This window comes from Chelon labrosus (assembly GCF_963514085.1).
Source record: "Chelon labrosus genome assembly, chromosome: 19".
NCBI classification, from domain to species: Eukaryota; Metazoa; Chordata; class Actinopteri; order Mugiliformes; family Mugilidae; genus Chelon; species Chelon labrosus.
Genome location: NC_140352.1, coordinates 16,581,659 through 16,725,837, shown reverse-complemented (window position 1 = coordinate 16,725,837; position 144,179 = coordinate 16,581,659). Strand labels below are relative to the sequence as shown.

At 41.8% G+C, this 144,179-nt stretch overlaps 4 protein-coding genes, 1 long non-coding RNA gene and 1 pseudogene across 9 annotated transcripts; 3 read left to right on the top strand and 3 right to left on the bottom strand.

Moving 5' to 3' along the window:
• Positions 1–26,417: 26,417 nt before the first annotated feature.
• On the bottom strand, positions 26,418–39,408 carry frmpd2 (FERM and PDZ domain containing 2; the record flags this gene model as incomplete). The annotated part of the gene is made up of 27 exons (XM_084567665.1): positions 38,998–39,408; positions 38,673–38,836; positions 38,290–38,355; positions 38,012–38,191; positions 37,810–37,885; positions 36,984–37,071; positions 36,483–36,639; positions 36,304–36,375; positions 36,038–36,212; positions 35,720–35,855; positions 35,498–35,636; positions 35,004–35,156; positions 34,739–34,924; positions 34,505–34,661; positions 34,157–34,355; positions 33,242–33,342; positions 32,905–32,985; positions 32,419–32,526; positions 32,025–32,141; positions 31,523–31,704; positions 31,329–31,427; positions 30,771–30,864; positions 30,471–30,556; positions 29,496–29,691; positions 26,834–27,048; positions 26,542–26,608; positions 26,418–26,455 (listed from the first exon to the last, which is right to left on the bottom strand). The coding sequence occupies exons 1-27, from the start codon at positions 39,116–39,118 to the stop codon at positions 26,418–26,420; spliced, it is 3,453 nt and encodes a 1,150-aa protein (XP_084423791.1). The 5' UTR covers positions 39,119–39,408.
• A 3,700-nt stretch (positions 39,409–43,108) lies between these two features.
• Positions 43,109–76,376, top strand: mapk8b (mitogen-activated protein kinase 8b). Of its 4 annotated transcripts, none has more exons than XM_084567085.1 (12): positions 43,109–43,521; positions 51,618–51,798; positions 53,840–53,969; positions 55,776–55,834; positions 56,906–57,044; positions 59,269–59,434; positions 61,846–61,917; positions 64,222–64,404; positions 65,906–66,030; positions 68,343–68,406; positions 69,913–69,990; positions 70,972–71,141. In XM_084567085.1, exons 2-12 carry the CDS (start codon positions 51,677–51,679, stop codon positions 70,986–70,988), a joined length of 1,155 nt encoding a protein of 384 aa, XP_084423211.1. In that variant the 5' UTR covers positions 43,109–43,521; positions 51,618–51,676; the 3' UTR covers positions 70,989–71,141. The 4 variants fall into 4 exon arrangements, with proteins under 4 accessions (XP_084423211.1, XP_084423214.1, XP_084423213.1 ...); XM_084567088.1 differs by lacking the exon at positions 43,109–43,521 and adding an exon at positions 43,546–44,594 and having other exon boundaries at positions 70,977–76,376; XM_084567087.1 differs by lacking the exon at positions 43,109–43,521 and adding an exon at positions 43,546–44,548.
• Positions 76,377–79,982: 3,606 nt separating this feature from the next.
• arhgap22b (Rho GTPase activating protein 22b) lies at positions 79,983–112,679 on the bottom strand. The gene is made up of 10 exons (XM_084567878.1): positions 111,419–112,679; positions 108,745–108,944; positions 103,861–103,948; positions 86,883–87,011; positions 83,102–83,309; positions 82,874–83,006; positions 82,722–82,795; positions 82,480–82,601; positions 81,258–82,290; positions 79,983–80,677 (listed from the first exon to the last, which is right to left on the bottom strand). Exons 1-10 carry the CDS (start codon positions 111,480–111,482, stop codon positions 80,455–80,457), a joined length of 2,274 nt encoding a protein of 757 aa, XP_084424004.1. The 5' UTR covers positions 111,483–112,679; the 3' UTR covers positions 79,983–80,454.
• LOC311504659 lies at positions 84,944–94,708 on the top strand. The gene is made up of 4 exons (XR_014699634.1): positions 84,944–85,243; positions 86,866–87,048; positions 93,826–93,918; positions 94,120–94,708. It is a non-coding gene; the product is annotated as an uncharacterized lncRNA (long non-coding RNA).
• Positions 112,680–122,978: 10,299 nt separating the features above from the next.
• LOC311504066 lies at positions 122,979–124,599 on the top strand (annotated as a pseudogene). The gene is made up of 2 exons: positions 122,979–123,230; positions 124,080–124,599. The product of its transcript is annotated as an uncharacterized misc_RNA (transcript).
• A 10,346-nt stretch (positions 124,600–134,945) lies between these two features.
• lrrc18b (leucine rich repeat containing 18b) lies at positions 134,946–136,961 on the bottom strand. Its single transcript, XM_084567037.1, has 2 exons — positions 136,575–136,961; positions 134,946–135,479 (listed from the first exon to the last, which is right to left on the bottom strand). Exons 1-2 carry the CDS (start codon positions 136,824–136,826, stop codon positions 135,102–135,104), a joined length of 630 nt encoding a protein of 209 aa, XP_084423163.1. The 5' UTR covers positions 136,827–136,961; the 3' UTR covers positions 134,946–135,101.
• Between the last annotated feature and the right edge of the window lie 7,218 nt (positions 136,962–144,179).

The window sequence follows — 144,179 nt, the reverse complement described above, 5'->3', positions numbered from 1 at the left end:
CAAACTAAGTGAGGGTGCAAAGATTTTCTTGAAAAAAAATTGTAAAAAGAAGAGGGCGTTGTCGTCCTTTTGGCAAAAGCTAAATATGATTAAAAACAACATAAAAATACAGGAAGTAAACACAATATTATTACAATATTTGGTGTAATTTTAATTTTAAAAGTGGAAACGTTAAATTCTGCTTTTACCTATTTTTGTCCCTACCATAGACTGTAAAAAGAGTGGATGGCATGACAACATGAAGCCAAACTATGTGGAGCTCCACCTGGTGGCTGCCTGCAGTATAGGTTATAGGCTCCACCTCCTCCATGTTGATGGATGGGACTTGAGCCATACTAAAAAACAAAAGTACACGCCAATTCACTTTTTCCAAATATGGTTTCTGTCATTTTATGTAGTTAAAATAATGTTGATGTAGGCTCATGTTTCCAATTTTCTGAGAAATTTTGTTTTAGTTACTTTAGTTAGTTTTAGTTAGAGGTACAGCAGAGCGTAGTATTAATCAAACACAAACGCACAAGAATCCCGTGAAAGTGTGGGCAGGTCATCGACAACGCATGATGCTCACATGATGGCGCCGCCCGAAGGAAATAGAGATGGGTCTTTCATTTTTTTCTGAAGTCTATGGTCTCCACTGACTGCTTTAGGGAAATATCTGGTTCTTTAGCTGCTAAATCGCTCACTATGATCACAAGCCAATCAAACTCTGGTCCTTCCGTTTACATGACAGCCTGCGTAACTTCTTGGTCACCGTGCCGCCCATGTTCCCAGCGTGATCTCATCTCGGGTGTTCTTCAAGAAGCACACACACACAGACAGACCCACCACACGTCCAGGGCAACGGTGGTCCTCCGTGTGATGATCTGCAGCACCCTGTGGGAACGTGAATCCTATGGTGTGTGGAAGAGATTCAGGACAAATCCACGTTCTCACCTATTAAAATGAAACAGATCACCGCCTCAAAGAGAGGGCAAAATCCCCACTAATAGCAGTAAAGGCCTGTCACAGACCCACACACTCACTCAAACACACACACACACAGAAAAGACAGTGATGAATTGTACTGGGAAAATCCCTGCTGTACGGATCCTTCAAGGGCAAAAACCTGCAAAGCTCTTCAAGGCAGATCCTCACAACACTCGGAGAGAGAGAGCTTTCCTCCAATAAAGAGAATTAGGCTGGATGAACGCACTGGAAAGTCATTCAGACACTTTATTAAGATCTCAAGTCGTAAAGCCACTGGAAAGCCATCGGATCCACGGCCGCTTGGGCGCCTTCTCCTATGGACAGCACTCAAAAAGCTTGATGCATAGCATACTGTACATCTGGGATAGTGCTTTAGTGCTGAGTCTCCTATACTACTGGGGTTGCAGTTGAGAAAACACTCGCAGAGGTGAGCTGCAACCAGTGTTTTCTGTGTCTGTGAGCCAACGCTGTTCAGCACAACCAAAAACCATAGCAGCTGAAACCTGCAAATCTTTCCATAGCACTCCACTGAACACAGGGAAACACTGGACACATTAGGATTGAAGTTAGAGTCGCCAAAGAACTACTGGCTGCTCCGAAAGTCACCAGATGCAGTCGTAAAGCAACATCAGCACAACCAACTTGCAAAGACTGCACAGGTGAATTCAAAGAGTTGCAAGTTAAAGTAGTGACAAATTATTTGAATTAATGCTCTAAAGCTTAATACTGCTTTAGAAAATGGTCAGCAGTACCTTTTTTTTTTTTTTTTAAAAAAAGACAAGTTTATGGGTTAGGGTTAGCTATCATATATCCAAAGTGTGTAGGGATTTAAACGCCACAAACCATAGAAATACTTATTTATAATTGCAGCAATTAACATACCTTAATTTAGTGACTTTCCCTCCTTCAGGATGACAAACATTTTTATGGTTTTAAGTTATGTCTGCTATACAAATAGGCATCCTGTAGATTTGTGGTATTTTATGATTGTGTACTCGTGCAGGCACGTAGAAACCCACACTGGCTTTGACGCAAGTACACTCACACCCACCTGGACAGACGCACGCTGTGTTTACAACTATTTAACCCTACAGTTGCAAAACTGCAGTTATATTTTAACAAGCTGCACGTGCAGGAGGAAACAGTCACAGCTATCACAGTCATCGACCTGACATCAATTTAATTCTGCGCTTTATATGCAGAGGAAAGACAGGAAGGACCGTCGATGTCAACGCGCTTCAGTAGCATCCTTTAACACCTCCCTCTGCTCTCTTGGGCTGCACAGCTGTCCCATAAAGCGATCCTCTTCCTCTCTCTTTGCACTGTGCTGCCTGGTCTGTGTATCTGGGCCTTGTAAAGATGCACTTTTACCAGATGCTCTTCGCCTCGTTAACCTCAGCCCATTGGTCCCATTGTGGCTCAGCTCAGCTTAATAAGACTTGCATGGCTGAACATGAAGTCGGCAATTCAAAAAGCTACCCGTAGTTACGTGTGGTAAATTCAGCTCCCTGGAGGCTTCTACCCACCGCCACTCCTGTAACTATGTCTTCTTATGTCCTTGTTAAACTTTTATCTTTCATAGCTTTTCTTGGTGGCTGCGTTTCAGCTAAGAAAACAGTTATCTTTTATTAAAGAAACTTCTGGGTTTTGACTTGAGTAAATTGTATAAATTGTAATACTGAGGTTACAGGACTACTCGTTGCTGTTTTGATTGGACGAATCATTGTCTGTCACCACAAGTGAACTAATGAGGCCAAAAAAAGCAGCCATTGCTAGTTAAGTCCAAGTCCTAATGTGCGAAGGACATGGAGAGCTGCTGATATAACATGAACAAAATGCGAGAATCAAACCTTTTGTAAAATTCCATGACTTTCTATGTTGTAAAACACCTCAATGGTCCTTAGAGAACAGCTTCATCAGTGTTCGTGAAAGACCTTATGTTGTTGCACTGTCACCAAAATCTGTTCTTGGCACTCGTTCTTGTTTAATTGCATTGAAAAATAAATATTTTAAAGAAGAACTTGAGATGCAAACATGGTGTATCAACACTATATCAAGGACTCTGGCCAGTAAAATATATGTGGTGAAACTGTAAGAGCAGTTCCTAAATTACTAGAGCCAAAGCTGTAACCCTCCAACCCACTCAAAGACTGGGGTAAACAGGGATTTTCTGAAAATATAATAATAAAATTAAAAAAAGGAACCTTGTTGCTCTCAAGTTTCTGGCCAAGTGCATTACGTTCAACATTTATTCACTGAGCTATGTTTCTAATAACGCTTGATGAAAGCATGGGCAAGAGTTGCCGCTCAATAACCATGTTGACAACACTCAAGACCAGGCCCCTAGCTACGGTAAATCCGTGGGGAGGTTGCCATAACTGCAATTTCATTGGTCAACAGGCCGTAAAAAGTGTGTGTTCTAGTCAAATCTAAAACCATTTAAAATAGTTTGTAACTTTGCCAAATAAGGTTTAAAGGTTTATACCTCTCCTAGGCGTGCACACACTTTCATGACACCCACTTCACTTTGTGCATTGTGGCCAACCTTTCTGGCTCATCCCACCGGAGCTTTTGAACAAACGCCGTGCTATTTCATGTTATGGACAGCCAAAAGGAACACGTCAGCGAGATTTATGCCTCTGCGGTGTAGCTCCATACCCTGCGTCTTAGCCTGACAAGTGCCTGCCCAGATATGTGACACGGACCACAACAACTGTAACTGGTCCAAGATGCATTTCCTTCCCCGTGTCTCGCAGTGACCACAAAAGAAAAACTGTCCATGCCTGACCCACCAGCACACAAGTCTAAATTCTCACAACAATGCAGGCCACTATCGTAGGCGACGATGCACGAACAGCATGGATATATGGCAGAGGTATAAACCAAGCTTTACACGTACTGTCCCATGGCCATCTGCACCTGCATCTCAACTGTGAGCTTGCATCTGTGCACCAACACAACTAGCTTGATGATTTTTGACCGATTTGTCTGTTTTAAAGTAGACAATTGTCTTTACGGGATTTTCACATAGATTTCTGTTCAGGATTTGTTGAGTGGTTTGTCTTGTGACATCCAAAAAACTTTTCTTGTCTGCCCTTCTCATATCTTCCACACCATCTTATACAAAGGGACAAAAAGTCACAGACCTCCTCTGACGTTATCCTGACGTTCACCAGGCTGTTTTCTCAGCCACGGTTGAGACAGAGCCGCTACATAACTGTAAAGGCATCCTGTCTGCATCCTCTGATAGATAAAATGTGTCACTTGAGGATATGAGAGGTTTCCAGGCAGAAAATGGAGCCTAAAGACGCCAGACTCCGTAAGCACAAGATGCCTGTAACCGTATCTCCAGTTATTAGTACACCGTCTGTTACTTTGTACATTTCTTGTGACTCTTTGCGCCAGAGAGGCACAGATGAATTGGGAAAGAATGAAGAAGTAAAATATGACATTGAAGGTCTGAACATATGCGAAGGATCACATCGCAATTCCATTTATTGCAATCTTAGCTTAGATCTGAAATGACTTTTCCCTTCATGTATCAGCTCTTCAAGGGCCTTTGAAGATGAGTCATGATTGAAAAGTCAGTCGTTTTATTGCTGTAGATATTGGCTTACAGTAACCAAGCCTGCACTTCAATAGTGTATAGCTTATGTGTATAATGAAGTAAATGATTTAAACTTCAGTAGTTGAGAATTAGTGGTCCTATTAATGCTCCATTATAAACTTGGCATCAGTTCGCTCTGTTTTTTTGGTTTTTTTTTTACATTTTACATCATGTTAGCATGATTAGCATATGCTACATCATTGACGTTAAGGCTAATGCTAAGCTCTCTGCAGAGGATATGCAGTAAGCCATCAGCTTGTCAAACTATAATGTTTTGTGCAGGCGTTGACTTGACAACCGGGCAAAAGTGAACTATCAGTTATGCTTTGTCATTACAGTTTTAGTTAGAGATGGGTTCACAGATTACGCAAAAACTGGAGAACATTGTGGGAATAAAATGCACCAAAATGTTCAACATCTTTGTTTCCACTAGTTCTGTTATGGAAATGACATAGAGATTTATTACAACATCAACATCCCTTTGAATGATTCCTCTCAGGAAGCCTGGTTAATTTTTTGGCGTGGCCAACTTGAAGTAACCTCAGATATTTTGGCGGCTAATTTCACTATCCCTTCCCATTTGCACAATTGTAGCAATTTAGCATGCAAACGCAAATCATCATTCCAGCTTAACAATTTCCAGACGCATGAATATGGATTTAACAATAAAAAATGTTTGTCACACCAACACGGCCACTAGTGTGACTTTCTTTTGGATCTTTGAACCCCTTAGCATTCCTCCTTTCTTGTTGTGGCTTCCACTTCGGCTGTTGTCTCTGTCTTTCCTGACTCCCGGGGCCCGGCTGGCTGGCATGAAGGGAGGGAGGGTGCTGTCGCTCTCGTTAGCATTGGGACCATTTAAAGCTGATTATATGGAGCTGGCTGTACCATAAAGCTTCCCTTCATGAGAGATCACCCAGACTAACCGCACGTCCGACTGTCAATATGACGGCTGTTGCTGGGCCGGCCAAGCACAGTTTGCTGGAATGCGGGGTGTTTAATCAGGAGACAAATGCCATATTTTGAGCGGTTTGTTTTTACGGCCCGGTGGGGGGGTGTGAGTCTGTGTGAAGTGAGAGAGATTGTGTACGTCCCCTTGAATCTTGAGGTTACATAAACATGCATTAGGCACATTTTTCTCTTGTTTTTGTGCATACCTGTGTGTGTTCTCACACAGTACGAGCTGTGTGTGGGAGACGGTTTGTGGTTTCTTTAGTGGAACCGAATGTTGATTGTGCTCGTGTATATATCCGTCCGCAGCGAGTATGTGCCAGCGCATTCACTATCTGTGAAATGTGTGTGTTACAGCAAGATTAAACTGTATGTTTAGCACGTTAGTGTTTACATACATGTGCTTGTTTGTGCGTGCGTGCTGTGCCAAGGGCCCAGTGTGGCCACCCATGATGACTGTGAGGCCTCGGAGTAACACAGCTTGAATCAGCAGTGAGACAAAACACATTTGGACCCCGCTGAGTTTCTCTGTACGTAGCCAGTTAATGGCCCTGTCCCGAAAATACAAACAGCACAGTAGCGGCCATTGTGTAAGTCTGCCTTCATGCTTCCACCGTGTTTTGACACTTCTGTCTTCAATTCAGCAGAATGTTATAAACAATGAGAAGGCACAAAGAAGGTCCTTTGAATGAATGTTCTCTGTGGGAAAACTGACCGTGATTTGACTAGCTTCTGATCTGGAGTCAGATGAGCTTGTGGTGCACCTCTAACACAAATGGAGCTTTAACTTTTATATACTGTCATTCATCCTGTTTACTGAGGGAAGGAGGAAATTTAGTTTTAGCATTTTTATCTTGTTTTCTTTTTTTTGCCTGTACCGCAGCAAGTGGTAACAATCTGGGCTGAAAACTAAAGCCGCCACAAAGCACCAAAAACTGCAGTGTTACAGTAAAAGGAACTCTATCTCCATGGACCTCTATGCTAAAATATTTGAATTCACAGCAAAAATAAACAAGTTTACAACCTGGTTTTGGTCTCTATAGCAAATTTATCCATTCAGAAAAACTTTTAGATACAGTGGGGTGTCCTGACGGTCTGCTAATGGCTAACTGTGTTAGGGCTGTCAGTAACTCAACTACTCTGTGACATCGTTGACGGGTATCCAGGTCAGAGGAACAACAAAAAAATTGAAACCAGCTATACTGTAGTAACACGTAGCGGCCAGTGTCGGACTCCCGCTTTAAAATTAAAAACATTAAAAATGTGTAGTAGCTTGTCGCTCTCTCACTGCTAACGTGAACGGACCATAAGGCATCACCTCAGCTGCGCCCACGCTCCACCTCTTTGACCGTTTTTTGAATTAGCCGGGAGTCAGGTGGAGTCATGACCTGCCAAGATGGCGACATCCGTAGCCACCACACTCAGCTTCATAGGTGCCCTTCAGCAAACACATGGGTGACCACCTGGAGACTTCATCCATCTTTATATACAGTCATTATGCTGCAGTCAGCTGTGTATAGTATATGCTAACATTACTGATGTAGTATGAATTTATGTGTGATGTCTCAGCTAACTTATGACTGCTGCTTGCTGTGTGTTTGTTCTGGAAATTGTTTAAGCTAGCTAACCAGAGTACTCGGCCAAGTGGAGCCCAGAAACTTACCTTTAAACTGTTGTTTTCAGAAATGCCTCGACACCATCAGAACCTTGTTGATTTAGGTTTCCTACCAACTACAACATTCCTATCAGGACTGGGTGTCGCAACTGATTTCCTGAATTGATTGCTATTCACAAGGTGCTATTTGGTTAGATTCAACATCCATTCTTTTAGAGCTAGTTTTGTTATTGGTTCCAGAGAGTTTTATTTTACCCTTAGTTAACACATGTTGCCTATGTCTTTGCTTTTGTCTAATTCTTATCGTCTAGTTCTTGCTTCTGTCATGTTTTGGATCTTCCTCACATGTGGACTAATCTGAAATTTTCTGCCAAAACCAGATACTGCAGTGAGATTTCTAACAAGATAAAGGATGGAGAAATAGATTGTATTTAAAAAATTTATCCAAGTATTGTATGAATGAATATCGGATCTTTCAAATTAACATAGATAACATAGATTAGGAAAATCTATATATTAAACCCAACCTGTTCTTATCCTGCATCATTTTCTGTAACCGCTTGTCCTCTGGAGGGCCGCAGTGGGGCTGGAGTCTATCCGAGCTGTCATTGGGCGAGAGGCAGAGTACACCCTGACAGATCTAGTCACAGGGCTAACACAGAGAGACAGACAACCATTCACACTAACATGCACATCTACGGCCAATTTAGAATCACCAATGATCCTAACGAGCATGTCTTTGGACAGTGGGAGGAAGCCGGAGCACCCGGAGAGAACCCACGCAGACACAGGGAGAACATGCAAACTCCAGTCAGCTGAGGGATTTGAACCCAGAACCTACTTGCATCAGTGCTAACCACCACGCCACTGTGCCGTCCCCTCATGAAAGTTGATATTACTTTTAGTATATTTGTTTTTGCACAGGATTATTAAATCAACTGTTATAACTCACACAAAATACTAAAAACGTGCCTCTGCATCTACTTTTAAATCCATCAAAGAAAAAAAATGAAACTCTGTGTTGAAAAAAAGTAATGTTTTTGATTTGTGTAGGATTACATTTAACAAGCGACATCTGTCTTTGACCAAAAAAACATCGGAGGGCAATTTGAGCTCAAATTTTTTTCTAAACAAATAATAAATAAGGCAGATTTGCAGTGGATTTAAGTCATACACGATGTCTGCAAACACTAAATATGAGCAGGGCTTCTGGCAGAGTGAGCGTTATGGGAAAATGTATATTTTGTTCCAGGGCTTATGAAAGATGCAGGATAAATAAATGCATGACGGTTTTCAGGGCACATTTTCCTTAAACACATTAAAGAGCAGAGGGGTGCCGGTGCCAGGTAACCTGGGCTGGCTTCTGTAGATTAGGAGTGCTTGTTATGTCTTCCGTGCTGTCTTTCTTCATACTGTACAGCTGCTTTTTGTTCTGTAATTGATTGTTGATTAGTTTGATTTGAGGCGGCTTGTGATGACGGCCGTAGAAATAAATAAACCTGAGCTAGAATTTCAGCAGCTACCTCTATTGGAGCCAGGGACTTTGAGAAAATACGCATTTTAGATCAATGCCACAGAGAACATATAAACAGTATTTAGCATGATTAGATACGCAAACCCAGGAATGGGTGTGGATAACATTAGTCTTTATCCGCAGAGGTTGTTGCATGTTGTCCAGAATTTCGACTTAACAGCTGATGTTTTCCTACACCCTGATAAGACGCGTTTTATCAGACTTCTGCTCGAAACGTCTTCGTTGGAAGTGATCCGGGTCAGTCAGTCTCCGCCTGGGAAGCCGGCCCAGCACTCTTGCTAACCACCGCTCTGTTTCTGAAGGGGGGGAGAAATAAATAACGGAAATTTGTGTCTTCCCAGTCAATAAGTTCAAACCATTTACAGGAATGCTCTATTCCACTTCCCGTTAGACCTGAGTAACCTCTGTGACTGCGCACAGCCTGATATGAATGCGCATGAATCACAAACCACAGGAGTTCAGCCAGATGCACAACAATGCTGATCATAAATATTGAGATGAAGACACAACCCCAAAACCATTGGAATGTTTTGTATTTGTGAATGTAGTCTGGCTTTCGAACAAGAAGAAAGACGAGATACAAGTAGGTGTAATCCTAATGTTATTCCAGTGTCTTTTTCCTGTATATATTAAGTTGGCTGATACAACACCTGTCATGTTTTTTGTCACAGGTGTTATATCAGCATTGATAGATTAAATAATCCTCATTTTGAGGAAACCATTTGCTCATTTTGTCCATTATGAAAGATGGCTGACAAATATTTTGGGTGGGACAACTGCTGCTTGCTGTGATGTTTAAGGTGAGGGAGGTCAGTGGGTCAAAGTTTCTTGAAGACCTTTCAGCCAAGTAGCTTCTTCAGTTCTGACAGTCATGTGGGGAGTCGGGGTTAGACAGGAACAACAATCAGAGGAAGCTTCTACATCTTAATAAAAGCCCCTGATTCTGATGCTATCCCAACTATCAAAAACTATTTATAAAGTATATGGCACACCAAATAAGAGCATGCACTTTGTATCAGTTCGTCTTTAAACTACCGTAATAGAGTGGCTATTGGATTTAGCGACAAATAGCAGCAGTCTGTGTAGTTCACAAAAGTTCATCAGTTCATATACATGAATACTGAACATACTCACACACTGTTGAGATGCGGCGTTCTATGGACAAATGTATGTGAGATTAAATAGCAGCGAATAAAATGTATTTTAAGAAAACTGATGAATTTCAATCTAACTTTGTTAGCTAGCTCTTATAAAGTTTAGCTAGTTCACGGTACATCTGGAGTCGTTTCCTTCGGTTTTGACCAACTCTCTTTAAATAATTTAAATCGCCATTGCCTAAAAATTCAAGAGCACAAACATCAGGTTTTAAAAAGTCGTGACAATGCAAAATTTTATTAGTGAACAACACAAATAGCTTCACATACTACGTGAGTTCTTTTTCTCTGTCAGTTTAAATTACAGTGTGGAGGGTCTTTGGGGAGTGGAGGGAGGGAGAGATGCTTTCAGGACCAATAGGAAAAACAATGCAAGCACAACATTGTTTGAAACGTGCAAAAATATTTCCGATTCATTATGAGACCATGGCGGAGTAAATTAGACCCTGGCCATATTAACATTGAATGGGAAACCCTGAGCCATTATCCCAGAATGCATTTTTGGTTGTCATCAAATACGCTGCTGTTCCAAATGACTGAATAACCGTCCTCTGTCCAGAGTCTGCACTTCAGAGTCAAACTTGTCAAGTCTCAACTACAACTACAAGCACGCAAGTCCAAAGTTAATGAGTTTGGGTGTTCATCTTATAGGCATTCCACGGTGATCATCAACAGGGAGGTTATCATTTCTCAGTTCACCTTTGAACGTAAAGGCAACTACTTTAGTATCAATTGAAAGAACTGACTTATTTACTTTTGGTGCAGCAAATCCCGAATTTGGACCAGTGGCTCGGTCAACTGGAAAATGGTAAACTTGCAACTACACTTAAATTGACCAAAAAGATCCAAGCCAGAAGACCAGCACCATGAAATAAAGGGTTGTACCATAGTTTGGAATTTGGAGTGTTTTCTATGACTCAGTTCGTCCTGCACCACTCGTGCTTCTCCATCTTGGTTTTATTACCTATTATTGAGTACATTTTGCATTTTTTGCTAGTTGCACTTCTGGTTAGATGCCAAACCACATTTCAGTGTGTATGTGCCTGTATTATATGCCGTGACAATAAAGTTGAATCTAATCTAATCTAACAGCTTGACAGCAACACTTTATTATATCCAATTTTGTCTGCCTTTGGTGGTGTTTCACCCCAAAGAAACGAACTTGCCCATGCACAGAACCATCTGGGAAGTCATCCTTAGGAAGTGTTTGGAAAAAGTTGCAGGACTTTTCAAAAACGTACTTGGCAGGTGATTGGATGAACCCTCTTCCTATCACCGTCTCCAACTGGCTTACTTCCACCAATCAGATCAAGCAAGCAGTCTTATCTACTGCAGCTACCAGGCTAGCAAGTCGGTTGACGACTTCAACAATCTTTGTAAGGAATTGCGCATAGCATGATGCCTGGCAAGATGGAGGTTCCCGTATGATCTCGAGGGAATCCAGCTCCCTGGCGAGATGATCCATCACAATAACCAGAAAGAAAAGTCACTTCGCCTTGCTGAGTCGTGTTTTCATATCGCCAGTGCGTGACATTACGTTCTGTTTCCTGACAGGTACTTGGTGCCCACAGAAGCTCTCCAGGAAATGATCCCTCAAATTATGTGCGACTTTACGGCACATCAAGGATCCCAAAGTGTTGTTGCTCTATTTTGAAATAAGCCTGCAAATGTTATCAAGTCATTTAACGGGTTGGACAAAGGCACAAAGGCAGGGGCTGCGAGGGGTTAATGGCAGTCTAAATGTCTACAGAGCAGCTTTGGATTTCCCCCACTAACAGAACCACAGCATTAAGCCCCGTCATGCTTTGATTACATTCCCCATGGTAACAGTATTTGAATTCTTTCATTTATTTTGGGTTGTACACGTGATAAAACTAGTGTTACACTGCCTGGCGCCTTTACTACATAGCATAAAAATAAGTGAATGAACTAAATCCTGGATGTGCATTGCTATTTAAGAGAAACCAACTCAGAAAAACAGAAGGTCAGTAAATGGGCTGTAACCCTCCCTGACATTGATATCCTTCAGCAAGTTAAAATAAATGGTTCTGGTAATGTCTATTCAACATTTCACTTCTTCCTTTCACAGCCGCATTTTTTATTTTTTTTTTTAACCCAGCCAGGAAAACCGCATGCACAGTCTATACGATCTCGCCCATATCTAAAAACAATACACGGCAGCCTTCCGACTGGAGCGCCACTGGGGCTTCTGAATGGCGGTCAAAGGAGATCATGTTTTGTGTCCTATTTAGGGAGAGGCAAATACGCTGGCGGAAATCAAAGAAGCGCCTTTGTGGAAACAAATGCATTCTATCCCCCGCCTTTTCTCTTTTGACAGGCGAAAGAATGTGTGAGGGCTGTGATTAATGAAATTATGGGGAGGGTACAGTAAGTCAGGAAACGCGCTCACACGCAGTCAAACAGAGCCCGGGCACCTGGAGGAGGCACGGATATAATATCCATCACAGTGAGAAAGGATGACACATTTTATGCTATGAAACGTTAGCCCCCACCAGCCGGCTCAGCTGTGTTTCCTGAGGCATTTGTCTTTGGCAGGGAAACTCGCGTGCACACACACACACACACACACACACACACACACACACACTGTGGAGCGAGTGGAACTTCAACTGTCATCAAAAAGTTGAGTTGGAATCTTAGTGAGAATAATGGTGCTCTTATTACAGTGAGGTAATGGCATAGATAGAGCAGCCAACGTCGCACACACACATGAATAAACACACACTCTGAACCACTATACACCTGTCTACAGATATGCACACGGCCTGTAATGGAAATAAATTTTTACTGCCGCTTACGGTTTTTGTGGAACTTCACAAGAGCCACCCAGAGAACAGAGTGGCAGCACCAAACTGCTCACGACCACAAACTGTGAAGTTTGGAAGAGTCCCCTGCAGGAAGCAGGACCGAGCGTAAATGTGACAGACGCTGAGTGGCTCTAACCACCGTTAACATCAATCTAGGCTTGATTTGTGTTGTTACTGAACGAACTGGAAGTTTAAAACTGCTTTTGAATTGCAGATAATCCCTCCGTTTGAGCTTAACCTCAGCGGGCAGAGCCACACAACCACAGGCTGCTCTCTAGTTTCCAACCTTTTCTTATCAGACATACCCCTCATGGGCTTGTCAGATGAGCTCCAGTATCTCTTCTAAACTAAATGCTTACATAAATGCTTATAGTTTGGATTCATAAGACAATGACTGGAAGCAGGATTTAGACATTTCCACTATGAACACATTACATTTAACAATTTTAATTAGAATTTGAATCTGGTAACATTACATTGGAATTTTATTATGGGCCGTTTTTCAGCCGATAAAGAAAGAAATACCTCTGTACGCTATTGGATAGTTCCACAACCAATCAGAGCAACGAAAGTACATGGCATTCAGATTCAGACATTCTCAAGAAATTATTTAATTGCTGTTAACTGTTCGTCCTTCAAGTTATTTCGTTATCAGTGTCTTTTACAACAGACACGATGGTGGACTTGCTTTGTCATTTTGTTGTAAATGATTTCCACTCAAAGGTGCTCAGAGTAATGTTCTGCCCATCACTGCATAGAACCCGTCCAAAGTGATTTGATTTGCCAGAGCATAATCAGATACCAGACTGTTTACCAAAAAAACAAAAAAAACAACAACAACAAAAAAAAAACATGTGGGAAGTAGATCTGGTTTCTAGGTTATATATTTAAATAATTTAGCTTCCTTTTGTTTCAATTTTTTCAATCCATTGCTTCTTTTCTGCATTACATTTAGAATTACATTTTACCTGTTCCATTAGATCCGTTACTGATTTAAGGTATTGCTTTTAGTTATTCGTAGCTTAGCTATTAGCTTTGGGTTAGCACTCGCTACAGTTGTATCAGTGTCTTTTAGCACACACTTTACTTCTTTTGGCTATCAGTTTATTTATTACTCTTAAATTGTTAAGAACTAGCAGTTTATTTATTACGTTTAGATTGTTAAGAGTAATAAATAAACTGCTAGCCAAAAGAAATAAAGAGTGTGCTAAAAGGCACTGATACAACTGTAGCGAGTGCTAGCCCATAGCTAATAGCTAAGCTACCGATAACTAAAAGTGCAGGTGTTACTTTTTCAACCGCTTTTAGCAACTATTTAAACCATTACTTTGAGATAACTGTTTCCTTTTGCTAACCATAAATACAATATCTAGCTATTACCACCATCTGTAAGTTATATTTAGTTAATATTTAAACTATTAAGTCATTAATTTTAGCTAGCACTTACTGTGATAAATTTATCAGTGCCTTTTAGCTAACTATTTATTTTGTCTGACCATATGTCTATTTCAAACACATATATATTATATTTAGCAATTCACCTAGTATCATCCATTTACCACAAACAACCATTTATACTTTTTATGTTTATATCTTACTTTTTGCTAAATATTTAGACTTTTTCAATTCAATCTAACACAATTACAGGAAATGTATATACTGTTTTAGGCCTCTTGTTATCTTATACACATACTTTCTAGTGAAATTATGACACACAGTATTTGCTTACAGCCAGTGAACCAGAATAACTCTGGGTCAGTTTGTGGATACACAATTAGAGGAGTGCCCAGATTTGTAATAATGGCACATACAGACATGCATATGCAATTACACGTGCACATCCATACATTCACATGCAGACCGAACAGACATGAATGCAGACTAATAACGCAGACATTTCAGCGATCTGATGGTCCGCCTGTTTTGGTAATAGCCAAGCAAACACAGACAGAGCTAGACTGATAGTTTCAGTATTTCTCTTTAATGATGGATGAACGAACACATGCAACGGATTATAAATTGAAGAAACCTGTTGCTTATCAGGCAACAAGAGATTTCCTTGTCCTCGGTAGATTCACATGGAGGTTAATTCATTACTTGGAAATACCTAGTTGTACTTCTTCCCAGTTAGAGAAAATCAGTCAAGATTTTGTCTGGAAACAATTGAGAAACTTTTTATATATACATTTTTCATTGTGCAGTTAGCACAAAAGCTACTATTATATTACCCATGGCTCCTGGCGACGGTGTATTCCATGACTTCCTCCATGGTTCTGACCAGCACTCTAAGAACGACTGCTGAGGGGACATTTAGCAAAATGACAGACTGTAATTGTGACACCAGCTGAAGCTCTGCACTGCCATCTTCTGGATTTGCACTGTGATAAGGACCGAATCATAGCAGTAAATAAAGACAACGGAGACTGACTATTGAACATTCGAGTTCAAACACGTTCTGTTCGGTAAGAGGAGCATGGGGAGGCCAGTGACTGACTTTCAATGTCAGTCTGTTTCAAACATGTTATGCAAAATCTCTCGTGTAGCACATGTTTTCAATGTCAGGGCAACCCATGAGCACAAACATCATATAACAATGTGGAAAAAAAAAACTAAGTGAGAAGCAGTTGAGAGATCATGCAATCAACCAGCCCACATAGTAAACTTTAGAATTTCTCTTTCAATAACTCTCTTTCAAATACTTATAATATTTATCTCAGTATGCTGAGAGCTCATGACAACACTATGTAATGTAAAAATACAATAAAAGTATTTTTTTTTTTTCATCTTTTCCATCCAGTGTCTGCTATTGCAATACAATACCAACTAAAACAGGTTTAATGTTTTAGCCACAACAATACAATTGAATCATGAGCAAAACTATTTTTTCATTTGGCTCATGATTCAACCCATATTCATTTGATTTTTATTATATATATATATTACAGGTGCATGAACTATAATCCCTATACCTAACCTTTGTTGCCTGAACCTGATCAAATGCACCTCTCAGGATATGAACCTCTTGGTTCAGACTCTGGTGCCAAACTTTCTATGACTTGCACACCAGTAAAGAATTTTCTTTGGCAATTTTAACAACAAAACACTGACTTAGGCACCATGCACCACATTTTCCTTGAAAATATATAGAAACTTATTTTAGGGGACACAGTTTAGCTCATAGGTCCGTTGACACTTCACCTGACTCTTGGTTATAACTAAACTACTTGTGATCACCTTGTCTTTGTTGTGTACTCTAAGCTAGCTTCACTGGTCTTTTGGCAGGAGTTTATACAACACGTTTTGTACTCTTTCATCCAGTTCCCCTCGCATGGTTGAATTCATAAGGTCCAAGGTCGAGCTCTATAAATGCTTCACAACATACTGAAAAGATTCTTGGTAGTCTTACATTTGCCAAAAGGAAAGGCAACAGGAATGTCTGTGGAAACAAAATAACAGGTGGAGACAATTTGACCCAGTAGGTCAAGATGCATTATGCGCACCCTTTCTTTTTTTCTACGCTTGCATTCGTGCATCCATCCCTCGAATCGAGCTGCAGTCCACCTTGTAACAATCTGCAAACGCTGTGCATCAAATCATCCATTCCAGGGAATGATTGAAACAAGACGGACGTGGCGCTGGGAGGATGATTTGTAAAATACAAGGCAACAAATTATTCACAGAAATCCTTGCCACCCAAAAAAACATTTACAGGGAGAGGAGGCTGAGTTTTTACTGGGACGAATAAGACTTTTATGAGATGTGATGGACAGATACAGGTCTGGGATTTATGGCTCTGGCATGTGTTGCTCATCCGCAGGGATACATTAAGGAAGAGATGGAAGGGAGAGATAGATGAGGAGGAAGAGTGAATGGTGAAGGTTAGAAGGAGAGGAAAGAATGTGCAAAATGGAAATAAACTGGAAGAGACACAGCGCTATGGGGATTGTTGAATTGTGTTCATTTATTGCCATTATCTAATGTCAAATAAAAGAATGGTGAGGGCAGTGAGGTGTTTTCACAGTACATTCCAGTAGTTTTTCACCTCAGGTTTGGGACTCAAACCTGAGGTGAAGAACTACAAACATCTTTAGTTTGCCATTGAAAACATCATACTGACTCTGCTAGAACATTGCATTGAAACCCAGACCATAAATATGACATTGCCGCAGTCGACAGTTGTAGACCGTTAATCTATATAACAGTTTTGAATCACTCCATGATCCCAATGAATATGGACATCCATCTGTTTTAAGAGGAAGTGGGAAGCAAATTGGACTTCAAGTTTTAGGTGTGTGCGCTCTGAAAACATGAATGATCATTTTGGCTTGGTTAAATGTCAATGGGGGAACAATTGATGGCTGAAAACGCACAACCGCAATAATTAAGCTGAAAGAAGTTGTACTATTCAATGAAAGACTAATACCAGATGGATTAAATTTCAGCAAAATTCCCGTCATCAACTGTTAAATTGCTTAATAAATAAAGCAAAGCAGCTTATTTCAGGATGGTGTTAGTTAAAAAGTTATTACAATACTGAAAAATATACTTTTTACAGAAGTCTAAAAGGATAGTATTCAACTGTATTGCATAAAAAGATTGTATACCACATATGTAACCGCATGTTTACCAACACTATCATTTCATTTAAAGTCGTGTTAGCCTCCTATATGTCTGTTTTGGTCTTCTACTCTGTTGACTGAAGAGCCTGCATGTTGCTCGTGGCCAATGCAAACAAAAATGTGTCGATGAGTTGGAAGTTGTTTAAATGCTCTGTAGAGCTGAGGAAATATGCAGAGCTAGGGGTAACTTGAAGATGGGTTTACCACAAAGAGTGAACTCTTTCACATTCATGTAGCTTTGATCCATTGGTACCATAAAAACATTGAGTGGTGCAGCTTATCTTCTCATTACCGTATGGGTGCATGTTATTGTACAGTCTATCTGGGAAGAGTGGCAACATTTCTGCTCAATAGGAAGCATACTTCTGCCAATGTCGTATGGCTGCACACTGCAGAAATGGGTCTCTGCTTCTTTTCCCTGTGTGATTGGTACATGTTGGGGTTGAATGGTAGCTCTACCAATATACTCCTTGATTATGAAGGCAGAAATTGACAGGATACAGGCTGTATTTGAATGTAATGCCAAATTATTTGCACTGACCTGAAAGAAAAAGTAATTTACTTTTTTCAAGATAGAAATAGACACCTCAAATGTATGGTGTTGTTATCACTAGATAAGAGTTCCTTCTCTGCAAGATTTCAAGCTTTCTAAAATCAAAACATTACCAATCCATAGCGACCGTCCATTGAGATGTCTACTCAGCCTTACAGAAATTTTTCTTCTAGTGAAACCTCAAGCTGTGAGTGCTAATGGGCCCTAAGGGAGTGGTCTAGGAGAGGACATGGGGCCTTTGAGGGGGGGAAAGGGTGGGCCAATTGAGGGCAGGACAGAGAGTGTAGGGCTTGTAAAACTTGTCTGGGGCTGATGCGGTCTCCCTGTGCTTCACGGAGGCTGATGTTAACTGCTGCAGCGAGGTGGAGGGTCCAAGATCGGTCTGTTTATCCTGGACGTGGAGGCAGCTGGGGGCTTGGAAGACAGAAAGAGATGACTCTGGATGATCCAGGCTCTGAGTGCAGATGGGTGGGCTTTATAGCACATGTGAGAGTTGTACTGCATGGGTCTGACCGCATGTGCTCATGTGAGGATGCTCATGCCACCCAGCTGACAACAGAATGAATCTTTACTCCACAGTATACTCCATGAGGGACTGTCTCATAGGATGTAACTCCACTATAAAATCCATCATTGAAAATTGCATTAGCATCGCGCAAAAACACATTTTCCTCATCAGTCTCAGCAGGATGCATACTTGAAGCTCTGCTCTTTCTGCAGTTTGCGCTGTGCTTTCTGTAATCTTTATATGAATTCTTCCAGAGTGCAGGATAAGTGCAGCACATATAGTGTACTTCCTCCTACTGTAAATCAACAGGCTTCACCTCGGTATATTTCCCTCACTCATTCTCTCATGCATATCTGTGTGGCGAAATACACTGGGACTCAAGCCATAAAGTTGCAATGGAGCGTGCTTCATTCAACAGGGCAGCACATTTGGTGCGCTAACACACCCGGTTCGGTCTCCCAGCAGGATCAGAATGTGCGGAGTGGTCAGATGTCCTGTGGAGAGTCTACTCTCTCATCTCACACTTGACTGAAATGTTTTTACTGAGGGCAGCGTTAGCTACCAGGGACTGGTATTGCTGTGACTCTAATTGTGTATTTTAATATGTATAATTTCACACAAAAACAATCTGCTCATTTCTAGTCGGCGTCTGTTGAGACGGCACGTTATGCTAGCAGATTTAATCAGTTCAGGCTAGTTAGCTACCCAAGTCTACCTGGTTTTAACATTAGCTTTGTGTGTTAGCGCAAAGTTTACTTGGTACTAACTTGTAAGTACTTTTACAGTCATGTTTTCTTGTTCATGTTGTAAACTAGTAGCTATGTTTAAGTGAGTCAATGGACGTGTTGTTGGTGTTATTTTCAGAATATGTTGTAATTTGACTAATTTTTAACTTTACATCTTTGTGTTTTTAATAAGCTACCCAATTGTTATCTTACTACTCGCCGCTCTGGCTTTGTGTTCATTTGACAGAAGCTTATGTGAAGCTTAGTTGATGTAAACCAGTGTTTCTACACATATAGAGGTACGTGTGCGGCTTTACTTACAGTTGCTTTTATTTTTCTGACACAGTGACATGGTGGTTAGCACTGATGCCTCACAGCAAGAAGGTTCCGGGTTTGAATCCAGGCCGACTGTGGCCTTTTCTGTGTGGAGTTTGTATGTTCTCCCTGTGTCTGAGTGGGTTCTCTTCGGGTACTCCGGCTTCCTCCCACCATCCAAAGACATGCTAGTTCGGTTAATTGGTGATTCTAAATTGGCCGTAGGTGTGAATGGTTGTCCGTCCTGTCCAGGGTGTGCCCCACCTCTTGCCCAATGACAGCTGGGATAGGTTCCAGCCCCCCCGCGACCCTTCACAGGACAAGCGGTTACAGAAGATGAATGAATGAATGGACTTTCACTGAGGAAGGCGCAGGGAGCTTTACGCGAGAGCAACCCTGAGAATATTATGTTGCTCTGTTTTTACAGTAACCGTTGCATTGGTGACAATAAATGACAACTGATGACGATAATCCCTTGAAGAAAGTCCTGGGTGTGGAGGGGTAAATGCTTTCTACTGGGGTTTAATCTGTTCTTTAGACTTTTCTGAGATTGAGATGCTTTGTATGCAGAGTGTTGCTTGAAGAATACAGTCATCATCAGTGCAGAGGAATCCAGTAGCTACTATTTTAAATCTGATTTACCAAGCAATCAGTTCCATTTATTCATTGGTCAAGTCAATTATATTTACTTAAACTATTAAAACCGTACCAAAGTAAGTTAACTTTACCTAAGCTGATATTGTCTTTCAGGAGTTTTATCAGTGCTACTGTGGTTTTAATTATAAATATGTCACAGCCGTTGACAAAAGACAGCAGAAAAAGTGTTTATTTGAATTTAAATTAAGCACGTTATTACTTTACCTTTAATTCTTGTGTTTATTTCATTGTCCTTTATCTAAAACAGGGGCCTGCCTGATTCTTGATTTTGGCAACACTCTTCCTTACGTAAGCCTCATTAAGGCTTCTGGAAAAATGAGTTAATTTGTCACACAATACCTCATCCTTCTGGTCTTATCATCACTGTAAAGGGATTCGGGCAAATTAAAGTCCCATCAGTCCTCCGTCCACGTCTGTTACACGTACCATTCCTCCCTCATCGTAAGTTCATAACCAGAATCTTTGGCCTTGAAGCTCGCAGGACGCCGAGCCCCGGACTAAGCTCGGCTGCAAAAGAGAGACTGAGCCTCTTTCCTTTTGACCGTTTGATCCTTTGCACAGATGGTTTTCTTCTGGGAAAAGGTGCTGAGTGAGAGCTGAAAAGCCTGGTTTATGGCATCAAAAGAAAAGAGAGAATACGGACCGTTCACGCTGCCCTTCCACAAACGGCTCACTCTAACAGAAGAAATGAGCAAACCAAAAAACCTCTTCTTTTTTTCAGACCTGAGTTAAAATTGCATTTGAAGTGATTTTTGTGCAATTCGAAAATTTGAAATTTTTAAATGCAACTTGTAGGAATAGCAATGATGGAGGAAAATTTGCACTTCAGCAGCCTAGCAAACGGTAGAGTGAGTTAGCAACGCAGCAGTTGGGCCTGGCAGTTCCTTGGTGTTTCCTGGTGTGACATTGCAAAGACTTAAAATATAACTATAAGAATATTCAGTGCTCATTCACACCTTTTGTTTGGCCTTTATTTCTACTGACACTTCAGCCAGTCTGCTTTGTCAGCTAGCTTGCAAGCTACGAACATTAGCAGCAGAAGGTCAAGAGAAATCCTTCCAGGTTTTAATATGTGAAGATATGTGAAGTGTCCCTGGCCAAACATTCCTAGATATTCTGCTTGTCAAATGTCTCGCAACCGTAACGTGGCCTCATTATCTTCATTAATTTCTAAATGGAGGGGGGAGCAGTAGAACACCGGCGATGTAGCGTGAGGCCCCCAGATGTAAATGGGTGTAGCCGAGTGTGAAATTGGTGTTGCTGAGAAAGAACATACAGTGAGAATGAGACACATTACAGTCACCTTTCTCAGCAGAGGTGGATCCTGTCGGTGTGTGTACAAGTTCCACTGGGTGGAACTGAGTATTTATTTCAAAGAGAACAGGAGACCTGTAAATCTCATTTAATGAAGTGAACTCTGAACACTTTGGCATCCACCAGAAACCTTATCAGCCTCCGGCACATACTCTGTATATTATGAGGATTCTGCGCTACAGTGAAGCAACAACTAACCATTAAATAATATCTGAATACTATATCACCTTCTGTGTAGTTTTGACACATGAAGTATCGGGTTCCTGATGTCAAAATTAGTAAATCTTTCACAGGCTTTACCACCTCATGGACTGCGACAACCGCAGCTCCAGCTCCAGCCCGGGGCTCCGTGGTCATCTTGTTAGGTTGTTTTGCTTTCCTAAAGCAGTGGAGATGTATGATGAGGATTTCCGTTGAAAGAGCTGTTGAATTTCTCCCTCGTGTGTCAAGCAGCTTTCCCCTCGGGCGACCTCCCACACTGAACTATGTTGACACGTTATGAGCTAGCTGATTAACTCTCCTATGTCCTTTGATTCTCTCATGTTCCCGTTAAGTGTGTGTGTGTGTGTGTGTGTTTGTGTGCATGTATGAGTACGCACCCACTTACTCCTTCGCCCTTCATTCATCTAGTCCACGTATTGAAATGTTATTCTCTCTTGACGGCTTCCTTTTCATTGACACCCCCTCAATTACCTTCGCAGCCTCCTCTGCCTTTAGGACTCCACCAGAAACATGAACTGCTTTGGCCAACTGTTCCATTAAAATGTTCGCCTCCCATTGTCTTCATTTTAAAATATTGACCCATTTTGGTCAGGATATAATTATAATTAGGATATCCTTTCCCACTCGCCAGCAATAAGTCAGATTTGACGATTCCCCCTCTTTGCTTTTCAAACAAAGCTGGGGGCCTTTTTCCAAGTCCAGAGTTTGCGCCGCTGGATGCTTGGCACCGCAGCCATGGTGATGGATTCGAAGCCCTTCTCAAAAACAACACAGCTTACCTTTAATCGCGGCAGACCACTTTACACATTAGCACAATCACTTAATTGGGGAAATAGCCGAGCGAGAGGTGACATCAAAGACGGGGGTGAGCAGTCCAGCGCATGCAATCACCCAGCATCCACCGCCGCTGCCTCCGGACGGGGGTCGTGCGTCACGGCCGTGCAGCAGTGGAAAATGTGAGTCGTGCACAATGCCTTGCTATGCCGACAGAAGGTTTTTGAGGACTGCCAAACTGCATCACTGTGCCCATTTATCTGTGTGGCAGTTTTTGATGTTACGTTTGGGGGTTGTGGAGCTCCAGGCCTGTGACTCCACACCAGAGATGTTTATCCGTATACATGTGCTGGAGACGAAGCGTAAAACAATCAGCAACTTTTATGGTCCTAGGAGTCAGGTTCTCATATGTCACATTCTCCTCTCTTACAGCGAGGAAAGACGAGGTCAGACCAGACCACTGCTTTGAGTTCCAGTGGCTGTATAATGCTGTTCTTTGTAAATACGTACAGTCAACACTACCATGTAATACTAGTCTATGAGTGGGAAATGGTCACACCCTGTACACTCATTGCCTACTTTGTGAGGTTTAAGAGCGGACTTTATTTTTTTTCAGAAAGTAGAGGTAATCTTGGGTTAGAAATATTTTATTATTAAGATTTTTTGCACTGATTTGTCACAATGTGGAAGATGTTGATTGCAGTTACAAAGAAAATTAGCATTCATTGATAGCTGTGTTTCTGGCTGCAAACACCAAATTTTATGTTCAGCATTCACTCTCCTTTTTGCTCTCTTTTTTTGTTCTCCACCATCTTCTGTGGAAAAAAAGTGCAGTTGCTTCTGTTTCCGTCTTTTGTCCAGCTAATATCTGACGTTGTAGGTCTGCCATTTGGTGTTAAGCACTTAAGGCTCATTTAAGGCACTATGGGACATAGACGCCGTAACCTACAAACGTAGCCTACGCCGGAGCCATTTATACTTGTGTGCTCGTCAGTCTGGCTTGCTCTGTAACAACACCACCCAAACACGAGTAGGCGCTGTGTCTTTTTTTGCCAGTCGGGTTAATTTTTGTTTCTTCTTCCTGCTTCACTTTCAACAACGGCGACTGAAACTTTCGCCGAAGACGAGTCATACAAATGTTTCAACCACCTCAGATAGCCTTTCCTTGATACTGATTTCCAAAACGGTAAATTTGAAATTGCGGAGATGGAGAAGTGGCTGGAAATACTGAAGCAGAGACATGCTGATACCAAGTGGAACAATCACAGCTCTTGCGGTCTGCGTAGTTACATTTCTGGGGAGGTGTACGTCAGGCAACAGCATTAGGATCTGCGTATGCGCTGTGCTATTGCCGTAGTTACGCCATCAAATTAACGCAGAAGCCTAAACCGCCTATTAGTGCACAGTGAGTTTAGCAGAGCTTTTATTGTAAAATATGTATATAGCTTGCTGCGGATCAGAACCAAAACAAGACAAAAAGCTAAAAGGTGCTAAAATGCTTTATAGAACAGAAAAAATGTGCAGTGTTTGGAGATAAATATCCTGAGGATCACAAAACATTTAACACATTGATAATATAAAGTACTTATTAATGCAACTTTAACAATATATAAGGTGCTTAAAAAGAAATAATAACGCAAAAGCTGTGATAAAATCTTAAAGGGGTCTCTCAGTTGGCTGGAACAACTGCTTTCGAGAAGCTGCAACTCTGGGAGCTAATAAAACTACAGAACCTCACCTAAATTATGGATGCTGGGTTTTCTTTAGTTTTTCAAATCATGCTTGGCACAGTTAGTAGTGGCTTTGTTCCAGTCTATTCATCTATGGTAAAGTGGCATAGAAAAAAAGTCGTCCATAACACTACTGTTAGCGCTTAATGAAACGTTCCCTGGTGTGTGCAGTCACGCACCTACAAGGCTCCGACAACGCAATGCAAGTGCAAACAATCACTTTTGCACAGTTGGTATGCTGAAAAGAGGGCGAACAGAGTCAAACGCTGAACGCTTGGTTTAAATTTAGAAGTTGCTTTGATCCAAAAGCGGGAAAGGACATTCAGTGTTTGATGGTTTTATATTTGTTATTCTTTGCGCCTCCTACAGCTTTGGTTAGAAATCATTTGAAAAGGCAGCAAAAATCCATCTCCGCCTATCTCTTACTCATCAGTCATCACTACAGGCAAGTGACCTGAGCAGAGGGTGCACAGGTCAAGGCCGCGCTGTCCATCTCTGTTACTGCATTCATGAATAAACAGAGACCAGCGCATAGGTGTGTGCTTCCGTCAGTGCAATTGCACGCGCACAGAAAACACACACACGCGCTCACGCAGCCTCGTGCCGACTCCACTGGCATAATTAGAAACATTTGGGATCATTTGCGAAGGGAACAGAGGCTCTGATGGGATCCAGATGCACTACTGGGTTTCACAGAAAATACAGGAACCCTTATTTACGAGGGGCCATTGCTGGCTCCTCACCCAGGGAGGTTTGTGTGTTTGTGTGTGTGTGTGTGTGTGTGTGTGTGTGTGTGTGTGTGTGTGTGTGTGTGTGCGCCAAGATCGTCCACATACTAAATGGATGTTTGGGAGCAGATCATCCATATTCAGGTCAGGCTCAGTTTAATGGCCTTTTCGGTTAGAAAATGTTTATGTTTGTCGTATTTCTGACCACGTAATGTAAACATACTGTGAATTTGAAGAAGATACACCTAAAAAAATAAAAAGTTAGATGAAGGTTGCATTCTTTTTAATTAAGCAACTTAACAAGATTGAACATGTTCTGTTTCTTTACAGTCGGGTTGAGTCGTCTTCTTCTCCTCTTGGTGTCAACAAAACGCCTTTAATAGGTTTCCTGTGAAGTAGAAATAACAATAACATCATTAGCTTCCCTTTGTTTCTGAAGCAGTGCTGGTAATCAAGGAGCGAGACGAAGTGTTGGTGATTAGGGTTTGCAACACAAAGAGGGAGTATTGAGAAATGTGTTAAAACACAATGCTGCCACCTAGTGGAAAATACAGGAAGATCTGATTCCTTCAAAGCAGCGGTTTTTGCAGGGATTAAAAGTTTTGTGCTGTGCAAAGTGCATTGAGATGGTTAATATATATATTTTTTTATTTGCTAAAGATGCGACAAAGATGGGGTTGAGTCAAAATTGTACGCGGTTCACATTCTGGCTCTCAGGTTGTGAGATTTATTGGCACGGACCAACACAACGCTGCTGATGCTGTGTGATTTTTCTCTTTGTAACTCAACACATCAGGAGGCAATTTCACTGATTGTCATACTTCCATCTGCAAAAGCAAGAGCTCCTTAGTGAAACCAGGCGCTGCTGGGTTTTCAAACATAAAAGGCTTGGTGTTAGGCCTCGTAATGACTAGACAGGCCTTTCTGTGAACAGCTTCAGTCTACACAACTGCATTGTTATGTGAGCTATATAATTTCTGCAGTCAAACACGAATCAAAGTATCCAGAACTCAGATATAACCGAGGATAACCCTAACCCACTTTTTTAACATTCACCTTTATGTCTTTCGTTTTATCCGCAAACATCCATCTTCAGTCTCCAACATCTCCGCTCTCCTGGTCCATGTCTGCTGATGTAATGACAAAAGAACAGAGACGACAAACCTGAATTTGTCACATCATGTTTTGCAGATATTAGTGCATCATGTCAAGTCCAGATAAAGGTCACATATCGTGATTGGTTATCTAATGCTTGTGTTTGGTGTGACTGAAAAGATCTGTTTATCACCATTAAACATGGCCTTTCTTTTTTTTGACAGCATTAAAAGGTGACAAAGCTATCAGTTATGAAACCCCCTCTAGCTGTTTATCTACGGGGTCACGGTGTGTTGTGTCGGGTCGCATCCGGTGAAGCTGCAGAACACTAACCTGTCTGCGGTGTTGGAGTCCATCGATGGGATCTGCTCTACTGTACGTTCCCGTCAGCTGATCAGGAACAGCTTCATCAGCCGGGCTCCTGTCAGTCTCCGTTTCCACTTCCTGGTTTATCGGCTAGCGCAACGCCGCTCTTGAACGTCCACTGATGCTTCCAAATTAAAAAAAGCTCTGGGAGATCCCTCATGTGCCGGGGAACTGATCGATAGAAGGAAGAATCCCTGTGGAAAATGGACGGACAAATGAGTGAAGTCTGTGCATGAACTAATGTCTGTGTGTGTGTTGGTCAGGATATCTGTGCGTGTACCTGGTGCAGGCCGACAGAGAGTCAGCTGGACGTCAGGAGGCGAATTCTTGAACAGCTTCAGCACTTTCTGCAAAGAGAAAATAGTATTAGGATATATCTTCATACACATGAACCGTGCACAGAATATAATGAACCAGTGCTGTCTATAGAGAACCAATCCAGTACCACTAAACCCTGCAGTGAAGTAGTGGTACAACTTCTTAAAGTCTATCATATAAGATGATTTCAATATAAGCAAATCAAATATTAATAACGACATAAAGAATAGACTTAATTTGCCATCTGCACATACTGGATAGGACAGCTCTTTGAGCGACTGGCCGTTGATAGCTAACAGGACGTCTCCCTCCTGGATTCTACCGCTCTGCTGAGCCGGCTGGTCGGGGAAGAGCTGCTTTATCCGGACCAGGGAGCCAAAGTCCCTGGTGGGTGGGTCAAGCTCACACATTAGGAAGCTAAAGCCCAGGCCGTTGGCACTCTTGGTCAGAGTCACCTCCTGGGTGTTGTCTTGGGGTTTGGAGGCGGAAGGACGGGGGGTGGGACAGTCAAGGGGGCAGCGACGAGGTCGAAACGTGGCGTAGATGGATGGAGGGAGGCCAGGAGTTAATGAGAGAAGAGGGAGGAGGGAAAGAGAACAGAGGAAGCTTATTATCTGCATTTGCTTATGTGCATTTTACTTTTTTTTTTTTTTTTTACATTTTTTCTCTCTGAGCTGGTTGCATAGATGTAAAATATGGATGAATTAAATGCAAAATCATTGCCATCATCACCCAATAAGAGAGAGAATCAACTTTTGGTGTCTAGTCTTTGACCTCGTCCCTCCCCACATGGATGCATTGAGATCAACACAACTGAGATTGGGGAGAGCTTACATCCTGTCACCATATTGTGTATTAGAGCGACTTATAGGCTTTTTCTTTTTTTTTTGTACATATTTGTGACTTTCATTCCTTTAAAGCAATAGTTCACCATTTAGGGTAATATGACTAGCTCTTCTGGTGAGAGTTAAATGAGACGGTCAATACCACTCTTTTAACTGTCTAGTAAAAACAAGGCTGCAACCATTGACTGTATATAGAGATGGACAACCCCTCTGTGACATCACACTATTAAAGAGCTATTTTGAAGCTCAATATGAGCGGCTCCAGTGTTGCCTTCTTGAGGATGTCCAGTAGAGCTGAGCTGACGTGTGAAGTTCAGGCTAACAACCTGAGACGGCACCACCCTGTCACTCAATGTGGCCCTCCTATACAGTTGTCATTAAAGGAGAAATTAGCTAGGAGATCTGCCGGGCCAATCAAATCGCTGGGTCTGGCTCTACGCGGTGATGGATATCCAATGGATTTCTCTTATTTGTGTGTGTAATCTTCTGATGCACCTGCTCTGATTTCAGAAACTGTTTTCTTAGTGCTAGCGCAGTGCCCATTTTGTACTCTGTCCCTGGATTAACTCAAAATATAATATGCAATATGATATAGACTTTTCTGTATTTTTATATCTTTATGACTTCCTGTAGAATGCAAGTTTTGTTGATTTGTCCGTCCCACAAAGGCGTAGACAAATTCCAGCTTTAATTCTCTTCATATAACTCTTGAAACTGGGTTCCCTTTGAAGTCCAACGCCACTTTTTTTCTGTACACGACATACTGTATAAAACTGGCATGGAAGCTAGCCCAAAGTTACACCGCCCACAAAATTTTAGTGGCAGAATTTAGGAACTGCATTTTTTTGCACATTGGCCGTTGGTTAATTTTTTTAATCCTCAGAGGTAACTACTAAGTTGCAACTTGCAGCAGCATAAAGACCAGAAACTGTGAGGTTTACATTTTGTAGAGGTGTGTACTAACTAGTCAAAGACATCTACCAAGTTAATTGTTAAGATATAGAGGTGCTAGTAAGCAGATATTGCTTTGTGGCGAAAGTTCCAGCGTTTTTGTTCAATGAACTGGTGTCATTCGACCGTGTTTTTCACGCTCTCTCTGTGGCGTTTCCATTTCTGTCGCTGTCAGCGCTGCCGCTGCTCATACAGTGTTTCCTGAACTACAGCTCCATTGTAGCACCCACCTGTAGGCTATGAGATGAGGTTCTTGGCAGGGAAGTTATTATCGTCACTCCCCAGTCCTGGTTAAGCTGACCTTCCTGCATCCTTATGGGGGGGTAATAACATCAAATACAGGACACCAAATAAAAACAAACTGTATTTTTATATTGTTGCAGTTGGCCTCATTTTGAGTTTCTTTAATTGGAGGGGATTCATACTCATAAGGGATTATTTAAAAAATAAAAAAGTTTGGTTGTGTGTTGATTCTAACAATATGAAGAAATACCTATGGGGTCAGATTAACAAAAATATTATTTCACATTGAAAAAAAAGGTCATTGCATGTATGTCCCATTCAGCCCTCAGTAGATAAAAGGAAGTTAACTTAGTAATGGGACATAAAATAATACGTTGCACAGAGATGTTTACGAATGGTGTGTGAGAAATATTATGTTTTAAACAAGGCCTTTTTTTTGCATGATGTATCAGGTGTTGAGAATTGGTCAAGGTATTAAGCTTTAAAAAAGATGAAGTTGTATCATGTCACAGCATGTGATCTCATTGTGGGATTTTCAGGAGAGTGTATGAACGTACGCCGTAGGGAAACAGCTACAGAAGGACAAGCTAAAGGATAAGAAAGAGGGATAAGAAGAGGAAGGTCAGGGTCAGTAAGGGAGATCAGGATGAAGTGTGACAAGGAAGTGTGTGAAAGTTCACTTTCAGGCAGTCCGACTTGACCTGCTGCCTGGTCGAGTATTGAAGCACACTACAATGTAGGGCTTCTCTCTGCTGGAAATACTTCTAATCAGTTCTCAAAAAGAAACCGAGGCCCTATGTTCTTGAGGTTTCTAAATGTGTTTTGTGCATTGAAGTTAAAATCCTGCTGGTCTAAACTGAGAGCTGGGGTGTCCTACCATCAGTGACAAAGCTGTAGTCTCTGGTCCGGTCAGATGTAGTGTTCGGAGCAGCACTCATGGACGAGGACTTGTTGAGCCTGTGCTGGCCGGTGGCTGGACTGAGGCACTGACTGGATACGCTCCTGCTAGTGTCAGCACTGAGGGAGACTCTGGGCAGATTAATCAACTCCCTCTCCACAACTAAGGATACCACCTAGAGAGAGAAGAGTAGAGGACAAGAAAGTGAGTCTGTAGAGGAAGTGAGGAAGTACGAGTAGAAACGTATGGTTGGTACACTGATCTGGTTAATATAGAACAGGGAAGGGGACAAGACTACGACTGGAAATATACTTGCTTGATAACCACTTGTTTGCGTAGAGAGCTGGCTGTATCGCTGTTCACATATTTGCCTGTGTACTAAATGTGTTACTGGAAAATTACACAAGAGGGAACTCCAGAGAACCCCTGGACCGTTGTATATACAAAAAACTAAGCTGAAACAGAGGCAGCTAGACTTGTTGGAGATGTTTCACCGCTCATTCAAGTGGCCACACATCTAGTTGCCCTTGTTTAGCCAAGTGTAGCAGCTTGTGTACACGTAGTCTTAATTGCCGGGGAAGTACACAAGAAACGCTCAAAGACCTGAGGCGTCACATGAATATGTAGTAAAAAGTGTTTCATAGTCATGTTTATAGTTTGGGCCACAAGGTACTTTTGCAAAGTAGTTTTGCAGGTATTTAGCCATAAACCAAAGTTCAGGACAAAATTAATTTGAATGTGGGAAGTCATGGGATCAAAGCTCATCCTGCGGGGAACACCAGTCAACCTTGTGGTAGAGCAGGAAGAAAAGTCAATGTTCATCCTCTGCGCATTATGAATGTCTGCACCACATTTTTTAGCAATCCATCAAGTAATTGTAGAAATCCACACAACTTTAGCATGCCTAAAAAATTGCTCATCGTCATCTGCAAATAGCATCATAACGTCCTTTACCTGCCCAGTTTTACTCAGACACTCCACGGCCTGCTGGTACGTGAAGCCGTGGAAGTTAACCCCGTCCACTTCCAGCAGTCTGTCACCTGTAAATGAAAAGATTGGGACAAATAAGCAAACAGATTTGTTTTTAAGAGAAATATGATCCGCGTCCTACATTGGGTTTCTTCTCTTCTCCTTAGAGTTCCATCCAAATGTAATGCAATTTTGACTTGAGTTTGCTCTGAAGAATAACTGAGCATTCACATTTCAAATTTCTTCACACGTAACCTCAGCATTATTTGATTAGAACTGGATTACCTGTATGTAAACGTCCATCTCTCTCTGCAGCCCCACCTGGAACCAGGCTCTTGATATAGATTCCTCCATTAGCGAGGTTTGTGTTGATGCCACCCTGAAAAAACACAGATAAAACTTTCATTCACAAGACAAACCAGTGCTATAATTATAATAAATCTTGCAGAGTACGGCTCCTCTGGTTTAATTTTTGAGACTTTTATTTATTAAGACTTCTAAAAGACATACACCTTTTGAGTTAAGGAAATACGTTTTCCTGGTGTTTCCTACTTTCTATATACTTTTACTAAGAAAAAGTATTGCTCATTTTCAAAATGGTGATCAGTACGTCAAACTTAAAAGGACCAACCTTGTCCTCTCTCTCTCTCTCTCACACACACTTTCTTTAATCCTGTCAAATGTTAATCAGATCAGGTGGATCAGCCTTTTGTGTCGTAATGCTTTTCCTCAAATTCTTACACTGTAGCCAAGTTAGAGGGATACGGATTTGAGCATGCCTTAACCACGACTAATGGTTTGTCTAAATGTTCTGGTCATTAACAGCATTTGTCATAAACTCACGGAGATGCTGATGCCCAGGTTGCCCGATATCTTCCTGAGCTCCACAGTGATCTCCTTCGGCCTCACGCAGTTCATGGACGGAGACAGGGTGCAGCATTCCTGAGGATGAAACGGAGCAACATTCAACAACACTCAGCTCAGCCTTGGCTATTTATATGGTTGTGGAAGCTATCTGAAAACTGTTAGGATTCCACCTGTGTGCTGAGGACTCGTACTTCCCGAGGGACAGGCAGCCTGTTTCTGGTCTTCGGCGTCATCATGGCTGAGACAAACTCATCGAGGCCGTTGTCTCCTGATCGGCCGTCTGCCATCAGCGTGCTTTGGGACTCGTAATTCCTCAACACAGGAGAGCGCACATTGTTGGGACTGATGGAGACTGCATAAAGACAATTAAACCGATTATATCTCATAATAATGGATATGCAGTATAAACTTTCCTTTCCTTTGTATCTTTCCTTTTTTTAGAAAGTTAAATGGGAAGATATACTGTTTTCAAATTGTTTGGGTTGTTATGCTAAACGTACAAACTAGCACTTTACATTCACATTTCATTAAATCCAAGCAGGTGCATCAGTAGAATAGGCTCATTACTCAATGTCAACCATTACACACACAAACAAGGGAGGCCAAAGGCCACAGCCATGGCATGGTCACACACTCATAAAGTAACCACACATGCATACACATATAGAGCACCTTTTGGCTGTGAGATAATGAGCTGCACCTCCTCGGGGCTGCTCTGCATGACCTCTGCTGCCTCGCTGAATGTGACCCCCTCCAGGCTGATGTGGTTCAGAGAGATCAGACGACCGCCTGCAGGCAAAGGTCACAGTGAAATTGGGTTCGTGTCCAGTAACAGAGCCGTTTAAAGACCCTGTGCGACTCCAAAGGCCTCACAGACATCTCAGATACCATCATTGCACTCATCTTTCTTGCTACTTATTGTTTACATTTTCTCAGTCCTAGTTTGCACTGAAGTTAGCAGAAGTAATAAAGTGATAATTTCTTTGTGGGAATGAAAAGCTCTGCAAACAGTGAAAAGTGGATTCAGTGCTGCTCATGTGAGGGTTAGGGTTAGGGTTAGGGGTACCTGCTCGGATGCGTCCATCCTTATCAGCAGGTCCACCAGGAACAATGGAGGCAACAAAGACGCCCAAATCGTAATGGCCCACTGTGTCCTCTCCAACTATCACTATGCCTGTTTGGAAACAAATCAAAAGTGTGTTGAAAATGTTTTTTCTTCACCTACCATCACCTAAAACATTGTCCGAGAGCTTCCATGGTCCAAAACATTTATTCCATCTTTAGCTTTTTTTCCCCTGCTGGTAAGCCTTGTGCCTTCGAGCTGTCGCTCTAAAGTGCAACTGGGAAATATCCTTAGGATTTTCTACTATTAAAGCCAGTTAGCTTCAACACAGTGGTATGAAAGTGCACTAAAACTTGCAGGAGAACAGTTACTGTGGCTACATGACAACTGGCACAGCAAGTAGTAGCTTCTTCTTGTAGATCATCAAATATTAAAAAGACAAGAGTCAGCTTTTTGTTGACGGTGTACAATGAAATGTGATGGGCTTACCCAGGCCGAGCTTTGGGTCTTTTTTTAAGGAAACACATATGACTTCTCTCTCTGGCGAGGCCCCCAGTTTTGGTGGGGTTTCTGCAAAACAAATACGGTGGAGAAACACAGTTGACCAGTGGCAATGGCGGGCTTAATGATCTGAAACAAAGCTAAAACAAAGGCAACTGGACTTGCTTGAGTTTCACCACTCAGTTTAAGAATGGATCACAAGTTAGCCTTCTGAAAAGCTTCTGGGATCCTGCTTGCTCACGTTACTACTTGTTGCACTCGTGACCTATAGTCAGTGCACACTGCTCAGTTAAGAAAGCTGAGAATGTGCTTAGTTGTACTGTACCTCTGGCTGCTGGTGAACCAGAGGGGGCTTCGGATCCGCTCCTTTGAGAGCATGCTGGCGAGCGTGTACTCATGCTGCTGCGCTGACTGCTGGAGCAGGTACTACGAAACAAACACACGAGGAACTAAATTCAGAAAGGTATTCCCAGTTACTCCATGTGAGCTTTATAGCTCTTCCGTGCCTCTGTGTGGTGTGCCTGTCTTAAAATGAGGAGCCAGGTTGTGTCTTAATGAGTTCTAGAGCTGTTCACATTTACCTCTGCCTCATATCCTGTTGGCCCTTTGTGTGCCATCCGAAACAGCTGCGACTTACCAAAACACGGACTCCTGACGGTGCCACATGGTACCAAGGTTAGCAGAACATCCTTTAAGTCCATTAAGTCTTGTATGTTGTGAGTTGCAGCCACTGTGGATCAGCACATCCTTCAACAACCCCTTGTTCAGTTTGTGCTTTGTTCCCCATGGTATCACTATCTATAGGTACAAGTCTTGCCAGTTTCTAGATGACCTGACCGATGTCTGCTATGGCCCTTAACATCTATGCATTTCTGCCACGCCCAACACATTGCCTACAAGAGTTCACTGTTCACTTGCTGTCTAATATACCCCAGGCCTGGAAGTGAGCAGATACTTGAGGGGTCATAATGTTTGGTAGTCTAAAACAAAGCTAACAGAAAGGCAAATGGACTTGTCTGAGGTTTCTTGAAGACATTTCACTCCTATTTCTCATTTGTTCAAAATGACTGACGGGGAGTTTAGAGGAGTATGGAGACTAAAACTAAAACAAGTCGCATTGCCCTTGTTTGAGCTTTGTTTTAGATATACCATGACCTGGATGACTGAGAATCTTCACAGACACAATGGTTTGGTTCAATGTTCCAGTTAAACTCATGGAAACTGCTGGACGACTATATACCTCTGCTCATTGGAGCTCAGGTGCTGCTGCTTTATGCGGGCCTCAATCCTGGCCGTGACGTCATCACACAGTTTGGTCAGGGATTCGTTCTGAGGTGTTGTCAGACCGCTGTCATCTTGGAGCGTCTCAGAACACGTGTAGGATTTCATCTGGCTGCTCTGGGCACGGCACACAGTTGCATACTGCACAATGCTCTCGTCTGCAAAGAGATGGGGCTGTCTTTAGTAACTGGACAAGAGAAGTCATCAAACAAAGCACTGAGTATGTTCTGGGAATGAGTGACTTAGGAAATACGCAAGAGGTCTACAAAAAACTCAACTCAAAAACTGACTAGTTGGAGTAACTGACCTGAGACCAGGCTATGACTTAGCTGTCGGGAGTTCATCTCATTGTTGAACTTGTGCTGGGCTGAACAAAGGTTACACAGGTATTTGGCGACCTTCGACCTCTCTGTGATGAAGGTGTACTTCTTGCCGCCCCGACACTCTATTACAAATTTACGCCTCTGGAGAGATATGCAGGAAATATTTTTAGGACAGGAAAGTGAACACACAGCATCATAGCGGGTGTCACTTGGCTCACATTAGAGGAGATGGTCGCCGTCTCCCTCCAGTAGAAGCTCTGAGCTGTGGATCTGCAGCCCTCTTTTACCTCGTAGACGATGAGACCCTTTGCACAAACCCCGAGGATAATCTCTCCGTCTAAAGGCCTTTTCTCTCGTGTCACACGGTGGAACAACACGCCGTACTCTGGCAACTGCTGACACACCTACAGGTGTAAACAGAACGGAGTTAACACAGATGCACCGTCGTGGCCTGGGCAGTCAAATGCGGGATGGATTCACCACCTTGAGGAACTCGAGCTCTGACTCATCGGTTAGCATCTGAGCGTTGCCGGTGTGAAGTCGCAGCAGCTCCTCCTGAATGTAGGGTAAGGCACGTTTCTCCATCACACTCTTGGAGACATACTGATCAGGGCGGTAGTAGTTCCTACCATACACCTACACGTAACAGATCACAACCTTATATTAACACAACACTCTTAGGAGGGAAAATAAAAGCATATAAGGAGGGGATTACTAGAGATTATTATCAAAGAAACATTGGCATTAAAAGACTCATTGGTCTAAACCATGGTCTCCGTTTTATCACAGTTTGGCCACTGATATGGCTACAATATGTTGACAATGACTATGTTGCTTTTATATGTGCTTGACCCATTATTGGGATCAACAGTCAGACCATCTCAGCCTATACTACATCCATTTGACCACCCTCTTTGAAAAGCTGTCTCCTGTAGGACACACAACTTCATCAGCAAATTTAGCTTTAGGTGCACAACCTCAGGCATGCAGTCTCCGTACTCCGTCTGCAGGGCCAGAGCTCCCAGGTACAGGGCTGTCTCTTCGTGGCAGGACAGCCTGTCCTCCAAGAGGTCTCTCCTGAGCTGGAGGTAATACTGGTGACGGGTCTGTTTGTGCCTGCAGGAAAAAAATGATGCACATTTCAAGGTTTCAACCTCCTGTTTTGTTAGTAGGGGATAACTCAACAAAGTAACACTTACAAAAGAAGGGAAATGTCTTTGACAAAGAATTTAACCCTGAAGAAAAGGACAAATGTGGTTGTAGGCACTTTCTTCCAGCTATCTGGGGCAACTTTGGAAATCTTTGTATCGTTGTCCACAAAGAAAAACTCATTGTCTGACCAGAGAATAGAGAGAAGAACAAAAAACCTTGTAAGTGACATGACAATATATGACTACTAGACGCAAAGTCCTGTATTACGGGTGATCACAGCAACGTTCGTACATAGTTGTGTTTTATTGCTTGGGCACTCTCTGGAACTGCTACACACTCACTCACTAATTATTTTGTCTCTATACCGTCAATGTAAGCAAGGCCAAAGTAGAAGTGTTCCACGAGGTTGGCGTGAGCCACGATCATGTCAAAGACGTCTCCTCCTCTGGATTTCACCTCACACTTGACCAGGATGCGCTGACCGTTTGGCATCACCACACTTAGCTCTCTCTGGGTGGTTAGAGACTTCCCTTTTTTTGACTGTGAAGAGGGACAAAATAAATCAGTTCATTCAATGTCATTGAGGACATCAATGCAAGTGCATATGTAAGTGAGTAAACATTTGACTCACCACGATAGAGCCAGGCAGCTCAAGGACAACCAGAGGTTCATCTAACACTCTAATAAACTCAGGACCAATGTCCTACAGGAGAAGGGAAAAGTTTAAACACAACATAAGATTTTGACAAATGAATTGGTGAGATATTAAGTGTATACTACTATATTACATGATATGATAATCAGACTCACCTTCATTTTCTTGTCGCTCAGAGTCATTGTGGACTCAAACTGTGACATGGATCTTGGGTTAGCATTTCGATTACCATCCATGTATGGACTGCAGGGGCTGCGGTTCAGGTGTTGCCAGGTGTTGTAAGTCTCCCTGAGTCGACCTCCCGTGGGAATCCTGGGGAAAATGAGTTTTCCATTCTCAGTCTGATGGCAAGCGAGATCTGTCACTCATAAGATGATGGCTTGTGACCAGACAATTTATATTTTAATGTAGAAGCTTTGTCAAGGGGTCCTTTGGGGAGATTCACTGCCCTTTATAGTTCTTTGCCCCTTTTCTCACGTTTTTCCACAACGCTTTTTATGATCTTCACTAAAAATAACTTGAATTTTGATGATTTCAAATGATCATTTCAGTGTATTGTTTTGTACTCGATTTAAAAGTGCAAAATGTTAAAACAGTATATTATGTGCCAAAAATCCTCCGTTATAAGGTGTGTAAAATACATTTGGACTTCATACCCTGTGGGATCAGCTGGATAGGACACTCCTGAGAACGTTTTGGAGATCTTCTTCTTCAGCGCCCATGTTGAGTTACTAAAAGAGCCCCCTAAAAGAACAACCTGGAGTGTAATTTTCCATGTGCCACGTTCAGTGGATGTCAGAGCTCTCACAATTGTCATGGAAATCTGTGTTCTAGATAGACAGCTAGATTAAAATGAAAAAAACAAATCTGCTTATTAGATTTCTCTGAGACTTAAATAAGGAAATCGATACCACTCATAGTTTGACGCATTAGCTGACCACACATTAGCTTAGCTTAGCTTATTTTAGCTTAATGCAAGGGCAGGAAAGAGATAGTCTGGCTGGTCCAGAGGAAAATAAGCTAACTCATTAACAAACATTCTAGACAAGTAAATTGGTGAATTTCTGAACTGCTAGTCAGACCATGGGCAGCTCTTTGCCCTCTACTTCGAGTCTCTATGCAAAGCTAACAGACAGCTAGCTGTAGCTTTTATATTTACAAAATTGAGAGTAGTATATGAAACTAGCCTGGCACCCAGAACAACTGCCCTGCCCACAAATTTATTGTGGGAGAAAATCGATCTGAAACCCCTCTGTTGGGAACTGCTTTTACTCTGGCAAAGATCTACTGGGCCAGTCATATCATTTGGGCATTATTTGTGGTTGGCAGACAGAATAGTAACAGCCACATACCTTAGGTAAGTAAGCAAACCAAATGCTGGCAGCAGCTTTACAGACATGACAGTGCTATTGATCTTCTCAGAGAACGTCAGAAAACACATTTCCAAACTTTCAAATCTGACAAAAGGGATCCATGTCTTACTGTGTAATCTGTCCCTGACCATCTGACTTCGGTCTGTTAGCTGGGATCCGTTTTCAGTCATGGACACGTGATCGCCCTGCAAAGACATTGCTGAACATCTCAGGGAAAAGAACAGAGAGCAGGTGCTGACAGTAAAACAATCTAAACTGCTTCCGGGCTGACCTAATCAGCTGGAAGCAAACCAAACTAATCCACCACTCACTGAGTTTCTGTAAACGTCTTCTACCAGCTGCCTCACGAGCCGCTCGGCAGGAGGCAACATGGAGGCCTTGTGGTGGAGCTCACAGGCCTCCAGCACTGTCAGCAGGTCGGTTCTCCTCACCACCATGTCCTCACACATGCTCAGCAGCAAACCCTCCAGCTCAGCGCTCAACTGGACCGGCTGGGAAGAAGAAACAGGTGACAGCGAACAGGATAATACACAAATGTTCAGAAGGGAAGAATTAGTTTGTCCAAAAGACAGAGAAGGTGGGGAAGTACCTGGTTCTGAGGAAGATGATAGTCAGCACACCAATAAAGAGTCATGCCCAATGAGTACACAACCATCTGAGGAGCACAAAGATACTATTACTGAATTGACCTGGGGTCTGTTTTCTAAAACAAAAAGACTTTGAAACAATTTCTGATGATAACAGTGTTTGCTCTGCTAGTTTAGGATAGCTAATTAAAATGTTAAGAAGATGATCTCATGTTGTAAATGGTCTGCTTGTTTCACATTAAGGAAAATGAGCTCCAGATTTGCCCATGTTACACTTTTTGAAACTAGCTTAACATTTGCTCATAAAATATTTACACACCGGATCTCTCCATAATTACTATTTTTGTAACAGATGTCTCCACAACAACACAAGGCAGTTTCTTACCTTTTCAGCTGCTGTCCTGGTGGAGGCAGCGTGACCCTGCTGGACTTCAGGGGCTGTGAACGAGGCCACGTCTTCATATCGGGCACAGCTCTTGAAGGCCAGGCTCCCGTTAGCTGACAGCAGGACTGAGCCTGGGCTCAACACGCTGCACATGTTACCTGAACCTAAACAAGGAGCGCGTCACAAAACCGGACCCCAACTCAGGAAATTTTAACCTTTTACTAATGCCTTTAGCTTCAGTGCATCATGGCTTTTAGATGTAGCCCTGCACGAGGACAAGAAAACAAGCCAAACTGAGATGCAGTGACAGCTGATAAGTGGTTACCTTTTTTTGAGATGCTCAGTAAGGCATCAGTGGTGGCGAGCAAAAGACACCAGACCTCATCCTCCTCCAGCGGTGAGCCCCGGACCTCCAACACCTCTGCCAGGGTCACAAATGTACCCATGCTGCTGGGGTACACATGCAACAGAGACAACCCCACTGTACTGTACTGTTGTGTTGTGCATTGGGAAGACTATTGAGTATTTCATTTTGTTTAATTTCAAACTCTGAACTTCAAGTGGTATGAGAGGGTTTGATCCAATAAATAAGGGTGTAAAATGTCATATATCTGTGATCTTTAAGATTGTTACTTTAAAGAAACTGTTTTGAGAAAGTGTTGCTATTTCTTAACAATCAAGCTAATTAGCTATAAGAGCAAGATTCTCACTGACATCCCATTAGACTTGATGAATATCTGGAGATCAGAGGTCAGAATTTCAGGCCAGCAACTTTACTTTTTTGTGGAATTTAACAATCCTAGTTAACAATTCCTATGTTTAATGCCTCTTAGAATAAAGGGATGCCTGCTGAGTTCTTTATGACGTATGTTAAAGCATGCTGGACTTTTCAGGGTTAATGTTAATTTCATCAGATTAACGCAACCAGAAGCCAAACGTTTTTAACTGCACATTATACCTGCACCCTGCCACTGTACCACCGGCAAAGTGGCTACGGCCGGAGCCACCACACTGAGCTTCAAAACGTCTCTTCAGGAAATCTATGAGTGACGTTTGAGAGGATTCATCCAGCTTCATATACAGTCAGTGGTTTTAACTGGGTTAAAAGGGACTACCCAGCTTTTGTAAAACCTAGAGGCTCGTATCGTTCTGAAATCATATAGGCTGACCCTGAACCTTTTTTCTTATCACCACAACGAGCTGCTTATGTGAAGACTGTGCAGACTGAATGTTTGGAAACTCGAGCAATAAAACGATAAAAGAGATGGTGCAAATGACATCTCACATCTGCGACATTTGTGGCCTAATAATGTCACATTTTCAAAGTTTGTAAGCAACACATAAAAATGCTGTGAGAATATGGTCTGGTAATGAAGTTTTCATTCTTGTGTAGGGATTGTTATATATATATACACTGTGAAAAAGCAAAGTCAGAATTAAAGCAGCCTCAGTGAAAAAGCCATCAACTAGCAACTGGAAAGGAAGCACCGTAAAATGGTTCGGAAAAAAGGAAGAAGGAGCTATACAAGAGAAAAACAAAGTAAACATCCATGATGGTGGGCGAAATGAAAAGCCAGTAACTTTTTTTTTAATTAGTTTGACAGGCAGCCAAATGTGGCAGTCGTCCGCCATGAAGCATAACCATCAACCTATTCCTTTTATTAGCAGCGAGGAGATAATGGAGGAACACTGATGCCTCTAACGTACTTTATTTTTGCTAGAGTGTCTGCCGCATCCATTTCATTACGCGACCTTCCTGGCGCGGAAACGGAATTAAAACTCTGACTGAAAGCAGACATGCTCACCGTGGCATGTCTGGTAACATGATAGATAGCCAAGTAATCCGAGCTCTGTTAATCAGGTTATGTGCACTCTGATTTAATTCAAATGAGATAACCTGGGGTCAGGTGTCTCCATGGCAACAGTCATCATTTCTCACATAGTGACATAGGATAGTAGGAAAAGCCTTAAGGATGATTCATCTCAATTAAACCGGTGAGCCAACGTGCACCGGACCAGCAGCTAAATGGAATCCAGCAGTCGTTTTATTATTTATGCCACGAAAAAGGCCTATTATTGTAATGTGTTGTTGATGTATTTTTAGCACATTTAATTAAATGTGAGGGCACAGAAAGGCAAATAATGATGCCACAACACATAAGTTAATTTGCCAAATGAAAGCTGGAAATCAGATGAGACATTTTCCCTCAGTAGATAATGGCAAGCCATTGTATTGCTGACGTTTTTAGTGCCACAGATTGCCCAGGTATCTGTGTCTGCATCAGAATGACTCTCTCCACTGTGATATGCTTCATACAGAGCATCTCACAGTGACTTCACCTGAGTTCAGTCAGTTACAGACTGAACAGTTATAAAGGAAGGTTTATCACAGGACAGAAACATAAAAAACAAAGCAAAACTGAAGGTAAAGTTCAAGCAACCTTCAAGCAACCTTCTGAACTTGCTCTGTGGCGTCTTGTAGAGCAAAACCCCCACTGCTGTGTTCATTCCAGAGGGAAGCTGTTACAGCAGCCGACATAAAGAATTAAAAATCCATGCCGACAACTGGCGACTTATAATGTCCGTCTGTGGGATCAGACCAGTTACCAGTATGACACACATGATTTTACACTAACAGATTGTTTGAGAAGTAATGTTAGGACTAAAAACATTATGCACCTTACCTTATTTCATCCGGTATCTGGAAAGATTCCTCCTAAGTTCCTTCAGACATCCGGCACTCTGAACCTAATCCCTCCTCCTGTTATTCATCCCCTTCTGCCATTCCACCCACCACCTCTCCCCAGTCCCAGCGCTCCTTTGTCATGGCAGCCTGTCACACGCTGTCATCTTCTCATGACAGATCAATCAGCATCGGCAGAAACAACCAATCAGCTCCATAACATAATTTTTCCTACGTTCACATCTAATGACGCGTAGTTCCTTAGTTTCCTGCCTTTTTCTACTATTTTTAGCCTGGGGAACATAAGAACATAATTGGATTTGCAGGACAAGCTAACAGCAGATGGGGCAGCAAAGGACCAAACTATTGTAGGCAGCGCTGTGTTAATCTGATGTTTCAACTGAAAGTGACACATTAATTGTCCCACTTAGTGTCAGGAACGTTCATAGATTAAGTATAAATAACCACAGTGTCCTACATATAAAAAGTTAAAGGCACCATGTTCATTCTTAAAAATAAGTTTCAATTAAAACTTTTCTGAAAAACTGATGGTGATTTTTATTACTGTTAGTATTGCAGCATTATGTTTCAGGTTGACAAAGTGGGTATAACAAGGCCCTACATTTCATAGAGTAAGGTGAAATAACAATGCATAATCTTTCATAAGGTTTCCATTTACAAATAAGAAAAGTAAGAAGTGCTCTGTAAATGTTGTGCAATTTAAAGACTAACACCTGACCTCGGAAACCTCAGTCTCAAGACACGCAATTGGACTTTCTAACCAGCCAGGACATCTGGGGCCTTATTGATCTTTTTATTTATTTATTTATTTTTTAACAAAAAACTATGCAAATGATTTTCAGTTTTACATATTTCACTGTCCACGTAATTATGCCGGCGCTTACAACATGTACAGAATTTAAACTCATGTCTTGCAAAAAGAATAATGTCGCAATGACACATGGAGGAGCACTTCACAGAGATTCAATTCAGCTTCAAAACAGCACCACAAACTACATCCTCCAGAATGTTCATACAGTTGAATTACCATCTTTCTTATGCTGTTTTGACATAAAACATAATACAATATGAAATAATTTTTAACAGTTATAAAGGAAGGTTTATCACAGGACTGTTTTATTAGAATACATTTGTTTTCACTAATGTACCCAATGAACTGGCAAATGAGTGTAAAAAAAAATCCTTTAACCGTGAATTACAGGAGCTTTTCAGCTGTACGTGTGTTTTAAATGTAAAATATTGCCTGAGATAATCTGAGAGTGAAGGATAACGTGATATAAAAAGTAAACGAAAAATCAGTACTTAATTATAATCATGTAGCCTGTAGTAGTTGATCATCTATTTCATTTATCATAGTTTCAACTGGTATTAAGGTTTCTAAAGTGGCTGACTGACGAGAAACAATTCAATACACTAAATTATTTTTGATTTGCAGGTTTAAATTCCTTTTAAAAATTAAAGACGATTTTGAATAGGTAAACATATTCGAATGAATGCATCCCAAGATGTCTAAGTTTTTAATTTTGCTTCGTAGCTGTAAAAAGGAACTAGCTATAGTTGCTAGCTAGCCAGTTACTGTTTATAGAAATGAGCCTTCGTTGCTAAGTACAGTTTTATGTAACATCTTTATGCAACGTTTGTAGGTATGTGTGTGTGTGTGTGCGTGTGTGTGTGTACACATTACATGCGTGCATGAAGATATTTCAAACGACATTTATATTATTAATATTAAGCATGTGTAAAATATCACACAATTAACAACTTCCTGTATGCGACGTCATTCCAAAACGTTGCGAAACCGTCGCTTCCGCTTTTGCCGAAGCGGCTGCCGGGAACGCGCAGGCGGTCTTGAACGTCCCCTGGTTCTCATTGTGCAGCCGAGGAAACATCGGAAGGTTTCGACGACGTCGGTATGAAATGGCAGAAAGTGCCTGTGTCACGGAATCACTAACATTGGGTTACGTAGAAGCTGCACATGTGTTTTGCGGCGATCCTGACCTGCTACTGTGAACGAAACGGGAGCGTATCCGGAAGAAAATAGGGATTAAAGAGCTGTTTTTCCTCCTAAAAACCGTCCAGGTTGTGTCTCCGGCAGGCAGCGAGCGGCGACTGCGGGTCGACACTGTTGGAATTACTCGGAGAGGGGTGAGCTCGATATATGGATTTTTGTCCCTCTGAGACATGTTTGACGTGTTATTATCAACTACTGTTGGATGGGGAACGGGCAGATTTGTGTCACAGGCGTTACTGTTAAATAGTGTCACCATAGCTTTACACGGTAACCACCACAGCAGGCAGGACAGGTCTGGCCTAAATGGGCTGAGTGGCTACACAGGGAAGCACACTACCGTAACCTACCCATGTCGGTGCTACACACACATTAGCACAGCTTACACTGTGGAGTGTGCACCGGGTGGTGTTTGCAAGTCATAAAGCTGGTGAAATGTTCAAGTAAAACGCCATGACCTCAAATCTGTGGTCCCCCCCTAAACGCGATAACATCCTCCGTGTAAACAGAAGTCACGTACTGACGGTTTTGAATACACCCTGTTTTCAGCTAGCATCAGCTCGCTGCTGCTTTTATTTACTGCTGGGAAATTAGCTCAGCTTTGAACGTGGTTACACTCAATGCCTGCACTGGACACCGAGTAAAGGCGGGTTCACGCGTAGTTTAACTCTGTAGCTGCATTTCTGTGAATTTATGAACAACACAGAGCGGATATGAGCGTCTGGCCACACACACACACACACACAAGACTGCAGTGTGTTTGCGTGGTTTTTATGTGATGCGTTCATGGTCTCACTGACCTCCAGATTGAAAGATGGATGTGACTGGTGGATCTTTCCAGTGCAGCTGCATCAAACACGTCTCACCTCTTGTCTTAATAATGTGATATAATAATAAACAAGGATAGCTTATAAGGTCAGTTAATCGAGTGTGAAGTTTTGATCAGCATTAAATGCGTTATCATATGTTAAAAAGTGTGTTACATTGTCACAGGTTGCAGCACACGTGTGTCTAACACATGCATGCATGCTTTTCATTTCGAGGGGATTCGGCTCCCAGACTGCACAGCACACATTGCAAGCTAGTCTTCAGAAACCAACCTGCCAAGAGAACAGCGATGGTCGGGCCAAATGCACCAAGAAATCTGACTCCTGCGCCAAAAGCGTAAAGTAGTCTGCTGCAGAGATGGGATTAGGAGTCCTGTTCTAACGTATAATAAACTCACTTTCATTCAAGCAGATATTTAATTGTGACTGTTAGATCGTTTTTTATAAGCTCGTTGGAGTCCCTGCATATTTAATTTGCGCTGACAGCGTGGCTATCTAGACTCGGCTGTCGGGCTCATAGTGCCCACATGTGTGTGCCATTATTTGTGTTGGTGGGTGGAGTCCTCGCTTCATATAAAACCAGTCTACCCTGTAGTGTGCATAGGTTGCTTTGATAGATAGATAGATAGATAGATAGATGGACAACTTTATTTTTTTAGATAAAGTTTGCTCTAACCTTGTAGTACGGACCAGCCCTGACACAAGTGAAACAAACTAAACGGCACGCCACAGTTCAAATAGTCATGCTTGAGAGCAGAGAGAGTTTTTCCGAGGAAGGATCGGCGCTCCGTCGTACCTCTCCACACCTCTGGATCAGGTTGAAATCCTCCTCTTCAAGATGGGATGTTTCTCCTCTTGTGTGTCTGTGTACATTTATTTACTCTCTAAATAAGCAAAGATTTATTTTTAAAAATCATTATCAGTCCACACTGATCAGGCATAACATTATGACCACCTTCCTAATATTGTGTAGGTTTCCCTTGTGCCTCCAAAACAGTTGGGACTCATCAGAGAATGGACATGGGCCTTCTGAGGGTGTCCTGTGGTGTCTGGCAACAGAATGATGTTAGTGGGGGTGTGGGGAAGAAAAATGCACTTTCTGAGCTCGAAACAGAAAATATGTGTCTGTTAACTAAAGGAAGCACATAAATAATGTTTGCTGTGGGGACGCATTAGCATCATTCACTCCCTTTGTTGCCTTATAGGACGTAGTTTGTTGTTTCCTTCCTGCTGCCATGAGAATTTGGCTTTTAGGAGTTACACAACTCACATGTAAAGGATTTTATTCTAAATATCCGCTTCCTACTGACGACTTGAGCAGCAACGGTACAAAAACATCTTGATGAAACTAATAGAAATTGCATGCTTTACTCATCATTTCCTCATTGTTTCCCACCGTCTGAGGTTTGACTGGGCTGATCGCTGCTGGTTTCCTGAATCAATTTGATGTTGATTCGCAAGGTTTCGAATCGATTTAACACCAATTTGTTTCGAGAGATTTTGATGGAATTTCCAAACAGTTTTATTCATTTTTTCATTCATTCATTCATCTTCTGTAACCGCTTGTCCTTTGAAGGGTCGCCGGCCAAACAGTTTTTACTTGAGACTAAAACTGATGTCGTCATTCGTTCCAGTGATTTGTGCTATTTCCACAACATTTTGCCTCTCGTTTCACATCTTGCACATGGCTTTAGTTTTGTGCAGCTCTTCTTTGTCGTCATACTTGTGAGAATGTTATGAATCGATACTGGATCTTGCAAATAGAGATCGTTTTGAATCGGAAAGTCCTTTAACCTAGCCATACTTTAGCTACAGTAAAATACTCCCCGAGGAGAGAGTTGGTGAAATGCAGCCTTTTTGCTCGATGGGATGAACAAGGATTTATAGAAATGCTGCAAGAGTTTGACAAGGACAAGTGCAGTTATTTGTAGGACGATAAATTGGATATGATTTGTGATGGCGAAGGCCCTAGTCATTCACCTACAACAGCCTTTTACTCGTAAACACATCTGTGGCGCAGAAAGCTACATGAAATTTGATTGACCCAACCCCTAGTGGTCATACTTGATGCCCTTGGCTACAGACTGCAAAAAAAAAAAAAAAGCTAATAGCCATTTAAATGGAGGCAGTTTGTTGCGTAACTTAAAATGCTTCCTAACTGTGGTGTCTTGTTCAAAGATTGGCCTCAGATTGTTTTTAGCTTAAATAGCCCTGACTTGTCCTTGCACATAATCAGGAGTGAAATGTGTTTCAGGGTCTTGATTGGTACCAGCGTTCGGCACAGAATGTGTCCTTGTGGGTTCTTATCAGCCGCCGCTACTTGGCTGAACGTGAGTGCTCTGCAGATAAAATCCAAACCTGCTGGTGCGCTCCATCGTGGTTGGGCCAGATAACTCAGCCCTGCTCGGTGTTTGCAAGAATCTCCCTGCTTTCCTGAGAAACGGAGCAGACCTGTAATAGCCAGTGAGAGACGGGTCAACTCCAAGGAGAGACGGCTTGATGGACGGCTACGGGCTGGAGGATCTGGACGGCACTGCCAGTTTAAAAGACATATCTGACACTTTTTGAGACAGTTATCTGTTTTTTTTTTTCCTCTGCTCCTGTCAGCGCGCTCACGGGCATTTTTTTTTTTTAGCGGCTGGCAATAACTGATCTGAAATCAGTGATTCATCTGCAATTTTTGTGTTCCAATTAGAGGAATGTCAATACGACCTTTGACCCCTGAAGGTGTGGCGCGATCCGAAAGTTAAACTATTGCAGCAGTCCTGTGGTTGCAGTTTGTAATACACGCTTACAAACAGACCGATCACATTTTTATCATTGAGCTAATTCACTAGCTCATTCATTTATTTTGAAACATCTCAGGCTGTCGTGTGACGGTGCATGATCCTCAGCCTCCTAACAGCTGAATGGGGCTGACGGCTTGACACACTCTGTCAGATCGCTGAGCCTCATTTTCCCCAGCAGCCACAGATCCTCCAGTCTCACAGGGACCCTGGTACTGTAGGTGCTGTTGTCTTTTCGCATAGCTATGTCACACTGCCGGGTGAAGCCTGACACCAGTTTCGACATATTCTGCAGTGTCTGGATGCACCTCTGCATGTTCAACTCGAACACGCGCTCTCCCTGCAGCGTGGCTTATGTTTGTTTTGCCTAATGACACTTTCTGAAAAAAAAACATGCCAGAAATGGCTCGCATGTTATTTCTGGTCCCTTTGCAGCCGCATACCTCGGGCAAACGAAGCTGACATTTTTTTGTTGCTTGGTGGATAAATATTACAGGGTTATTTCTGTGAGGGCTGGACGCGAGAGTTCAGTAAATTAAATAGATCAGATGATGCAAAATAGGTATTTGGAAGTATTGAAGCCTGAAAGGCGGTTTAGGCTAGCTACAGTGACAGCCCAGACCATACACAGCTCCTAGCGGCGTAGCCTGACGTACACCTTCCCAGAAATGTAACTATGCGCCATGGCAGTTCAGACTGGAAGAGCTGTGATTGGTCCGCTTGGTAGTACTGTTTTTTCTGCTTTAGTATTTCCTGCAGCTTCTCCATCACCGCAATTGGTTGTTTTGGATCAATAAAGATAGAACACATTGAGGAAAGGTCAACTGAGGAGGTTCGGAGATACAAACGCTTGTATGACTTGTCTTCTGCGAAATTTTGGCAAAAGTTTCAGTCGCCGTTGTTGAAAATGAAGCAGGAAGTAGAAAGAAAAATTAACCTGACTGGCAAAAAAGACACAGCACCAACTATGCATAGGTTACGGCGTCTATGTCCCGCAGAACTCTAAATGAGCCTTAAGAGTATTGTGCACAAAGGTTATAAGAGGAATTAACTGTGTTGGAATCATTTAACAAAATTTGATGTTGGTCTTAATTAGGGCTTTGACTTTTGCCCAAAAATCATATTCGAAGTTCGTTTGTTTATTAATATTAAAATTCGAATATTTATTAATTATATTTTGACCATTAAATGTCTTCAGTAAGACTGATATTGGTATCAAACTTAAGTTCTATATGTTCTGTCCACCAGAGGGCAGTGTATCAGTCAACGTTAATAGACTACGTGCACGAAAGGCTGAGTATTTATGCGTGTTAAAATTGTTATTATTAAGCAAACAAGATATGCAGTGTCGGAATGAAGATGTAACGAGCAGAATATAACAGAAGATGCTGTTACGACACAGTTAACGCTCCATCGGAAATACACAAGCTTACAGGAACCTAGCATGCTAACGTTACCTACAGGAGCCCAGATGACCAACAATAGCCTTGCTAATGAGCTCGCGATTTTACTTCACCAGGCCTGAAAAAAAAAAAACTCGGAATCTGAATTGAAAACAACGTTTACAAGCAAACACATTTACAAAAAATAATTCCCATACAGGTTCGAATCCTAAAGAGATCCCTAAAATTCGTTCGAATATCTTCAATTTTTAAAATAATCGAATTATATTCGAATAACGAAGTTCGGAGTCAAAGCCCTAGTCTTAATTGTGAATGATAAAGATACATATTATTTCATTTACTTTAACAAAATATCTTCCACTAGACCTAGTGGGGTAATCAAGAAAAATACCATGAGGCATTCCACATAACTGTGACCTTATTATTATTGGCAGAACCAATCGGTTTAATAGAAAGCATTGCTCGGCTGACAGAGGCTTCTGTGAAGCAGTAGGGAAGTTCAAAGTCACACAGGTGGCGTGATGTGGCAGGTGACACCCAAGCTAGCAACGTGTTGGGGCACATACCTGTCACTGAAAACAGCTTTTTCCATAAATTACAAATAACTTTAAGCCTTGACACAATTTGAACAAGTGAGGTGAACAAAAGGTTTGTGCACCAAGCTGTAAACATGTTTATTTCTGCTGTAAAGGTTTGACATTTAGGTCTACGGAGACCGACTCTCATTTGGGGTCGACCCCAAGTGGTCATTTCAGGAACTGCAGCTTTTGGTACATGTGCAATGTAATTAATTTATATGGTTCGAAGAGAAATCAGTCGAAGGACACGTTATCACATGTGATAGCCCTTGGGTTCAGTGCTGGTTTGTCGGATCTGTTTGGACCTGTGAAGACCCCTACAGGAGATTCTTTTAGATTTTTAAAAGCTTAAAGCATCTGCTGAGGAATCATAAAGAAAATATGTTGACGTTAACTTTTCTTATGGGCCAACATTTGATGCCACAGCCACTGTCGCGTTAAGCTGCTTGTGCCAAATTCAAACGGCGTGGAAACCACACCCTCCTGATGCTGGGTTTGTGTCTGAGCGGTGTCCAACTCTGTTTGCTTTTGTAGAGTCGTCCTCCATGGTCAGGCATACACGGTACAGGTTAAGCGTAACTGCCTGGGGTCAGACCTATTCTGGTGTCAGGCTGAAGTTAAACTGACATTAGCTCTGTGGAGGTCTGGTTTGGGAAAAAAGCAGCAAATCCTTTTTTCTTTGTAAATCATTATGACAGGATATCACCCATTATATTTAATTGCAGTTTATGTATCTGTTCCCGTGCCTCTGTGTGTGTGAGTGTTTGCTAGAGCATATGCCGTTCAGCTAAACATTTGTCGGCACGCTTCCCGCTGTAAAATAAAATGACGGCATCCAGGCTGACGTGAGCTCTTTGTTCACCCTAGTACCTCTCTGCACAGTGTGGGTCGGCTGCACACTGCCTGCACCGGTTCTGCACCGGGGGAGCGGTGATGTTGTTCTGATCAGAGTCAGAGCGGGAGAGAGGAATGGGAAGAAGCAGGGATGATGAAACACTAAAAAGCAGGAGGCACGGGGAGAGCTCTGTTTAGAGCAGACAGACGGGCAGGGTGATGTGGCTGCACAGTTTGAGACGGTATAGACATCACCAGCTTACAGCGCATCTCATGATCTCTTTAAATTCTGAATTTTAATTTGACATTTCCCTGCTTATTCAAAAAAGAAAGACGAGTCTTCAAAGAGAAAGCGCATCTCGTTTGTGATTGAAAAGCTGCTCTATTCAGTGGTATCTGTGCGGTGTGTGAAGTTTCCCTCACTTTTGGTTACTTGTTTCCTTCCTGAGCTGGTCTCAGAGTTAACCCACTGCAGCCCTACGAGGTAGAATTAATGCTAAGGCTATGAAGAATAAAAAGAATAGAGAGAATAGTGTATGGGAGGCGTGTCGGAGAAATCCAGAGGCCAGGTCGTTGGTCCGTGGGACGTACAGCTATCGCCACTAAGCCGACCTCCTCAGCACGACGTTCCAAATTCCACTAATGATTTGTCATCTTCATGCCCAGCGTGAAACTGGGCTTCCTGCCTCCTCGCCGCTCCATCCCCCCCGACCTTTGGACTGTATGCACAGCTCGGCGTAATAAGACGGTTTTCCGAGGCTTAGCCGTCATTACAGAATACTAATCTCTCTCTTTAGAAGGAGAAACATGGCTGGTTTCAGTGATTTTCTGACGTTAATGGATTATCTTGGCGTTGCATCAGTCGTTTAATTGGCTTGAAGGAGAGAGTACAATAGGAATACTGGTTGCAGTCGGCTCGGCGACCACTGCAGTGGCTTGATCACTACCAGTGACACTGCAAATCTCTTAATAATAAGAAGAATAATCCCAGCCTGATCCACAGAAGCCCCTCCCCTCAACCCATAGGACCCTAAGGCCCCCACTAACAACACCTTGTTGCCAGACACCACAGGACACCCTCAGAAGGCCCATGTCCATTCTCTGATGAGTCACAACTGTTTTGGAGGCACAAGGGAGACCTACACAATATTAGGAAGGTGGTCATAATGTTATGCCTGATCGGTGCATATTGCTGTGTAGCCTTCACAGTGTCTCCAGAGCCAAACTTCTCCTTCTGAAGTGTCTGGCAGGAATACGGACGCTCAGCCAGACTGAACATGTTGTTCATGTACAGAACACTGGTTCACGAACCACAGAACAGTCAGCGCTCATACTCGCTTTCATTTCCTGAAATCCAGTTTTTCTGCAAAATTGCAATCACTCGCCAAACTGCAAGCACATGACGTTTGAGAGAGTATCGGAACGACTGCCCCGTGAACACAAGCGGATCAAGGTTAAACGCAACAGCGGAACATATTGTTTCACGTCACTCCCTGAATCGGAACCAAATTTAGGTGTGAAAGCACCCTAAGACGCCGTTAACAGACTTTGCCAGTGGACAGCTGTGTCCCTCTGATTTCACACTGAGCTCAAATAGCTTTGTGACAAACGCAGGGGCAGCATGTCACGTGACAGGCAGTGTAAAAGTCCAACGCCGCTGGAACCTTTATATCTGGCTTCGTGACGAATTAAAATGAAATGATATGGACAAGAAAAGCAGCTTGTGTGCGGTGGCATTTTCTCTTTACTTTGATCTCCGTGATTGTGTACTAAAACCGATCTCCTCTCCTCTTCGCACTCCGCAGGTCTTGAGAGACGAGCCCCACTTGGATGCGCAGTCACAGCGTCCGTCCAAGGCTTCACAATGAACCGGAACAAGCGTGAAAAGGAGTACTACAGTATAGATGTGGGCGATTCAACTTTTATGGTTTTAAAGCGCTACCAGAACCTCAGACCCATCGGATCGGGAGCACAGGGAATTGTCTGGTGAGTAAAAAAAAAAAAAATAATAATAATTCTTGACTTTGCAGATGACAGGTGGAATAAAATCTCCCTGTCCTACCACACAGATCAGAAACAAATGTATTCTCTGCGCACAAACTGGGCAAACATTTGGGTGTGTGAAACATTTGTTGAAAGCCACAGATGCAGAGCTCAGACTCTGCCAGCTGTTTGCTCTAAAACTTGATGAGATCAGGTGTAAACAGAGCGGCTTAGCTTGCACAGGAATGGATACATGAAGTAGTATTTGTTGACGGTGCAGTATGGTGTTGTGTTCCCTGTGGATGTTTTTTTTATTTCATGTTAAATGGGAGGGTGTTAAAGTGATTTAGAATTCTGATTTTATTTCTATTTATGATCTATTCATCATTTCATCAATGTGTGGTGTGCGTTTGCGTTGTTTGCATGTCAATTATTCTGCTGGTGCATTTATTGGACCAATGAAATTTTCATGCAAAGTGGGCAGTTAGAAGTGATCCAGTTCTTGTTGAATAAGCCAAGCCACTAACCTTCTCTGGACATGACAATCGGTGTTTGTCTGGTGAGGAATCTTTGGTTATTAAAATCTGAATCTCTGCGATGCTTCACGTACGCTGGCTTTGAGCAGGAACATGCATTCTCAGCTTTTTTTTTTCGTAAACAAATCTGTGATATTTCCATCGCATAAGAGAACCAGCTGACCCTCTGACCTTTGCAACAGTGGTTTCAGGCAGGAACATGTGTTGAGTGATGAGACAAACAGAAGCCACTGTGCAGCGTAATGCAACAAAACAGATGCTTCTGGTCCTTCTGGTGCAGCCTGCAGCCGTAATGCGACGTGCTTTAATGCCGTCCGCAGTATTCGTTCTTCTTGGCGCCGAGCGACATGGACACAAATATGGACAACGTTTTCTGGAAATGGAATAGGTTAAGTTATTCTGGGGCATCCCAGCGGTTTTTCCCATAGACTAATTCTCATGACTCACAGCTGGAGCTCGGGATTGAGCTCTATTTGTGTCAAATACAGATGTCCAAATGTTTACCGCCTTACAGCATTTCTGGTTGAACTCGACTTAAGCTTGGTTTATACTCCCACAAAGGGTCTGCACGGAGCCTGCGCCTAAAGCTTGATTTATACTCCTGCAGCCGGTCTTTGCGGAGCTTATGCAGTGGGGGGTTATGCCGTTAAAAGCATTTCTACCTGTGCGCCGATTTGTCTGTATTAGTCTGTGATTACGCCACTGAAACAGAACTCAGAACGTTGATAAGACATCTTTGTGGATGGTGTGTAGGAGGCAGAAGGAGTGCACATGGTCCGTGCTCGTTCGGCTGCTGAAACATGCGAACAAAGAAATGCATGATTACAGCGGTTGCGGCCATGCGTCGCCTCCACACACAGTTACATTTCTGTGGAAGCACACGGCTACGGCGCAGGGTCTGGTCATGCGCCACCATAAATCTGGCTTTAGTGTGTGGTTATATGCCTCCAGCGAGTGAAGTTGCAGTTTGCGTCCATGACCAGATTCATAGAAGACTCTGACAGAATTGAATAAAAGGTGTTAAGAATGTTTTTTGGCGAAGTCCTCAATATATGGACATAGTATGAACACTTAGTCTTCAGTTAGGCGACTTATAGAGGGTTTGAATTCAAAGTGTGAGCTTCTGAACATATAATTGTTTTGCAGTAAACATTAAAAGTGTTAAAATGTCAGATAAAACATGACAGAAACAAAGGTGAAATGTTTAAACCTGGTGCCGGCAACAGTCATTTATCAGGTTACATTATCTGGGAGAGGTTTTCTGTTAAATTAATATACTGATGATCTGTTGTCTCAGGTATTGTTTGAACAGCCTTCACTTGTTTTGGACCAATTAAAAAGTCTGTGAATTTTGACTAAACTGCTCTGCATACGCTCGTTGAGATTCCTTCTTGTGATTTTGTCGTCCTTCATGCTGCGAACCACCAGTGTTTGTAGTGCAAACAGTCCAAATATCCCCGTAGTTTTTGGCATGCCGGCTGACTTTCTGCTCTCGCTCCCCTCTCCAGTTCTGCATACGACCACAACTTGGAGAGGAACGTCGCCATCAAGAAGCTGAGTCGACCCTTTCAGAATCAAACTCACGCAAAGCGGGCCTACAGAGAACTGGTGCTCATGAAATGTGTCAACCACAAGAACGTAAGAGCTGGGATTTCATGTCATCTTGTATTTCTTTTGCTGTATATTTCTGTACATCTTTTTTCCCTGTGTGTTTCTCATGGATACAGACTCAAATCTAGTCTCAAACGCACTAAGACCTTGCATCAACATCCGTCCTGGCTGATCTGACCGCAAGTGGGTGTTAGCATTCCCAGAATGCATTGCTTATTTCACCAATCTGATCTCGAGCCTTATTTGGAGGTGCTTTGGGACACATTTGATCACATTCCTTTGGTAGTGTGAAAATAAAATGCATCCTGGGTCACATTAATGACCGACTTCTCTAAAGGGGTTCTCTTGCTTAAGCAGAACATCAACACACAAGAGCTATTCTGAATGATGGCCTGAAAGAGAAAAGGCACTGCATGTGATGTCTTTTCATTAGAACTGAAGGACTTTAAAAACCCGTTGACTTATTAAATCCAAAATTAAAAATGAAACACATCGGCATGTTGACGTAATCCATCAAGAGTTGTTACGTATTTCCTCAATAATGATCGGTGTCATCGGAGATAAGTAAATAACGACTTGATGTGTGTGCAGTGATAAAAAAGGCACTTCACAGCTTGTTCCAAAATATGTATCATCTCCCCAAGTCATGATGCCCACAAAACACAGAAAACAGCTGTTTGTGGTTCTGAAACAACAGTAGTGATCCAGTGGAGACGGCACCTGTTAAAATATTCTGTGTCCCAAAAGAGCAAAACTGAGATCGGATCTCAAGTTGTGTGTAAGGTACGACTACACGTACTTAAAGGTGGCCACTTGTGTTCGGATCGCCAAGGTTGGATGTTAATGTGAGGTTTGAGTCAGTCAAGAAGTGATGTGATGAACAAGTCTGCATCAACAGAGGATTTTCCTGTAGAAATAACGTTCACAAAACTGGATCAGTTTGCTCATCCGGCTTTTTTGTTTGTTGCATTGCTCACCTTCTTTTAAAATCTGGTAAACATCAGACTCCGTCACAGTCCTGGACTGTGGAGCCTCACGCAGAAAAGAGGACGGCATCACATCCGGCTCGTTATTATACGCAGTACACATGGAGGCCACCGAAATTAGAGTTTACCGGTTAATTAATAAGTTGATGAGCAGTGTAAGGCAGCCAAATGTGTGAGCAGATGATGAGGAAGAGAGCCAGACTTTTAATTATGGCTTTTTGCGGAGCGGTGACTGCTGCTTGTGTACAGAGGCGTGGCCGAATGTTTTTAATTCACGGATCTAGAGAGAAGTGAATGTTCGCTGCTGCAAGACATCAGACTCTATCTGACTGAGGCCCCTATCAGAATTAAAATGTGATTTTAGCTGTTCACGATTTTATGAAGGAAGAAAAACAGATCAAAAGTTTCAGATTTCAGTCTGTAAACTTAGATGGAGCAACGCTCGCTCCAAGGAGATGTCTGGAAAGTCTTTATATCAGCTAGACCATCCTTCCTGTCCCTATGCAACCTCTTAATTGTGCTGCACCCATCTGCATTGTAAATTATTTGATATTGATTTGTGCATATTTAGAATAATGTGTCACTGCAGGCCTGGGTGTGATGCATAAAACTGCATTACGTGAAGTCCAGCGCACACAAGTATCGGACTTGAGGACAAAAGCCTGAATTACCACAATGCAACTCCTGTTTTTTATGCGGCGCTGAATGAGGAAACGGCTTGTTCTTGTTCGTAACTGATGGTCAGACCGCTGCAGTCTTTCAGAGTAGCAGACGGCTCTGCTGGCTCGGGGATGCAGAGGTTTATTACAAACCTTCACCTCCATAACCGTGTCGTTTATCCCCACAGATCATCGGCCTACTAAACGTATTCACACCACAGAAGACGCTGGAGGAATTCCAAGATGTGTGAGTATTGCAGAGACAAATAACATCTGCTCAGATCAATACAGGATATGGCATGCTGGGGGCTTAGATGGTCATTTTTGACAGCTTAGCTGGATCCCTGGATAGTGTGTCATCATACCTGACACCTACATAATAATAATAGGTTCAATCAATGTGTTATAAAAATCACAGCACTGCTTAAATTGTCTTTAGTTTTACTTCTATTCTAAAACTTTTATGAGCTACACTTGTGCGGCCGGTAATAAGAGCATCATTGGGGTATTTTTAGCAGAGTCCTGGATTTATTTTGAAGTCAACAAGATGTTCGCGAGTGTGAGTGGAAACTGGCTGTAAACTCTCAGAGGGGAATACTAGACCGAGATGTGGGGGGAAGTGATGGTTTTGCGGAGTATGATGAGTACAAACATGATTAATGCCATCCCCTAGAAGCCCGGCGTGTTTTTGTGTGCGTCCTCACCGCTCTGTCTGCCTGATTGGAGCTAAAAAGGAAACTGGCCAAGTCATAGCCAGAGGGTTGCGGGGCTAAGGCGCAGTTCGAGGATAAACACTCCATTTGCCTGCGTGTTCGTACACTTCAGTGCATACTCGAGTTGCAGCGTTGACTGTGTGTTTTACCCATTCTCGGTCGACTACATATTGTATCAAAACGCAGTGTCTATACAAAATGTTTCCAAGCAGAAGTCTTGGAAACAATTGTGTTGCTGCACAGAAGAAAAGAATCTTTCAGAAGTACTGTACTCCATGTAGAAGGGTAAAGGGTGCTGCTGATGTAACAGCTGCCAGATAACATTATATCATTCAGTTTAAGAAGGGGAAGTCTTACTGTCACTTCCTAAATGTCAGGCAAAGTAAGTGTTGTGTGGGTGGGGAGATGACAACCACCCCCCAAAAAAGGTTTTAATTAATAAGTGTTTCAGCACAGGGCATTTTAATATCTCTGAAACACATTTCACAGCCACATTAAAAAAATCATGTAATGTAAACAGCAAATAGACCATGTGTATGTGTTTTGTCACTTTATGAACACACACACAGGGAGGTGGAAACAAATCTTCTGTGGTTTCTCTGCAGATACCTAGTGATGGAGCTGATGGACGCCAACCTCTGTCAGGTGATTCAGATGGAGCTGGACCACGAGAGGCTGTCCTACCTGCTCTACCAGATGCTGTGTGGAATCAAACACCTGCACGCTGCAGGGATCATACACAGGGTACGTACTGTACCTACGCATATGGTCCAATAGGCACAGCATTTATCAACGTGGGAAAACATAGTCCAAAAATAACATTGCAAGCCAGTGTCACAGCGACAGCAAGACCAAGAAATAACCATGTCCTTAACCATTTGTGAAACAATGTTTTAAACAAAGAAAATAACAGCGGACTTTAGAGTTGCTGGTAGACTAGCTGCTTTGTAGCTGTGGGCAGGTGCTCCAAATTCATCTAAAGCCAAATTTATAGCTACGGCCTAGCTCCGAACACCCCACCATAGCCTACAGTGTCACCTGACGTGCATCTGTGCTGCGCGTCATGGCGATGCAGACCAGAACAGCTGTGATTGATCTAAAATGCCTATTTCCTTGGTCACATGTCTCAACGGTTCTCCCTTTTTGAACTTCCTCCATACCATCAACTCGGACATCTTCTCTATGTTCTGTGCTCAGTTCCCTTTACCATTGTGTGCTACAGTACAGAGTGAACAACAGCAGCACAGTTGACTTGTCGCTGCCTAGCGTTTTAGTGGCGTAATTACAGAATAATACAGACAAACCAGCACACTGGTATAAATGCTTTTGACGACGTAGCCTCCTGCCAAGTAAGCTCCGTTGCAGGAGCATAAATCATCTTAACTCTCAGCAAGAAAGCAGACATGTATATGTCCTCAAATGACATACTGAACATTTTACTGGCTCTGATGTGATTTTCAGAGATAATTCCAAAGTTTGTAGTCGCAAATCAACCTTTAAGTAACTCTGCATGCGTGGAACAAAAAGTGCTAAACATCTGTTCACAAATGCTGGTGTTTTCCACTCAGTTTCCCACTTTGTATCGGGAATGTTCACTAAAGCACAGATTTTTCTACACATGCAGATGCACCATACAGCATGCATTTTAAAGGTTGACAAAGGTTTGTTTACAACTGCAAACTTGAACACAAATCACTTTTCAAGGTCATAAAGTTCAGTTTGAGAGCATGTGCTTCCCAGAAATGTCAAATTGCTCCTTAAAAATGTGGCAGAACCTTATTTTATTATCTCTGACCAAACATAATATGCAGCAGAGATGATCTCCACGTACATCAGCAGCGGTATACAAAGGTTCCCTTTTGTATGTATAGACACAATCAGTAAGACGCACACTGACAGCACTTCGTCGATCACCCTCAGTGAGATATGCAGCAGTAGATGAGCTCTCTCTCTCTCTTGCTCTGCCAGCCAGAACTAATTGGGCCACAGGCGCAGCTAACCAGCCTCAATTGCATTGGCGCCGCTCAACACGCAGAGCTTTCATACGGTGAACGGCTGCAACATGAGTCATGGAGCGCCAAAGATTTCTTGTTTTCTCTTTTTGTTTTTATGGGCATTTTCTTATGTAGATGCTCAGAACTGTGAGGCACTGGGAAGTTTTCTTTACCTATCAAGGCAGCGAGACGTAACTGCCCTACAGTTTGATGCTCTTATGATTAAAACGGGATAGAAATGATCATGATCACGAGGAATTTTACCTGCGATATGTTAAAGATTTACTGAAATTTCATATAACGTTAGCGGCGCTAGATGTAGTGACCTGTCTGTGATACTCTTCTCCAAACCAGACATGAAGACAGAAGTCATTAGGAAATCACAGACAAAGATTCCAGTTGGCTGCTGCGTTAATTATGCAGAAAAACAATTAACTCAGCCTAGAACTGCCATGGCTTGCAAATTAGTTGTAATAAATCATAGGGCATATGGCCATTTGGAGATAATAGCCATAGGCAATGAGCCTTTATGACAGGATGCCTTATGGGTTGGAAACATGAAGCGCCAGACAGATAATGGCTGTTTGGTTTGTCAGGGTATCGTCATAAGAGGGGAAACAACACGAATATTTCAAAGGTTCTTTGGTTTTTTTTCATCAGGGGAGATTGATGTGAAGCAATTGGGAACATAAGGCAGAACCGATATGGCAGCCCTGAATCAATCAGGGAACAGATAAACAAGGATAAACTAGTCTCATCAACAAAAACAAAGATTTGTGGTTACTGTGATATATATTTTGGTTCATTCTGCACGAGAGTGAATGGTCTTGTCCTCTTGGGAAAACAAGCTCTCATGTTGGTGCTTTTTCAATAATATGGAATCTTTTTGAAGATATTTGTTCCCTACACAAAAATAGGTCTTAGTAAGTGTCCACTCAGACTTGTCTTGGTCAACTTTGTGACTCTTCCTCCAGGACCTGAAGCCCAGCAACATTGTGGTGAAGTCCGACTGCACGCTGAAGATCCTGGACTTCGGTCTGGCCAGGACGGCCGCCACTGGCCTGCTCATGACGCCCTACGTGGTGACCCGCTACTACCGCGCCCCTGAAGTCATCCTGGGCATGGGTTACCAGGCCAACGGTGAGTGGAGGAAGCTGCTTCTTGACAGCAACCGGCCAATGAGCAGCTGCTGCCTGGCCTGCTGCATGGCTCTCAACACTGTGATGTTTCAAGAGCACTTCCCAAACACACTCTCATATGTACACACACACCTTCCTGTTCCTGTAAAGGTTACACTCAGAGGGGGGGGGGGGGTGTTGGCATGTGGTACATCGGTGCTTCGTGGGAAACTTCCTGTGTGGGGACTCTGGTGCCCAGCAGCACTTTAGCATGTGTTTGATGTTTTATTAAGAGGTTGCCTGTGGGAAGCCCAATACGGCCTGTCAAAAAAAGTACGAATATAGGCACCTGTGTACGCTACAGCAGTTTAACTTTGTGCTACGTTTTAGAACAGATTACAGTTTCTGCAAGATGGTCTTAAAGGAACAGTGCAACATATTGGGAAATATGCATATTGATACCACTTCCATGTCTGTCTGTTGAACTTAGTTTAACATTAAGACTGATATTGGGTGGAATTTAGTACCGTCCAAATGTAAGGGCTCTGACACACCAACCACATGACCGGGTGGTATCTGGCAGTCAGTCAGTGAGCGTGTGTGGCCCTAGGTTTTGCAGTGTATCCCCCAACGTTGGTACAAGAGTCAGACCCCTGCAGGCGGCTTCAGCCAAATAAGTTGCTTCTGCACTGGAGCGTACGGGTGAGTGAGATCACTCTGATCTCCAAGGATAGAAACAGAAGTGATGAATGTAAGCCAGAGACACACAGAAAAGCATTCTGTTTGTTGTAAACTAGTACGTTGGCATACTAGATGTTCTATATATGATATTTACAGCAACAAGGTCATCTGGAAAGAAAAAAACTGTAGATAAGAATGATTCGGAAGCCCTCGATGCTCTGTCCGGTTAGTCAAACTTCTTCTGGTTTCCCCTTTTGAATGATAAATTCAAACTACTGCCACCTGCTGGTATGGAGTGATTTCCCTTGATGCAGGACGAATGTTCTAGGTCCTTGTCAAGTGTAACTTTTTCAGCCACACATAGATACGCCACAGGCAGACGTTATTGCCGGTAGTTCTTTGATATTGGTTTGGTGTGTCTGGGCCTTAACAAAGGTGATGGCAGGCTGAGCTAGGTTTGCTGTTCCCAGATTTTATTTAAAACTCAGCTAGTCATCTCCTGACTGTTGCTTCACATATACAGACATGTGAGTGGTTTCAATCTTCCCGCTTAAAACTCATCAAGAAAGCAAATAGTTAAGAAATTATGGCAGTAATTTATGGGTTTAATATTCCCTTCAGCATTGACACCATGAGGTGGATGCTCGATTAAAACAACCTCTGAAGAATCTTCTAAATACTAAATCTCTCTCATGCTCAGTCCACTTCACCTAAAACACTGTGCCTAAATTTTCCTGCTGACTTGTTGCATTCTTTTGCTTATTCTCTTCTCCTTCCTTTTATGCTGCGCATATGTAGTGGATATTTGGGCTGTGGGCTGCATTATGGCAGAAATGGTTCGCCACAAAATCCTTTTTCCAGGAAGGGATTGTATCCTTGAGCTGCTTGCAGCAGTGTCTGGCATTTCTTGTGACACAAACAAAGCACAAAAAAAGGTCTTTCGTGTTTCCAAGTCTTTTATTTTTTTTTTTGCAACTGTAGAAATTCAGTTTCTCAGATTTGCCTGACACCTTGACTTGCAACCACCCACCTGCTATTCCTACAGACACACGTGACCTCGTCCTCACTCACTCAAGCAGCATCACTGTTGCTTCAAACACCAATGACTGTCACATGGCAAACCTGAAATAGAATTAATAGTTTGCTGTTCCGTATCTGAGAAGTGAACCGCAAAATAACGCCCTCTTCTATCCTCTAACTGCTTTCCATATGTTGTTGTGCAGTTACACAGAAAATGAACAGTTGTGCTCCACACAAGAACAAATTGGTCCTCGGTGGCTCTTAACCTGCAGTGTCACATATGTGGGTGTGAAAAATCTGCAAATTAACAATGTCTTGGCCCTGTTGATGAGTACATTTCCGTTTTCCATTTCTAGGCTGTTTTGCGGTGAGGATACAGAGGGTGTTAAATTGATTTCTGCAAAACAAAAAATTCTCAGAAGACCTTGAAAGTCAGTGTCTCACTTTTCAAAGCTTATTCACGACAACTGAAGCAGAAATAATATATATGTGCTGGGGAAAAGGACCTGTGGGACGCTGACCCAGGTCTGAGAGTGCACTCAATTGCATGTACCTCATCTTTTTGTTGTGCATCACACACATCACCTTGCACGTACATCATGTTTTTTTTCTTTAGTTGTTATAATTTTCCCTTTTGTTTTGAGGTCTGTTTCCGTTTTTTGTTGTGTTTTTTTGTTGTTGTTGTTTTTCTGTCCTGCATGCTAATTTGGCGGTTGTCATTTCATTTTTCAGTTGATGTCTGGTCTGTTGGCTGCATCATGGCTGAAATGGTCCGGGGTAGTGTGTTATTCCCAGGCACTGATCGTATCCTTAAGTTGAACCTCCATCCAAACCCCCCGAAATACTGTGTTGTCTCATCCTTTTGTCTGACATCTTGTTCATATCTGTGCACACAAGGGGAAAATCTGCCAAGCTGCTGGGTTTGTTTAGTGACCTAGCGCGTTGTATTCAGTTTCAGTGAACGGATGTTTTCATGGCAAACACTTGCTCCTTACAACTGTAAAGAACAGGTATAGCTGACATCATTTCATTTAGGTGACCAAATACTAGTGAGCTAGTCACAATATCGAGACCTCATAATTCACAACAAAATTACCAATCACCTTTGGTTGTAAACCCCTTCGCATATTGTTGTAGCAACCCCTAGAGCACCTCTTTAAAGTAGTGTCACATTCTCCCTAATGCAGAAAAACACTTGCCATTTAAGTAAGGACCTCAGCCGTAAGCCTCGAGAACAACATTGCTAGGCAGCTGTCTGCGTCTTGAAGCCACTGAGGCTAACAAGCTAGCTAGCCGGTAACTTAATGTAATGAAAGAAGTGGAGAGGCATAACGAAAAGATGAAACTGTTGGGAAAACTAACATTCTTCTCTCATTTTTTGACATTATTAAATTACAAAGAAAGTTCTATACGACAAACTTACAATACATTTATCCATTTACCAAAATTGGCAAACACGTAACTGGCAAACACAACGCTACGCAAAACTGGAGATTTCCAAAAGATATTTTTTAGTTTGAACACTGCGAACACAACCCCATTTGAAGGCACAGTTAAATGGTATGGCCTCATTTGGACACGACTACCCATGTCGTAACCACATGCTCACAGATTCCAGTCATTCATTTATTAGTATGTTAGTGAACACGCATTGCGTTCACTCTACTTGTGATCAAACAACAACCTAAAATTCACTTTAAATGGAAGACGCCGAGATGATTAGTCAAACTGACACCCAACAGTTTTGCTACGTTACAGATGTGATGTGGTGCATATTAAAAGTTGAGCTGGCTGGACTCATTTAAACGAAATCACCAGCAACACTCCATTCTAATATTTGTCACTCATAGTGTGAACGCAGCGCATAGGAAGTGACCCAGTCTTCATTTTCATATAGTCTTAGATGTACAGTGAAACCCTATTAGAAACCAGTGAGAACCATTGAAAGACACGTAACTGTAGGTAGAGATTAAACACACTTTATGGCTTCATACCAAAAATTCACCCCCATTTTATTTCTTTTTCTGGTATAACACGTTTGCCATGAAAATTACCTAATATGAGTACATGTTACCATTATAGAGCTGTATTGTTCAGCAGCTATAGCTGGTTTGCATGTTTTCCTACATTTATGGTCTTCAATACAAGAAATTTCAAGTGCTAGGTTTGAAGCTTGTGATATAAAGCATGTAGGGGTTGGTCCTAAACATGATGTAATACTTGAATTATGATGCTAGTCGCTGTTTAACACTCACATTTGCCAACTATACATGGTAGTTTAACTTTGGTTAGCTAAGGTAGGTTTGATTAGAATTTAAATCGGGTGTTTTGGAAACTTGTTTGCAGTATATAGTATCCTGAAAATAATGACATGTAATTTATTATCCTCAATAGGGGCTAAAAATGGAACAGAACATTTAAATTGCAAAACATTGTAAAAAAACTGGCTCAATAAAGTCAGTATAATCTGACCCTATATTTCACTGCAGTTTTTATAAATATAACCGTGACCATGTTGCTCGTTTTATCAGTGTATTTTTGTATTCCCTTTTTCATCATACATGCCCCAACGTAGCTTTAAATGACCAAGCAGGCTACCTTTATGTTAACAATCACTGGCACTGTGTTTTAAACTGCAGAGTATAATGACGTTTTTAAAGGAACAGGTCAAAATTTAAGAATGTTTATTTCTGTCCTCCAGCATCTACTTTGATGTAATCACGTTTTCTTGACAACTTCTCTAGTGGCTAAGCTTCTCCTTGTTGTTCATTCATTGTAAAGGATGAACAAATCTGTGAAGAAGCATTTATGTATGTGTTACATCTGTGTTTATGTCTGTTTTTGTCCACAAGGAAAAAAAAAAAGGTGTTTATGTGCCTCATCCTCTCCAATGCACAGTGGAGATGTTTGAAATACTCTCTTTCCACAGGACCTTTTTTCTACTTTGCTTCCAGAGTAAATCATTTGATATTTTCTTTGTCGTTTTGGGAAACCAAAGCAAAAAGATTGGCCTTAAAATTTTCCGCAAAATGAAGATTCCCAATCTTAAATTGCCGCTCCTCCTGTCCAAATCCAGCCAAGTACTTTTCTTAATAGTGTAACCACAAGATATCGACCAGTGGAATAAGGTGATCGAGCAGCTGGGCACACCGTCTCAGGAGTTTCTGATGAAGCTCAACCAGTCGGTGAGGACCTACGTGGAGAACCGGCCGCGGTACGCTGGCTACAGCTTCGAGAAGCTCTTCCCCGACGTCCTGTTTCCTGCAGACTCTGAACACAACAAGCTGAAAGGTAAGACTGCTGTTGTCTTGTAACGGATCGCTTAAACAATAGAAATCGGTGTCAGGTTGTGCATTTATCGCCCAGCACAGCAGCACAGTATTGTTTGTACTTGTGTAGCTCGGTTACTTCTGCTGAAATCACTGCAGTGTATCAAACCGAGAAGACGTAAGAGTAGATGTGTACAACCCTGGAGCCGACTGTGCTGCTCTGGCCACTGAGAGACGTGGACGGGGAATTGAATTTCGCCACGATCACAGTTGTTGTGATCTGCATTGCTGAAACATTTAGTCCCATTTTTGGGGAGGTGCAGAGACTACGGTTTAGGGTACTGACGGAGGTAGCTCTGAAGATGCATAAATCCACTTTAAGGGTTGAAACCTATTGCCTAGGCTAAGGTGGAATAGTTTATTTCCTGACAGAAGGTGTGCTGTCTGTGTTCTGAGAGCCATTAAACTTATATCACATTATATTTTAATTTTGCAGCATGAAATTTGAATGACTGTTTTAAAAGTGGTTCTGTTTTTGGTAATACCATATTTATAATTTAATCAACAGATTCATGTAATAGATGTATTACTAATGTAATAGGTTCGTGGTGGCTCAGTATGTATCAGAGTCTTTGCAAAGACCCTTTCCTCCACGTAGCATCAGTTTGTTGTACCGCGCGTTCGCAACCACATAAACATCAGCTGACGGCAAAGCCCGAGCGCCAAATCAACATCCTTAATTTTAGCTCTTATTATGGAAGCTGACGGTTCAGGACAGAGCTGTTTACCGTGAAGAGGAATTCACCTCAAGCATGCCTTCATGTGCAAATGTAGGGAAGATGACAGGAACAAGAGCCACAGAGGAAGAAATAAGTAGCCCGTCTTTTTCTGTCCTCATTAATTTACCGAGGTAAGGATATGCCACGACAGTGCGCTCCCCTCCAGTTCTTTGGTTAAGCTTTTGAATGTTCACATGAAAGCTGGATGGCTCGCGCCGGCAGAGGTTTCATACAGAACGTGCGGTGATCGAGATGTATGTTTCTGGCAATCTCAGTTAAAGATTAAAAGAGATGTTTCAAAGACAAACACCCTGTGAGTTTTGACCTCAATATAACTGGGCAGTAACATCTAGGCAGGTTGGTCATCATTTAATCTGCTAACTTAAAAAATCTATCTGTCTGTGTGGCTCCTGGGCAAGAAACACAGACTTTGTTTAAAGGAAACTCCAGGGGTCCCATTACTTTCTAGTACCAGGGCCATCATGTAGTTCCAACTATTGAAGCTCTTCCGCTCCTCCCTCATTCCTCTAAATCAATCATCTTTTCCTCCCTCACTGAGACGCCATTCATTTACACTTCAGAACAGTTGCTCCCTGCATTGTGTCCTGCTCCGACTTCCCTTTTCAGGAAATGCATCACATTAAGCACTCCCAACTGGAACAAATCTCAGAATGGAAATCTGTTTTGGTTGAATGTGAAACAATTACCGCTCATTCGCCTTTTGCTTCCACAATCTTCCTTCAGCGAGCCAAGCCCGAGACCTACTATCCAAGATGCTGGTAATAGACGCGTCGAAGCGGATCTCGGTGGACGAGGCTCTCCAGCACCCCTACATCAACGTGTGGTACGACCCGACTGAAGTGGAGGCAGTAAGTATTCCTCTGTGCTATTAATATAATAACAACCAGCTTTAATTACAGTTTATTATCATCACAACTAAGACCTGTCTACTTCAAACCCCTAGGAAAGCACATGAAACACCAAAGCTGCGTTAACTCTAACAGGACATAATGGATTCTTGTCTGATTTCTGGGCTTATATTAGCACCAGAACACTAAATAGTAACACCATCGTAACACCATGTTTGGTATATTTTACCTGATATAATATAGCCCAAAAAAATACTTCTCATCAAAATATATAAAAGTACAACAATACATGGTAAATTGAAGTACTTTTCTTTTCAACTGTAAAACATCTCATAAATCTAAAAAAAAGGTATCACAGCTCTAAAAGTTGTGAAGAATTAGGGAATCTTTAATGAATAGCTCCTTAAAAAAACAAAATAATGGAGCTGGGAACTTTGGTCCACCCATTCCTGGGGGAGACTTGTTCAGCGAAGGCGCAGTCTTCCTGCATCACTGACAACTGTGGGAGTGATAGTCATAAAAACATGGCACTTTTTGAGAAGGCGAAAATGACGAGCTGACTGTAACAATGTTTTTGACCAAATTAATTGCCTTGGAAATTACCACTAAATGATATTTATTCATAAGCATTACGTTTTATTCACTCGCTGGCGTGCCTGATTATCCAAGCCAGTGACAGGATGATAGCTGTGCACGGTGTGTTGCCATAAAAGTCCGAACAAATACCTGTAGAAAAAAATAGGGATTGGAGTGGGGAAACAGTGCTACCTTCGATGACGTCAGTGAACAGACTGAAGCTACCCAAGGTCTCACGCAAATCAGGCAGCAGGAACACAACGAAAATCGCATGGGTGAAAATGACAGACGTTAGTGTTCTAGGGTTAAGAAGCTGATTTGGAAAATATCTTTTTGGGTCCTTTAATATTTGGCTGTGCTTTATGAAATATGATTAGTAGAAAAATCTCTGATCTGAAAAAATCAAAACTGCTAACTGTAAAACTGTCCCCCTTTGTGCTCTGCATTCACAAAGTGTATTTGCACTGAAATATCCACATTCCACTTAAGACTTTGTGTCTTTGGAAGCACAATGTCTCATCCAGCAGAAATAGATTTTTGCTTTCGATCAATGTGCAACGAGTCCTCAAAAGTGATTGCAATGTTGAAAAGTGCAGATTTGTATGTAGATAATACTCTGAGACTAAACGCACCAAATCCCAGACTATGGGGAAGATTGATAACTCGTGGCTGTCTTTCAGGTAGTAAAATTAGAATTTAGTAGTTTGTGGTATTTCCTGGAATATTTATACACTCCAAACCAGAAACAAATCAGTATTGAGTGTCTGTATTGCAAAGATGGTTTCATTCAGCAGATTTTCCTGTCTTGTGCAATCATCTGCTGAGTCTGCATGTTTTTGCTTTTATGCTGCGTTCGCTAAAGCACAGCTCAGACTGCAGGAGTTTTAAAATCCGGCCGGATTTTCAAATCAAGATGCTTCACACATGTCTGGAGAAACCTTGAACATGATCTTTTCTCTAATCTCAAACTTCTACACACTACAAGATTTGAAAATAAGAGCACAACACACTACTGCAGGATATCGTTTAGATTATCACGGCAGATCAGGGGGCATTGAATGCACCTCCTCAAGGGATTTTATTGGGATACAGATGTAAACAAAACGAAGACAGTGGCACAACAACTAGCCGTAACTTGTAACTGTAATTCTTAACAATGAGAACAGAGCACAGTGTTTATTGTAGCTGTCAACTTTGTCCATCAATAGCAGCTTGCTAGCTAACATTAGCCTCATGACGCTAGAACGTTTACAATTGCTTGACAACTCCGTCAGATGATTATATTAGTGGTTGACGTAATCATCCAGATTTTAGATCTTAAATGTTCAAGATGTTTAGATTTGCTAATCTAGATTAGATAATCTGGTCTGGATTATGTTTTTCCTCTGAATTGGCGAAGGGGTGAATCAGAGGATGAATCGGCTAAAAACTCCTATAGCCTGAGCCAGGCTTTGACTCTGATTCACGAGTACCTGATTCAATTTGACTCAATATTAATCTAGAGATATTTTAGTAGAGATTTTCACAAAACAAGTTGTCATCGAGATTTGTGGTATTTCCACAATATTTCACCTCTAGTTAGCACATCTTGAAGGTGGTCTTAATGTTATGCCTGACCGGTGGAGAACATTACACTTAAAACATGATTTACCTCACTATTATTGCCTTCCGTGTTTAGAGTGAAGACACGGTATGAAGAATGAAATGAGAAAACCTCTGTGTCTTTCTTTTTGTAGCCACCACCCGTGATCACAGACAAGCAGCTGGATGAGAGAGAGCACACAGTGGAGGAGTGGAAAGGTAGGAAACATCCTCTGCTTCTCCTCTCCTACTCTCCTCTCTGATAAGCTGTCATAAGTACTTAGCCGCTTGCAGTGTGTTGCATAAGGTTGTTCTAGCTTTGTGCTTCTCAGCCTGTGGGACATTTAATCTTCGAACGGAGTCGCGTGTTTTTCCTCTGCGCAGCCTGTCAGCGTTCATATACACCCCGGTGTTGAATACACACTCCTAATATTTCTCTGGAAAATGGCTTGATGCACGTGCTGCATAAATGTATGCCTGGTTTCCAGTTTTCACCGCCTGAAATGTGGCCAATAGGATGTGACCTTGTTCTATGCACAAGCAGAGATGAGAGGCAGGCAGTTTCATACCTGCAGGGCTCAGACAGCAAACACTTGGCAAACAACCCTGGCGCATCTGAACAGCCTGGCAGCAGTGTTTATTCTCATCGCAGTCACATGAAATAAAAGCATGAATTAAAAGTCTGCACTAAAAATTATGATTATCCACGGGTCACTACGCTGTGCTTAGTGTTTTCCAATCTGTAGATACTTACACATAGTTGCCGGTTCATTAGGTGCACAAGTGAAAATTACTGTTTTCTAATATAACAGCACTGCTCTAAATCTTACCTTTGTGATGGAGGCTGTGGTTTGTAGTTTCTATTGTTTTGGCAACCCCCTTTTTAGTCAGTGGACCAGGCTAAATAGCAGAAACACTTCAATCGATATTAACAGCGCCACGAACTGCAACCTTCAAAAGGATCATCCAGTTAAATAACCACCTTTCTGATGCTGTTTCAACGTAAACTGAACATTATGACATTATGAATACATTCGTTCTCACCAGTGTACCTAATGTTTTGCAAGTAATGTATGTGTGATATATGAACTCTAGCAGTAAAACACGATAGGACAGATAATGTTCAGTATATGCGTGCAATGTTAGACTAGTTTAGAGCTACTACAGATATTACAGGTGATGGAAATTCAGGGAAGCATAAAGAGACCTCAAATTTGGATTTCTAAAACTGCAATTTTTACGTAACTGTATATTTAACTGTAGTAGCAAAGTTTAGTAACTAAACTTTGCTACTACAGTTAAATATACGGTTACGTCCTCAGAAAAGGATAAATTTTACTTGTGTGGTGGGAAAAGGTGGCCCCTAATGCTACTTATAGATGGAGAACAACAGTGGAGTGATGACTGATCCCTGAGGAACACCACAGGGAAAGCAGTGGAGGTAGTGGAGGTAGTGGTGGTGAAGGGAGGCGGAGATGAAGAGGTGCTTCCTCTGTGCTGATTTCTTTCATCTCTGTGCTGAAACATTGATAATGACAATGTCATCAGTTGGTTTTCAGTCTAATGCTTTACATCAAAAGACGTAATCCATCTTTCTCTGGTCAACCTACCTTTTAGAAAACAGCCTTCCTTTGAGATCCGATTTGTATACGAACTTGTATTTAACTGCCACGTTCTTTTCCTTGATTTATCCCGAAACTCATCATTTCATTTTGTTTGTTTCAGAGTTGATATATAAAGAAGTGCTGGACTGGGAGGAAAGGACAAAGAACGGTGTCATCAGGGGACAGCCTGCATCCATAGGTTAGTGTCTTGGCCTTTTCGTGACCCCAGGGAAAGACCTAAGTCTGCTGTCCTCCCCAGTACAAACTGGCAAAATCTGTTGCCAAACAGTTGCTTGATTTGCCAGTCCTGAGGGTGCGCCCCTATCTGAGCTCCTGTTTGCATACCAGGGAAAGTTTCAAATGATAAAATGAACATCTTTCTTAGTACTTGTTAGAGACCAACCAGTTGGTCAACAGGACATGGGTGATTTTGATTGTAAAACTGGATTTTAGTTATCCAAGAAATGCAAAAGCAATCAAATTACAAACTTAAGTATGCATATAAAAGGAGGTCAACAAAATCTAACCATACTCAACATTACATCAACAAAACTAGACGTAAACCAAACAAACTGACCTGACACAGTGACACACACAAGGGGAATTAAAAACTCTTCAAACTCTAAAAGTGAACTACAACTAAATGCACCGGAAACCCGGCTACAGATAAATTGCCCTTATGTTATGTGAGCACATAGCCAGTATTTATTCAGGCTCCACCCTCAGCCATGTCTTTTGCTCACCGGGAAAGACTCAAAAACGAAGAAGTTGAACGTACAGCAGAGCGTCTGAATTAGCCAAATAGTCTGACACTTATTTCATGCTCTGTTGTGACCATCGACTGTAAATAAATATGGACTGACCCTCCATGACATCACTGATAGACCACAGGGGTGAATTTGAAGATCCTGAATCCACCGTGCTCCTGGCTAGTCTAGAAATGGTTAAGAGCTGGAGTATGAGTGAAGCTGAGGCAGGCGGGAGAAATCTAGACAGACGGCTAGCAACCTGACACGAGCTCCTGGGCTCTCATCAGTCACTCAGAGAGCTCGCACCATCACACCAGAATTTTACCATCACAGTGTGTTCATACAGTAATGTCTCTGATGTCATTATATGGCATCCTTCAGACTTGTTTACTACGATGACTGACCACAGGCCCTATCCCTGCTTCTCATAGCACAGGTGCAACAGTGAGCAGCAGCCCTCACCAGCACCACCCCTCCATATCCTCCTCCGCCTCCGTCAACGACGTCTCCGCCATGTCCACCGACCCGACCCTGACCGACACCGACAGCAGCCTGGAGGCGGCCTGTACCGCCGCCGCCGCTGCCACCACCGCTACGGCCACGGGCCCCGTGGGCTGCTGCAGATGACTATCATCTACACCTCCTCCAGGTCCTGATCTCGGTCCTGGTTCTGATCCCGGGACGGGTCACTCCCCCTGGTCACATCCAAGACCACAGGCCTGACACGGGCCCCTGGTCACACCTCCTATATTTGCCTCATCTTCGTGCTTGTCTTCGGTAGTGTAGCATTTAGCCAGCTAGCTGTTTGAGAAATTTTTCTGAAAGGACAGATATTTTTTCTTTTTTTTTTTTATAGTCTTTTTTTTTCTCTTCCTTTTTTTGATTAGGATTTCACTTCATTTGAGTCCTAGCTGTAATTTATTGTGGCATTTCTTAATTTTTTCAGAAACCTAAGATGATAAGAGAATTTTTATGATTTCACGACGTTTCGGTTTGTATTAACCGACGGTGAGAATTTAAAGAAATATCTGTAAAATGTTAATGTGATCTATTTTTTTCAGTTGAAAGTCGTTTTGTTTCACTTGTAAGCTACTGCTTTTACAACTTGCCATATAAATGTAGACTGAGTTTGTACAGATTTTATGGTAGATGTAGTTTTATCTTCGATGCAGGTTTGCAGTGAGCCATTGAAACCTAATTTGATCGACAAACGTATGGTCTCCCCTCATCAGATTGATCTCACGTGACACGGATATTGTTTTTAATGCGTACGACATATCCATTTATTTGGACTGAGATCATTTCGATTCATTTGTACAAAAAAAAAAAGAAAAAGAAAGAAGACTTCTTGGGAGTCGCTTCCTTCATTGTGAAATTTCACTTCAATGAAAGCTTTATGATTTCCTGATGCTTCACTTCCTGTTCAGTCAGATGTTCAAAAGGTTGAGGCTGAGCTTCCTCATCCGGGGCTACAGGATTGATCACGGCGCATTTAAGTCCCGCAAGATAACTTCTCAATGACTGTCTTGTGTGTTTTTAAGTGCTTTAAAGTACCTCTTACCTGCAGCAGGCTGTGCGGCATTATGGACTCTGATCGGTGGAATTGTTTTGGTAACAGTCCAGGACTTTAGAATGTTGTTCATCATGATTTGAGAGTTTTTTTTTTGGTTTTTTTTTCGAGACGTAAAGTTGTGTGAGGTTGTAAAGTCGGTGGCGGTGTTAAGTAGAATGTGCTTTGGTAAAGTAGGGAATTGTGATAATGAGAACGTTTGTGAACGTGTCGATATTTGGTGTCTTGAAGGGATAGCGATTCTGCAGCCTGATGGAGCAGCGTGGAGAGATGCCCCCAGATCCCGTTATTAGTAATGTACTTTTACGAATTCTGAAATTATGTTTTTTTTTTTTTCCCCCTAAAACTTGGCCAAACCCTTTACCAGACATGCCTGTAATTATGAATCCAACTAAAAGATCCTAGCAGCACAAACGACCAGACACAAATTATTCTTCTTGTATGCAATAATAGTGCCCTTTTTGCGTGTATTTGCGTTTATTTTGGAAAGGAAAAGTGCCTGTTGTTTGTCATTCATTCCCGAGTACGTTGGAGGAAGTGTCTTGACTATGTGTAGGCTTCTATGGCGTCTGGATAACAACAGTAGTTTCCATGTCAAAACGACGATGTATGATGGGGTTGTAGTTCTCACAAATGTATTGTATATTTTTCTACTTGTTTTGATTTTGACCCTGGAGCAGGAGACTGTAGTGTTTCGCAGAGTAAGAAGGTGATCATGTATGCGTTGAGGTGCTTGAGCATGTGTTTTGAGTCATTTCAGAAGAAAAGGCAGTTTTATCAAGGTCTTTCATCAAAGTAAAGAGAAGTGTTTCTTTGCAGTGACAGCAACCAAAATATGAGTTAACAGTTTTTTTTTTGTTTTTTTTTTAGTTATACATTTTCTTTGCGTTCTTATTTAATGTGATGACTGTAAGAGAGAAAAATGAACTGAAAAAGTCTAAAATTACTGAATCAAACTAAACAAGTGAACTCAGTGACTGCATTATTCTCAGTATTGTGTGGATGGCTCAGAAAGGCAGAGAAAAAGACATCCAACCACAGTGTTTCTGTAGTTTATGTACGCTCGTGGTACAAACTGAAAAAAATGCCCTAACTATTGTTAATCAACTTTAAGTTCTCCGTATTAGCTTGTATCCTGCTGCTTCTCTGTCAGCTACAAACTAGTTCTATCTGCAAGACCCGGAGTTAACATGTGCTGCGGTAATGCATGGATCATGAGCAGATGCTGACAGCACAGGAATAAGTGTCACTGTGCTGGGACCTGTGTTGGGTTTTTTTTTTTCTAGTAAGCTCAAAGCATGGTGGCAGAGTAATCTTTAGCCAGTAGAATACGCTGTAGTTTGTACTGTACTGTGATTTGCTCGGACAGCTTGGCATCTGCCAGATATGTTTAAACACAGGTAGAACTGTTTTACGTATGGCTCCTTTTCTGTTTCCAGCTCTGGACTCGCACCAGCTATATGTTAAGCGTTGTGTCACAAACTACTAACTGACAACTACAAACTGACAAATAAAAAAAAGTCCCTTTATTTTAAAAACAAATTACATCACCTGTAATTAGTATTAATAAAATTACAACAAATTACAGATTGAGAAAACCTAAAAGTTGGAAGACTTCCATTCCTTTGTAAGTATAGGTATTATTTTATTCATTTATTCCTACCAGACTGTCAAAATAAATAATATTCATTACAGTTATTATCAAACAAACTTTGTCCTAGTCACTAAATAACACAATTGTTAATAGTTAAAGGACTGCTGTGCCGTATTTAGTGACATCTAGTGGTGAGGTTACAGACTGCTACCAACTTAATACACTTCCATCAAACCTCCCTTTCCAAGCATGTAGGACAGTGGCCATCTGGTCATCAGTTGCTAGTCACATCACGTGCTGGTGGTAGGTTTTTCAGTCTGAAAGAGCAGAGCGTCCATGTAATATAGCAACAATTTTGTTACTTGTTTAGCTTTGTGGTCCCTCCGCGTCCTACACATTGATCCTTTAATAGCACAAGCAAAAGTTAGCTCTGTCACTAACATGCCTGGCACAACACAACACGACATATGGTGTATTAGCAAGCAAACATTAGATGAGTCAGTCAGCGACATAGCCATTGATATTTTAGGTATTAGCAAGCAAACTTAAACTGTGTCTGTTAGCTCTGCAATCGTTGATATGTAATATATTTACAAATGTTAGCTTCGTTATTCGGACATGGAACAGCTAACCTGTAATATACTAACAAGCAAATATTAGCTGTTTCAGTTTCAGCTACACAACCGTTAATATGTAATATAATAACAAATTTTACTGGGCCATAAAACAGCTAACCTGTTGTATATTAGCAGGCAAACGTTAGCCGTGTCCGTTAGCAACATAATCGTTAATATTTAATGAATTAACATATTAACAGGAATTCGTTAGCTTTGTTATTGGGCTACAAAACACATACAGATATTACAAAGCAACTTCTAGCTGTCAGTTAGCTACACAACTGTTAATATTCAATGTGTTAGAAAGCTGCGCAGTGGTTAACGTTTATTCTATCAGCAAGCTAATGTTAATTGTTAGCCGGTTTATGTGGTGCAGCCTGTTTCGATTTTACGACTGGTAACTCTCCACGTTCTGAACACATACGTTACATCGAAAGGTTGGTGCAGAGGTTCACCTGAATGGAAACAGAATGAGTTGAGCATCGGCTGCTGAGTGCAGCTGTTAGCTACCGAGCCATATTGATACAGTACAAAACAAAATTAAACCTATAGTCGCTTACTGTACTGTCCAACAGCAAAAAAAAAAAGAAAATTTCCAATAGTAATAGCACTCAGTAATAGTAAACATAAGCAATGTCACATCTGAAAATATATTTGTTTGTAATTTTAGAAAAGAAAAAAAAAAAACAATCAGACAAATGTGTTCTCTAAAGTGCTCTTAATTTAATTAGCCCGACATTAGGGGGCATTAATTGGAGTATTTTTTTTTCTTTTTTCTTCACAGGTTGTTGTTGCTTTCTTATCATTTTATCTCTCTGAACCGTTTCATTCTGATCTGAGTCGGCTTTGATGAACTACCTCACGCTGAATTTCTGCCAGTTCTTGCATATACGTAGTCACCTGCAGAATTAGCTATCGAAGACGTGTGAATAACAGATTCCATTATTTATTTATTTGAAAGTGTACTATTTGTCGGTTTCAACAGACTTCTAGTTTTGTACATTATGTATACTTCACCTAGAAGTAAGAGAATTGTTATATGTTTCTTTTTTTTTGTTCTTTTTTTTTTGTTTTGTTTTTAAACTAAATGTGCAATACCTTCAGCAAACTGTGCTAGTAGTATGTGATGGGCCTAGCCTTTGTTAGCTGTCTCCTGAAGGTAAAGAAAATGTTTGGTACTGTCAATCCATGTTTTCCTTTTTTTTTTTTTTTTTTTTTTTTATGAATAAGATCAGTTTTTATTTCTGTGACTTGTTTATAGTCATACTGTTACGTAATCTGTCTTACCCACCAAACGAATCGGCCGGCCAGAGTTTGAAGCAGAGACCGGAAGTTCTTTGGCTTTGGACATGGCCGGCAGGTTATTCGGTTTGGGGCGTGGTAAGGACTATAATGTTAAGAAACACTAAAAAGGTGAGTAAAATACCTACAAGAAATCATTATATGTATGGTGCTGGTTTGTAATGTTTGCTAGTGAATCCAGCCATGCAAGTAGTTTTAAGAATTCTTGGATCTGCGTGTTCCCAAAAGCCGCAACCAACGAAGAAGAGCACTACTAGAATACATGCACTGGGATCTGATGATGCCACCTCTTAAAAAAAACTGAAAAAAAATTACAAAATACAAAAACATGTACTGCAAATAAAAGAAATACACTTTGATTCATAATTGTGTGTCTTCTTTTCGTGTTTCAGTGGAACTCGAGGCCTCGGCTGAACCCATCTCCTTCTAAACTCAAACCTGAACTCTTCCGAAACTAGATCAACTCTATGATTAGGATGCAACTAATAACGGTGTTACAGTGAGGCAGGATGACTTTTTGACACATCAAGCTGCTAGAACAGAGTTTAATGCTAAATTGTGTTATTTACACCCTGTAAATTGTGATTTGCTGGTCTCATTTAAAGGGTTAAACTGGGAACCCCCGGAAAATGTGGCATTCCTTCCTTCGTTAGAAATACCAGGTTCAGTCAACCCAACATCTTTGTCATATTTAATGGACACTCATTAATGAACCCTTGTGACTCATCAGATAATGGATCTTCTTAGGGTGTCCTGTGGTGTCTGGCAATAGGATGCTGTTAGTGGGGGGCCTTTGACGGGAGGGTCCTCTATGGATCATCTCACAGATACTTGATCAGTTTGGGATCTAGTGAATTTGGAGGCCAGGTCAACACCTTGTGCTGTTCTTCATGTTTTTCTGAGTTCCTAAAGCATTTTTGTGTGTGTGCCTGTGTCAGGCTGCATCCTGCTGGGGATGGCTGCTGCCATCAAGGAGAGTCATGGGGTGGGGGTCCCTGGTCTGGTCTAGATGGGTGCTACATGTCTAAGTACAAATGCCAGGTCCAAAAGTTTCCCAGCGGAGCACTGGTTGTCAACACCCCTAATCTTTTTGTTGCAATGTTACGCGGCCAACGTTTCACAAAGTCCAACAATGAATCATAGTGAATCATGCCGTTACCGTGTAGTCTGAGCCAACATAAAGTCTGCTTATCCAAAGCTCGGTAAATCTCACTGGACATATTCCTCAGCTGCATGGACACCGTAGCTTATTGTGAATCACCTTAAACATTTACCTTTTGGAAATTAAATTGTCACCAGATACTCCCAAGAACTCGAGTTCCGTCTCACACGTGATCTTTGTCACCTTTATTCCCGTACACGGCCATTCATTACAATAGTGGAAATCCATAATAAATAAGCACCACAGATGATCAGCAGAGCAATAAACATTTAGTCATGAGACATACATGGGAGGAAAATATATGTCTGTTGGAATCAAACAACCTGCTATCATTATAGTCTGGACTGCGTAGAGTGATCAGTTCATAAAAGGATAACGACCCTTGTAAACCTGTGCAAAAGAATATAACAACATTGTCTTTTTGTTCTCTATAAAACAGTGTCAAACGTTTTCTTCTAGTTCTGCTGCTCACAGGGCCCTTTAAGAAACAACTTCTGATTGATAAAAAGACATTTTCAGTAATGTAACCACATGCAATTCTCACTAAACCGATATCGGCACATCTTTGTTTGTGGAGACAGAAATCGAGAGTGCAATCAGTTTGCAACAGACCAGATTCATATTGAAAGTAACACAAGTACCTTGAGTTGTTCAGCTGGAGCCAGACATGAAGGCTGAATTGTGAGGGTAATTACTTTTTTTTTTCTCCCTTTGTTAATCGTTTACATTATTTAAATTTTTTTCCCAAAGGGCTGGTTTCGTCAACAAACATTACATTCACTACAATGATACATTCTTAATGCAAAGAAACTTCCATTCAATTCACGATTCACTTTCACAAGAATTGGCACCTTCTAAGGATTCATCAGCATCAGCAGTTTGTTCCGTATTAAAAAGAATAACATCGCAGCCACTGGGTGTATAATATACGCACTACATCTCCGGACAAGCAAGCAACACTACATTTTTCCTATTTAAAAAAAAAAAAAAAAAAAAACACTTCCCTGAAGGCACAACCAGGAAACTCCATTGTTTCTTTGAGGGCAGTGTTCAGCTTCATGTGCCAAAATCAACATGGCTTCCAGGCAGGCCATTCTGATGTGTAGTGAATGAACAGCTGAGGCGCTCCAGCTTTGGTTTTGTGTGTGTGTGTGTGTGTACTGTAAATGGCCTGTCCGGTGTGCTAGGCAGCATGTGCTAAACAGAAAATGCTTGAGGAGTTTATTCTGTTGTCCCTGTAATAGTATCTGTACATTAAAGGTGTACTGGTGTCAGTGAGGACCGGAGTGAAGCGAAGACAGAGGCGTTGTCATCAAATGGGCTTGGAAACCGCGTGGATGGTGTCGAGAGAGGCACTGGAAGGGCCTGAGGACAAAGAAGAGTTTCGAGGCAGCTGTGGCAGAAGTCCCACCTGTTACTGCATCGGGTTTCCCCCCAAAAATGTGTTTTTTTTTTCAACCTGCATATGTGGTGTGATATACAAATTCTACAGTTAATCACTTCACAAAAAAAAAAAAATAAATGCCTCGAGTACAAATGTGGAGGAGGATAAATGCAAGTGGAGGAACCTCTGCTAGAGCTACCGCTGTAGTTAAGAGTCAGTTCACCCTTATTACACAAAAATGCTTACAACTAGCGGTAACTAGTCACTCAATTACTTTCATTTGCCCGGGTTTGGAGATGTTTGAGCACTGTGATTCTGGTTGCGACCACACCAGTTTCCACTTTGCTCACATCTTTAAGACCACATTCAGCAACAGCTCTTTGCAAAAACATCAAAGCCTGGACAAAACCAAAGCACTTTGCTAGCTTCCACTACGGGCTGAACTGACCCCGCATCACAGGAAATTGCTTGACATTTTGAGACACTGCGGTTATTTGCTTTCTTGTCGAGGGTTAAAAAAGATGAGGAAACGGACGCCCTTGAATACGCTAAAGCTAGAGCCAGCTAGCTTGGGTTAGCGTGAAAAATGGCCGCTTTCTGTGAAAAACACCACTTGTACTTTTTACATTATGGTTTTTATGGTTTTTATACGCATCAACCAAATGTGATATTAACATGCTAATTATTTAGCTTTAGATGTGTTGGCGGTGTTGGGTGTTTTGCTAAGCTAAAGAAAAAATGTGTATAGACTGTATAAAAGATGGACGACATGACAGCTCCTCAAAGGTGGGGCTCCCCCTGGTGGCTGGCCGCAGTATAGGTCATAAGCTCCACCTCCTCCATGTTAGTGGATGGGACTTGGGCCAAAATAAAACACTAAAATACACTTCAAATAATTTTTTTTTTCAAGCATAGTGTCTGTCATTTAGGTAGTTAATATAATACTAATGTATGTTCCAAGAGTCAATTTTTCTTTGACGCTATAGAAACAGGAGGTGACATCATGATGACTAACAGGCCGGGACAGTGGGAAATAATAAATAAGTACGGTGTATAAGCCAACATTTCTTTGTAACTGGGCAAGGTAGAGGAGAGCACAGAATTACGTCTAGGGTTAGGGTAAGGAGTAGAGACACATCATCCATATTTAATACATTCTGTGGTGTGGATGAGGAAGAGAAATACAAAAAGGCAGAGACTCCAGCAGCACTTGCAGTAGCCCTATATGAAATAACTTTGTTAGACCCTGACGAGGGGCCCAAGCCGAAATGTTGTCAGCCTAATAAAGATGTTCCCTGTTACGACAAGTGCTGCTGGAGTCTTGACCTTGTTAAGCTAGGCTAGCCAGCTGCTAGTTGTAGCTTCTTATTTGACTACTGACTGCATGTAAACATGAATTAACCCTCACCATTTGAATTCCTGAGGAGCAGTCTTGAAGCTCAGCGTGGTACACCACCAAAAACGGTAAAAGAGGCGGAGCTGAAGCGGGCGAGCAATGTTTAGGGAGGCGGCTAACAACTTGGTAGGTCAGCCACCTGTCACTCAAAGCGGCCACATCATTATTTATGCATAACTTTCAATCGTTATAATGATATAATTTAAACAACTGCGTTATATAAAAATTCACCCCCAAGTGGACATTTGAGGAACTGCAGTACTTCCTTTTGCCTCATTTTTCAACCTACTGCTACTTGATACATGAAAGTGGTTTCAAACTCCTCGAACATCTTGCAAGAAAGCAAATTAAAGTATTTCCCAAAATGTCAAACTATTGCTTTAAGATAAATATCACCGAAATAAAAATATCAGTCAGCGGTCTGCATTCAACATTTACATGTCCAACAAGGCTTACAATTTCAGCACAAAATCCATTCACTTAACGTCCTTGTAAAGTAGTGGTTGAAGAAGTGAGTGCTCTTCAGTACAGAGAATGTCCCGCCAGTCATGAAGAGGCACCCGAACGGTTTAAAATACTGCCTTCACAGGACGAACCCTGGACTCTTCACGTGGAGTGTAATCACAGGAAAGCCACTTTCTTAGTGTTCAGGTTCAAGCATGCGTCGGAAAGTAAGACCGCTTGTTGCTAAGTGGAGACCACACAGTCAGTCCTAGTTTGACTTTAACTTTCTTTCCATTCTCAACTCCATCCTGTATTTCATATTTCCTTTGAGGTTGTCCTGAATGTGTACAAGTTTTACATTTTCTTGTCCAAGTCTTCTTTTGAAGGAGCGTCTTGACGCACTGAGGAGGACACGAGCCCTTAAAAGACACCCATCCCGTTGTTATCAAATGTCGCTAGTCCTCGCACCCAGGGCGAGATCCCCCAGCGTGGAAAAGAAGTCCTCCATCTCCTTCTCCAAAAGGCGGTTACGGTTCTCGGCATCCTCCCGTGCCCGCTCCGAGTTTCGCAGCTTGATCTCCAGCATGCGTTGCTTCTTCCTTTCCTGCTCCATCTCTTGTTCCAAACGCTGCATCTGGGCACACAGAGCCACGCTGGACTCTTCCAGTCTGAGGGGAAGAGGCAGCACAATACCAAAGACAAGAGGTGATTAACATTTGCCTTCATGTTTTCTAACTGAACTGGGTTATTTTCACAATCTCCTCTCCCACCTAAACTTCACAGTCTCTCTAAATGGTGATAACACTAGAATCTAACCCTTTTCACCAGACAGAAAAAGAAGAAGATGCCAATCAGCAGGTCCCCAGATGGAAACAAAGTAGCTCTTTGTAGGTTTTTAAAACACTGGCCTTGGTGTGAGATGTTTCTCAAGCCTGTTTTACTTATCAGTCTTGTTCGGTCTAGAGAAAAGAGGCTACTGAGTTGCACCATGATAGGATCTTGTGTTCTGGCAGCTAAACTTATTTCTCTCACTGGTGCCCCAGCTGGAAAGAAGTGCAACACAAATTTTGAGCTGCTGTGCTGTGCTGTGTAAAATAAAAAGTATGACAAGGAGACACCAGACAGTTTACTTTGTTCACAACAGTTCATACTTGATATTTATGTTCATGAAAGACAACACCATTTAGCAGACAGTTAACACAAAGAGAAAATCTATATGGTTTAGGAGGCCCCTTTATATAGACTTACTTTTGGATCCTGGCCTCATACGTGGTCTTCTGTTTTCTCAACTCGTCCTTCAGTCCCTCCACCAGACTGCCCAGCGTTAGGTTTGTTCCATCTCCATCTTCAGACATGATAATTGACGGCACCCCGGCCGCCGGGGCCACGTTTCCATTCTCGCTACAGGCTGCGCTGCTGCTGCACAGCTCCATGGCCTCACAACTGTCCTGCTCGGAGCTCAGCTCGGTCGTCATCCCTCCATCCCTACCTCTGTCAGCCTCCCTCTGTCTTTCCATCCACTCCCCCTTCTCTTCGCCCTCTACACCGCCTGCACAGCTCGGCTGCACTGAAGGCTCACTACCAGAGTCGGGGACTGAGATTTCGCAGGAGGAAGTGGACCATGGCGTGCTGGACACGCTTGGAACGCTACCCATGCTGGAGGAGGAGGTGACGTTGTCGTAGGTGGACAGTCTCTGCGAGGAGCCGGTGGAGTCGCGGTCACGGGCAGAGCGTTCACCTGAAGACGTGCGCCGGTGTCCCCTCAAAGAGGACAAACCATTCATTAGCCAGTTACCCCCACTTCCACCTCCTCCGCCGCCTCCACCGCCAGAAGATACACTGGTTGAATCTGCCACTGAGCCGCCACTGCTGCTTTGCTTAGCTTGCGGCTGGGAACGAGGCGCTGAAGAGCTTTTGAATGAGTATTTCCAGGAAGGCAGGGCCTTGGCTTGTTTACTTGGGCTGACCACCGTCTCTCCCTTTCCTGATGAAGACCCCAGTTTTGGTCCTGGGTTTGGGGTCTGGGTGGGAGTGACGGCCGCACACAGTTTGGCATCCAGAGACGAGGCACTGCTGTGCATTTCTTGGTCAGGGTTGGAGACGGGGCAGCTCTGCAGGTCCTCTTCAGAGATCCAGGCTCCCAGGCTGCGGTGTTGGAGCTGATGTCCCTGGACAGGGATCTCAGTTTGGGGAAGAGCAGGTGAATCCTGGTCCCTCCCTGAGTACAAACGGTTGTGTTCCCTAATGAGGACTGTCATGAGGTGTTGGACCAGAGAGGTTCCTAAACAAAATGGAACACGTCCAGACAGAAAATCATTACCCATAATAGAATAACTTCAGTTTGATCCTGTACATACAATATATTTACTATATACACAGTAGAGTATATACTAATAGTACGTATTGTGTTGTTCAATTAACTATGGTAGTTAGCTCATAGCATGAACTTAGCCATACAATGTTCCAGTACCTTCCATAATAGTGACTGGGTCCTCCATCTTGGGTCTGAGGATATTTGGTCCAAATACTGTGGCGAGGTTCTGGACACTCATCTTGTTCTCATTACAGTGGGACTGTACTTCATCAAGGAATCTAAGAAGAGATTAAAAAGTGAAAAAAAAACAAAAAACAGGGCGGATTATCATTTTCTCAAACAATAAAAAGACGGTAAAAATATCAACAGCAAGAGGAAGCAAACGGCTATAGACTTACTTGCATATGTACTTGAGGAGATTGTAGTTCGGTAGAGGTAGAGTGCTTACTTGCTTTCCAAGCTCCTGGACTCCCTGATTTAAGACAAGTCATACCATGTACTGTCCACAATAACACCCAGGTGACACATAAAAAAAGTACACCAAACATACCTCTTCCTCATCTTTGGCCAAAAGCTGTGCACAGGTTAGAAAGTCTTCATATTTGGAGAAGGGGATAACGGGTTCAGGCAACTCTCGCAGGTACAGCTTCAGCAAGGATGCCACTGTGTGGACGTCTGTGTTACTGCAAGTGTGTACAATAAAATGAATCAGCACTGTAACAGTCAGAGACACTGGATGCTCCATCTCTTTCTCTAACGTAAACCCTACTCACTCTACCTGTCAAACTGAGGCTTGTCCCCGCAGTCGAAGGCCTCCTGCAGGTCTTTGACAAGATTGGCCTGCCCGGGCATCCGAAACAGACCTTCCTCATCCAGACCCCTCTCTCTGATGAAGTCCACACACTGTTCCACCAGCAGGGGTGCCAGGCGGGGGCCAAACTTCTTCTCATACTGTACTGTGTCCTCTAGACGCTGGCCAAATATGCCTGGAGGAAACATAACGTGTAAATGCATTTGTTTACATATAGTGCACGGTTGTATACATCGATCAGGCATAACATTATGACCACTGATAGGAGAAGTACATAACATTGACCAACTTGTGACAATCCAGTGTTCTGATGGGAAACTCTTGGACCTGGTATTCATGTGGATGTTACTTAGACGTGTACCACCCATCTAGACCAGACCAGGCACCCCCACCCCATAGCAATGACACTACTTGATGGCAGCAGCCATCCCCAGCAGGACACAGCCTGACACAGGCACACACACAAAAACACGAAGAACAGCACAAGATGTTGACCCGAACTCCAAATTCACTAGATCCCAAACTGATCAAGTATCTGTGGGATGCACTGGAACAAGCCTGATCCACAGAGGCCCCTACCCTCAACCCACAGGACCCAAAGGCTCCCACTAACAACCTCCTGTTGCCAGACACCACAGTACATCCTTAGACGCCTCATATACATTCTCTGATGAGTCAGAACTGTTTTGGAAGCACATGGGAGATGTACACAATATTAGGCATGTGGTCATCGGTGTGTATCTGGACTAAGTATAGCGATCTCTGAACTATAAAAATAGGCTACATGTTTTGTGTTGCCATTGTAACATACAGGGCAGCTACAGCAACAGACCTCTGGTGTTGAAGCAGAGGCAAAACTGTCAACCGATATCTCTCATTTCTAAATAAGTCAGTTTGTCTATTTTGGAAACATGATGCTTAAACATCAGGGTATAAGTCACTCAGCTTATTTACTTTCTTCTGTATGAATTTTGAATCTGAGACTGTGTCTCAAAGTCAAAGCGAACTTTAGAGCAACTGAAACTAAGGTCACTGAAATAACTGTTGCATGCTACTGCATAGTTTTCCACATCAAGGAACACCAGTAAGGGCGTCTGAATAACCATCTATGCAGCTGGATACTGTCTTTCACATGGTCACCCATTTCACGTGGAATACTGGAAGTGCCGTATGTAAACGACAAATCAGTCAAAACAAATTCATTGCAGGATGAATGACTACATCGTGTCATGACTGAGAGATCAAAAAATGTGGTTACAATGGCAGTCAGTTTGACATTTTTGTCCGCCAAGGTCACAAGACGGTAGTAAATTTTAGATCTGATGCTACACAAAAACTAATAATGCAATCAAGTCAATATTTTGAATAATCTTGGTCATATCCAAGACTGATTGAAAAAAAAATGCCCCAGCTTCCCAACAGTAGTTTTATGGAAAATTAAGGGTTAAAATCATCAAAATGATGGAACTTTTGGTGGTTTTGTAAAGTGCTGAAGTGTTTTAAGAGATTTATGCAGAAAAAAAGCAGAGTGATCTGTTGACCTATTAGATTTTATTTTTTTTTTAATTTCAAACTTTGTGTATTGTGACTTTACAAAAAAAAAAAGTGCCATATGCACTAAAAATGACGGCAAAGTGAAAAGGGAAAATTTGCCCAAATGGACAAAAATGTCCCTAACTACTTCCTGTTACCTGTTGATTGGCTGTAGCAGTCGCAGCTGGCTGTCAGCTCACAGTAATCGTGGTAATTCACCGAGCAGGAGCTGCACAGCAGCAGGGTGCGTTTTTCATACACCCCCAGCCCACATTTCACCAAGTTCATCCATTCCGGTTCAGGCATTTGATTCTGAAGATGAGAGATTAATCCCAAATCCTTTGCAAACTCCTGGTCAGCAGAAAACGAGCTACAAAGTCGAAGTAAAGGGACGGAGGAGTCTGGCGCAAGTCAGCAGACCCGGGGGGTCAGCGTGCTGTGACCGCAGAGCTGCTGTTAACGACGGGTCTATAAGTTGGCGACAGATCTATTCTAGACGAGACGGACACCTCCAGCCTGTGGATCCGCGTGTGAATCCGAGAAGGAGGCTGTAAATACGAGGAGCCACAGTGTGAGGTAACCACAGATCACCACTGCTGTCAAGGGCGTCAAGTTTTCAGCTTATTTTGAGGAGGAACTCTCCCAAAATCACTGGCTTTGTCATCAATACTTTAAATTCATGTCACAAATTTAAATTGCGACATCATTTAGATCCTTGGAGGGTTTCATTTATTCGTTCCCCACTCGCACATGGCAACAACGAAGAACAAGCTAATGAAAAAATTCTCTTCTCAGGTTAGCTAAATTTTAGCCAAATTTATATTTTCTTTTGTTTTCTAACAAAAAGAGCCCTTTGTTATAAAAAGTAATTAAAAGACTTACAGCGATTAAACTACTTCTGTTCAATATGAATCACCTGCCCCTCAAAACAGAATGTGTACAACCCCTATCTGGCCAAAGTTAAGTGTCAGTCTGCCAGTCTGATCTCTGAACAGGAACGCTTCACTTTTATGATGTGAGATCCTCTTTGTGCTATTTTAGATTTAAACAAAGTACTGTGCAGTTCAAAGGCACTTCGGCTGAGTTTATCTATGTTTTAGATTTAATATGTGTGCCCTTCAAATCAAATGACATTTGACCCATTTATCAGGTTTAATGCCAACACATCACCTTGGTTTGCCTCATATTTGTTTTATCATAATTTTTTTTTTTTTTTTTTATTAGAAATGCAACAAAAAAGTCACTTTAGTTTTTTTATGTGCCCATCTACTTAAGAAAGTTACAGCCTGCTTATCATTCCTCTCAGATCTGTCTCTATTTATTGTCTCTGCGGTGAAGCTGAAGCCTAATGGTCATGTCTTTCATGCATGTCTCGATTTATTCATTTATTGGACTTTGTCATGTCTTAACCTGCCTGATTAAAAGTGAAGGTTAAAATTAGGCTAGTGATGTCATGCTGTGTCCCTCTATTAATTTAGTGCTCCTTTGTAACCTAACACCTTGCTGTTCAGCTGCTCCTTATGTCCCAGTTCACAGACAGACAGGCCCTGGTTATATTTCTGGCCTTGTGTCAAGTACACAAGTTGGACATCCAGAGCAGACAGGGTGAGAACTAACGACAAACCTGTTAGTTCTGCACTGACGAAAGAAAAGTACAATTTAGTCTTTTATTTTTTGGTGGGTTTAAGTTCTTGTAAGTTCACCACAACATGTGCCACCGCAGGCAAAAATCCTATAGAAGCACCCTGTCCGCCGTTAGTGAATGCACACCAACAGCATACTGGAATAGATGGACTTTCTCCAGTCAGGTGCAGTTGTTCGATACCAGGAATAGAGACATCAGGGTGAGAATTAATTGCACGCCAAAGAAATGAGACACAGTAGGGGCAGATGATACCCCAGCATGACAGCGCTGAGACTAGAGATGTGGACTGTAGTCTTTTCCTATTTCAGCACCAAGATCTCATTTCAAATATTGTTAGGAGATCTCTGGAGCCTGCGGGGCAGAGAGGAAATGAAGACTTCCTGGATTAGGAAGGTATGCTTTCTGTCATTACTGGCATTAAGACATTTGAATAAGATATCCTCAGAAGTGCTGGATGCTGCCTTTTACTGAAAATGAACAGATTTGAGTATTCTATAATTCTGATATGTCATTTGAAGAGATTTTAATTGTTGCCTGTTGGTGGTCCATAGAGTTCAAGGATGAGGTTACCTCCTCCAAACGGCGCCCAGATGACCCGCCGTATGGCCTTGACCCAGTCGTCCATGTCTGTCTGGGAGTTCGCCATGAGGAGGAAGGACTCATGGCTGATGGGTGTCCGGTCTTTATCCCCTGTTCCACCTGTGGGAACAAACAAGGATGGGATAGCAGTGCATGGGTAAATACAGACACAGACAAGACAACATTTTATCATTTTAACATTTGACCTCACTGCAAAGAGAGAAGGATTTTTTTGTTAGTCTTTGAGGAAACACATTGATTTTGATGTGTTTCCTCGCTGAAAGCTGTAGTGATTGACATTTTCTTCATTTACCAGATGATTACTGTTAAGTTGCACAGGGCTCGGAAATATCCTTGCAATTTACTGTCATATACGAGCTAATAGTTAGGAAACATGTGGGAACTAATGAGTAAAGTTGCCAGAAGATCAGCCGCAAAAAGATGACACAAAATGTTGCAGAGGTGAGAATGAGCTATTTTTGTGCACAAGTCTGTTATTTTGCTCAAATCCTGCAAATCTTAAACACGAGAACGCTCTGTAGCACCGCTGTAGGAAGACTTTTGGAGGCACTAGATGTTCAGATGGCAAACAAAGAGAGGTGATGTACCAATTATAATTGAAGGAAAATCCGGAAATCTTTTCCTGTTCTTTGGCTTAAACTTTGTTGGAGGACATACTTCATTGCAACAGCAGTTTAATAAGCTCTGGTAACTGACAGCACTGTATTACAAGAGACGCAGCTAATTTTAACAATATCAGAGTAAGGGCTGTGAATGCTGTATAGGCGGATTTATAGTAAAACTTAAAAGAGTCCTTGTGTTTGAAAAGAGTCAACATGTCTTCCAGTAAAAATAAGTCTGAAATTGTCATGGTATTTGAAGCGCTTAAGTCTGGAGACACCTTGTACTTAGCTTAATGGTAGTTAACATAATGGTGATATTCTTAAAAAGTGAAATTCAGCATAAATATATTGAGACTGCCTTAAAAAAAGCACTTGTGAAAACAAAACATTAACAAATTAATGCCTGGATTGTGTCAAACAAATAAAACTGGCATACTCCTTTCAATGAAATGCTTGCAAACCTTTAAAAGCCAATTAGTTTCCTCTGGGTTACACTGGGTGAAATCAGTGGGTTATTTGAGTTTCCCACCACTAGATGGCACCACTTTTCTATTAAGCATAGTCTTAATGTTGCACTGTGACTGATCCAGAGCAGTTTGTAATTTGTATAAATGTAGACTTCCTTCTCAAATGAACAATTTCAATACATTAGAATTATAATGTAAGTAATTGTATGTAATGTAAAGCAAATGTTCAACTGAGCTCTAAAAAAAAATACCACATTTCTGTATATACTGATTTCTTCAGCTAAACAGTAAAGTAGTTTGGAGAAAATGCCACAGGTCTCCTGTTTGGCTGAGCCATTAGTCTCTGATGGTGTTGTTGCCACAGTCACAGTCATTTAGCTGTGAGAAGGGAAACCAAATATAAACAGTGGTGCTATAAAGCTAAGTGCCATTGTCACCCAGCTTTTCAAACTCACACTATCATGATGAACAACACACTGCGGCACACCGCTTCGCATGTGCTCCGCTGTCTGGGAATATCAAATGGAGACTTGTGCCATCATTATTGAACGCTTACAGCGAAGAGTGTGTGTGCATGAATATATTCAATTTAATGTCAATGAGCCCCTCTGTCCGTCAGCAAGAAAAGAGTCACATTAAAAGGGTGATAAAAAGCTATAGAGAGGAGACTTGGACATCAAGGAGCCAGCACACATCCAATACTTGCTCTTTGGCAAACCATGCCTTGATAAGACACACACTCACACGGAGCCACTTAAATCAATCTGAACATAGCCAGCAGACACCACAACCACTGGAAACATTGAAGCCTCGATTGACACGGTCCCTTTTGGAGCCAATTAAGATAACACTGACTGCAGGCTTTGCAGAGACGTACGTTTAACTGAGTTTGATTTTAGTCCCTCCACACGGCCATCATGTGGAGGCTGACATTTGAGCCGGCTAGAAGATTGAATGTTTACAGCATGTGTGCGTAAAGCTTCTGGGTTATGAGAGTCTATCCTGGGGAAATACTGCTTCAGTTCTTAAATGTCACATGGCTTACAGACCCTGTTGAATGGAAGAAAAGGAGTAGAAGCCTTTTTTAAGTGCAGAAGAAGAGCCATTGCAATGCTGATGTCATTGTTTCAAATCGTCGAAATCTAGCTTTGACGGCCTCTTGGGCTTAAAAATAATTGTGGCAAAAACTGCGGGTTCTCAAATGACATCTTCAGGCTGGCTCTAAAAGCTAAAATGCCAACTTTACATCAGAAATAAACATATGTACAGCCTGGTACAAGTATAGGTTTTGGTCTCTATGGCTAATTTACTCATTTATTGCCAACTCTACTGTGGTGAATTACTATATAACCCAAACATTTAAGTTATATTACGGCATAAAGTTATGCATAATTTAGAGTATATCCACTTCGAATGACAGGTGGATTCCCCTAGCTGTGTCTAGTGCCTTCATTCATGTTCCGCTTTTTTGAATAAGCCGGGAGTCAGCAGTAGTCAGACTCTGCCAAGATGGCAACAATGGCGCTATAACATTGAGCTTCAAAACCGCTCTTCAGAAATCCTACAGCTGACATAACACAGAGTTCATCCTTCTTTATGTAAAGTCAACAGTCAAATACGACAGATACTTGTAGTCAGAGTGAGTGTCATTTTAGGTAATGTACCTCTGAACATGTTTGAGGTCCATAAGCGTTGGGAGCTACGCAAACAGTCGGTAGTTTTTGGCTTCACTTTTTGTATTTTCGGATGAGCTGATAGGGTTTAGGGTTGATCATTTGTTTTTGTTGGCACTCACCAACTCTAAATCATAGCTATTTTATTTCTGAACAGCAAAAGAATAGTTTTTTCTTTTCGTTTGCAGCCAGACAACATGTTGGTAGCATTTACTCACTCTCAACAGCTAGCTTAAAGTTAGCTTTGTCGACTTATCCTAATCACAAGTTGTTCTGAACAAAACCTGTTTATTCCTGTTGCTGTCGACGTAGCAGTGGTTAATGTTTGCGACATATCTAAAACCGTGCAGCATAAACAGTAAATCATTCATACATTAATGTAACCAGAAAGCTATGTTCTCATTTTCAAGCCTTTGCACCATGCTAACATTCCTGGAAGTCAACCTTGCCTAAAAGCAGAGAAAAAGCCAACTTCTGTAAAGTTTAGCAGAATACCCAGTTAGCCACTATAATTGTGGCAACCTGCCTCAAAACCACAAATTTTCACTTTTCGATTTTGAAGTTTTGCTGCGCCACGGGGAATTATTTTACCTTTGGACCTTTACAGCTAGACAGGCTGCTTGCCTTCACTCACACAAGTGAGTTGTGACCTAAGGAAGAGAGATTGCTGTTGAACTTCTCTTCTAAGTCCAAGAAATAAAGCAAACATTTGTTGACATATACAACTAAAGTTGATTTATTGAGGCTGAACTTTAGCAGGTCCATTCAAGTACTGAAAGCCTAGCAAACCGTTGATGCTATCTTGCACACTGCTCAGTTTTTCGGTGCCCTTCAGGCCAAGACCTTTATTGATATGATTGGATTAATACAGCACATGATATGCAGTACCTACAGTATACAGGCAATTAAAACTACACAAGGATCTTATTCAATAATTAAAAGTTATTTTGAGTAAGTAGCATAAGCTATTACATATAGATGTAACATAAGCATTGTCAATCTGGAAATGCGTTGCTATTGTTGCACTAAAAATATATAAAGAAACATCAGATCTGCCAAAGACACGCATGACTTTGTAGCACCATTCGAGATCAAGGGTCATGTTTTCTGTCCAGCATGCCTTGCTATGGACACAACAAGCCCCCGCCACAATATTTCTACTGTACATGAGGCTCGCAGTCCAAACACAATGAAGGACAGCAAACACTGTACCAGTATATGTGATCTGTGAGTCATGTGGCTAGAGGTTTGCATTCTGTATTGCACGGTTTAAAATATAAATTAAGTAGGTTGTTGGACAGGAATTGGCCAAACAAATACTTTTGTAAAATGGGCCACCATTCATTCACAAAATTTACAGAAGTAGATGGGTAATTGGCAAAACTATTTTTGCAGCAAAGCTTTTTATACAGTCATTGAGCTTATTCTTTAAAGTGATATTTTGTTAAGCGTTAGCAACAGGGACAAGACAAGAGTCATTATCTTAATTCTCAGCAAAAAAAGCAATAAATAAGGGAGCTCTAAACATGCTGCAAATCTCAAAGCCACTCAGCCGCTCCACGTCAGTCTCCACACTTGTAAAAACTCTCCAGCATCTGTTTCCCGTTACCTTGGAGATGTTGTTTCTTCAGTCTGTCCGGCTTGCAGCAGACCGGCCCCATGTCTGAGTGAGCGGCGCAGGCTGGAGCGGTGACTGGCTCTGGCCTAAAGCTGCAGCATGAAGAAGCGGCTGCCTCGCCACCACCACAGAGTGCGTTTGGAAGCAGATCAGTACGCAGGTAGCACCAACGACCAGAACCTGCCAGTGAATCATGCTCGATGCCAGCGGAAACTAAACCCCGTCAAACGAGCCCCGCTTCTTACTTCTCACTCGTTTAGCCTGCCCTTTCATTCACTCTTTTCTTCCCGTCTCTCTTATTCAGCAGTGTGGGCAGCAGGTCCGTTCCCTCGGCCCCCCTGGGGAGAAGCAAATCCCTGAGGAGGAGTGTAACAAGGCTCTCTCTCTCTCTCTCTGTCCCTCTCTCTGAGTGTGTGTGCAGTAACTGAGAGATGGGCTGTCCTCCAGTCTTTGTCAAACAAACTCATACACACACCCAGGGAAAACAGACAATGCCAATCAGGCTCTGTGAGACACAGACTTTGGATTCTTAGTCAGACAGGAGACTCGTACAGACCTGTACGAGATTTTACAAAACAGTGATTTAGCCTGTAACCAGTTTGGAAAATATTTTAGATGTGCTTTTCTTGACACATTTGGCAACATAAAATTCAGAATTTCCCGGGAAGTGTGAGCGATCCTTACTCTTCATCTTGAAAATGCTTTTTAAGCTCATTGAGGACAATCCATGTAGTTTTGACAACAAAGCTCTCCACATTCTTCATTTCAGTAGTTCATTCAAAAACACAAGCTGAACCATGGTAGTAAAACTTTGAATGCAGCATTCTTTTGATCTTCTCCTTAGCTTCAGATAAACGGATTAAATGAAAATATATATGCCTAGCTACCTAGGAACCTTTTGCTAACACTAGTTTCTCGTAGGACCAGTCGGAGTAGGAACCACATTAATGGAAGCTAACGAATAGGAAGTTAATTTGTGAATTAACGTTTTAAAGTTTAGAAGTGAAACGCTTGAACTCTTTCTAATTGGATTATAATAGTTGGTGTTATAGTGTATAGTGTGTAATTTGAATTTGTAATGTATTTGTACATATCGATTTTGTAATTTCAGTAAAAGTTTTACCGTTTTTTACCCTTAATGCCTGAAATTATATTTATACTGTGTACTATAGACAAATTAACAATCTCCACTTAATTTAGCATCAACTTCAAAGCACGAACACAAATAATTAATTTTATTTACATAATTGTAAATCAAATCGGCTCAGGAATGGACTGCCCTGTTTTGCCGTTAAACTTTCTCATTCATTATAGACAAACCTAAAACGGCAGACATTTTGTCATGGATGCTAGCAGGGGTCTGTTGTTTTTTTTCCTGCTAGTACTAACATTAGGGCTATTGCCATAGCTTCTGCTAGCTGACCATTTGTTTGAATGTTGTGTTTACAAAGTGCTATGAACAAACCTACAGACTCTATTTTTAAGATTCTTAAAGACTTATTTTATTTATTACATACTGATACTGACTGCTCACAAACAGCTGTTTGTGTAACACTGTCAATCTTTGTTTTTACATGTGTAGTGAACCTCAGTGAAAGGTTGTGAAAGCAACCCAGATAGTTTCCTCCCTTAGCTCCTCCTCCTGCCAGGTGCAGTATAAAAAGCTTCAGGTGGCTCAGTTCAGTCTCTTGCTGGTCCCAGGTGGTGTTGGTGGTCTGAGGGTGGCTCATCTGCTGTTATCTTTTCTTCTGTGCTGCTCAGGGGTCGCGTTAACCGAATATTTTCCGTCATTGACCTTTTTAAAAAAAAATAAAATAAATAAAATGTGACGGAAAAATCTGAAGGCCGTCCGTCATTTTGACAGATTGCAATTCACACCCCTGACCACTTGGTGGCGAGTGACCTTATTAATTGGCTGTTGTCTCTCATCGCAGTTTGCGTTCCAAACATCGCGGAACTTTTGTCAGTGCACGATTTCCTGGTACACCGATTAAACTGATGCACACGGCTACCAAAATGGAATTTGCATACCACCGAAGCGCTTCAACCCTACGGTAGGCTACCGTCTAAGAGCTGTTTACGCTAGCAGTCCCGTTCCGAGTACGGATGTGTCGGCAGCATTGACCCTTTTTTGTTGTTGTTGTTGTTTTGTTACCATTTAAAGTCAATGTTCTGAAAAAAGTACTTAAAGTTAATCAAACTTTAATGAAAATTAAATGCTATTGAATATGTCTTTATTATCATTTTAAAGTGACGGGTAATTATGACGGGATTTTTATGAACCTGTCAGTCAAAATGACGGACAACGAAAAAGTCTAGCGCAACCTCTGGTGCTGCTGCTTCTTTCTGTTCTGTCCTTTCCTCTGCTGTTTTTTTTTTTTTTTTTTTTTTTTAGGTTTGCTTTTCTCTTTGGACTAGGTTTATTTAAAGTAAGCTTTTGTTTGATTCCTGGTCTTGAGTTGTATGTTTTGAGATATTGTTTAATTATCAATTGGGTTGTGGGCTTTTGTTGTGGCTTTTTCTTGTTTAACCCTTTTTTGCTTTGTGTTTCAGGGAGTTTTGTTCCTTTGATTTTCAGTGCAGCCTGGGTGTCGTCAGGTGGGAGGCTAGGCACCGCGGTGAGGACCTCAATCCCGTTGCATCCAAGTAGGCACTGGGGCACTTTTAATGCATGTTTTGTAGTGATTATTTTACATAAATAAAAATAAAAAAAATCATTGAAATTTCTTGTACAAATCAGATGTAGAATATCACCAGAATGTTTAATAGAATTACAGTCGCCATAGTACCTAATAATACAAAAATGTTCTTTCCCAATCATATATGCTTTGTGCATGTATGTTTCAGCTGCTGTAGGACGTAACCGCCTAACTTCTGGGACCACGGACCAGAAAATTGACTCAATCATCAAAAGATGGTTACATCTGGCTCCAGACAGAGATGGTGGCAGAATTAAGAGGATGAAGCGAAAGCAGAGAATGGACAGCACCACAGCTTAAACTCATGCTGAGAATGGGGAGAATTCTGTTTATCCTGTTATCTGGTTTATGGACTCATAGTGTTCAGGAATGTTTGGAATCCTGGTTAAAGGACTGAAAGTTTTTAAATTTGTTAAATGTTCAAATACTCAATGTTAAGTGTGCATGTGTACTGTGTGTGTTGACATGACTTAAAAATAAAGAAACATTTGATTATTGTACTGTTCTTCCTCATTATTATTTATTTATATTTAATTTGGATTGAATATGGCAAATACATTAAGTGGCTGAGTTAAGGTTTCATTAAGGCTGCTTCATTAAATGGAAACATTCTCCTAATTTACTTGATCGTTTTTGCATTAAAACAAATGGACTCATAGGTTATCATGCTATTATCTTACTGGACCGGCCCACTTTAGATCAAATTAGGCTGTATGTGGCCGCCGAACTAATATGTGTTTGACACCCCTGGTTTAGCGAATACCTCAGGCAGCAGAAACCAGAGGAAGAGAAAGAAGAGCAAGAAGAATCAGAAATAAAAAAAGCATTTACAAAAGAAAAATGACAAATTTGCACAAATGAGACAGAAAATTATTTACTTATATTTAATTGTTTTTATTTATTTTTTTTTTTGGGCAAACATGATGAGAGGTGGAACCGGAGTACCCGGGGTAAACCACCTCTCAGAACTAAAAGTAACTAAACACAAAAAAGTAACTAAACACAAATAAACCCTAACCCTAAAATTCAAATCACTAAAATTGACGATGGCTAAATTGAAACCTACCTCAGCGTGAAGGGCACTCACTTCCGTGGGCATGGGGATGTGTGTGCCGATTTCTTTCTGATGGGAGGGAGGACTTTGTATGTTGCTTGCGTCTCTTCACACTGCTCAGATTTGCTCTCAGTGTGCACCTGCTTCTCTGTAGTAATAGGCGGAAGGGGGGCTGACTTCATCTCTAGATTGCACTTCCTCAGCTCTTGTGTCATCCTTTGGTTGTCTCCTTTCACGTCTTCATAACTTGTCTGATAAGCAGTAAGGAGTCCCTGTTTTGCCATTAACTGCTTGTTAAGTTCCCTCTTATCCCACTGGCACCTGTAGAGCTTATGTATTGCGTCATCTGGCCGCCTAGCCAGCTTGGTCTTCAGTGTCTCAATTTCTGTGTCTTTTTCCTTCAGCAGTTGCTCGTACTTACCAGTTTGATCGTGTGGCAGTTGTGTATTTCTTTTAGGCAAGTGGCTCCAGAGTTCTTGGAAGATCTTAACAGAAGATAAACGATTTCTCCTGGCCCAAGCTCTGTCTTTCCACAACCTGTGCGCTGATTTGTGGATCACTCTCTTGTTCAAAACATGAAGTTTTTGTTCAAGAATCTTTGTCTCCCGTTGGAGAAACTCAGCTTCCCTTGTTTTACCGTTAAGTGCTTGGTCTTGTATGATCCTTGCTTCCTCCAGTCGATCTATTATACTTTGCTTCTGCACTACCTGCTCTTTGTACTGTTCTATTTCGTTCCTCAGCTTTTTCTTCTCTTCTACTGAATTCGCAAGTTTTGTCTCCACCACTTGCTTGTCTTTATATGAAGATTTCACAAAGGTCACCTGCTTTGCCCTGGTTTCCGCCTGCTGCTTATGCGCGTCCTCCAGTTGGTCCTTCAGAGAGCAATTTTCTGACTTAAGCTTGGCCAGTTTTCCGTTCTTCTGCTTGAGCTTACAACCTTGGTTTGTGACTTCTGTAGTGAGTGAAGACATCTTTTCTTTGAAACTGCTGAGTTGTTCCTGAGCCTTGAACAGGTTATGGAGGGCGAGGTCTTTCTCACACTGGATGTTCTCTTTTTTGATCGCCTGCTGTCTTTGTTTGTTCTCGGACTCTGTGATAGCATTCTTCAGATTGATAACCTCATGGTCTGTGATCATAACGTGCCGTGTCAGTTCGTCCTTCTTATTTTCAAGCATATATTTAAGATCCTTGTTGTTGCTTACGTCATTTTCCAATAATGCTATCTCAGCACGCTGCTTTCTGACTAATTTGTTCTGATCTTCTAATAGCTGTTTCATGTCTTCCATATTTTTAACTAGTTTTGAGGCATCATATTCCTTTACAAATTTGGAATGTGTCAGCTCGTCAATCTTCCTTTTCAGCTTCCCAATATCTGTTGTCAACTTCTTTATCTGTTTTTTGTCATTCTCAGTTTGTTGTTGGGCTTTTTCACAACTCTCAGTCATTTCCTGAAGTCGATTCTGTGTGCAGAGAAGTTTTGCTTTAAAAGAACGCAATACATCTATCTCGTCAGTGCACTTATGAATCTTTAAGACTAACTTTTTACGTTCCTCATTTGCCTTCTCATTTAACTTATTCTGCGTCTTTAACTCCTCTTCCAGGTCTTCAATTCTTTTTGACGTGAAGTTTTTGTAGCCCATCAGGTCTTGTACCTGATGTTGCAAGGCCTGGTTCTCCAAGGTCAGTTTTTTATGTTCCAATTTCAAGGTGCCAAAACCTTCCAGGTCTTTATCTTTCTGTCTCTTCATCGTCTTTTCAATCGCACATTTGTCCTGAAGTTCCTGACGTTCCTTTTGCAGGACCTTATTTTTGTTCTCTAACTTTTTCTTTTCAGAAGCACTCTGTGTCTTACATTCCTTCAGGTCATTTTTGACTATCTCCAACTCTTTGTGGAGATTTGCCATTTGCAACTGAGTGGTTGCAGCTTCTTTTTTTAGCAGAGCAACGTGAACTTGCTCTCTTTGAAGTGCATAGGTGTCTCGAGTTTGAGATAAAACTTGTTTATTCAGTTCTCTTACTTTTTTAATAAGCCGGCACTCACTTGCTCTTGATTTTTCGAGCTCAGCTCGGAGCACGTTGGGATCGTTTCCGCTCATTTTTGTAATATTATTATTTGTGATGATGTGAAATTATTGTTGTATGCGGGTCTATTGCCTGTGTTCAAACACTCTATTGCTATAGTCTGCTAACAGTCTGCTATCAGAAGATATATATATGTGCTATATAATACCTCATGTCACCTTAACATGTTGTGTGACGTCATCAGTAACATCAAAGCCATCACGTGACGTCACGTGTCGCATGTCGTCATGTTGGTTGTGCCTGACCCCGCCCACACCGGATACTCCAAATATGGGCATGTGGGTCGCGTTGGCCCAGATAACTCTCCACTACCGTTCCCCTTGACGCCGAGTGTCGCACTGCTTCCGCTCAGACTGCAGCCGAAATAACGCATGTAATCTAATGTCGGTTTGTACACATTCAGTACATACCTAGCATGGGTGTAGATCCGAATTGACCCCCCCAATAAAAATAACCTAAATTATTCGAAATTGAACAAATGTATTATCAGACTTCACATTCTTCACATTTTAGATTCACATCTAACATGACTATACAAATTAATGGATATGAAATTAATTGTCAAGTTGTAAAATTATTTATCCTTTATTTTATCCAGCAGTTGGCCAGATACAGATTTTGTATAAATTTATGTAAATAAATCTAATTTTGTTGGATCCACTTTTGCTGTGTTTATTGTGCTCTTAGAACTGTGTTTTTTTGGAACTGTTTACCAGCATAACTGGCAATGTAAAAACATGATCAGTTTACACAACTTGGTTAGGGCTTCATATTTTGATATTCATCCATATCAATTAATAAAGTAGTCCCATACACTGGGAGAAAAGGAAGATGGTGAGAAGAACTGGGGATGAGTAGACACTACATGCCCAAAACCCTTAAAATTATGATTTACTAATATAACAGTTAAGTAAGCAGTGATACGTGCTGTTGGCTGTGTAGGACAAATAAACAAGAAAGGTAGGACAATAAATGATTCCCTGTGCAGTACTTTTTGAATGATATGGCGAGCCTCTACGTAGTTGTGATTTATGGTGGCATGGTATGAGTTGCATACTGGAAAAAAAATAAATAAAATAAAAATAGAAATAAGGTTCTCCCCAGGTTCTCTGATCCCTGGGATCTCCAGCTTCACCCTGGCAAGAACTCAAGGCTTCAAAATGGTAGTCCACAAACCGATGGGGACTTAAGCCATGATTGCCATATCCACTTCTTTTATACAGTTTATAGACAAATGAAACTAGAGCATGCGATTAGCTCAGATTAGCATAAAGACTGTATCAGAGGTTGCGCTAGACTTTTTCGTTGATGGTCATTTTGACTGACAAGGTCATAAAAATCCTGTCATAATCTATTTTTACCCGTCACTTTAATTTTTTTAAATGATAATAAAGACATATTCAATAGCATTTCATTTTCATTAAAGTTTCATTAACTTTAAGTCCTTTTTTCAGAACAGTATTGACTTTAAATGGTAACAAAAAACAAGCAAAAAAAGTTTTGTGTCTGTTCGTGCACTGACAGAAGTTCCGCGATGTGTGGAACGCAAGAGCCAATGAATATGGTCACTCACCACCAAGTGGTCAGTGTGAACTGCAAACTGTCAAAATGACGGATGGCCTTCGGATTTTTCTGTCACATTTTAAAAAAATCGGTCAATGACAGAAAATATTCGGTTAACGCATATGTCGGGTGGAAATCTGACTTTAGCTTCGTCCACAAATGCAAAAAAAAAAATAAAAATGGAAAAGTTCTTATCAAGACTTAAATAACATTAACCAAGACAATGTAATCTCTTGTTAAATTTGTATGTCAGGTGTTTCTCTAGAGTTTTTAAGATAGATGAAGCTAATTGCTTGCCAGGTTTAGTTTAATGACTTCTGATCTAGTTCTAGGGATGAAAGCCCATAAGTATATTTAACCAATCTTTTGTTTTTTAGTGAATTCCCAGCAAGAGAATCTTGGTGTGACGTTTCCTTTAAACCTCCATATTAATGTGTTGTGTTACGTTGACCTATAGTGAGGGTTAACAAATATGCAGCTCTGTTAATGCTACAGATGCCAAATGCTAAAGGTAACAGTAGCCATGTGTTCTTGTGCTTCAGAAAAGGCCCGAGTGTGTATTGTTCATGGGTGGATGCCTAAATGGCTAGACCACAAGAATGAATGGGCAGAAGCTGTCACGTTTGCACAGGCGCGTGTGTGTTCTCTGTGCGCGCGTTGTTGTCTGATGGCTTATAACTGCTCCACACAACCACCACAGAGGGCTTATAGCCTTGAGTCAGCCATTTAATACAAAGAATATTTTAAAATGTGCAATTATTTGCTTCCTGCCCACAGGCTTTGAGACAAGCTCACTTCAGACTCAGGTGTGCGACTGTTCAATCAGCTTTGTTTGGCAGCACTGCTCGCTCTGTCTGCAGTACATACTGATTAAAAAAAAAAAAAACATGATGGAATCCAATTTTTAATTGCATGCATACTTGATGTTATTCAGTCTAATACCAGAAGGAATTTTGTGCTCCTGCTTCCATTAAATAACATTTAAGAATAAGATGTCTGCACAGGTGCAGGATAAATGAGCACCATGAATTTTTATACTGGCTATGACCTTGAGATTGTTTGATTGAGACGTTTACTGCAAGATGATTTCACATTTTAACTGTTCTTATTTTCCCAGGATGTGTCCATGGGGTTTAATGTGCTGCCACTCATATCTGCCTTGTACCTATCTTTTCCGACAGGACAGGCTGCTCTATATCTACACAATAAGCATGACCAATATATTTACCCTCTGGCTCGACACACACACACACACACACACACACACACACACACACACTCTTACCAAAGCAAAGTCTGTCGGTCAATCACATGACCCAGATGAACAGCCAAGGTCCCTGGGCTCATTTGAAGGACGTGGCCACTATTACAGCAGACAAAAGAGTACCGGGAGCAAGAGAAAGCCAGCAGCTGATTTATCAGCACTGATAGAAAAATCTCCACTTTCATCTCAGGGCTGATCAGACCCCATACTGGGGGTTTAGTCCGGCTGGGAGTCATAATCAGCCGCCGGTCTCTTCCCTTAGATGAGTCGTTTTTTTTTTTTAACCATTTGTGTTAGTGGCATTACTGGTCTTGGTGGTACGCATAAAATTATGGACCTCAGTAAAAAAAATAAAAAATAAAATAATAATTGTTCTCCAGTCCCTCTGGCAGGAAGCAAACCCTTAAACCAATATCAATATCACATCAAAATAGTATTTGTGCGAAAAGGGAACAAATACCTGTATTTCCTTCTAATCGTTAATCAAATTTGAAGGAAACTTCTGAAATGTTGCAAGGAAGAAAACAAAATGATACTTGGGCACCTTTCCATCGACTGCTTTACAGCACATAAAATATGGCGTGTAATATCATTAGATAGGAGCTGTTTAGGAGCTTTTGATAACAGAGAACATAAAGTAGAGGTTGCAAACTGCCCAAAAACAGAAGAAGAAATGAAACCATCTGTGAGAGAAAAATAATGTGATTCATTAGAGTTGGATTTCTTTTTTAAATTGGGCATGCTGTTCTTTTATGTCAGCTAACACTGCGTGTTTCACGGAAAGACAAAGAAAGCGATTAGTTCAATTCACCCAGCACAGCTCGTGCATTAGCAACAAGCGCCATACACTCTTATTCTTTTTCTCTAGCAACTTTTGATTGTTTGCGTCACTTAAATGTCCATTTTAACATATGCTGAAGGTCCACCTCCAAGAGCAAGTCTTTCTCAAAAAGGCAAAAAAACCTCAAGTGAGTGTAAAATCTTTCTTCTTAAAAGTTGAACAACATATGTGATTACATGTGGGAGCGAACATGAAAATGAATTACTTTTCGGGTCACTTTACTAACTGACCGATTGATCACTCAAACTCACGGAAACGCGACAAAGTCGAAAAAGCTAAAATTACATTTGGTTCTGCGGCCTTCAAATGGGCCCATGTTTACCGTCTTTAGGGCAAAGGTTCCCATGAACAGTGCTCTCTTGTGGTGTTCACAACCTCGTAAATGGAAATCTTCTATATTGTCCGAGTTGTTTGCTGACGTTTTTAGAAATGATGGTTGGCAAGTATTGTCTTTAGCCGTGCCGAATTTTCTTTATAAATGTGTATTCCCCATAACCCCACCTTTTCATTATGCTTTTGAATTGCTTTTGAATTTCCTATATTACGTTAGCTAGTTATTAGCTCGCTAAACCTTTTTTGGCTTGTAGATGGCAACGGGTGACAATCAGCGGTGTTCTCACAGCTCTGTCTACATATGAAGTGATTGGCTCATCGGCCATTGCTCTGCAGCTGAAAGTTACTTTCTTATGGACTTTCCATGCTCCATGTATCCCACCCAAATATTTCTAAGTACAACAAGCAGGACATAAAAATATTAAGTGTATGAACGGAGCTGGCCCGTCTTGGCTGAAGACTTAAGGCTCATTTAGGGTACTGCGGAACATAGGTGCCATAACCTACGCACGTGGTCTACACCGGTGCCAGCCATTTATACTTGTGCGTTCGTCAGTCTGGCTTGCTCTGTAAAAAATGCCACCCAAATGCTATTTTTTGCCAGTCGGGTTCATTTTTGTTTGTTCACCGAAGACGAGTCATACAAATGTTTGTATCTTCGAACCTCCTCAGTTAACCTTTGCTCGATGTGTTCCATCTTTATTGATCCAAAACAATCAATTCGAAAATTGCGGCGATGGAAAAGCTAATACAGCTCTTGCGGTCTGCGTCACTGTGGCGCATAGTTACATTTCTGGGGAGGTGGATGTCAAGCTACAGCGCTGAGGTCTGTGTAGCGTCTGGGCCGTCGTCGTAGCTACGTCGTCTAATTGACGCAGAAGACTAAACTGCCTATTAAGTTTCCACAACACCATCAAAACTCTAGACCTGTTATCAGCATGGTCAATGTGGTGGTAAACCCTAACCTCATATGTCAGTCAACTATATCAGTTGCACCCATTGGACGTTGTCTGAGATTAGATCAACAAGGGGAAGATTGTTTTGTCTGTCGTCGCCACAACTTCAACTTTGCATGTCATTACCACAAGCTCACAAGTTCCATTTGAAGGCAACGCTCCTGTAAGGAATACACAAGACTGCTCAGTGAAACTGGCTGCAGACGTGACCAGACACCGTAATGATTGCTTTCAGTCTCCTTGAAGCGTTACTCTGGCACAATGTACAGTCTAAAACCTCTGAGTCTATTCATTTCATACAACAGGGGCGAGTGAAGCCTTCATCACTCTAAACTGATTACAGACTTGAGAGAGAAAGAGCAGAGTAACACTTGTGTGTTTCTCCTCCGAGGAGTGAATAAATCTAATACTGTGCAAACATCAGATGTAGTCGGCATCCGGTTGTTACACACAGGGATTGAAACGGTAAAGAAATCATACACATCGATAGAATGTCTCGCCTGACAGAGGAGCATCCGCACTGACCTAACTTGCCTCCTTCCATCCTACCTGTCTTTTTACTCTACATTTTCTCCCAGCTGACTTGCTTTCCTCTCCGGCTGTCTGCACCTTTCATCTGACCTTCCCTCACTCCCATCTCCTGTCTAAGGGTGCATGTCCGCAGACCCGTTGGCAAGTTGGGAGCTCACTGGGCTTCACACTCCCCTGCAATGTTGACTGGCCATAAACAAAACACACAGACACTCGCAAGCCTGTCAGCCATTCTAAACACAAGAAGAGACCACCAAGCAAACACTCACAAAATGAGTGATATTCTGAGCTCAACCATCACTAGGGTGTCTTGTGATGTACAGTGCAGGACTTGATTTTGAGGTCAAAGTTGCAGTTGTGGGGTCTGTGAATTGTGGTGTCATAGTAAAGGTCACTTTTATGCTTGTAAATGATTGTTTTCTTTATATGACATGATAAGATGTAGTGTACAATAGTCCACAAAGGGTTAAGTACACACTGAGACAAATGTAACCTTCAACATACAGAAGCGTTGTATTGATTGATGTGAGGTCAATGCTGTGTGTGGAGCATGACGGCTCACTAATGTCCTGAAATCTACAGTCTGAGACTGGGATGATACGATCAGAGTGATAGAGGGACAGGATATATTTTTTTTAATTTTATTTATTTTATGGTACTTTCACGCAGAAACGGACTTTCACCCTGTAGAAATTAAATACTGAAAGCTGATGTTTCACCAGCTCTGAGGTCAGGAGATGTGACACAAGGAGACGGACCATTACAGCAGCTTGGATGACAGCGCTCTCTGCTGTTTGAATGCAGAATAGTAACTACATGCTAAATCTTTTTGCAAGGTTTAGAGTGGTTTACTAGCATAACAAGTTGTTTGAACAAGAATTTGTAAAGATGAAAGAAGATGTAGGTCCGTCTTGGTCACCTTCTACTGCAAGAATTCATTGTTGTCAGTAAGGTTTAGGCGAAATAAACTTCTTGTTTTGTATGTGAGGTAGATTTGATGCTCCACAGCGGTCATCTGACGGATGTTTTGGGCATGTAAACACGTGTGCCTTATCTGATCATTTTGTCCGTGTAGACAGTTAAGTTGGAATCTCTGATCAGAATTAGTTCTAGCAGGTTAAAGAACTCGTATCCAGGTAAACGTGGCCACTGATCATCTGTATCTGATATCTGCATTACTCAGTGTAAAACAGGATTTTACTTTCAAGGCGGCTCACACAGTGGGCAGAGACTTGTGCTGAAGGAGGAAGAGGAGAAGGTCTCACCTGGTACGATCTCGAATAAGTGTCTCCCTGGTTCGTCCGGGTTAGCCGTGAGCTCGTTGACCTGGCATCCCTGCAGTGGTATGCAGCCCTAGAACACACAGAGAGAAGCATTTTTTGTGTTTGTAAAGCTGGCTAAAAGAAAGGGAAATACACACACATCCATTAACCAACAACAGAAACAGAAGGAACCCCACACCCGTGAGACTGCCAGTAAAATTAATACTATACGGATATTAGCGTGACAGATAATTAAATTAGAGAAAGGTTCTGGCAATAAAGTCCCAGAGTTGAAACTGGGAGACTGAGGTCAATGGAGGCCCAGTGTAAAGGCTAGGCATTGCACAAGTTCAGATTTTTTAAAGTCGACTATTATGTGATGAAAGTCAAGTCGACATCGACTATCGACTATCGGTAATGCTTTGCAACAATGAAATCTATGTACCTGAATACATATGCAGAGAACAGACAGCTCATGTGCTACAAACCGTGCACTGCAGATATGTATAACCTGTATAAAAACTGGCTGCAACTCAGCGCCATCAATTGCATTTAATAGTACTCCACAGCGTGTTGTTAGATGGGATAGTTGGGATAGAGAATTGTTAATTTGCAGCCTCCTTCTCTCTGTTACCGCAGGCTTAATTAACTGCTGTCTAGAGGATTTGGACCGTTCTTCTGCTAGCATTAGCGGATGCCATTGCAGATGTGCGTCTATTGCAGTAGTACTTTTGTTGTATTTCAGGACTGACTTACATATTTTGCATGTCATGGTAGAATGGGCTTCATCCTTAGTGAAGTATTTCCACACACTAAATGAACTGCCAAACATAAGCACTTGCTGCAGTACTGGGAGTACTTCCTACATTCTGTTACCCCCTTGTTCTTCCTTCCTTCCTTTCTCTCCTCTTATTACTCACCTTTTAGCCCATCTAAAATTTTAAGCAGCTACTCCTGTGATTGAACAGGGACCCACACAGATTATTAGAATACATTATCCAGATCAATACCCATTTAGCCCAGAGAACTGAGGCCAAGCGAGCTGTGAAGGGATGCCAGCGTCTCCAGGTCGGCCCCGTTAATCTCCCCACTGGCATCCTCCATCAAACAGGCAGAGGAGTCTGCCAAAGCGCCTCAGCCGGAGGGCCAGGCTGTCGCCAGCATTAGTCGCCATAGCAACAAATGGAAGAGGTGGAAGCTGTAGATGGATGGAGCGCCGGGGCAGGGCAGGACGGGTGTCCCAAGGGTGCTATGTGCTCAGAATAACACGACTAGCTGGCCAGGGATGAATGAATAAGAAAAGGCAACCAAAGAACACAAATCACACACTCAAGTAGTGTAGGATAGATAGCACACTTTGTCCTTTACTGTGATTTAGCTACTTACGATGAAAGTACGTGCATGCATGAGGTTCCATGCAGCTGTGTGCAGACACACCTAGTTAAACCTGGTATGCACATTAATTCCAATCGGACCAGAACACCAGACCGGCCTCTGAAAGCTCATTTTTACTTCCATCTCACTTTGCCAACATCCTCCAGCAGTGCCAGCAGCTAGGACATTGTTAAACACAGACATTTCCCACTGCCATAGATTGATACCATGTGCATAGGCCCAGAAATGTGGCACATAAACACCTCAAACTCCTGTTGTTTAACACACGACCAAGTCTTTAAACAGATGTCTCCTCAAATATTAATCAGTGCCACAACTGGATACAAGTCAGAGCAGCGGCAGCAAACCACCGACAGAATCCAGCCCGATCACACCCATTGTTTAATCTTGTCACTAAGCTGAGTACAAAGCTACTTTTTAATAAACCCGCCAAGACTGACTCACTCATCTTTTAGAGTTACAAATATGAACCCAATGGAATACCTTTATGTGCTTCAACACTAACTGGTTACATTTCATATCTCATATCTTGACGAACAGCAACCGTGCACTTGACTCAGTGCGGGGGAAGAGCAACAGCAGAACAAGCGTGAACTCGAGGCTCATTAGCGCCCTCTTCCGTGAAGCAGAAGTACTGGCTGCCTCGCCTTGTGCTTTTTCAGCGCGGTTTAATTTCAGATCAGCGAGACTAAATATGTTACACAATTACATGAAATACACTACCTAGACTATGGAAAGTTAGGACATACGATAAAAGTGTGTACTAACATTATATTCACGACAGACAGAGAGATAACCGCAGGCATGAGTCAACGCATATTGGGAGAGACTGTGTAATTTGAGGTGAAGCTCGGTTTGTCGCTGCCTCAGCTTGCCTCTCTCCCTGTATTTGAACAGGAAATGCACACATTCAGCGATCGTGACTATAAAAATAATTGAATCATACAAAAATTTTATTTTATCATTACTTTCCTGTGTCTTTGGTGAAATACCAGCTCTTCAGTTCCCCGTCACTATAGTTTTGTTTTAGCTACTTTAAGCTCATTGTTTTGGTTGTATAGCCTACAACTTGTACTATTTTTGGTCAGTCTCATCCCTCTCATCTATTTTATTTTCCCACAACAGGCCGTACCTTATAGTCAGTTCAGGAAGTTCTATCTTTCCAGTTTTTTTGGAAACCAAAGAGGAAGAACTGATTAGTTAGCATTAGCCGTGATAGCCTTAAAAGGCATCGCTGTACTAAACTTCAGTTGAAGAAAAGACGACATCACATTCCCACCCGCACTCCCGCATTGACGGGAGTTCTCCATCCCTAGATATCATGTTAAAGAGCATTTTGCAAAAAATGGAGTGACAAAAAAAAGCTTCCAATTACTTCCAAAACTGTGTTTCATGTGAAGTTGAGGAGTCGCTGTTTATTGCTTAGCGCTAATGGCGATCCCCAACATCTCCTGTCAGTTACCTGAAGTCCATTTGTTATAAGATTTATCCCCACATGACAAAAGGAAAAGAAAACATGTGTAGATCTTCAGTCAGTATTCACTCCCCTACCACCAATAATCACGTCCTTTCATCATGGTAGGGGGGTAGTCGTGTTCTTTTGCAGCAATCTTGCACAACCATCCCCACCCCCGCCCACATCCTCCCATCCTCGGATTACGTATCGATTAGAAGACGAGAGGGAGAAAAAAGGCCGGAATGACACTTCTCACACATCCAACTCTCTGCGGGGGAAGTGCACGTGTGTATACGTAAGTGCTTTTCTCAGAGTGTGTGTTTGTGCGTGCGTTCAACCATGCGTGTGACACGAATCCACTGGGAGTTACAAATCAATACAGGCTGGATGAGTATTGACAAGCTTTGATTAAAGGCGGTCTGTCAAAGCCTTCACTCATTTGTTCTCCACAGAAAGGAGACGGCGAGGAAGAGAAGACGTCATTCTCTCAGTATTGTGTGTGTGTGTGTGTGTGTGCGGGTGTGTGCGCACAATGACAGGGACTAAGGACAGTGATAGCAGACGGCTGCTGCCTACATTAAGTGAACAGCAGTCAAGCAGAGTGAAGACTGGAAAAATCAATGAATGTGTCGAGATTTCCGGCAGGAATGTGGAAAGGTGATTATTATGTACATGTTGTGTGTGTGTGTGTGTGTGTCACGGACCTGCCCTCGCTGCCTTTTGTTGCTGGATTACATCACCGCCTCTTGTTACGACTACATCTAAGGCCGTCAGCTCCGTCCATCACCACACCATTAATATCAGTATGTGTGTGTTCATTGGGAATGATAATGGAGACATGTTAGTCAGCACCTGGCTGTAAAAGACATCCCTCAGTGAAGAAGGCATGAGACTGAGTGGACATTGAAATGTTTTCATATTAGTGCACTAATGGAGAAGGAAGCCGGGCGTCTGCTCTGCTTAAACTAATGTACTACTATGAGTCGTGTGAGTGGCAAGTCATCATTGCCACTATCTTTCATCTGTCAGATATAAAGCGGTCTTTAACAACTGCAGTTGTGTATGGAGAGTTGTTACTGTCTTCGGATGTAGGATTTGGGCTCGGCCATTTACTGACATGTAAGTGAGGGTCTAGATTAGTTTGGGGATTCAGGTAGTTTTTGTTAGCCAGACTCTGTAATCAAGTCCAAAACTTTTTTTGACTTGAACGCACATTTAGTAAGTTGGGTCCATCTTTGGCAAATGCTACATGAGAACACTCTCTCAAGTAGTAAAACAAGTACTTTATCATAGATATCGTCGAGTTATTGTAACGAAGGCAGATCTGTACAGGCACATTGATTTAGTGTAAATGTGCTCACAAATGTACTATTAGCTTTTAATAGGGCTATAGAGGATTGTCAATGATGGTGTTGTCTTAGTAAATGTGGCAATTTGCATGAAATATGTTACATGGCCCAAACCCAAATCCATTAGACAGAGACCATGACACTTGAGAGACTTTGTTGTAGAAGAAGAAAGGCTTACTAATACTGAAACCGATCCCCACTGTAGTTGATTGGTTGTGTTTGGACCGCTACAGTGACTTTAGTTGGACTGGAGAGACAGCAGACTTGAGAGCAGGTGCTAATCGCCAGCACGGCAGCGCTGCTTTCCAGCTCATTCACAAGTTGCAAGCGGTTTATTTCGCTCATATAGACCTGTAAAACTAAACGATATTGATTTCCATTAACATTACGCTCTAAGCGGGCGGAAGCAACATTTAGCGGTGATTTGGATCACTACATGAGGTTTCTGGGTTGGAACCGGCTGGGTGGTTGGGGTCTGTCTGTGTGGAGCTTGATGTTTAGACCTAATTAGACCATGTGAATGTATCTAAACTTTTGTTGAATAGCATCATTTGGTGAAAAAACTCAACAGATTAATCGACCAATTAATAAAAAATCATCAATCGATTTATCGATTAAAAAATAATGGTTAGCTGCAGCCATAGCTCTTAATTTCACCACCCTTTGAGTGTGTAGCTGAAGTATTACCTGCGGTTTGGTCTCCTCCTCATCTTTGTAGAAGAAGAGCTGGTCTGAGCGCAGCACAAACCAGCGGAGCTGCCAGTTCTTCATGATGCTGCGCTGCTTCTTCAGCCAGCCAGCCTTCAGCGCACCCTCCTGGAGGCTGGGGGAGGCCGGCCTGCATGGGCCCCGCGACACCTCGCCCATCACCATGCTCTTGGACCGGGCTGCAAACACATAAAAGACATTTTTATTTTGTGTGTGTGTTGTAGCTTTAGAGGGCACTGGTTGTTGTGATTGATTTTCTGTATTTGCTCTATTTCTTTGGCGTCTGCCTTTTCATTTGCTTCCTAATGAGTGTCTGTGTTATCCTTTATTCTGTACACTATATGCACACACATGCTCTGGCAGGCTCTTCAGTCATTAACACTCATAGCCTCCTGCCCCAGGCTGCTATGCCTCTAGATGAAGGGGGAGAGGGGCTGCAGGGAAACAGCAGATACAATAGAGACTATAAAGGGAGGAATACACACACACACTACACACTACACATAGCCTCAGGTGACAGGGATACCCCCCCTTCAATTTCAGAGGTCCTTGGAAGAGACTTATTGTGTGTTGCTACAACCCAACAGAATAGCAGAGGCTTTGAGCTGAAATAATAGGACCACATGGGACTGGCAGGCAGACTGAATCCTTTTCAACAGACGTGTGTAACCTGAGCTCGGTCAAGGACAGATTTAAAAGGGAAGAGATGGCAGCTTTATAGCCACTGGGATACTGTCCTTGCATGACATCAGTGCTTAAACGTGCTAAATGATTTTTTTTAATTGCTGCGTATGCTGACATTGAAGTGTGACTTCTGTAAACATACAACACCGTCACCAAGTAAGCCATAGTATGTCAAGCATGTGTCATATAGACCAGCAGACCATAAATTATACCACACAGAAATAGTTGCTGAAGGTTATGGTTTGGTACAGATAAGTTGATCTAAGGCAAACTAGGCCAATGCTATTTGATAGTAATGTATAATTCACAGAATTCAATTGTGCCGATACCTCCCTGATGGCGTTCGGTTGTCACACACACACCGGAATGATCAATGTTCAGATGGCGTTCAGGTGAAGGGGGGATGGATGAATAAGAGGAGGAACCAAATCAATATTTATTGTTTTATTGCTGCGACTTTACCCCCAGCGTATATATATATATATAGAGAGAGAACTTAAAGGACACGTCATTTGTATTACACATCAACGGTCTATCTTGGCAGCCTGACAAGCCTGTTGATGCTCAGAGATGTGCTGCATCACAGCATCATTTAAACAGGGAAGTTAGCTAGTTTGACAGATTTTGGGTAATGGCTAAGTATTCGGTTGGTCAGATCTACCACCTTAAAGCAGCATTAGATGATTTATTGTCCGCTTTTAAGTACCGTGTTTGCTAGCTAGCTAGTTGCTAACTTGGTTTCTGTTTGGTGATGGGCAGCTTGCATACGGACAGTTTTACAGAGCGTTTTAGGACAAAAGCCTTAACGGAAACACGATGGAAGTGGTGAAGTAAGACAGCGGACCTGAGAATTATGCTAAAATGCTCGGTTGAGCTGAGGGGAACATCAGTTTAGTGGTAATTCTCCCCACATGAGCAAATGTGTGCAAATGTCTTTAAAGTTACTGAGGAAGCTGCAGAATTATAAGTCAGTTTGTGGTCTAGACGTTTTCTTCGTGTGTATCTTTCTCTGTACGCCCATGATCACCTCATTTTTCCCAGCATCACTGAAGCACCCTGGTTTCTTTCTCGGTATTCTCAGTATGAGTGGTGTCATATTACCCCATTTGGTGGTTTAATCCAATGTCTCCATTGTTAGTTGTGCCGTTAGGACCGTGCTGAATGTTTGCGTAGGCTGGTGGAAAACATTCGGTGTCGATGAAGTCCTCCACTGCTGTTAGGGTTTCTTGTCTCTTTCTGTTTTCACCTCCGTCTCTTCCACCATTGCTTTTTTTCCCCACCTATCCATCTTTTCCTAATAACTCCAGTCTTTTTTCTAGCTCTCCATTCTCTCACCTCGGCCCCGTCACCCTCCATTTCACTTACTTCGGCTTGGTCTAATTCCTCTCTCTGTTCTTATGATCAGCACTGCTGCTCCTATTGAATCAAAGCCTAGAGCACACACAGCGCATGCATGCACATCATGGAGGTGCTTATTATCACTACTGGCGCCACATTTGGGCAGTCTTTGTCAAATAAATTAGCTCTTGGATTAGAGGCACAGTTCTGATTTTTTTTTAAATTGTATTATTTCCGTTATTTTTGATGTCAGCTATAAGAACTGTCAGTCAGAGTTGACTGCTGTTTGCTATTGGGTAATTCACATAATTTGATTCATACCTGATGACCTCTGCAGCTGTCGTTCATATTTAGCAAGTGAGGATATTTCAATATCATATACTGTATTTCTCTAAACGTTTTTGTTAGTCTGTAGTGTGTAGTCTGTTCCAAGTTTTTTGACATAGACATTGTCTATGTCTATTCCAGTGCTTTCCCAGCTGCTACAGCTTTAAATCTGCCACTAGTTTTTGGATAGTACACACATTTCCCATTATTTGAGGGCACTAAACGTGTATAGATCATTTTGAACCGCCAGACTGTCTTAACGCCTTGCTCTTTTCGTCACATTGCTGCTAATAGTGGCACTCACCTTCCCTGCCCTCCATGACCCCTCTGTTTTTCCTCAGCACATCGCGTCCCTTACTTCTTTCCATCTTTCCTCACCCTGCCAGCGTTCGCATAAAAGAGCACCGCTGTTCAACACATCAGCTGCCTGGACCATAGACCGAGTGGAACACACATGGGCCGATGATTCACGCCTGAGTCACGACAACTGATTTTTGAGTGTGTGTGTGTGTGTGTGTGTGTTTGTGTCGAGTATGACTGCCCACTGCGCCAATTTGGACCTTTTACTCAGAGTGATTCAGACCTTCCTTGGTTTGGGTGGAGCTGCTCTGTGGTCACTTCTACAACTTCGAACTACAAAGAGACAGTTTCACTGTAAAAGCGCACTTCATGCACAATCACTGCAATTCAGTGAAATCCAGACCTGACTGCGGCTCATTCATTTACAGAAGCCAGCGATTAAGGAGGGGCCCTTGTCAAATAACAGGGGCTCCACATCATGCCTGACTGTGTGCGCAGATGTACAGTATGCCCACGTTTGTTTATCTCCGTGTTCCCCAATGATAATTTATGTAAATTAGAGCATGTGTCTTGTTTTTTCAGGGTCACAGATGAATAGTTCTGGGAGCTGGATATCAAGGAACACCAGATGGATTGGCTACTTATTCAGTCATGAGCTCATATATGATATCATGATCATGTTGCATGCATGTTGGTGAGGGTGGTGCGCTAAGCAGACCATGTGCAACATTTCTAACAGCATTGATTTCAACATACAGTTTGCAACAAAAGGTAAACAGACTACACAGAATTACATAGAAATACCTAGCATTAAAATTAGAAACATAATCAAAATAGTTTTCCTGATAATTTCATAGGAAACATGTAAATCTGTGTGAAGTTTGCGTACACTGGCACAAAAAATTTTTTATCTTTTCACTACTTCACACCAGTAGTTTTAGAGGAATAGGGAGCTGGAGTGTACCAAAGTATAGGAAGCTAGTGTACTGTGATATTTGTGTTGCGTTGTCTGCGTTTGAAGACAATAGTCTTTTGATTAAACAGAAAAAAAGATAAGTGGGAGTCAAGTCGGCAAGATAAAAAGCACAGGATAGAAGAAAAATGAAAGAACATTGTTAGTCCTGTAAGAAGTCCCTGCATCAGCAAACCTCTAGCTCCTTAGATATTTGATTTATCCAAATAACACACACTCTTTCACCACCATTTCCACACCATTACTAGTCTGCTCTGCTACATACATTGATCAGCCACAACGTTAAACCGCTGACAGGTGAAGGGATTAACACTGATGCGATATTCTCCTGGGAAATCTTGGTTTTCTGGCATTCATGTGTATGTTACTTTCATACATACCAACCACATCGTTGCACATTGTCCTCCAATGAATACAACCCTCAAGAACTGCTCAGGAATGGCTCAATGAATAAAATAAAGAGTCCAAGGCATTGACGCAAACTCACCATATCCTTATCCAATCAATCCACAGGGCCTGAAAGATAAGTGCCAACGTCCCACGCCAGACACTGGAGGTCCCTTCTCTTTGACTGACAGGTTAGAGTCGTGTGAAGCTAGGTATAGGACATGCTGCTTCCTGCATGGGCGTTGAAAATGCAACTAAATGGTAAGGTGTGAATTGATTCCAACATGGATGTAATTTGTCACCATATTGGGATGTTGTAAGACACATGGTTCTTGACAACTTCATTGTATTTGGTGGAAGATGAAATCTCAGGTAAACATCTCAGTTATTACTGAAATGGCAAATGTTACTAATGGAAAATGTGTGAGCCTTTTGGAAAAAAAAAAACTGGAAAAAAAGACCTCATCAAATCCACACTACCCGAGATGATTTGGGTTTAGCCAGTTTGGCCATTTATATTTCTGATGACACTGATTTAGTTTGCTCTGTCACAGGAGCTGACCACTCAAAAGAGAAATAATAAGCCTGAAAGTCATTCATTCTCCAAAACAGCAGAGAAGGAGCACCCAGTCCACTGAAAGCAGGATTCCTTGTAATGGCATGTCTACATAGGGAGCTAATGTTCCAGTGAGAACAAATGTCGGCCCGATGGCGCAAAAGAAAAAACAAATGGTGTGACATGAAGGGACACATGATGCTACATTCATACATGCCTGAACAAACATGCTAGGTCCATGTGATGTCATTATACAGCTGTGAGTTGTACATTTATCATAAGCAGCAAATACATGTATGACTAATAATGCACACTACAAGGAGTACTTCCATTAGCATGGAGAGGCGGGTACTCCACAATAGCTAGCCAGTACCAATGGCTAAATCCCATTACTACCCACACACAAGCATGCACAGAGGCATGTTGGAGGAATTCAATTAGGTGAATCTGGTTGTTGCTCAGTGATTTATGGCTTGTGTAAAATGGCAGAGAGAGTCACAGGTGCATCAGTGCGTAACTTCCAGTTAGCCTATCAGTGTTGATTAATGTGTTATCCATTATGTGTGTGTGTGGCAGCCTTCCTTGACAGGCTGGAGGTGTGGCATAACATATAGCCTGTTATGATATAGCTGCAGTGGAGTGGAACTGATCTGCAGCAGTGGGTATGTGCATGTTATCATCCCCACATGCACATCATCCGTGCGTGAATTTTTTATCTCTTGCTCACGGTATCTAGTCGTGAGTGCATTCATTCATGTGCCTTGGAAAGGCAGAATGTCAGGGTGTTGTTCCATTGCAGGACTTTGATCATAAAACCATGGTAACGCAGATCAAAAAGAGACAGCAAGAGCGTGAAGCAGCTGATATGTGGGCAATTAAAGCTGCTACTAGATTTCCTGGTGCCAGGCAGTGCACCCTATTACAGTTCTAATATGTTGACGGTTGTAGAAATTACTGAAGCACAGCAGTTTGATTTTTCTTTTATGGAGAAAATACCACTGATGAACAGAAATTTGTCTACTGCCATTCTCGATAGGTAATAAACTGTTTACTTACACAAGCATGTCTAATTAAGAGGTGCTCTGAGAGGAAAGCATACTTTATAATTTAATTTTACTTCAGGTGTAGATCCAAATGTCTAGACCTTCAAACTTGAAAAGATGTCATAGCTTGCGAATACCGTGCAATATATCTATGCTATTTAACTCATCACTGCCCTCGAAGTCAAATTGTCATGGTTTATGCATAGTACTTCTAAGCTTGTTAGATTCACAATGAACATATAGCAGTCATATAGCATACCTAAGCTAGTTAGGTTGTCACTGGCCTTCCAAAGAAAACAAGGTAGCCTATATAGCATATAAGCTAGTTAGCTTGTCACTTGTTTTCCAATATAAAATAAGTCATATAGCATATTAGCTGGTATTAGCTGAATTCCAAAATAAAATAAGTTATGTAGCATAAATATAAGCCAGTAAGCTGGTCACTGGCTTTCCAAATTAAAAAAAGTCATGTGGCATATCCAAGCTAGTTAACTCGTCACCGGTTTACCAAAATAAAACAAGTCATATAGCATATCTAAGCTAATTGGCTTACTATTGCCAAAATAAAACAAGTCTTGTAGCATATCTAAGCTAGTTAGCTTGTCAATGGTTTCCCAAATAAAACAAGTCATGTAGCATATCTAAGCTAGTTAGCTTGTCAATGGTTTCCCAAATAAAACAAGTCATGTAGCATATCTAAGCTAGTTAGCTTGTCAATGGTTTCCCAAATAAAACAAGTCATGTAGCATATCTAGGCTAGTTAGTTTGTCCAAATTCAAACAAAACAGACTGTATAGAGTATATCTGTGCTGGTCAGCACGGATTACCTTCTACCAACATGAATGCTAAGAATGATCAATAAAATTGTGACCCATCATCAATTTATATTTTGGGTGTCTTCTTCGACCTTCTATTATAAGTAGTTTAATCACCCGTGATGTCTCATGCACACTGGTTAGCGCTGTGTCCCTTCTTGACCTGCTCTGACCCTGGCTGGGCACACACTACTCGACTACATCTGTCACATACCCGTTTATTCATGGGCTTCATGCAACAAATGGGACGCTGTCAGCAATTTACAGACGGCATGCAGGGAATTCTTCTCATGCAAAATCACACGGTCGATATAAACCCGCTAATTTTCGCTCTTAGAAATGCACATGGGGTTAGTGGCATTCCCACCTCCTTAAATTAAACAGCTGAATATCATATCATATACTCCTTTGTTTTATGTATTTGAGGCTTTATTAGAGTACCGTCTTACTTTAACACTATAAATGAAAAATCACAACAATATTTACAATGATCTAGTGCCTAAACGTGATGCAGTAAACAATTAAATGATAATATACAAATATACAAGCCTGTTGAACCTGTTCTGCTGTTTTAATTTATGCAAATACACATTTAATCCACTTTGCTATTAATTTTATGGCACTCCAGTGGATGATTTACACATTGCTCTCCCATTCTTGGAAACTATTCATTTCATCTTAATCAGATCCAGCTGTATAATTGCAGTCACGGAGGTTAGTGCCAAGGAAAGGAAGGAAAGACGTGAACACACGTGTGGACACATTAATACATCCATCCAGAAACACACACATACTGTACACTGTGAGCGCACACACGGCAGCAGCTGACGGCAGCCTGATTGCGTCGAGCGCTGCAGTGATGAAACTGGAGATGCTGCTCAGAATTCACACCGGCGGCCAGCTGTAGTAGAATGCAAATTTACGCAGAGAGGTATCCTGCGTGGGCAGACGCACACGCTTCATTCAGAAATGTGACAGCAAAAAGAAGTGCTGAAAAAGTGCCTCTGTATACATATTCCTGTTTCAAATCCTAATTATAAAATAAAAATACTTTTTAAAGATGGTATTAATCCATAAAAGTGTCCTGATAGAGTCAACTGCATTACTAATACATCCTCTGATTGTGATTAACTGCCATCACAGTGTATGTCGTGTATGACATGATGTGAGGATGCAGCTGGCAGGTAGTGTTCATGTGAAGGTAGAGCCATCAAACCTACCTCTCCTGGTCTGTCTGATCTTTGGGCTCAGCATGGCTGTCATCGCTCGTCCGCACGCTCTCCTGTCGGCATGTTCGTGTACATCCAAGCACCCCACCCCTGAGTCTCCCTCTGCCTCTGCCTCTGTCTATACCTCTCTCCTCTTCTCTCTCTGACCTTCTGCAGTGCGGCCGGCAGATAGGGGGGTTGGGTGAACATGGGAGGGGAGGAGAATGGAAAGAAGAGGAGGAGGTGGGGTGGTGAAGAAGAAGGAGGAGGGGGGAGGAACAGCCCCTCTTTTTTTTTTTTCCCATCCGCACACACGCCCAGTTGCCTCCACCCCTCCCTGTTACATTATTCATAGCAGTACATCCGCCCGTGGTACATGGAGGTTTTTTGGGGAGGGTCATCCACCGGCAGAATTTGTCAATGCCTAATAAATGCTGGATTTGAGGCGTTCTTATTTTCTAGAATAACTGATTTTTCACAGATCTTGCAAAAGGGAGGAAGAGAGGGCGTTCATGTAGCAGGTTTCTCCTCCTTCTGCGCCTAATTAAGCTGTAGAGGTCCTCAGCTTGTCTCCACCTCCTTCCCTTAATTACTCATTTCCCCCACCCTTCTTCTGCTTTCTCTCTCATCCCGGCTTCTTACTATACCAATATTGGATCTGCCTTCTCCTTCCACCTGTCTCACCACAGTTTCTTGATAATAGTGCTATAGCCTGTAGCAATCCCTAGTCTATTTTCTTTCACCTACTTTCACCATTTTTGTCTTTGCCAATCTTGGCTTTCTAAGAATGATGCCGCCTTCAGTTCAGAGCCAGGGATGAGAAATTCCCAGCTCGTACAGTAGGTTGTAATTACACCCTGCAGGCATTCCAGTGGCACAATTCAGAAAAAACAAGGGAGAATAAACACAGATCTCCCTCTAACGCACAATGTCCTGTCGCCTTGAGCTGCAGTAATTGTCCTGTAATTGACACAAGTGTAGGAGTGTGGCGCTTATAGCAAAGGAAGTTCATAGCAAAGGAAGTTCATAGCTAAAAGGGTTTTAATGAAATTTTTGGAGTCTTCAGAAAACCTGTTTCAACCACACTGTAGTAATTTGGTATGCATTCAGTCTTAACAGTCTGAGGCTACAGAGGCCACCATTTTTTATTGATATGGTTGCAGTGGTTTCAGGTGTTCGTGTTGTTTGTCTGTAAACATTGACGTTGCGCCATGTTGTTTGATGATATGTGGGGGCCATCTTGTGAAGAGCACGTTCTTTTCCCAGTTGCTGCTACTTTATGTTGATTATCTGCTTCCCCTTTTGGTTGTTTGGCTAAAAGTTCGGTTACATATCAGTAATATCCAATGTACATGGAGAGAGTGAGTAGACGGTGAAGGAGCCATAACGGAAGAAACTGAATCACAATGCCAACTGATGGTTTTTGGACAAACTAAGCAATAAAATGAATAAAATAAATCCATATCCATGAGCCCACTGCCCTCATCTCAATGACATTATCATATAGCCTAATTTTATTTTTTGTTGGGTGTAACGATTGGGACACAAAATACTTTTCTTTCTACCATTGGTGGTGTGCCATCTAATCCTCCACTGGTCCTTACTCCAAAAAACATTGCTTGGCATTGTGCTCATGTTCACCCATTAAAGTTTCTTTTGTTTCTCCTTTTCCTTCACTATTACTTCCCTTCTCTGGCCGATTCAAACATTTTCGCCAAACAAAACAAGGTATGCAGTTATTGCAAAACTGCAGAAGGTACAACTAACAGAGAGTGTTCTATGTTGTGTTCCCATTCCACATGCAGCTTGGTGTGACGTTTACGTTGTCTTTTCAGAGCTTAGCAAGAAAGGTTGCTGTTATCTGTTTATAGCTTTGACTGTATATAATATGGACACTTCCTTGCATTGGCCAAACTGATGCAATTTTCCCGGGGGTACGGGCAGCGCCATCTTGCGACTTTGAAGCTAGAGTCTGCACGGTGCGGTCTGAGAGTGGAGCCACACGGAGCCACGTTATTGATGCCCACACTTCCGCCAGACTCGTTTTCTTTTAATTAATACTGCGCTCTGCTCTACCTCCACCAGTTACAAGGAGATGTTGGATTATACACTGTACTCATTTATTTTTTCCAACTCTAACGGCCCTACAGACTGCTTCATGGAGCGGTTGGCATGGCAACTTGTAGTCATCATGATGTCACATCCTGTTTCTATAGTGTCAAATATCAGAATCAGAATCAGAAAGCGTGACACTTGAACATGCATCATTATTGTATTAACTACGTAAAATGACCATCCTTGAATTTTTTTTTTTTTTTTTTTTGACGTCAACTTTCGCATTTTAATTTGGCCCAAGTCCCATCCACTAACATGGAGAAGGTGGAGCTCATGAACTATACTGCAGCCAGCCACCAGGGGGAGCACTACTTGCTTTGGCTTCACTTTTGAGGAGCTGTTCCGCCGCCCATCTTTATACAGTCTATGGTTTATAGCAAACGGCAGTAGTTCACATGTACTACGTTACTCATGTCATTGTGTCACTTTGTGAAGACACAAAAATAATGCCATAGCTAAATCTAATCATAATAGAGAAAATATGTTGCCTGACATAGATAAATTGGTCCCGCTATAACAGCATACAAACATGGAACACGTTATCTGGTTTTAATTATTCTCTTATTTTTTAAAATCTTTTTTCAGCTCACAGTCATTGCTGTCTGCCTTAGCAGGAGAGTTGTATTCCCTGTGATTTCACAGATGCACACAGGTTGTTGAACAAGATTATTATCAAGTTGGTCCATCTTTCATATAATGATTTAGTATTAGCATTTTCTGACAATTTATTATTATTTTTTACGTAATTTAATTCTCGTTTTCTGAGCTTCTTTTTTTAAAATTCTTTTTTCTACTTTTTAAGAAAAAGACCAGAAATTTCCAACTTTCAGTCATTTCTGGAAGGCGTCGTCAGATCTGTCGTTGCTGTAGCAGCTGTGCTTCCCTCCTCCTCCAGTGCACAGAAGATAATAGCCTTAAGTCCTGCACTGCAATTGAATCAGAGCTGGTCTCGCGTCAACCACAGCTGCTCTTATTACAGAGCAAAGAGGGGAGGGAGGCGCAGAGGGGGCGGAGGGGTGTGTGCACCCACACATAACATACAAGCACACGTACACACAAGATGACAAGCGGCTACAATGAAGCACCAAATGCACAGAGGTCTAACACACACACACGCACACATACTCACGGCAAAGCAAAATGGAGCCAAAATGAGGCTGATAGAAACAGAGATAGGGGTCACAGAAGCCGTAATGAAACAGTGGAAGAGGAGGCACACGCCAACAAGAAACCAAAATGAAGCACACACACGTACAAAAGCACACCGAGACGCCAAAATGAGATGCCAGTAAAAAAAAAAAAAAGCCTTCTGTGCCAGCGTTTGGTTTAAGACTGAGGTTGGGTGAAGGCGATGTGGCCGCACCAGGCTGGGTGTGGCTCTGAACCCTCTAAATTTATCACCCAAATCATCCTCAAGTTGTTGTGTTATCACATTGTGGAATGTTGGACAGAAGAGGAATGGACAGGATGGTGAGAAGAGGAGGGAGCAGGGCTCGAAGACTGGACGTTTGAAGCCACACAGCGAGACCAGTGGCCGACAAACCGACCGACAAAACAGCCTGCAACCAAAGTTTTCTGGTTTTGTTTAGCTGAAACCGGGGTTCTCTCCGGCTTGATGTGGAGACGCGGTGTGTATTAAAGTGGGGTGGAGTATTGTGACTGACATTTGTGATTTACCTTTTTTGTGATATCAGATTTTTCTCCTCCATTGCAAAATTCTGATCTCTGCTTGTTCTTCTGGTGTAGAATATAATGTCAGCAAAGGCAGTCCTGTGGCTTACAAGGCCTTCAAAATAGACAAGAACCACTTGACCATCCTTCACCTGGCAGAAGCTTGTTGAGCATAATGTAAAGCGGGGATATGCTTCACTAATGACGAGACTTTCAAATGGGATTTTGCAGCTCTGGTCCACAAAAGACCTGTTGTCAGTGGGTTCATCAGTCATTTCAAGCAGCTGCAGAGTTTTATATCCAGATAAATGTAATGTGTTGAAATGTGTGGCATGTCTTTTTCTTGAACAAAGTCCATATTTATTAGAAGCTTCTTAGACCAGACTGTACAATTTCAAAGCAGTCATCTGGATCTTTGTATAGAGGAGCTTTGTCCTGTTGGACAGATTCACCATACTTAAGGCTGACATTTTTGTAAGCCTAAAAAGGTAACCACCCTACCCCCAGGCTAACTCAGAATTGAGACTGTTAACTACAAAACAGAGACCTTTGTCAGTGTCTGTGGCGGTTCTGGGGGGTCGAACAGAGGCCAGCAGTAACACTGAGTCTGGACCCCCCTGTGCCCCCCCTCCGAACGAAGATTATACAGTAATTATTAAAATTGTGATATCGCGCCGACGCAGAAAGCGGAACTAATCCGCGTGGCTCAACATTCTAGTCTGATCCTTTAGTGCGTTACACCACTGAAAATGGCGGTCAGTTTTGATACCATCCACCCAAGGAGAAGCAGAGAAACGATTACCATGAACAATATTGTATTGTTACAAGGTAAGACTTCTGGTCAAGAAATGTTGTTGGCTAACTTTATGAATTATAATAGCATTCTGCCGGACCAGGCGTTAATGTCATCTTGAGGTGATTGCATGCTTCTAGCTAACGTTAACGTTACCACGACACAAAAACGAGCTCGCCACAGTAGCCTACTGTAATAAATGTTATTTATATACTGGGTTGCTGAAGTGTTGTGTATAAGGTTGCCAACTCCTTGAAAAATAAATAAGAGACACTCTTGGCAGGGCCGGTCGACCCGACTGCCTTCACCCTCCCCGACGTGGTGAATTTTTTTTTTTTTTAGCCCTTATTTGTGTGTGTGAAACGATTTTTTTAACTATTTTACTCAAACCTGAATTGAATTAAATTCATATTTTTGATTGATATAAACATAGACATGTATACATAGACACCTCATTGAACGCTGGACCGTACGTCAACGTCGCCGCCATATTGGAGGAGGCAGCTCTGTCCCGCGAACCAATACGAATTAATGGAGTTAACTTTATTAAGCGTCTTCTACAAAGTACTGTAAGCATTTACACATTCACACACGAACGTATATATCCAGGGAACCGATAGGAACCAAAAACAACGTCTGTAACATTCTGAGTAGTTAATGTTACAGACGTTTTTGGTTCCTATCCGGGTATATACGTTCGTGTGTATATCCCGTTGACTCGTATTGGTTCGCGGGTCAGAGCTGCTTCCTCCAATATGGCGGCGACGTTGACTATCGCAACAACGGGCCACCCCGCTCAATGAGGCGTGTGTCTTGTGCCTTGGATTATACATATGTTGTTTTTCAGAATAAAAAATGATTTTACATGTCAAGAATGTCACAGTTTGTCGCAAGATAGTTAAGTAAAACGCTATGGAAAATACGTAATTAAACGAACTACAAGTCCCGCATGCTGGCGCATACAGAACCGACCAAAACTCCCTTCGTGTAACTACAGCTCTCGACATGACCCGATTTATAATGATTTTCACCTCGTTTGATGCTTCTGCCTTCGTCCTGGAAGAAGACGGTAAAGCTCAACAAGGAGACAGCCATAGTTCTCTAGTTACGTACATTGTTCGAGACGAGAGATGTAGTTCACTAAGCGATCTCATACAAAACCTAATGTTGTTCAGCTTATTTACGTCAAATAATTTATCTCTTGACGTGAAAAATTTTCTTTTAAATTCACACACATCATATGTAAAATTCATGCCACAATTCGATCGGGACCAGAAAATAATAATGATCTCTCCATAGACTGCCGTTCATATTTTTTCGAAAGATAGGTCCCATAACCCGGAAGTAGAGGGGCGGGACTTCGGCTCTCTATGTCTATGGATATAAACTCATGGAAAACAAATTATTTTTCAACAATTTATTTTTAATACAAAATAACAAAATTCACAAAATAAATATATTTCTTAACAGAAACCTGTCCTGCTTAACTTTAAACTGTATAAATTAATATCAAACGCTGGAAAGCAGACAATTCCTCTTGTAATAGTGCAATTAGAAAAGTGCAAACATAAAGTGTGAGGAAAAGTTGTTGCTTTGTTGTCTTCCGGTATCTTCTAGTTGCTTATTCCTCTCCATTGTGTTTTGTTTGATTTCGAATCTTTGTCTTTTTTTTTCCCCCAGGTTGAATGTGCCCCTCTGACAAAACCCCTGGCCCCCCAGCCAGACACCTTCAGTAAAACTGGTCTAGAACCGCCACTGCAGTGTGACACCATGCACCATGAAGAGTATTTTCGAAGGTCAGTGTGGCAGCGGCTTACTCTTCTGCGAATCATTTTGCATAACACTACACAGCTAGGTGGACTGCGTTGGATAACGTAATCTTGGAGGCTGGTTTCACTGTCAACTGTCATCACAGCACATTCCTGAATACTGTTAACCACAGACCCATCATTGTAATCTATCTATCTATCTATCTATCTATCTATCTATCTATCTATCAGCAGCATCATGTCCAATGGAAAGAAAGCCAACGAACGTGAGGTAATCAACTTGAAAACGGCTAACACCTACGTGGAGGTGACGCCGGACGGTAAACGCCGGCTGGACCTCAGCTTCAAAGGGATCGTTGTGGTGCCCAAGTGCATCCAGAAGTTGTGCGAAATGGATGAACTGAACCTGAGCGGGAACATGATCAGAAGGCTTCCAGACTTTATTGCTTCATCAGCATCAGCGTTTTGGATCTGCACAGCAACTACGTGAGTACGGCAGGAAACTGGGGAAAAGAAGCTTCGAAAAGTCTCTTTGTAGGTTGTCAGCAACTAAACGTTTGAAAACCAGTCAAGTAAATAGGTGGCTACCATACATACATTTATTATGTGAAGTTCTGATTTAAATCTGAGACTCTCTACAATGTTACAAACCTGCAGTACAGAGTTACCTGACTGACAGCTGATCGGCTGATTAAATGTAGCTTCTTAGTATACACAGTGCAACTTAAAATCTTTTGCCTACCTTTGAAAACTTTCAACATTTCTGCATAAAAACATCAGCAAGGTCCTGGAATTAGACAAATAGAAGCCAATGAAACAGAGAGATTGTACCTGTGCATGTATTTATTTAGGAAAATGAATCAATTGTACATTCATGTGCATTGCAAAAGTATTTGAACCCTTGTTTTCAGTATCTGGTGTTGCCCCCACTTTTGCAGCTATAACAACAACTAAATGTTTCCGGTAAATGCTGATGGAGGAATTGACAGGAAGAGTTTTATGTGTTGACGTGGCCTCTGCATATTTTTATGGTGCACACACGACTAATAAACACATTTGCAGTCAATTAAATGATCACAAACACCCCACAGTGAACATGTGGGCTTCTGGCCTACTGAGTGTGAAAGGCTGTAGGGTGGTTCCCCAGTTTGCCCAGTTGATGATTGACTTATGTTGCATGACTGCGTCATTGTTTTAGTGTATAATGTCTAATGTAGGAGCCAAAATGACAATTTTGTAATAGATACATGCATATGCTGCAGTTGTAGTGAAACAAAAGACAAAGAAGACGGTGAAGAATATAATTTCTGTTACCAGCTATGTCTCTTATTGCAGTTGGAGGAGCTCCCTGTGACTATTGGCCGCCTCCAGAACCTGGAGGTTCTAAACCTGTGCAACAACAATCTGACAAGCCTCCCCAGGGAGATCGGTCTGCTGCAGAAACGCCACACCCTCAAACTGGGTCTTAACCAGCTGGAAACTCTCCCCAGCTCCATCGGTACATTGAAGGAACTCCGCGACATCGGTCTCTCTGACAATCGTTTCACCCGTGTCCCAGGCTGCCTCTCGAGACTGGACAAACTGGAGAAGGTCAACCTCGACAGGAACCCCATCCTTACCGAGCAGAAGCCAGACGTCAGTCAAAGAAACAGCCAGATGTCAGCCATGATAACAGAGAGGTTTTACATGGTCAAAGAGGGCTCTGTGTGTGAGTCCTGCTGGAAAAAGTGCCAAGATAACAAACTGGAGATGGAGAATGTGGTGGAATAAAGGGACAAAATTCCTGTGCAAAAATTACATAGAAGACTGCAGTTTTTCAATGAAAATAACTGTTGGCCCTAATTTGTCCACTGTTTTAGTATTTCTTAGTGGCCACTGGTGGTATTGCAGCAGCAACAACAAAAATCCCCTGTGAGATAAATGCATTTAGGCCCTTTTTTCACTGCTTCTGTTATACATATTACATATCTGAACCTTCCCCAGTGCCTCGAAAAATGTCTTTATTTAAGCAACATTATTAGTCGAGTAGAATCTATGGGCTAGGCCAGAACGCACAATCGTTGCCAACAAGGGAAACACCCATCTGTATGTGCAGTCTGGCTTCTGGTGTAAGTAGTCCATCCAGTAGTCCACGCAGGAACCAATCTAGGCTCAAGACACAGCGACCTTCTTGATACAGGTAAGTGACTACATGTGGTCTTTCCTAGTGATGTCACCAGGAGTATAATTTCGGTCCAAATGACATCTCTGTGGTATGAGGGGTGATTTCAGCATTAACAGGACTGATCAGTGTTTGACATCCCTGTAATCTGAATCCGTTCGGAACCGGTCTTTGTATTTTTCTTTCAGTGATTGCAATAAATTACCAGCATTTCACAATAATTAACAGTATTATTTTACAGTAACATGTAATTAAGTTCCCTTGTAATATCCCAATTAATACCTGTAAAAATGACAGTATCCCTGGATTTTACAGCATTTAACTGTTATTTTACAGTAAAATCCTGCAACAGCAACACTGTAAAAAAAAAAAAAAAAAAGGATTTCACAGCATTCAACAGTATTACAGTGAAATACTGTATTGAAATATTCTCTGGTAAGTCACATGACATAACCGAACTTGGACCTTTTTGAACTGAAGGCACCGTTTCCCTTTTCTCTTCTGGGCTGAATGGAGAAGGTGAGCAGCATGCATAACTTCTGTTTGCAGCACTTACCCATGTTATTTTAATATGATAATAATATGTACTTTGAAATGAGCGTTTATCGCATGACACAGTTCATATTTTGTTAGCAAGTGCCTGAAATTGTTGAACGTTCTCTCACAGCATTTGCTAATAGTAATAATAGCTAGCGAAATGCTGCTAGTAACACCATTAGCAACTATTTGCTATATGTGAGAGAAGAAGAAGAGAGAGAAATAAGAAAAACGAACAAGAAAGTAAGTGAAAAGGTTTGTGTTCAACGTTGCTACGTGTACTTTTCAATGTGTTATATGGTTGGGCCACGTAGCCCCACGTTTGATCAACAGTGTTGATGAAGCATGAAACTCAAGAATTTCCCTTCAGTGAGAGCGTGTGGGGGTACATGTAACTGTGTTTTGCTGCATATAAAGTTACCGTACTCGATTTTCCTCTCGTGAGCGGTCTTTCTGCACCTAGACACTGGGTTTCCGTGTTAAGCTAACGATCAGGACAGCTGACAGTCTTGCCTGGACCTGGGACGAGATAATCTTAGATGGGGCCCCCCATGCCCAGATCTCTCCTTTTCTTTTGCGCTTTCTCTCCTCTGTTCTTCCTCTCCTGTTCCTCTCCTCTGCTCTTCCTCTGCTCTTCCTCTCCTCTCCTCACATCGCTCTCTGCAAAAGACAAGTGACAGGAATTGACAATAATGGTTAACATAAACAAACTACACATAAGCTGTTGCCAAATAAACTCTTCATATGTATTGGAATTCTGACACTAGCAGGAAATAAATGAATATTTACCATTGTATTTAAGGCTACTGCTGGTGTGACATGTTAAGATTTGAACTCCAAATGCCATGCGCCTAACTTTCCTTGTGGCAAAATCATCTATGATGTCTTTAAAGTCCAGTTTCTTGGCAAGTTGACGCTCTATGGAGCGCATTGCCAAACCGTTGAGCCTCTCCTGGGACATGTTAGAGCGCAAGTAGTTTTTTTATTATCTTCATTTTACTGAAGGCCCGCTCACCTCCAGCTGCAGTCACAGGCAGAAACAGGAAAATACGCAGCAGGACACACAGGTCTCCATAAATGCTCTGTAGTCCCATTGTGTATATAGCATTAAGTAGGTCCAGAGGTCCAAGACCGGTGACCGGTAGCCCGACTCTGTCCCTCCACTCCGGGATAGCGGGCCCCTCCCACATCACTCTCGCGCTCTTCTCTCTCACCGGTAGCCTGACTCTGTCCCTCCGCTCCGGGACAGCGGGCCTCTCCCGCATCACTAATCTGTCTCGCGCTCTTCTCTCTCACCGGTAGCCATTGCGCGATCACTACACGGAAGCATAATCCAGGCATTACTCTGTCCCTCCGCTCCGGGACAGCGGGCCTCTCCCGCATCACTCTCTCTGTCACCTGACTGCAGCCGGATCTCTCTCCTCTCTGACGGAGCTACCAAACTCAACTGTTTCTGTCAAAGACAACGTGTTGTGTCAGGCTTTTATACAAGCTAATGGACGTTAACATTAGAGCTAGCCTGTTAGGTTACGTTACAACGCTGCTAAACGTTGGCTGCGCTGTTTCTTACCTTGCTCTACGTTCACTTTACTACTCCCAGCTTCACCGTCACCACCTTTTTTAAAATATTTGTTAAGAAAATCTTTAAGGCCTCTATTTTCTTCTTCTCTTCTCCTCTTTTCTTTCCTTTTCTGAGCACCGGACTTGTGCTGACCGGACATTTTGAGCGTACTGAACTTCAAATCAAATGGCAACGTCAAATTTTGATCAGTGGCCAAACCATTTTTGGGTTGGGTTGGGGTGGGGGGTGGGGGGTTCTTGACCACTATTTCAAGGACAATTAGGAAGAAAACAAATAAAAAGCTTTTATGTAACTCAAACATTACATATGTTTTTCCACAAAAAGGCCTATTTTAATATATATATATTTTTTAATTATTCCATAATTTAATGAGGGCCCAGTTCTGCCCCCTCACCCCCTACACTGGGCCAAGGACTGGAGACCCGTTTGTCCCCCCCTATCGGCGGGCGTGCTAACGATACACCAGCATCATCCAGTTCAGCTTCATGTCAAGTCTGGGGCTACGTGGCCTAACCATATAAAATGACTTTGGAAGGTTTATGACTAGGAAGTTGAATTTCTTGAATTCCTGAATTTCTTGGCATTTATGCCAAGTTGTGTGTTGGGGGAGGGGGGTGCAATGATTGTAAATTCACAGTAAATGGAAACCTAATCTGCATTACTTTCACAGTAAATTACTGGCCAATATTTGCATGACCTCCACAGTATACATTGTAAATTCACGGTAAATTACTGTCAACTTGTGCATTACTTTGACAGTGCACACTGTAAAAGTACAGGACCTTGTTGTAATGATGTACAGCAAAAGGCTGTAATTCCCCAGTAATGTACTGTAATATCACAGTAATTGCTTTGTCATTGAAGCTGTAAAGTTACAGTTTACAGTTGTACTTTTACAACAATGCATTGTAATATCACAGATGTGAAATTACAGTAAATTGCTGTGAGGACATTTCACAGTAAATTGCTGTAATCCTTACTGTGAAAGTCATGCAAAACTTATCCAATTATTTATTGTGAATTCACAGCGAAAATTTGTGCAGTGTGATTAATGGGATTTTTACTCCCGGGAGCTGAGACTCTTCAATAATTGTCAATAATTGTATTTATCCGTTCTCTGTCACCTTTGAGGTCAAACAACGTCGCAGGGGATGATGCTCAGAATGCAAATAAGTCCTCCAAACCCAGAATGTTTGGAAAACCTTTTAAAATATTGATACAGAAGATGATTAAAATTTCATATTTGCTCGGATGGGCTGTGCTAAACCAGACCAGCGGGGTGTCTGCTTTAGGTGTGACTGTTGACTTAGCATTACTTATTGATCACCACTGACTTGACTGCGACGAGCGTGAGTCGGGGGCAGCGCTGACATGAACTCTGTCAGAAATTGTGTTAACAGCAGATTTTATTTCGATTGGACTTTTTCTGTTAAACACCAATCTGGGGTTGGGCAGAAGCACAAATGTGTTCTGTGAAATATTTTGCTTAGTATGTGTCTGCAGCGAGGAAATAGTACAGTGCAAGCAGGAGAATACCAATAGAAAGAATATTAAAGCCTCTGGAGAATTTTAATGGTTCTTTGGCTTGTATGCAAGGAACAGTGCAGTAAACAAGATCGGCTCATTAAACCCAGCTGAGTGAGTGAAACCCTTGAGTCGCATCCTTTAATCAGGAAAAATAACATCAAACTGAGAGAGAGCGGTGCGACTGACTGAAGACACAAAGCAGACAGGTGTTTTCCCATGAGGTGTGTCTGTCTGTCTGACTGTCTGCTGCTGTCTTTCTGCCTCTAACCCCACCCCCATTACCCTCCCTCACTACTCTGTCACTGGCAATTAGCACAGGGCCATGACTTCATCCCCTAATGGTTATGAGAAGAGCAGACAAGACAGCAGACTGTGGTGTATGCAATATGGATGGAAGACGACTGCCTGTCTGACTGGGTTTTCCTTGTCTTTGTTTGAATGTTCTTACTCAGTCATTTTGCCCGATTAGAGTTGTTCCCTGTGAGAATTTTTGTTTTTAAATTAACTGACTTTAATGTCTGTGCTGAGAAGTCAATACTATGTACCTGCTACCATTTCCTGCTACCATATTCTAGACATTCTAGACAGTATGTACTACACTTGCTTTTTAACATCCTAACCCAGGGATGCCCACAGTTTTTTGGCTTAAGAGCTACTTTTACAACGACCAAATGGAAATGATCTCTCTCTCTCTCTCTCTCTCTCTCTCTCTCTCTCTCTCTCTCTCTCTCTCTCTCTCTCTCTCTCTCTCTCTGTAGGCACACCTTTCATAACCTTAGGGCACAATACAATTCAATTCATTTATGATCACTTACCTTACTCTGTTGATTTGCACTGCACAGATTTAGAGTCTAGAGTCTAGAGTCCATAGTCTTCCACTCATTTTATACCCTTTCTTTAGTCAATATAATTGGAGAGCTAACTACTTAGTTTTAGAGTTTTGCAGCAGCTTGCGCATTTGGCTGTGAGATCTCAGACTGGCTGTCCATCATCATTGTGTTGTACCTCAAAAAGTGTCGAATGCCATAGTGTCATGCGATCTATCCTTACTATCTCCGTGATCTACCGGTCGATCTACGGAATCGACGTATTGGGCAGCCCCGTCCTAACCCATACGGATATACAGTATTCAACCCATGCGGGTTTGAATGAAGTTGACGTCTGTTTGTTAGCTTTCAAAACTAAATTCTGCGCCTTTCTATTAAATGTTTCCAGTGCTCCTTTAAAAAAAATATTTATATATTTTCTTTAATCTGATCTTTTGGTTTGTTTTTATTATGGCAATCTCCGTTGTCAAGAAACAGGCTCAGAAATCGCCCTTCCTTTGAGATAAAGCCACACCAGTCGCAATTAATGATGTACAAGCTGTCGATCAGAGATTCTTTCCCATCTAAAAACTCTATCAAGCAACCTTCCTTTATTAATTCGTAGATTTCATTTAATTCTTTCTCACTGCCAGAGACAATGAATTCATAGAACCCAAGTTACATCCATAACCCCACCATACTTCTAGTTGCTCTAGCGCATTTCATCTCCATAGCTACAATGGCTCCCCTTTCAGCTCTAGCAAAACAAATCATTGCTGGTTGATGTAAAATTCATCCCTGTTAGTGCACCAGCATGCAGCTGAATTATGCAGCAGAATTTTTGGTATACTGCATAATACAGAGAAACTTATCTGCATTTATCAGCATTGTGTGAACTCGTTTGGTAGGGTCTTAGATGTAACAGATATTCATTCTTATGTAAAAATATTTAAAACATAAATCATGCGGTGTGGATGTCAGTAAAATCAGCAGTACATGTATCCAAGTCGTGTGGTGGAGTTACCAAAGAAGCAAATTTTCCTTGGTGTTTATAACTAAAGTCATTAATGACGCTACATTGGTGCTGATAAGATATTGTACAATGCCAAGATATTTAACTCTCTCTTGATCGCGGGCTTGTTTGTGTATGTGTCAGTAGGTGGAGTTCAGTGAATGCTATTGTCGCTAACACATTATCTGTGGTCAACGCTGGAGGTCTTTAAGCATGTCAACAAACTTGACAGGTAGCGGATAAAAAAGAGAAGGTGATGGATGTCAGAGAAGGAGAGCATGTACTGTCCACTATGTCCAGGACATGATCAGCACTATGTCCCCGTGCTGGCCTGATCACATTCTGTGTTTTTAGGCTCAATTTAAGAACAAGTCACATAAGCCTTGATTTATTCTTTGCGAGACTGAATCTGATTAGCATTGTTTATGTTACAGCTCAAGAGATCATTTATTCTACTGCCCACTGACATTGTTTAAAGCTATTGTTATCAATATTTTGCTCTCCAAACATCTGGAACACACATATTTATAACATGGATTTTTTTTTTTTGTCTCCCTAGCAAGTTATTCTAAAACCCTGCCTACGGCCATGATTGGAAAGGAGATTTGTCACAGTAGCGAAGGTGCATTAATGATGGTTGCATTCATGTTTTTATGCATGCTGGTTTACTTTCATACATTACTGGGACACTTAGTCTAACTGAGTCTGTCATTAATTCCACCTACATTTTCTCTACTGTGACATGTGCTGTGAAAAAGGTCTATCACCCAGGGCTAGTCCAGGACTGTCTCGAAGACAGCAGGACCAGCCTCACAATGTACGTACGTAGATGGATACTTGCATAAAGCAGAAAATGTCATTGTGTTTTCATAGGCCAGTCTACACTGAGCCAGGCATTAAACAAAAGCACACAAACTATGATCAACAACCCCTACCTCTAACCTCTTCACCTAACCCTAACCATAGGCAACATTATTTTTTTCACTGTTAAAGTTTCCTTCTTATCCAACTTAAAAACAGGAACACACATGTTGTCTCCAGCTTGTTTAATGAGTGAGTGATAGCGTCCGTTTGCAGGCAAGATAGCTAATTAGCTGGTCATCATGTTAAACAGCAAGTGAACATACCAGGAAATATAACTTTGACCTGGTTAGGTGCTGTTGCTGTCCTCCTGCACTTCACTACAACATCTGACCTGCAGCTAAACTGCACTGCACCGGAACATACTATAAATAATAGTATATAATATTAAAATAGCCATTTCTGCTGTTGAGGTTCCCAACTGAGTGACCTGACATTTTAATCTCAATATGTACATTTACCAAACACACAACTAAATATAGGGTGGCACAGTAGCGAGGTGGTTAGCACTCCGGGTACTTCGGCTTCCTCCCACCATCCAAAGACATGCTCATTAGGTTGATTGGTGATTCTAAATTGGCCGTAGGTGTGCATGTGAGTGTGAATGCTTGTCTGTCTCTCTGTGTTAGCCCTGCGATAGACTAGCGACCTGTCCAGGATGAACCCCCCGCCTCTCGCCCGATGACAGCTGAGATAGGCTCCAGCAGACCCCGCGACCCTTAACAGGAATAAGCAGGTACAGAAGATGAATGAATGAATGAACAACTAAATATAGACCCTAAAGGAATAAAGTCATGTCCATGAATTTTGAATTAGTTGTAGAAGAACCTTTAGTTCATAGAGAGGACTTTTCAGGTTCCTGATTTCATTTCTTATACGGTAACAAAGTCCAATTACGGTCTATCTCAGCCAATAAAGGAGCCAGGGCTGTGCCGTCCGAATTAATTAGATTCTATTTGTGGCCGCGTCGCTTTGCCTCCGCAGCAATTCTGCTTCATTCATTCAGCCTGCCTCCGTGTGTTCAGATCATTGACAGAGTGGGGGGTGGAGAGACTGATGGCATGGATGAGGGAAAAAAAAAAGAGAGATGAAACAGAACAACAGCACATCTGTGCACGTGAATTGATTTTCAATAGCACCGACAGCGTATGTGTGCCCAGGTCTCCACCCAGCCGCATTTAAATAAAGATCACACTTAAAAACCTGATGATGGTCGATCACAGAGTGGTAACAAAAGTATGTATATATATATATATATTCACACACAGTAAATACAATCATGGCTTTTAATTTTGGTTCTTAGAAACAGCTTTTACAGTTTGCATTGTGACAGACCTCTGTCGCAGAAATCCAAATTCAGTGCCAGTAATAGTAAAAAGAGTTTAGACGCAAGACAAAAACAGAAAAAGCCTGAAAAACTTGCAAACTCCCATGATGTGGTATTGACAATCATTTGCAACAAGTTAAAAAGGACAACAATCATCCAAACCAGCCTTTAGAGACATGTTTCTTTGTCTTATACAGTTGTTTAGTCATATCTATTTAAGGTGTCTAAAGAGTACTGTGAATTGCTGTAGGCTTCCGCTCCACGTTTTACTGTAATTTTGCTCACTATCACAATACGGCTGAGTCAATATCAGCCGGCTTTCCTCCTAATGAGTCTGTCTGTGTAGCTCTTAATCCAGTCGACTCAGCATTCTTCAGCTCAGCCATGTGGTAGAAACTGAACTACGCAGGCCTCTGAGGTTGTATCCTGTTTTCAGATAGTATTGACTCCTTGTGTGGACATAGACAGATAATAACAAAGTGAGAAAAGATAGAATTGATTTTTATTCGGTAGCAAGATGTGCGGAACACAGGGAGGAGGCTGGGGTTGATGGATGCATTAACAAAACACTGTACTTTAATAAGGGGGACTGCTTTTTGTTTCCCATTTCAAACCAAATGTCTTATTTGCTTAGTATTGCTTAGTATTTTCTTTAACAATGTCCATTCCATGACATTATATGCATTGCAACTATGATAATGAAGGATTAGTATATAAATATAAGCAATGTCATGATTGTGTTAATTTCAAAGCCTTCCATAACCTTAAATGAATGCTTCCATAAATCTTACCCAGTTGTTTTTGTGTCTAAACCTAACCCAACCTTTTTTTATTTATTTGTCTTTGGTACGTTGTCTCTGGCTGCTAGTACGCTCCCATGTGTCATATTCAGAGTGCAAGTGTGAGTTTTATAATCGCAGTCGTTATATTTTACATAAACTGTCAAAAATGCACTAATTGACACAGAACAGTGACATATGTTAACCCTTTGAATTGATATGGCATCTCATTTATTGTGAAAAGCACAGAAATAAAGCACCATTAGTGACCAAATAGTCAAAATGAGTCAAAAGCTCACTCTCCTTTTCACAGTTTCGCTTAGCTCATTGCATCCATCTATGTGATGGCGTGCAGTGGGGGTTTTAGAGCCATAGCAGGTGCTATGGTGCATCCACAAACAATGCAATGACCAAGGGATGCATGAAAATCTTAAACGGATCTGGTCTGTAAAACCAAAACAGTGAGCTGAAAGTCAATAAAACGTTCTGTAGGTGTAGTTATGCGGGACCTTTCCATATTGCACATATTTGTCTTACTCAATGTTTTCATTTAAACAAAGTGTATTAGCAGCTTTAAATTCATTCATTCATTCATTCATTCATCTTCTATACCCGCTTAGTCCTATTAAGGGTCGCGGGGGTCTGCTGGAGCCTATCCCAGCTGTCATCGGGCGAGAGTAGCAGCTTTAAATGAAAGACGAATGTAGTATCACTGTTGAGAATCATCACAAACTCCCATAGTGGTACAGTAAACAAAAATCTGATTTGTTCTCATTTATCAGATAATAAAAATACAAGATGTACAAGTTTTTTGGATAACGATCACCTAAATCAGAGGCGTCAAACTCATTTTAGTTCGGGGGCCACATACAGCCCAATTTGGTCTCAAGCGGGCCAGACCAGTAAGATAACAGAATAATAACCTATAAGTAACGACAGCTCCTGATTTTTTTTTCATTTGTTTTAGTGCAAAGAAGAACAAGTAAATTAGGAGAATGTTTACATTTGAAAACTATCCTTTAAAAAAATGAAAACATGAAATTTCTTAAGAAAAATAAGTGCAATTTGGGCACTTTGCTGTCTGCTGTTTAGTCCTGGGTCTCAGTGTTGTGTTCTGCCCACTTTTCTTACTAAAACAGTGGACAGATTAGGGCTAACAGTTATTTTCATTGAAAAACTGCAGTCTTCTATGTAATTTTCGCACTTTGCAAATTCATGCTGCTGGCCAGATTTGACCCTCTGGCGGGCCGCTTTTGGCCCGCAGGCCGTATGTTTGACACCTGTGTCCTAAATGATCAGGTGTACTTTTTGATCACTGACAAAAGCAGTGATGGTGGCCGTTGGTAGACTTTGCTGCCCTCTAGACCAGAGAGAGTGTCAACACATGCAGCACAGTACTTGGTGTTTAGATTATCTTTAGTCAGTCCACTGCAGATAAAACCTGCATCTTAGTCACTGATACATAACCGTGATCACAGCGTGAAATTTGATCTCTAGTGGGTGAGGATCAGCTTCTCACTCTGTGAGAAATACTTAAAGTGAAACTAACTTTTTTTGTCTGGATAGTCAGTTAAGTACAGTTCAGTACAGTGTATAATGTTATATTTAAACCACAGTAAATTATAAAACCATGTCACATAGAAATAATAAATAACAAATAGTGATTTGAAATTGGTCCTGCATTAATGTGTTAAAAATGTAACCAAGCTGAGCATGCACAGGAATTTTGTCCCTTTATTCCACCACATTTTCCACCTCCAGTCTGTTATTTTGGCACTTTTTCCCAGCAGGACTCACACAGAGAGCCCTCTTTGACCACGTAAAACTTCTCTGTTATCATGAGGTCTGGCTTCTGCTCGGTAAGGATGGGGTTCCTGTCGAGGTTGACCTTCTCCAGTTTGTCCAGTCTCGCAAGGCAGCCTGGGACACGGGTGAAACAATTGTCAGAGAGACCGATGTCGCGGAGTTCCTTCAATGTACCGATGGAGGTGGGGAGAGTTTCCAGCTGGTTTAGACCCAGCTTGAGGGTGTGGAGTTTCTGCAGCTGGCCGATCTCCCTGGGGAGGCTTGTCAGATGGTTGTTGCACAGGTTTAGAACCTCCAGGTTCTGGAGGCGGCCAATCGTCACAGGGAGCTCCTCCAACTGCAATAAGAGACATAGCTGGTAACAGAAGTTATATTCTTCACCGTCTTCTTTGTCTTTTGTTTCACTACAACGCATGTATCTATTACAAAATTGTCATTTTGGCTCCTACATTAGACATTAAACACTAAAACAATGATGCAGTCATGCAACATAAGTCAATCATCAACTGGGCAAACTGGGGAACCACCCTGCAGCCTTTCACACTCAGTAGGCCAGAAGCCCACATGTTCACTGTGGGGTGTTTGTAATGATTTAATTGACTGCGAATGTGTTTATTAGTACTGAGTGCACCATAAAAATGCAATACAAATGCTTAAAATATATGCAGTATATATATATGCAGAGGCCACGTCAACACATAAAACTCTCCCGTCAATTCCTTCCAAGACGACGGGTCAGCAGTTACCAGAAACATTTAGTTGTTGTTATAGCTGCAAAAGGGGAGGACACCAGATGCTGAAAACGAGGGTTCACATACTTTTGCAATGCACATGAATGTGCAACTGATTCATTTTCCTCAATAAATACATGCACAGGTACAATCTTTTCTGTTTCATTGGTTTCTATTTGTCTACTTTCAGGACTTTGCTGATGTTTTTATACACAAATGTTGAAAAATTTCAAAGGTAGGCAAAAAACACTAAACAGCCAAATTGTTATGGCTAGACGACTGGGTCAGAGCATGTCCATAAAGTCAGGTACTGTAAGGTGTTCTCAGTATGCAGCTGTTAGACAACAACAAGTGGTTCAAGGAAGGCTTAAGGCTTGGGTACAAAAAGCAGATCAGTCAGACATGTTTGACCTGGAAATGTTATCTTGGTTTCTTGTCACTTCTTTGAGGTTCTTATCTTTGAGTTGTACCAAAGAAGAATCACTTTTATGACAAAATAATCAGAAGAAATCAATCAGGTAACTCTGTACAATGTTGTGAAGAGTCTCAGATATATTTTAAATCAGAACTTCATGTAATAAAACTATCTTTCCTGTATGGTAGCCACCTATTTACTCAACTGGTTTTCAAACGTTTAATCCCTGACAACCTACAAAGAGACTTTTCAAAGCTTCGTTTCCCCACTTTCCTGCCGTACTCACGTAGTTGCTGTGCAGATCCAAAACGCGGATCTTGATGAAGCGTTCAATAAAGTCTGGAAGCCTTCTGATCATGTTCCTGCTCAGGTTCAGTTCATCCATTTCGCACAACTTCTGGATGCACTTGGGCACCACAGCGATCTTTTTGAAGCTGAGGTTCAGCTTGCGTTTACCGTCCAGCGTCAGCTCCACGCAGTTCTGAGCCGTTTTCAAGGTGATTGTCTCACCTTTGCTGGCTTTCTTTCCCTTGGGCATGATGCTGCTGAGAGAGAGAGAGATAGATTACAATGATGGGTCTGTGGTTATCAGTATTCAGGAATGTATGCTGTGTTGACAGTTGACAGTGAAACCAGCCTCCAAGATTATGTTACCCAACGCAGTCCACCTAGCTGTAACTGTAGACCAAGTCAAGTTTTACCTTTCTCCTTGGATAAAATATAGGTAACAATATCACCTGACATGACAAAACAAATTAACTAACTAACCAGGGGTGATTTCCAGTAGTAAAAAATGGAATACAAAATCAGAACAACCATTAAAGTGAATGATTGGGTTTAAGAAAAACTCTTCTGATTTGATTTTGATTTGATGACTTACCCGCACGAATAAGGCTGCCAACTTTGGTCCAAACGTCAGGAAAGAGATAAAGGGCAACAAGAGTGTCTCTGGCTCCAGAGGAGAGTCGTAAATAAAGCTGCTCAGACTGTTTTCATTCGTTGCCAGGCAACTGCTGTTGGGTCTCCAGCAACAGCAGCACTATTTGCTCCCCTGGTGTCTGTTTGGAAGGAATTTTGAAAAACGACGGTAACCAGTTTCCAGAATTATTATCTTTCAAATAAAAAGTGTGCATAAATGTTGTTCAGTGACATTACTGCAACCAAAGATGTGACTTTCTAACGCATCTCAAGGATTTTTAGGTCCAACCAGACACTCACATATCACATATGGGACATTAGTGAATAAGTCTAATGTGTGGAAGTTTACAGCATGACCCAAAGGACTGATAAAATTAGAAATTTGTTATTGTTATTTACCTCATCGCGTCACAGATCATTCCCATTAAATGCTATAGTTTCCTTTTTTTTTAACAGCGTGAATAACGCTGACCATCTCGTGACAATGCAATGTTCTGCTGGGAAACTTTAGGACCTGGCATTCTTTCATGTGGATGTTATTTAGACATGTAGCGCCCACCTAGACCAGACCAGGCACCCCCACCCTATAGCAATGATGCTCCTTGATGACAGCAGCCATCCCCAGCAGGATGCAGCCTGACACAGGCACACACACACAAACAGCACAAGGTGTTGACCTGGCCTCCAAATTCACTAGATCCCAAACTGTATCAAGTATCTGTGGGATGATCCACAGAGGCCCCTCCCCTCAACCCACAGGAATCAAAGGCCCCCACTAACAACATCCTGTTTCCAGACACCACAGGACACCCTCACACCCTAATACTGTTTAAACTACATATGAAAAACCAATGTATTGTTACAAAAGTCTCACTGAAGAACACATAAAGGAAACACTAAATGACAACATGAAATAGCGTATACAGTAAACTGCTTAGATTCAGTGTTAAAAAATGTGATACCAGGCACTGAACTGCCAAACATGGGACAGAAATGTGACCTTACTGGCTGCCTGTCTGACCCATTTCCCAAGCTTTGACATGATACGCCAGTCACACTCTGATTCCTCACCAACATGCTCAGACATAGAGTCAGCAGTAAGTTCAATGTATCACATACTGTAGTTGCAACATGAACATCACACAGCCGTGCCCTGTCTAAATTTAGCCTCGTGCATTTCAGATGGTGCATTCTGACTTGATACGAATACCGCACAGTAACTCCGGTCGGTCAGTAGGTGGCAGCGTCTCTGTAGAAATCCCACTGTAGACTTAGTCTGCCATGTCCCGTCTCCTCTGGGGTAAAGATTAGAAACACAAAACCTCTTGTTTTTTATGCAGTAAAGTAAATAACAAAGGAGATATAAAACCAAAACATAATCGGCAGCTGGAAACACTACTGCTACAGCAGCAGGGTAGCTGACAAAAGGTGTGCAAAGTCAACTAAGTTCCCAGATAGTAGCAAGTGAGTTATCAGCAAATAAAACTACAAGTAACTAATAGCAAGAGAAACAAGGGTCCGGTCCCCGAAAGAGGAAGGCACAAGGCCTCCATGGGCCTTTATTTCTGCCATAAAGCACAGGTGTAGCAAAAAAGCCAAATCAGTAACCAAGGTTCAAGGTTTAACGTCTAATTTTGCTTGAACTTTTAAAATCCAAAAGTGAACAATGTACAGTGCCTGAGTAGTTTAGAGTTGAAGAAATCATTCAAACCTTGTTATTAGTTTTAGGTCTGCAGGCAAAGCAGGTCACAAATTAGGATATAACTGACCGTGATATACACACAGTTACAAAGCACCCTTTATTTCAAGGGCCACTCAGTCTGTGTTGTTGTTGGAATTAATTTTAGTAGTTTCAATAAATTAAATCTCAAGAAGACTCTCCCAGTATGTAATACAAAGCAAAGAGGCAAGTAGATTCATTTATATGTGTGTTTTAAAATGTTCCTTTTATTTTAGGTTTGGGTTGACACCCACTGCCAAGCCAGAAGTGGCAACAACGTGCCTGGGTGAGCATAAACACACATGTGAATCATGGCAGTAAATATAATCATCCAGTTGAAAGAAGAAAATCACTTGGGTTAGGAGTTGCATTCCACTGTGCAAAGAATGAGAAGCCATGGCGTTGTAGGCTATGAAAAAGTAGCCACAAAAATCCATATTCTTTGTAATGTTAAACTACAGACCGACCCAGCCACTGTTTAATTACTCCCCATTTGAAAATATGATTTTTCTTTTGTATTTCTTCATGTGTTGTTTTAGTCTCCCAGAGCAGCAGGAGAATACAGTCAATTAGCCTGAGTCATTTCCCTGTGGCGTGTGAAATACAGGTCAAGAGATGTGCTCACGCTGGAGGAAATGATGATGGCCTAACTGAGTGCAAACAGAAGCTCAGGTTCCATGTAATTATTAGAAACGTGAGCGCGAGTCAGAGCGTCTGTGTGTCTATGCATGTTCATTTGTGAGCATGATGGACAGCGGGAGGGTTTGCAAGTTACTACAAGCAGCAGTGTTGGACGGTTTAAGTTGAGGATGATTTCAAAAATAAAGCTACAGCAAGATATCATGGAAATAAAACACCTTAAAACAGCATTCTGTGACATGACAGTAATGTCTTGCAAATATTTATCCTTCTACATAGGTGCAAAATGTGGATGCTGATGCATTATCAATTAAAAAAAGCAAGAATTAAGAAATAAATTGACTGTAAATGCAAAAAATCCTGAATATCTTATTTCCTTATACTTAGACACTTAGTCATTAAAGCTATACACCAGCAGTACACACTAGAATGCTGTCATGAGTTACACTGACTCATGACTCCAGCTAAACACAGATAAAAAACACTGTACAGAAATCTTTATATATAGTTCAGGAGCTCAGCAGTCTGAGGGCCTGTGGGATGAAGCTGTTACAAAACAAGGCTGTGAAACCTCTTCCCAGATTCCAGCAGGGACAACAGTACATGGTTGGGGTCTGGGGTGATGGTGTGGGCCCTGGACAGTCAGCGTTTTTGTGCAATGCCCTAGACGGGAGGAAGCGAGGTGCAGATCATCTTCAATGCCGTCTTCGCAGCTCTCTGCGCCAACTTCTTGTGGGAGGCACTGCAGCTGCCAAACCAGACAACAACCCCATGACCACCACAAGACGACAACTGTAACATACATACTTCAAGAAGTATTATAGACAGTCCCTCTGAAGCTACTGATAGTTTGTACCACATCTTATTCCCCATTCAGATCTTTACTTTTAGGGTACAATCTACATCTGTACATCTAACACAGGCAATCTATCATTTGTTTGTGAAATTCCCAAAATCAGTGATGTTGATTTTTGGTCAATGGCATGGTTGGATGGCAAGCTAGTCTTGCTTTGAATCTTCAGGATTTCCCATACAATGTTAATACTACGGTGGCCCGCCAGGGTCTAATTTACTACGCCATGGTCTCATGGTCTATGTTGTTTTTCCTATTGCTCCCGAAACTCTCCATCCGTCCCCTGACCAAAGCCACCTCCCCCAAAATCAAACAGCTGCTCTGTACTGAATGACGACGGAAATGGCATGGAAAACATACATAGCATGGGAAGTTATTTATGTTGTTCACTAATAAAAACTGATATTACCGTCACTCTTTAAAACTCAACGTTAGTGCTCTTGATTTTTTTAGATCATGGAGATTTACAGAGAGTTAAAAGAGAGTTCGTGAAATCCTGGAGGAAAAGACTCCGGACGTAACGTGAACTAGCTAAACTTTATACTTAAGTGCTAGCTAGCAAAGACAGCTGTTTACTATAAATTAGATTTTTTGTTGATACTTTATTTAATCTTACATACATTTGTCCATAGAATGCCATGTCTCAACAGCTGTATGTTTAGTATCCATGTATATGTAATGCGCAGGCTGCTGCTACCTGTAGCTAAATCCAATATCCGTGTTATTGCCATAAAGTAAAGATGGACCGATACAAAACACTAATCTATTTGTTCTATTTATTGTAGGCCTACTGAATGACATTAATAATCTTGTTGCAATGCAATGTTCTGCTGAGAAATCTGGTCCTGGTATTCATGTGTAGACGCTGACACATACCGCCCACATAAACATTGTTGCCGACCAGGCATCCCCACCCCATAGCAATGACACTCCCTAATGACAGGAGCCATCCCCAGAAGGAGAATGCGGCCTTCCACACCTTAGGAACAACTTAGAAAACATGAAATATAGTCCAAGCTGTTGGCTTGGCTTCCAAACTTCCCACACCCCAGGCTGATCAAGTATCCGTGGGATGCTCAGGGATAAGCCTGATCCACAGAGGCTCCTCCTCTCAGCCCACAGGTCCCAAAGACTCCCCTATCAGACACCACAGCACACCCTCAGAGGTCCTGTGTCCATATCCCGATGCACTCGTTTTGGGAGGCAAAAGAGAGAACTAAACAATATTAGGCAGGTAGTTTAAATGTTGTGGCTGATGAGTGCATGACCAAAAACAGTGAGTTGTAGTTTGAGAAAAAAAATTAAAATTTGTTTTAAAATTGCACGAAGATATAAGTTAAAGGTATTAAGTGTTTTTGACGGCAAGTGACCATGAAGAAAACATGGTGTATCTACTATAGGCTGGGGTCTATCCCAGATGGCATTGGCTGAGAGTACATCCTGGACAGGTCGCTAGTCCTTCACAGGGCTCACATATACAGACAGCCAGTCACATTCACACCTACAGCCAATATTAAATCACCAATTTACTTACCATCCTGAAAAAAAAAAAAGCAAAGGAGGACCCTTCTTGCTGTGAGGCGAAAGAACTAACCACCGTTATGTGGTACCATCATAGGACTTTATCCCTTACTTGACAAACATTTTTGTCAACAAAGCCTTTTGTGGATATCCATAGGTAAGAGCTAGTGTACGAACTATGAATGCCAATGGAGTAAAACACAGTTGCAATAGTATAAGATATTTCTTAAGATAAAAGATATTTCACAATGTGTAGCAATGTGGGTAGGCTGTTAAAACACAACACGTGTAGTTGTGTACATCAAGATTTGGGTTAGAGGCAGAGGCCCAAACACACCACACAAATAAATCAGATAAAAAAGACACAGCATATGCGTCACATACAGTACGCCATCATCCTTTCTTTTACTGACATTCTAGCAAGGATTTCCTCCCTTTCAGTCGCTCATTTCCTTCCTTCCTGTCCTCTTTCACAGCTGCTTGAATTGTCGGCTTCCACAGTGGTTTGTACACGGTATGAGCATTGGAGTGTCTTGTTGTCATTCATTTTTACCGTCGCAATTAATGTCCCAGACGTTTCCTGCTCTGGCTTATTAGCTGAGTCTCTTTGTTTTTGTGCAATCCACTGTTGAAGTGCCCTTGTGCAAGACACTAGATGGACAACCGAGACAGAATGCTTCCGTCCAAACCACAAAGGATCATATGGCATGCTTGGCACTGAATCATCGCCCAGCACTTCTCAGTTTCGTGGTGGTGTCATGTTTTCAATTCCGTTTAAAACTGCTAAGGGAAGGCAGTTTTCTATTAATAGAAGGGAAACATAACAAATACTTGCAGTGGACAGTAAAATAAATTTGAGGTCCAGAGTTAACACCTAAATGGTGCCTAGAGATGCTTCCTACTCAGGATGAGACACATTCAGACTTCATTGCAGGGACTTTATGATTCACATTTTGCCCTCTTTAAAGTCTCCTTTTTTGGCCATCTAATCCACAGCAAGAGCTTTTCTGTGCAGATGAGTGATAGCTTTCTGGACATGTTTAGGAAAGCTGGCACCGCGGGGGCAGAGGCATTCATGTGTTTACCTAACATCTGAATGGTCGTGGCTTTCCTTCCCTCTAAACTCTGGGGCCGTTGTGTTGTCTTGGCTTCAGGGCTGCCAGTTCAAAGAGCTCCTTTCCTTTGTGTAAATGTTTGTCCACGTTTCATTCAGGAAAGCTTGACATGAACTCGACAAACTACTCAGTGTTAGAAAGCGTATTTGGGTGCTTAAATCAGTCAGTCGTATGATGAATGGAATAACTGGGTCAGGATTAGTTGGCTGGCACTGTTTACACGCAATTGTCTTGGAATGATTTAGAGCCTGAATCATGAGGCATAAAGTAATAATTAGTCATTACACGCGTTTAATTGATTTTCTAGTTGTTGTAAAACTGTGTGTTTTCTGAATAAAGGTTGGTGGCACTGTAATCTTGTATGTTCTTTGCATTGCCCAGTCTGTGAGGTGGGCCTCTTGGCTGTAATCTGCATCAGACTGAACAATGGCCTTTTCCAGGCATTAAGTTTCAAAACACAGGTTTTTGACACATGCTGTCTTTGTTTACCCACCAGTGCACTTGAGGGATGAACAAGCGCCAACCTCCGTGTGAACCACATGAGTAAAATGTTATTTTGATTTCCCACATGCAAGCATGGTCTGTGCAATAGTTTCTCTATGTACATGCTGCCGTCAAATGCGACTCATGAACTTACGGTCACAACATGGAAACCTGCGTTGACAAAATGTTATGAGAACGCCATCGCTAGCCAACTCCTAGCGTCTCGAGGCCCCTGAGGCTAATAGGCGGTTTAGACTTCTGCGTCAGTTTGACGCCGTAGCTATGGCGGCAGCGCGGACCCTGGCTTTGACACAGTTTTGTTTAATAATCTGTCCATGGTCATAGAAAACCTGTTTACAGTGATTTTTTTTTAACAATGCTTTTTAGTTTGGATTGTTTTAGTTTCTAGCTCGCAACTGTACTGTTTGCTGCACACCACTTATTGTTACAAATAGAGTTATGCACAAGCCTAAACTCAAACCAAACCCCCTTCCAGCGTCAACTTTCACAAGTGACACACTGTCATTTAATCCGTTAATATAAAACATTCACTTGAACAGTACATCCTTGACAAGCCGACAGCTGCTCAAAAACACAACACCAGATGAAAGTCCTGACTTCACTGGCTTCATCATTTACAGC

What these genes read in the sequence shown, in the direction of transcription:
- arhgap22b (XM_084567878.1), bottom strand. Translation starts at nt 111,482, where the DNA reads ATGGAAAGAAGTAAGGGACGCGATGTGCTGAGGAAAAACAGAGGGGTC. An exon ending in GGTCATGGAGGGCAGGGAAG is followed by an intron (nt 108,945 to 111,418) that starts GTGAGTGCCACT and finishes ATGTGTTTGCAG; the next exon opens with CCCGGTCCAAGAGCATGGTG. An exon ending in AGGAGGAGACCAAACCGCAG is followed by an intron (nt 103,949 to 108,744) that starts GTAATACTTCAG and finishes TGTGTGTTCTAG; the next exon opens with GGCTGCATACCACTGCAGGG.
- mapk8b (XM_084567088.1), top strand. Translation starts at nt 51,677, where the DNA reads ATGAACCGGAACAAGCGTGAAAAGGAGTACTACAGTATAGATGTGGGC. An exon ending in CTGGAGGAATTCCAAGATGT is followed by an intron (nt 55,835 to 56,905) that starts GTGAGTATTGCA and finishes GTTTCTCTGCAG; the next exon opens with ATACCTAGTGATGGAGCTGA. An exon ending in CTGCAGGGATCATACACAGG is followed by an intron (nt 57,045 to 59,268) that starts GTACGTACTGTA and finishes CTCTTCCTCCAG; the next exon opens with GACCTGAAGCCCAGCAACAT.
- lrrc18b (XM_084567037.1), bottom strand. Translation starts at nt 136,826, where the DNA reads ATGCCCAAGGGAAAGAAAGCCAGCAAAGGTGAGACAATCACCTTGAAA. An exon ending in TGGATCTGCACAGCAACTAC is followed by an intron (nt 135,480 to 136,574) that starts GTGAGTACGGCA and finishes CTCTTATTGCAG; the next exon opens with TTGGAGGAGCTCCCTGTGAC.